Source organism: Somniosus microcephalus, chromosome 2, assembly GCF_052327205.1.
Source record: "Somniosus microcephalus isolate GS21.2 chromosome 2, FLI_Smic_1.0, whole genome shotgun sequence".
NCBI lineage: Eukaryota > Metazoa > Chordata > Chondrichthyes > Squaliformes > Somniosidae > Somniosus > Somniosus microcephalus.
In genome coordinates, this window is record NC_140988.1 from 272,478,358 (window position 1) to 272,622,536 (window position 144,179).

Here is a 144,179-nt window from a genome sequence, read left to right on the forward strand (position 1 = left end):
TGCCACGAGGATCGCCGAGAGCGGCATTGGCAGCAGCGCGGGAGACGCCATTTTAAGCCGCAGCGGGGAAGAAAGGAAAGCGCGGGAGACGCCATTTTAAGCCAGTCTAACCATACCCAAAAATGCCAAAGAGTGGCAGTATCACAGCGTTCAACAATGAAGTCGAAGATTGGACGACATATGTCGAACGCATAGAAGTATACTGCAAGGCGAATTAAGTGCCAGATGACAAGAAAGCGCTGGTATTGTTGAATTAATGGGTGCAAAAACATATGGCTTACTACGAAACCTAGTAACCCCAGAGAAGCCAGTAGAAAAGGATTTTGAAAACAAGTGTCAATCCTACAGGACCACTTAAACCCCACAGCGCTGCTGATAACAGAAAGATTTAAGTTTCACAAAAGGAACCAGCATAAAGATGAAAGTAATGCTGAGTATTTAACGGAACTGCGCAAGCTATCGAAACACTGCCAGTTTGGAACGGGACTAGCAGATACTTTAAGGGACAAGTTTGTGTGTGGGCTCCAAAGTGAAGGAACCCAGAAACGGCTTCTATCAGAAAAGGATCTTACGCTGGACAAGGCTTTCAGCATTGCAGTATCACACAAAGCAGCAGCACGGGGCACTGCAGAGATACAACGGAGACCGCAAGAATATGGCACAAATGAAATGTCATACGGAACAGTTAAGTGCTATCGCTGCGGCAGAACAACACACGACCATAATGATTGCTGGTTCAAGGACAAAGTGTGCAGACAGTGTGGAAAAGTAGGACACATAGCAAGAGTCTGCAGGTCGGGAAAGACAACCAGCAGCAAGAAATCACCACAGGAGAAGTACAAGAAGGTACATAAGGTGACGGAGAGTAGTTCAGAAGAACAAAAGAGTGATACAGACTCCAGAAGCAAGGAGCTGGGTTGTCTGAAACTACATAATGTGATCAAAACAGAGGATCACCAAACTATCTGGGTCACACTCAAGATAGGAGTCCAAGTGAAAATGGAATTGGACACAGGATCAGCCCCAACAGTCATAAACCGAAGGGACTACAAGCGGCTATTCTCAAATATACCCTCGAGAGATACAAAGATTGTCTTGAAGACGTACACGGGGCAAAAAGTCTACCCTAAAGGAAAAATAAGGGTGAACGTTATATATAACGGCAAGGAAACACCAAAAATGGACCTAGATGTATTGCCAGATGGACGACCACCACTACTAAGACGTGAATGGATCCGGAAGATACAGCTAAATTGGCATTCCATACAAGCACTGACTGTAGATGCCAAAAAGGATGACGACATCACACCTGGAGGACTGTCAGAAATGCTAACTGACGCACAAGAAGTGTTCCAGCAGGGACTCGGAACACTAAAAGGCATAACAGCGACGATCAAAATAGAGGAAAATGCAAGCCCAAAGTTGTTTGTTTGTTTGTTTTTTTTTTTTTTTTTTTTAAGGCCAGACCGGTACCTTATGCGATCCGCCCAGCCGTCAAAGCAGAGCTGGAAGGTTTGGAACGTTCAGGAGTACTGTCCAAAGTGGACTGGAGCGAGTGGGCTACACCCATCGTTCCTGTAATGAAGAGGTCGTTGAGTAATACGCCTGGAGAACCAAAGAAGGTTCGCATCTGTGGGGACTTTAAGGTGACAGTGAACCCAGTCCATCACACGGTACAATATCCGCTTCCACGGATTGAAGATATTTTCGCCTCGCTATCTGGAGGGAAATGCTTCACTAAGATTGATCTGGCCCAGGCGTACCTGCAAATGGAGGTAGAAGAAGCCTCGAAACAGTACCTCACGATCAACACTCATAAAAGGTCTCTACCAATACAACCGGCTGGTGTTCGGGGTAGCATCAGCTCCGGCTATTTGGCAAAGGGCAATGGAACAAGTCCTGCAAGGGATTCCAGGGACCCAGTGTTATTTGGACGACATCCTGGTCACGGGCGAAAATGACAGTGATCACCTTGCCAACCTGGAGCAGGTGCTCACTAGATTGAAGGAATATGGGCTCCGAGCTAATCGCCACAAATGCGAGTTTTTCCAGAAGCAGATCTTGTATTGTGGCCACGTTATTGATAAAGAGGGGTTACATAAGTCCCCTGAAAAGATTGAGGCAGTAGTCAAGGCTCCAGCACCAGAAAATGCGTCACAACTGAGGTCGTTCCTCGGGCTGGTGAACTACTACCATAAGTTCTTGCCAAATTTGTCTACCGTACTACACCCACTGAACACCCTACTGCAAACGGGGGTACCATGGAAGTGGAGTGACGAATGTAAACGAGCTTTCCAGAAGAGCAAAGCATTGATCACATCAAAAGAGGTGTTGGCTCATTTCAACCCAGCACTACCAATTCGGCTGGCGTGTGATACATCACCCTATGGCATTGGAGCGGTGCTGTCGCACAAATTCCCGGACAGCTCGGAGAGGCCAGTAGCCTTTGCGTCTCGGTCACTAACCTCAGCCGAGCGTAACTACGCCCAGATTGACAGGGAGGCCCTCAGCCTAGTGTGGGGAGTGAAAAAGTTCAATCACTATCTGCACGGGCAGAAGTTCACCTTGCTGACTGACCACCAACCACTTGTCTCCATCTTTAACCCAAAGAAGGGTGTTCCGGTGATGACTGCGCAACGGCTACAAAGATGGTCCCTTTTTCTAGGGGCGCACCAATATGAAATCAAGTATAAGGGCACGAAACAGCATGGAAACGCTGATGGGCTATCACGCCTGCCACTGCCGACTGCGGAGGAAGCACCAGCAGTGGATCCTGTCGAAATATTTCATTCGACTATAATTGAATGCTTGCCAGTAACTAACGCTGGTATAGAGAAGGAGACCCGAAATGACCCGACACTGTCTCGGGTATATGATTTGACGGTGAAGGGATGGCCAGCACATGGCGACTCACTGTTGCCAGCATTCTCATCCAGAAGAGAACAGCTGTCAGTATGCCAGGGGACCTTGATGTGTGGATCCCGAGTGGTAATTCCACCCAAGTTAAGGGAGAGTGTGCTCAATGAGCTTCACGAAGGTCATCTGGGAGGGGTGAAAATGAAAAGCCTTGCTAGGGCTTGTGTGGTGGCCAGGGATCGATCAGCAAATCGAGGACCTGACAAAGAGCTGCTCAGGATGCCAGAAGGTCCAAAATGCACCACCACATGCCCCTCTACACCCATGGGAGTGGCCCTCATCTCCATGGCAACGGGCGCATATTGATTTTGCTGGTCCATTCATGGACTCAATGTTTTTAATAGCCGTGGATGCGCACTCGAAATGGCCTGAGGTGATCAAAATGTCCTCCACCACCACGGAGAAAACTATTGCAGTCCTACAGACCATTTTTGCCAGGAACAGCTTACCAGAGCAGATTTGCTCTGATAACGGACCACAGTTTGTGTCCGAAGAGTTTCGAAGATTTATGAAAAGGAATGGGGTAAGGCATTACACATCCGCCCCAGATCATCCAGCCACAAATGGACTGGCTGAGAGGTTCGTACAAACCTTTAAAGCAGTAAATGCCATGTGCGATGACGACATTCCATTGCAGCATAAGGTGGACAATTTCCTGTTAGCCTGCAGAAATGCGACACATGCAGTCACCAACCAAGCCCCGGCCATGATGTTCTTTAACCGAAGGTTGAGATCTCGTCTGGATTTGCTCAGACCAAATGTACGAAGAGATGTTGAGAATAAGCAATTCCAGCACATCAATGAGAAGCCGACAAGGAGCTTCAATGTAGAGCAACCAGTCTTGGCCCGCGACTACCGAACAGAGAAATGGCAACCAGGAACGATATGCACACGGCAGGGGCCACTAATGTACACAGTGGATGTTGGGGAGAACATTGTGAGACGCCATGCTGACCAGATCCTAGAGTCACAGGAACGAGTCAACCCCATGTCTCGGCCATACGTACCTGGTGAGGAACCCGACGTACAGGTCGCATCTACCTCAAACAATAGCATTGGAAGCTGATGAATCAACTGACAACAGGGTGCTAGAATCGCCTCCGCACCAAGAGCGAGACACTCGGGAAAGGTGTTATCCAGAAAGAATCTGGAAGTCTCCCGAGAGACTGAATATATGAATGGACTATTTTCATATAACATTGTATATTAAAAATGTTAATTGTTAAAATGAGTATTATGGTACTGTTAATCTAAAAGGGGAGGAATTTTAATGTATGTAATGTATATATATATACCTTAAGGGAGAGAACTACTTTTTACAGCTCCTGTATACTGTAGTACCGGCAGTGACCACACCTGTATATAAACCCTGAGTAGTGATCTGTACAGTTAGTTCTAGAGTAACCCTCATTCAGTAAACGCCTGTTGAATCGTTCCCTGCAGTCTGTTGTCTGATTATTGAAGGACACAACATTAAGATACACGGACATAACAAACCCTACATGGCAAGAATTCAAATTTACGCTCGACTATATCTGTAATCACTGAAAAACAAAAAAGGGAAAGGGGTCTGCAGGCTCCTTAGCTGCTACAATCACTAATACAGCATTATGTCCTACGATGAAGTCTAGAAAGCATGTCGCTCACTCGGGGTTTGTGTTTGGCAGCAAGCCAACAGCTGAAGAACATCAGTTATTCTGCTCACAAGTTTGCAAAAACTGAAATACATGAGGTATTTAATTTACACTGGCAAAGGATGTAAAGCAATAAACTAATCACAGATGGGACATTTTAAAATCACGTTAAGGCACAGCGCATTATTTGATAATACATTGTTTATTCAGTGATTAAGAAAAATGAGATTACTCAGAATTTATGTTTAGCTGCTTTTTATATTACAGGGTGAAATTGTGCTGATAGTTTAAGGTTAAAACAAGCAGGATAACATCTCTATTAAAATTGTAAAGGAATTTCACACAAGCTTTTCAAGTGCTTATGCGCTGTCAGTGCAATTTCACCCCAAAACACACTGCAATGGAAATTAATTTAAAGAAATATTGGCTGAAATAAGCAGCCCCGTCCTCTGGTTGTCAATGATCCGCATCATCAGTCGATACTCGGCTATTTTGACAAAACCACAAAAACAAATCTAAATATCCCCGTTTTAAAAAAAAACACATGCAGTAATTATAAAATGCCGTATTAGTCAACCACTGAATTTTAAATTGAATCTCAAATCAACAACTTGCATTTATATAACACCTTTAACATAGCAAAACATCGAGGTGCTTCACAGGTGCATTATCAGACAAAATTTTGACACAGCCACATAAAAGGAGATATTTGGACAGGTGACCAAAAGCTTGATAAGAGGTTAAGTTTTAAGGAGCATCTTAAAAGGAGAGGGGTAGAGAACTTTAGGGTGGGAATTCCAGAGTTTAGGACCTAGGCAGCTGAAGGCACAGCCGTCAAAGTAGATGAAAATAGGGGATGCGGAAAAGGCCAGAACTCCCTAACCAGAGAAAATAGTCTTCCCCTATTTATCAAAATCCTCCATAAATTAAAAAAAAAACCTCAAATCTTCTCGGCCTTCTGCAGATGATCTCCTTCCTTGGGTTGAGGGTTCTCCCAATCGGTCACCATAATATAGGCGGAAGATCGGCAGAAACCCCTTTTACACATCTATCTGGCTTTCTGCCGATTTTCTGAAGTTACGGCAGCCAATCGGGAAAAAATCCAAGCAAATTACTGGTGCAGGTCTTTGCTAATTCTGCTGCTGACCTAGGGTATAGCAATCTCCATTCAATCCCAGACCCCTCCCTCATGGGGGAGGTGCTTAGCCTCTGCTCTGTGCTTCTTCACTATCACTGCACAGATTGACAACTCACCATGAGGAATTGTGGCTATTAACCCATGTGATGTAGCATAGTTAAGAAAAGAAAATCACTATGCCAGTCTGTGCTTTTGTTCCATTTAAAACAGATTTGTATCTTGTCAATAGCCTCCTTTAACTGGAACCAATTACTAGAGCTGCCCACAAAGCACAGTATTACCTGACACTTGACCAAAAATAAGCAAATTCAAGAAACCAAAATGAATCGAAATTTAACGTCATTACCATCAGTTGAATTTATAGCATGGTGAATCAAATAATTACAAATTAGCATGTTTCAGTTATGATTATCCAAATTTCACATTTTTTAATCAAATTAAATTAGCTCTAAAGTAAAATAAGATGGCATAATAGCATACAATGTAGAGAGACTACTGTATTACACCATGGCAGAGGTATTTACCAGTTTTCTTTTGATCTGAGCTTTGTCCAGAGCTCAGCTTCTACTCCACAGACAGGCTGGAAGGAAAGTGACCCAGGGTGCTCCAGTGGAATTCATAAAACCCACTCTCGAAGCAGCATTAGACTAAGCCTGAGCAGGCTGCCTCCTCTCTCAGCAAGGGATTATGCAATGAGATCCAAGAAAAGGTATGCAGCCAAATCTCTTAAAACATGTGCTAGGTGTTTAAAAATAATGTTTTTTTAATTTGTTTATGGGATGTAGGCATTACTGGCAAGGCCAGCATTTATTGCCCATCCCTAATTGCCCTTGATAATTAGGACATTTTTCTCCTAATTGTATTTGGAGCTATTATTTTCTACTTTTAGAAACAATCTCAGTTTCAGAATTTAAAAAAACCAGCAACAGTAATCATAGAATGATACAGCACAGACGAGGCCATCCGGCCCATCATGCCTGTGCCGGCTCTTTGGTAGAGCTATCCAATTAGTCCTACTCCCCTGCTCTTTCCCCATAGTCCTGTAATTTTTTTTCCCTTCAAGTATTTATCCAAATCTCTTTAATGTTTGTATTTAATCTGCTTCCATCACCCTTTCAGGCAGTGCATTGCAGATCACAACAACTCGCTGTGTAAAAAAATGTTTCCTTATGTTTACTCTGGTTCATTTGCCAATCACCTTAAATCTGTGTGCTCTGGTGACTGACCCTTCTGTCACTGGAAGCAGTTTCTCCTTATTTACTCTATCAAAACTGTGCATGATTTTGAACACCTCTATTAAATCTCCTCTTAACCATCTCTGCTTTAGGGAGAATAACCCCAGCTTCTCCAGTCTCTCCAAATACATACACCCCCAGGTCACTTTGTTCCTGTACCCCCTTCAAAATTGCACCATTTCATTAATATTGCCTCTCCCTACCAAAATGAATCACTTCACACTTTTCTCTGCATTAAAGTTCATCTGGCATGTCCTCCTCGTTACTACATCTCCCAGTTTCATGTCATCTGCAAACTTTGAAATTATGCCCTGTATACCCAAGTTCAGGTCGTTAATATATATCAAAAAGAGCAGTGGTCCCAATACCGACCCCTGGGGAACACTACTGTATACCTCCGTCCCGCCTGAAAAACCGTTCACTACTACTCTCTGCTTTCTGTCACTTACCAATTTTGTATCCATGCTGCCACTGCCCCTTTAATTCCACAAGCTTTAATTTTGCTAACAAATCTATTATGTGGTACTTTGTCAAACGCCTTTTGAAAGTCCATATACACATCATCAACCATACTACCCTCATCAATTCTCTGTTACTTCAAAGAACTCTATCAAGTTAGTCAAACATGATTTGCCTTTAACAAATCCTTGCTGACTTTAATTAGTCCATACTTTTCCAAATGGTAATTAACTTTGTCCCTAATTATTGTCTCAAAGTTTCCCCACCACCGACATTAGGTTGACTGGCTTGTAATTGCTGGGTTTATCCCTCTTTCCACACCCCCCCCCCTTAAAAAAAAAAAACCAGGGGTGTAACATTTGCAATCCTTCAATCCTCTGGCACGGCTCCCATCTCAAAGGAGGATTGAACATTGTGGTCAGAGCCTCTGCAATTTCCACCCTTGCTTCCCTCAGTAACCTAGAATGCATGCCATCCAGACTGGGTGACTTTTCTACTTTGAAGATAGCCAACCTTTTAAGTACCTCCTCTATCTATTTTTATCCTATCTAATATTGCTACCACCTTCTCCTTTACTGCTACTTTGGCAGCATCCTCTTCTCTAGTGAAGACAGGTGCAAAGTATTCATTTAGTGCCTCAGCTATGCCCTCTGTCACAAGAATATCTCCTTTTTGGTCCCGAATTGGCCCCACCCTTCCTTTTTTTGACTGCCCTTTAACTATTTGTGTGTTAAAAAGGCAACTTTTGGGTTCCCTTTCATGTTAGCTGCTAATCTATTCTCATACTCTCCCTTTGCCCCTCTTATTCCCCATTTTAGATCCCCTCTGCACTTTCTATATTCAGCTTGGTTCTCTACTGTATTATGAACCTTACATTTGTCATAAGCCTCCTTTTTCGGTTTCATTTTAACCTCTGTATCTTTAGTTATCCAAGGACCTCTAACTTTGGATGCCCTTCCTTTCCCTCTCATGGGAATGATTCTACTCTGTAGCCAAAACATCTCCTCTTTGAAGGCCTCCTATTGTTCAATTACTGTTTTTCCTACAAATGTTTGATTCCAATCCACCTGGGCCAGATCCCTCATCAACTCATGGAAGTTAGCCCCCCTGCAGTTAAATATTTTTATGCTCAACTGTTCCTTGTCTTTTCCATAATTTTTCTAAACCTGATATTACGATCACTGTTCCCCAAATGCTCTCGCTCTGAAACATGATCCACTTGCCTCACTACATTCCCCAGAACCAGATCCAGCACTGCTTCCTTCCTCATTGGGTTGGAAACATACTGATCAAGAAAGTTCTCTTGTACACATTTCAGCAATTCTGCCCCCTCTTTGCCCTTTACGCTGTTAGAAATGCTAATGACTTTCACTGTTTACCAAGGGTGTTTGTTCAATAGCATTTTATTAACCTTAGCACAAGAAATCTAACAAATCGGGACTCGCCTGTAATAATAATCATTTTGTGCCGCTCAAGTGGTTTGACAGTTAACTAGTCAAATAACAGTCAAGAATGTTAGCCCAGCTCTGGAGAGCAAGAAACTCGTAATTTAAGCAGGGCAGGGAATTTGTGCAGCCTGATTCAATGAGAGAATCATTTTTGGATTTTCAAACAGATTTATAGATCTAAAAAAGCAGAACCAAAATTTTTGCCCTCATTTGCAAAAAGAAAACCCTTAAATTTTCAAATTACAAAAACTACAATAATTATTCAAGTTTCAATGCTAACAGTGCAGATATCCATATTTTAAAAAATCCTATCCAGAGACAAAAAACAGAAAATGCTGGAGATACGCCAGTCAGGCAGTTTACATTTCCGATAGAAAACCTTTCCTCAGAACTTGGGTATTACAGATGAACAGCATTTAAGATGGATCAGAACAAGGTGGGGGAAGAAACATAAACAAAGACCACAGTGGTTTGTATGTGTGTTTTTCCTCCTCTTCCCCTTGTTGTGTTCCTTCTAAATACAGTTAACCTGTAATATCTAAGTTCTGAGGAAAGGTTTTACACACTGTCTCATGTTTTCTCAAACATATGTGGCCCGATCTGCTGAATAGCTCGAGTATTGTCTGTTTTTGTTTCAGGATTGCAGCATCTTCAGAAATTCTTTGTCTTATTCTTAACTTGCATTTGTATAGTGCTTTTAACGTACCAAAACCTCCCAAGTCTCTTCACAAGAGTGTAGCCAGACAAAAACTGACACTAAGCCAATGAAGGAAACATTAGGCTGGGTGACCAAAAGCTTGGTCAAAGAGGTAGGTTTTAAGGAGCATCTTTTTGGAAGTTTTACCCATTGTTATTCATCTCTTTTAGAAGAATATAAGTCAAGGAGCATTCACGCGAAACTGCACATTTTCTGAGGCAAGGGATTCATTTCAGTAAGTCCTACACAGAGTTGACAGCTGGCTAATGGCACTTAATACTGAAAAATGTATAAGTTAAAATAGTCAAAATTACATAATTCCTTTAAGATAAAGCAGGAAGAAAAGATTGAATGACAGTTCCAAACTTTGACGGCATTATTCTACAGTTATTACCACAGCAAGTGGATTGAGAAACTCTTGACCATAATCCTATGGGATGAGCAGAATATTTGGTTTCTATATTTAGATTATATGAATGAGGAAGAGTGGAAAAAAAGTTACATATATATGGATTATTTTTCTAGCCAAAAAGGCTTTGTGTATTGGAAAATGGTAATACTGGTAAATTAAGTCAAGACTCCACTCTGAAAGCGTAAATATAGGCCAAATGACCAATTACGCTAAAACTTAAAGCATACAACACAAATGGTATTTGCCAGCTTTTTTTTTTATACAAAGTTTTACAAAAGTATAGTTACATAAGTTTAAAAGCACACCACACAGAATTACAAGTGAATTAAAAAAGGACTAGTCAACTCAGTGTTATGGTCATTTTTTTTTTAATCTACATGTTGCATACAATGACATTCAAATGAAATAGCTTTTTACTCTGTGCTGATGTTTTGTATAAAGAGCACTTTCACAGAAAGTCTGACATTTTGGTGCAAGTCTTGTGGATATGCATTCAGTTATTTTATTACATATATATCCTGGTTATCAAACTGTTGCAGTGAGGAACCATAACTATTTCAGGTAATACAAAAAGCTGTAAACATCTTCATATCCTTGTAGTTTCCCACAAATATCCTCCATAAAGACACTTTTTATGGCTATTTAAGTTATACTGCAGCAAAACACCAGTTACTTTTGCTGACAGGATCAGTACACAATTACATTTTAACCACTAGCAAAAAAATCTTCAATTAGTTTGCCTTTAGTCAATGGCACGTCAATAACTGTACACTAACTAGCAATGCCTGACTAATTTCAGTGGAGCCAATTGCCAAATTAAATTTACATAATTTTAGTTGCATAGTCAAATGTCTTTATGGGTTGTGCAACTGAAATGTGCTGTGTTAAAATGAAATATTTCCACTTCCAGATGAGAGAAATTCTCAAAAAAAAGCCACCACTTCTTTGGTTGTTCTGCTCAGGACTGTTAACAATAGCTCCTTTTGTCAGCTACTGTATTCAAAGGGTTCTCACACAATGGATTGTATCAACTCCCACCAAGCAACACATTAACTGAAATGTGCATGAATAGAGCTAATGTCAGAATACAGCAGCAAAGTGCTCTCTACAGACAAGGCCTTGTAGCATAACCCGGGGTGGGAAAGAAGGGCAGGCAAGGCGGAATGGGTCGATTCCAATGATTTGTCAAATACAGCATTCAAATTTCAGCAGGCAGCATTTATTTAAGACTAGATTTCATTTTGTTTAGTCTATTTTCTTATAAATTAAATCTCATCTTGGAATATGGGAAACAATGCAGGCAAGTGATCTGCATAATTTTCAGTTACTGATACTAATCCAGTGAAATTTTCCTCAATTAAAATTTCTAGGCCAGATATCAAATATTCTGTTAACCCAAGACATGCACAAATTCAAGCTGCTGCTGCTGCAAAAAAAAAAGTTAACTCGTTCCTTCATAAGATTTCACACTTTTTATAAAGTCTTCCCTATCCTTACTTTGACAACTCAGCCAGAGATTTCCACCTAAAGTGGATAAGTTGCTCTCAAACCTATACATGGTTCCTGCCTGCATAAAGGTTGCGTTCAGAAATAAATAGCATCTCCTACTTTCCTGAGAAGATTGTAATTCATTAGTATTTTCTGGATTGTGGCGACACAGAGGCATATAAACTTCCTTCTCTCGTAAGTCAGAGGTCAGAATCATTTTTCTTCACTCCCTGGTGCAATTTCAGCAGAGGAAACTCATGCCATCCCCCACCTTTAACACAAGCTTTCAATAAAACTACAGAAGACAAACAGTGACTCAAAAGGCACATGAGTAACATAGCTGCTCTGGCTGGAATCTGTAAACAAGTCTTTGCATTTAATTTGTTACAATCTATTGGTTTCCTCAGCAGTTAGAACAGGCCATATAGAGAACGCACAGTCAACCCATCCATCCTGCTTTAGGATTACTCAGAGGGTTTTGGGCCTAATGGTATACCCCACATAACTTTGTTACATAAAGCAAAAATGTTAGATAGTATACACAAACTGTGTTTTGCAGAACAAAGTTAGTATGGTAGTGTAAGCATATAGTACATAACATACTTAAATAACCTTCTTCCCAATCCCTCCCCACACAATTTGGAGTAATTTGTCATGTAACTGACTGCATGTTGTTTTTTTTTTAACAAACGATTGTTCAACAGATTTTGATTCTAGGTCACCCAAGCTGGGAGCCCAACATGATCTTTAAACGCCAAGGGTGATTCAAGAATGTTTTGACTGTCTGCTGACCATCTGCATTATTCAGATGTGAAAGGCCACAGTAAAAAGGATCAGACTGACAGAAGTTAAACGCAATCATACTTTTGCAATGCCTCCTCCAACTTCTGAGTCACCTTCTGGTAAAAATGGATCTGCTGCTGAAGAAAATGCTGCATTTGTGTCTTGAAGTCTGACACACGAATATTGTGAAAATGGTGAATCTCTGCCAGTGTGGCAAAAGAAATAGTGTCACAACGTTCACGGACCCCATCTGCCTGAGGCAGCTCCATCTTCCCTTCTTCCACATGTCGTTTACTCTCCTTTACTTTGGTTAGAGCACCTGTTACAAATACAAACCACAGTCAGTCATCTGGGCAAATACAAGAAACAGAGTTTACAAGTGAGATTTTGGAGATTCTAGAAATCCTAAAAGATCATATCTGGATAGGTTATGGGATTCAGCCGGTTGTGACATGCACTAGTCCTTTTTTCTCAAGAAAAGAACAGAAATCTATTTTCCCATTTTGTACTAAATATTTATTCTGGGATCCTGGTTCAGTTGACCAAACTTAAAAAGAAAGAACCAGTTATTCGGAGAACGTAGTTACTCTAAAGGACATCCAGTTTCTATAGGCTCTGTACTCTAGGCCCATGAGATCATTCACTATGAAATACATTTGCAGGGAACAATACACTGAACTGCTGTGAATACTAGCTGTGTGTACAGATTTTTATGCAAGTGTAAATGATTCGATTTAAGATAGTACCCGACAGCTTATTAAAATTGCAGGGGAACCCTAGTGCTATTCATCAAATTCAGAACACTATAAGCATAAAGGAGATGGTTTCCTTTCACCTTCTGAATACTGCTAGCACAATCACAGATGTACAGCAGACTATCAAATGTTGCAATTAAAGCCCCACTGGAATTCTAATTCACACAAGCTTCAAATGATACTAGTTTGCTTAGCTATAAAAATACAACATGAAAGATTGTTTCCATAAGCGATTTCCATTTCAAAAGGAGCTCTGTTTTTATAAAAAAAAACAAATCTGCTCCCTAAATAGAGCGCCACAGAGAAATGACAACATGACACAGGAAACACAATGATTGCAGAGTCCCAAAACCACAAGTCTCTTTACAAAAGTGAGACAGGAAGATAATCTGCAAGTGCAAGCGTCTATTACAATTATGCAGTTACATAGAAGATAGGAGCAGGAGTAGGCCATTCGGCCCTTCGAGCCTGCTCCGCCATTCAACGAGATCATGGCTGATCATCCAAACCCTAGCACCCAGTCCCTACACCGACAGCCATCCCACCCAAGCTCTATCCCCGTAACCCCGCGTATTTAATCCCCCCTAACAATAAGGGTCAATTTTTATCATGGCCAATCAACCTAACCCACACATCTTTGGACTGTGGGAGGAAACCAGAGCACCCGGGGGAAACCCACGCAAACACAGGGAGAATGTGCAATTGTGCTGCCTTCTCCTGGGGTAATCCTTGAATGTAGCAACAAAGCAATTTTCTGAATACCAGTTGTTAAACATCATGTTCAAATGTGATGCCAAAATTAAAGTTGAATTAAAAGTGTGTACAACAATCATACTGTGCTACATCACTTATACAAATGCTTATACAGGAAGACAAACTTGTGTTGTCTAAATGCTATCGTTTTGGGTAGGTTAGATTGAAATGTGAATATTCAATATGAATGAAAATCTAGTTAATGTGGCATTGACCACCCACAACTTAACAGTACCTTCTACATTTTAAAAAAAGTGTTAGTTTGGGTTCTCTGCTGGACGAGTCCTCGTCAATGAAGTGACATTACTCTAGTGATTCAAATGGTCCACAGGAAAGGTCTGACTCAGACTCAATAGGAACATGCCAGATTTCTTTCATTAATGGTGCCACTCTTGAGCGTCACCTCCTCCCACCTTGACTTCACTGGCTTCAGGCTTTAAGTGAGCTACTTGGGGCATCAAGCAAAGTGCAACGGAAAAATTTTGCAGAGGGAAAAAAAACAAGAATTGGAAAATCAGTTATCCCAGACTATTCTTTCCAGAAGCAGGCTAGAGGATAGCATTGGTGGATACTTAGTGGCAGGTTTCAGTCTGTAATCGCAGCTTCAGGTAGCATCAAAGACATGACTTTTCAGGACAACTAGACTCAAATAGGAGATAGACACTTGTTAAAACCTGGCTTATACATCACTTCTCATAAGCTTCAGGTTCAAACTAATGCAATAAGATATGTATAACTTTATTACATGGCAGTAAATGATGCACAAAGAAATATGGCAAGATTTCAAAAAGTAGCAAATATTTCTGATTTCATGCAAAACTGTGATTACAACATACAATGCCAAATTACTTGAAAGGAAAGAGAAAAAGGGGAAAGAGAGAAAAAGGGGAAAGAGAAAAAAAGTATAGAAAAGTGAAAAAGGTACAGGAAACAAAAAGACCAGAGAGAAAAAGGTGTTGTAAAGTGGGTAAATGCATAAGCCAATTTGCACACAGCATGGCCCCACAAACAGCAAGGAGATAAATGACCAGGTAATCTTTGTAGTGGTGTTAGTTGAGGGCTAAATGGTGACCAGGACACTGGGAAATCTTCTTACTCTTCTTCAAAAAGTACCACGGGATCTTTTACATCTACTTGAGGGGGCAGACGGTGTTTAACACCTCATGCAAAAGATAGCACCTCCGACAGGAAGAAAATAATGGTTTTACCATCAATTGTTCTGAGTTTTAAAAACAAAACAGATTCACTTTCTTGCTCACAAGGAGACCTTGAGCAGGGCCTCCCTCCCTCCCACAGCACTCCAGTGATGTCTAACACAAAAAACATCCCAAGGTGGCTCAAATGCAAACCGGCTTTCAGGCAGTTGGGAAAAAAAAGCAGCTACAAAATTGCCCAAACCCAGAAAGCCATGTTACAGGCTGGGAAACATCAAAGTAATTCTCAACAAGACCCTTATTTCCTGCCATCAAAAAGGAGATATTGCTTTGAACAAAAAAAAACTTGTCTTTAACAAAAGTTAGGGTGGACAGAATGTAGGGAATTAAAGTGGACAAAAACTTTAACAATCCTACTAATCAGCCTTGGCTCAAGAGTAGCATTCTTGCCCGAGTCTACATTTCATGGGTTCAAGCCCTACTTCAGTACATTACTGAGGGCACACTGCACTGTCAGAACACGCGTCTTTTGGATGAGACATTACACCAAGTTTTATACCATTATACCATCTGCCTGATGGGCATTAAAGATCTGTTGCGCTATCCAAAAAGAGCTTTCCTGGTATCCTGGCCAACATTTATCCCTTAACCAATACCAGTAAACCAAATTATCTGGTCACTTACGTCATTGTTATTTGTGGGATCTTGTCGTGTGCAAATTATCAGCCACATTTCCCTACATTACAACAGTACCCCTACTTCAAAATACTTAATTGGCTGCAAAACTCTTTGGATGTCCTGAAAAGGTTCTTTCTTTAAATCACATTTAAAATTTGTATAAAATGTCATGGATTTGCTCATGGGGGTGAGGGAGAAGGAACAGAAAAATCAATTGTGACTATCCCCATCACATTAAACTCTGTATTTGACTTTATGATTGAGCAATGGACAGGTGGTTTATACAAAAGATACCATTGAGTGGTCCCAGCTGCAGAATTTACAAGCGCTAGTATGTTACAGCAAGAGTGGCTTATTTTGTGTATACTTCTGATCCTTAATGGTTATGAGTTATATTTTTGGTAAATTTCAAAGTAGTCTTAGTGCAAGTTTAGATAAAGGTTGCAACGTGAGACACAACAATGCAAAGTCCTGAAACTGGACAAAACACCACCACTGACATAGGTCAAGAAAACCAAATATGTTGGAAACTGGTACATAGAAAGAAGTTTTGACACTGACGTAGTGTAGGAATAAACTAGCAGTACAGAATTTCAGTAAAGCCAACAGTGAATGCGTGAATTTTGTGAATTTTTGTGAACTTGAAATTCAAAAAAAAAATCCCCTCTATAAAAATTTAGTTATTATGCTTCCAAACTCAGATTGATTCAGAAAGGGCTTTGAGCTATCCAACACACAAGTGCTTATAAGCCTGTACCATTGGTGACAGTGTTGGAAGCAATTTGAGGTGACAAGTGAAATGCATATGACAACATACTTTTATGTTCTATAAAAGTGCAATTTTTCCTGTGGCATATTTATACCAATAGACAAAATATGCCTCGGGAAAACATATTTGAATCACTGTTTACACGAATATACAAACAAATCTCCCAAATTAAAAAGAGTCAAGATAATGGCCCAGAAATTCGGGTCTCCACGGGCGAGTACGTACGGGGTACTCACCCGTAGGCCCGATGGAAGTGCCGGTTTCCTGCATGCACTGCGCATGCGCGGGAAACCGGTACTTCCGTTCCTCTGAACGAAGAGGTTCAGAGGTTGAACGCGTGCGTGCGGGGAGGCTGCGCATGCGCATCAAACTTAGGTTTTATTTACAGGCTTCTCTGGGAACGTAAGCCTGCAGAATTTAGAAATATAAAAAGCAGGCGTAAGGCCTGCTTTTTACAAGGTAAGTGGTGAATTAATTAAAACATTTTTTCCACAGGTTTATTATTTTTAAATACTTTAAAGCAAGGTAAGTTTATTTTTAGCCCCGTTAGAACATAAAATTCGTTTTTTCAAAAATTTAAATTATTGTTTAAAATAGTTATTTCATGCAATTTATAGTTTATATTTAAAAAATGTGATTTTTAAAAAATTTATTTGGAGGTTTAGTGCTATTTTGGGGCCGTAGTATTTATAAGTCTTGACAGCACTTCCGGTCAGACTTATGAATGGAGCATTCCCTGCTCCGATTGGCTGCCCATGGCCCACGTGATCCCAGGGGACGCATCGAACTAACTGCACCCCTGGGATACGCAAGCACAGCGCGCCGGCAGCTGGACCAGGCCCCGGATTGGAATTCCACAGGGCCCTACAGCTCAACGGCCGGCGTGCAAGGTAAGTGCAGATCGGGGGCTTGCACCCGCGGGAAGCCCCCAACCCGAATTTCTGGGCCATAGTATTTGTTTACTTTCAAGAATATATATGTACAACACACAGATTTTGCACAGAACTGAATAAAAATGAGCAGCTCGAACTTTCAAGGGTACATACCACTCAAATTCAAATTGATTTCCCCAGTTCTCAAGTACACTACAGTGGAACTTCCATTATCTGCCATGATGAAGACAGCACAATTTCTGGTGGATAATGATAATTGGAAATAAAATTGAGAACACCCAAATTTTTGTCTTAACACAGCAACACCTTAGTTATGGGAATGAAAAAGAGCACAATATAAACAAAAGAAAAATAATGTAATTTAATTCACCAGGAGATGAAACACGAAGGAGCTGTGTGATGAGGCAATGTCTCATATAGGGCTTTGACCCGAGAAAATTCCAGTGGATAATGAGATTGGCAGATAATAGACATTCCACTGTAAATGACACTCTAAGCTCAGGCAAGGCCAGCAGTTTTGACTAGCTAGAAAATTTGACTCAAAGCCTGTTCACTAGTCATAGGGCTGAACAGTTAATAAGCACATCTCAGGCTGAAGAGGTGGAGTACTAATTTTTTTCTTAATTTTTATGAAATGACCCAAGCAAAGATGAAGCATGAGCCACAGTGAAGTTTGTATTCATCAAAAATCTCAGACTGATAAACTTATAACATTTCATGATATAATTCCCCAAATAAAGACTTTTCTCCAATTGTATATTACAATTCAGAAACTCTGCAGTACATTGTGGTCAGACAGGCTGCCTTCAAAAAGGACTATTACACTGAACATATAGTTCACAACTAATCAAGAAATCAGGCTTCATTTACGACACAGTACTGATTGCATCAAACTCATTTATCTGCATTTGTAGTAGAGAAAGGCACCTGAAGGATCTGAGCAACAGCTTCTACAGGATGTGATGAAAATACACTGCTATCATGCTATACAATCAATATTTCGACTTTATGTAGCTTGTTGCAAGAAACTGAGAAAATAGGTTTCAGGATTGTTAAATATGCTACGTCCACTTTTTAAAAAGTTCAATGAGCTAAATCAGTACTAATCATTTTCCACAACAGCAGTTACCTGTGGGAGTGGAAATGGTCACCTATTCCCAATTTTGCAGTTTAAAAAAATAAAAAGGTAATGATCAAGGCCCCAAAATCATAACCCTCCACCACATCAGGATATGTACTCACCAGCAAAGGCGAGAAAGCAATTGCATTTTAAAGCCAAAGCTGCACCTAGCCCAGAATTCATTATGTGCTACATGTGTTTCTCCTTTGTCTGCCAGCACTAATTCAAATTTCAGGTACAAAGAAGATAAATACTTGTGGCAAATTTTAAATAGGTCCATTATTAGCAGCAGTAAATGCCAAAAGTGACCACTATATGCTGCCAATGATTCCCATCATTCACCAAAAGGAGCAGCCAGCCCTAAGAAAGAACCAGATACATAAAAGATACACAAGCATTAATTGCAAGCTGACAGTTTTCAGTTGGGCACTAGAAGTAGCCTCACCCAGCCAAACAAGAAGTGCAATTTTCAAGCCCACTCAAGAGTTTGTGATAATTAAAATGTGTAATTTACAAACATAGCTTACGCTGTGATCTGTTGACCCCTTAATGAAGATTATCAGGGCAATGCCAGCTGAGGATCTCTGGGATGGAGAGTCCCACAACCACCATTAGAGAAGTACTCTTTCAGATCAAACAGATCTAAAGTGCATTTCCAGCATTTAATGATTTTATTTCAGTTAACCTGATATTATAAAGAGCTCTTTTTCACTTTACTTCACAGACTGCATCTCAAATATTTTTTTTGAATGTAAAATGTTCAGAAAACATTACATCAACCCAAAACATCGTAGTACTGTATATAGGGATAATCCAGTTATCTGAATTGCTTGCAGCTTAGATTCTGTCTAAGTGTTTAAAAACATTTTTATAAAAAAAGATGCCGGATACAAATTTGTACTTTTCAATTCTTTAACCAACTTTATTTTTGACTGATAGCTTGAAAGCCAACTTCAATTTGAATTTGTCAGTTAGGGTGCATTTTACTAGACGATTAGTGGATAGCTGAATTTGCATTATTACTGCCCATTTTACACTGCCTCCATCAGAGCTGGAGAGAGAGGTCATGCTGGAGCTCGCAGCTTGGGTTTCCAGCTAAACAAGGCTATTACACTATATGAGCACAGCTGGAAGCAAACCTGGTCTCCCTTCATAAACTGCTCTGTAAACAATTCCAGCTCTTATCTCACTGACACCATAGACCTATTATGGGGAAAGGGAAGTCAGTTTCAGCAATATAAATGCAGTGTCAATTCCACGTTGGTTGAAAGTGGGGCTCCATAGGAAATGGACCTTGAATTTCCTCCGTATTTGCGCCCAGAGACACGTACAACAGTGGCGAAAATCAATTATGCGGCCTAAATGATTGTGGAATTTTGGCGTAAGTGCACAAGTACAATACGCTCAAATCTCTGCTGTCTTTTATGGCCATTTATCGATCCCTCTATGTCCATAAAACTGGCCCCACCCAAGTTCCAGAGCCTCATATATAGGAGATTCGTGCAACTTTGCTTGCTCAATGGGTTTCTTAAAATTACGACCAGATTTTCAGGCACAGCAAGAAACAGTCAGTCATTTTTCTGGTGTTTTATTGCAATTATTTGAGTTTAAAAAGAATTAATCCTCAGAGACCCGAGTATTTGCTGTTTCTTTTAATGAATTATTACGGCATTATTATAAGTCACGTTAAAAATGGAAAAGCTTCGTGCACAAATGATGGTTGAATGAGTTATAACTTCAATTTTCATACTTCAAAGAAGAAAAATGTGTGAGTACAGTACTGTATTTTCCTTGTTTATGATGAGTTACGCCCATTTACTGTTCAGGAGTATTCCCATAAAATTTGAGTGTGACTTGACATTGGCAGGAATGGGTGCATTTTCGGGTCTAACTTGCACCCACGGAGAAAATTCCAGGCTGTGGAGTCCAGTACGCTGGAAACCGGCTCCCCAAACAATGTAAAAGCAGGGGGAGTGCGGCAGAGAGTTTGCTCTCCCGAAACCAGATGCCATACAACAGTGAAGGTAAAAACATTGTCAATACCAAGAATCATGATGGAAGAGAGGGGAAAACTGGATACCTACTAAAATAGAAAAACACAATAAATGGGGTGAACCTATAGTGCAATTATATACCAATTGTCAGATTTCTTGCTCCTACAAGTGCTAATCTGACTATTGAATAGTTTTCTTTTACCTCCTGTTTCTATAGCATTTGATAGAACATCTTGAGTAAAAAATGTTGCCCAGAAATAGGTTTAGTTATTATCTGCAGTCATTATATGGCAATGGACAGCAAAGTGAAGGATCATTTGACTGGGCACAATGAGGGCCACTGGCTTACGGTGACTTGAAAAGGTCAAAATTTGTTTTCAGTACACGGGATTCCTTCGTTTTTAAACCATTTTTAGGGATGGCATTTCACGATTCCTTTTGTTCACAATTAGGGTCATTGGTTTATGGCGAATAAGTCAATTCTGTTATTACAAGGGGAGTCTGAGGAAATTTAAATCAACAATTGTGCCATGTTTCCAAGAAAACTGCAAATCAGTGGTCTTGACTAAAACATCAATTGTTTGCATGATAAAAAAGTAACTCAAACGAAATCAGTCAGGTCATATTATCCACCACCTGAATGAACCATTTGGAAACATGTGCCACCTAGATTAGTTACCACAAGCCCATTTTCATAAATATTTACATATGTAAATAAGGAGTTATTTTCAATTTGAATGTGCCAATTTGCTTATTCACTTAATTGCAACATAAACCTGTTTATTTGCATTTGACGTGATCTCATCAAAGTATGAATTAGTGTGCCTTTTGAAAAATTAGAAGTGTGTGTGAAATCAAAGAAACATAGAAAACATAGAAGATAGGAGGAGTAGGCCATTCGGCCCCTCGAGACTGCACCGCCATTTAATGAGATCATGGCTATTCATCCAAATTCAGTACCCTGTCCCTATTTTTTCCCCATATGCCTTGATCCCTTTAGCCTTAAGAAATATATCTAACTCCTTCTTGAATATATTTAATGAATTGGCCTCAACTGCCTTGCGTGGTAGAGAATTCCACAGGTTCACCACTCTCTGGGTGAAGAAATTCCTCCTCATCTCAGTCCTAAATGGCTTACCCCTTATCCTTAGACTGTGACCCCTGGTTCTGGACTCCCCCGCCATCGGGAACATCCTTCCTGCATCGAGTCTGTCTAGTCCTGTTACAATTTTATAAGTTTCAATGCAGTCCCCTCTCTTTGATCTAAACTCTAGCGAATAAAAGCCCAATCGACCCAATCTCACTTCATACGTCATTCTTGCCATCCCAGGTATCAGTCTCGTGAATCTTCGCTGCACTCCCTCCATGGCAAGAACGTCCTTCCTCAGATAAGGTAACCAAAACTGCACACAATACTCAAGGTGTGGTCTCACCAAGGCCCTGTACAACTAAACATAGAAACATAGAAGATAGGAGCAGGAGTAGGCCATTCGGCCCCTCGAGTCTGCTCCGCCATTTAATGCGATCATGGCTGATCATCCAAATTCAGTACCCGGTCCCCGCTTTCTCCCCATACCCCTTGATCCCTTTAGCCTTAAGAAATATATCCAACTCCTTCTTGAATATATTTAATGAATTGGCCTCTACTGCCTTCTGTGGTAGAGAATTCCACAGGTTCACCACTGCAGCAAGACATCCTTGCTCCTGTACTCGAATCCTCTCGCTATGAAGGCCAACATACCATTTGCCGCCTTAACCGCCTGCTGCACCTGGATGCTTACTTTCAGCGAATGGTGCACAAGGACACCCAGGTCTCGTTGCACTTCCCCTTTTCCCAATCTATTGCCGTTCAGATAATAATCTGTCTTCCTGTTTTTGCCACCAAAGTGGATAACCTCACATTTATCCACATTATACTGCATCTGCCCAATCACCCAACCTGTCCAAATCATACTGGAGTTTCTCTGCATCCTCCTTACAGCGCACACGTCCACCCAGCTTTGTGTCATCTGCAAACTTGAAGATATTACATCCAGTTCCCTCGTCTAGATCATTAATATATATTGTGAATAGCTGGGGTCCTAGCACCGATCCCTGCAGTACCCCACTAGTCACTGCCTGCCACTCAGAAAAGGACCCGTTTATTCCTTCTCTTTGCTTCCCGTCTGCCAACCAGTTCTCTATCCAAGTCAGTACCTTACCCCCCAAATCCCAAGTGCTTTAACTTTGCACGTTAATCTCTTATGCGGGACCTTATCGAAAACTTTCTGAAAGTCCAAATACACATCCACTGGTTCTTCCTCATCTATTCTACCAGTTACAGCCTCAAAAAATTACAGTAGATTAGTCAAGCATGATTTACCTTTTGCAAATCCATGTTGACTTTGTCCGATCCTGACACTGTTTTCCAAGTGCTCTGCTATTACATCTTTTATAAAGGACTCCAGCATTTTCCCCACTACCGATGTCAGGCTTACCAGTCTATAATTCCCCATTTTCTCTCTACCACCTTTTTTAAATAGTGGGGTTACATTAGCTATCCTCCAATCCATGGGAACTGTTCGAGTCTATCGAATTTTGGAAGATGACCAGCAATGCATCTACTATTTCTAGGGCCACTTCTTTAAGTACCTGGGGATTTATCGGCCTTCAATCCCGTCAATTTCCACGACACCATTTCCCTACAAATATTGATTTCATTCAGTTCCTCCCTCTCATTAGACCCTATGTTTCCCAACACCTTTGGGAGGTTATTTATGTCCTCTTTTGTGAAGACAGAACCAAAGTATGTATTTAATTGGTCTACCATTTCTTTGTTCCCCATTATAAATTATCCTGATTCTGACTGCAAGGGACCTACGCTTGACTTCACCAATCTTTTTCTCTTCACATATCTATAGAAGCTTTGAGTCAGTTTTTATGTTCCCTGCAAGCTTAAACTCGTTTTCCCCCTCTTAATTAAACCCTTTGTCCTCCTTTGCTGAATCCTAATCTGCCTCCAATCCTCAGGGTTGCTGCTTTTTCTGGCCAATTTATATATCCTCTCCTTGCTATTCCTAATTTCCCTCGTTAGCCACGGTTGAGTCACCTTTTTTGTTTTATTTTTATGCCAAACAGGGATGAACAAATTCTGTAGTTCATCCATGCGATCTTTAAATGTTTGCCATCGCCTATCCACTGTCAACCCTTTAAGTAACGTTTCCCAATCCATCCTAGCCAACTCGCGCCTCATACCATCGTAGTTTCCTTTATTTAAATTCAGGACCCTAGTCTCAGTCAACTACTTCACTCTCCACCTTAATGAAGAATTCTATCATATTATGATCGCTCCTCCCCAAGGGGCCTCGCACAAGATTGCTAATTAATCCTTTCTCATTAAATAATACCCAGTCTAAGATGGCTTGATCTCTGGTTGATTCCTCGACATATTGGTCCAGGAAACCATCTTGTATACACTCCAGGAATTCCTCCTCCACAGTATTGTTATTAATTTGGTTAGCCCAATCTAGATGTAGATTAAAGTCACCCATGATAACTGCTGTGCCCTTATTGCACGCGTCTCTAATTTCCCATTTAATACCATCCCCAACCTCAGCATTACTGTTTGGGGGTCTGTATACAACTCCCACTAATGTTTTCTGCCCCTTGGTATTTCTCACCTCTACCCATACAGATTCCACATCATCAGAGCTAATATCCTTCCTTACTATTGTGTTAATCTCCTCTTTAACCAGCAATGTTACCCACCTCCTTTTCGCCGGTCTTTCCTGAATATTGAATACCCCTGGATGTTGAATTCCCAACCTTGGTCACCCTGGAGCCATGTCTCCGTAATCCCAATTATATCATATCCGTTTACATCTATTTGTGCTGCTAATTCATCCACCTTATTACGAATGCTCCTCGCATTAAGACACAAAGCCTTCAGGCTTGTTTTTTTTTTATATAAAAACACTCGGACCTTTTAGAATTATTATTTACTGTGGCCATGTTTGATTTACACCCTCGATTTCTCTGACTGCCACTTTTGCTTTTCTCTCCTTGCTTCCCTTTCCTCTGTCTCCCTGCATGGGTTCCCAACCCCCTGCTATTTTAGTTTAAACCCTCCCCAACAGCACTAGCAAATACTTCCCCTAGGACATCAGTCCCGGTCCTGCCCAGGTGCAAACCATCCAGTTTGTACTGGTCCCACCTCCCCCAGAACCGGTTCCAATGTCCCAGGAATTTGAATCCCTCCCCCTTGCACCATTCCTCTAGCCACGTATTCATCTGAAATATCCTTCTATTTCTACTCTGACTAGCACGTGGCACTGGTAACAATCCTGAGATTACTACGTTTGAGGTCCTATTTTTTTAAATTTACCTCCTAACTCCCTATATTCAGCTTTCCGGACCTCATCCTAGTTTTTACCTATCGTTGGTACCTATATGCACCACGACAACTGGCTGTTCACCCTCCCCCTCCAGAATGCCCTGCAGCCCCTCCGAGACATCCTTGACCCTCGCACCAGGGAGGCAACATACCATCCTGGAGTCTCGTTTGCAGCCGCAGAAACGCCTATCTATTCCCCTTACAATAGAATCCCCTATCACTATATTTCTCCCACTCTTTTTCCTCCCGTCCTGTGCAGCAGAACCACCCATGGTGCCAGGGAGTTGGCTGCTGCTGCCTTTCCCCAATAAGCCATCTCCCTCAACAATATCCAAAGCAGTATATCTGTTTGAGAGGGGGATGGCCACAGGGGACCCCTGCACTACCTGCCTGCGCCTACTACTCTGCCTGGTGGCCAACCATTCCCTTCCTGCCTGTGCAGCCTTTACCTGCGGTGTGACCACGACGTCCTCAGCATCGTGAATGCGCTAGTATTTATCCATGCGCAACTCCAGCGCCACAATGCGGTCTGCCAGTAGCTGCAGCTGGATACACTTCCCGCATACATGGTCGTCAGGGACACAGGAAGTGTCCCTGCTTTCCCACATAGTGCAGGAGGAGCATGCCAGGGGGCCGAGCTGTGCTGCCATGACTTACCCTTTAATTAATTTAAATTAAATGAAATCAATACTACTAATTACACTACAATTAAATGATATACTCAAGGGCCCTTTGTTTACTAGCACTCCCCACTACACAACAGAGACCTTAGAAACTATAACCACAAAAATTAAGACCTTCTAAACTTTATAAACTATTAACCTTAACTGTCAAACTATAGAGTAGTATACTCACCTAGGCGTACTCGCCCAATCAGCTGCTTCCTCTTGCCTGCGTCACTTTTTGAATCGTGACGTGGCTCTGGAAGGCTGCGAGATTGACCGGCCTTTGAAAAATAGCCCGCGAAAGTGAGTTTAAATACTCACTGTACTCTCCTGCTGCATCATGTGCAGCATTAATGTCCAGTTCATTGAGGCTTCATAACATGATCGAGGCTCAGGTCATGCTATTGTATGACTAGATATTGGGCACTAAAGGTAGACTCTTGATTGTAAGGGGCATGGGATCTATTTATGGGGGTCACCAGAGACACTGAACCTCAGAATAACTAGAGATCTGAAATTTGTGACTTACTAGAAGTACATAAATTAATAACTAAACCAATCTTTAAAATTTATATTTTCTAGGCATAGACTCCCTCTCTCATTGGTCCCCAGTTATTTTGTCCCCTTTTTGTTTTGAAGGTCAGACTTGCTGAGTCCAGTCAGATAGCTTGTTTGTGGCTATTCTCTGAAAGGAATGAGACACTTCCATTTCTCACCTTTCGCTGCAGAGAAGTGCGTGGTCTCCACAGCAGTGGTGCAGTTGAGATCAGAAACTCAACAGAGTAGATCAGAAGTTGTGCCCCATCACTGCAACTGTAGTTGAAGTGTTGTTAAAATCATGTCATTCTCACACATCAACTGCAGCCGTCCAACATATTTAAACATCACGACAGCCTTCACAGAGATGTCACCTCAGATTCACTTCAGGGCCAACAATGGTTAAATGTGGCTTTTACGTACAGAATCAAAGTAAAGTCAGCAAATTGCAGCTTTTACTGTTACCAATGCAGCACGCACAAACTGCAACACAATAAGGAAACACCACAAGCTGTCAAAGTAAAGCCTTCCAAGGGTTCAAATTAATTAGGTGCACATGAACTGCTTGATCATGTAAATGACAGGCTTGACGAACTTTGGAACAAGACCATTAGTTTTCTTTTCAGTTGTAAAGTTGACAAACATTTCCCCACTATGGCTAGTTGCTTTTACATTATTACGATAGCAAAATACTGCAGATGCTGGAAATCCAAAATAACAGAAAATGCTGGAAAAACTCAGCAGGCCAGGCAACATCCGTGGAGAGAAATTATAGTTGACGTTTCGGGTGAACCCTTTTTCAAAACTGGAAAGGAAATGAAATAGATCGAAGGCAGGGCTGCGATAGAACAAAAGAAGTAAAGAGACATTAAGAGGTATTCAAAACCAGACGAGATGGTAATAGGACAGTGGAGACAAAAGACAGCTCAGATTAGGTGTGAAGTGTACTGGCAGGATGAGAGACAGCTGCCATGTGGGAGAGAGAAAGAGGGGGGGGGGGGGGGGGGGGTGGTAAAACCCAAAACATTATTGCTGATTTAGTTTGATTTCCAGGAGACTGGTGCCCAATAGCAGAAGTATAAACCCAGATTCTTTGTGCATCTACAATTCCGCACCAGGAAAAGCTGACCTCAATGCCATCAACCTCCCCAACTACCACCTCAGGTGAAGCTTACATTTACAAAACTTGGGATACTGTTTAGCCCTAATATCAGTTTCCTGCCACAAGACCACTTTGTCACCTTAGTAACATTAACTACCCTACTTCTATCACTCCATCTCTGCAACTGAAACCCCTAGTCATAGTTTAGTTATCTCAACGTGGTTGCAAAGTGACATAAGAACATAAGAAATAGGAGCAGGAGTAGGCCAGTCGGCCCCTGGAGCCTGCTCTGCCATTCAATAAAATCATGGCTGATCTGATCTTGGCGCCAACACCACTTTCACGCCCATACCCCATAACCCTCGACTCCCCTGTAGCTCAAATATATGTCTATCGCTGCCTTAAATATATTCAATGACTCCGCCTCCACAGCTCTCTGGGGTAGAGAATTCCAAAGATTCAGGACCCTCAGAAAAGAAATTCCTCATCTCCATTTTAAATGGGCGACCCCGTATCCTGAAACTATGCCCCCTAGTTCTAGATTCCCCCACGAGGGGAAGCATCCTCTCTGCATTTACCCGGTCAAGCCCCCTCAGAATCTTACATGTTTCAATAAAATCACCTCTCATCTTCTAAACTCCAATGAGTATAGGCCCAACCTGCTCAACCTTTCTTCATAAGACAACCCCTTCATCTCAGGAATTAACTTAGTGAACCTTCTCTGAACTGCCACCAAAACTGCACGTAGTACTCCAGGTGTGATCTCACCAGCGCCCTGTACAATTGTAGCAAGACTTCCCTACTTTTATACTCCATCCCCCTTGCAATAAAGGCCAACATTTCAGGGGTGGATGGGCGGCGCGGACATGATGGGCCGAAGGGCCTCTTTCTGTGCTGTAAAACTCTATGACTCTATGACTCTAACATTCCATTGCCTTCCTAATTACTTGCTGTACCTGCATGCTAACTTTTTTGCGTTTCATGTACGAGGGCTCCCCCAGATTCCTCTGTTCCACAGCATTTTGTAGTCTTTCTCCATTTAAATATTAGCTTTTTTATTTTTCCTACCAAAGTGGATAACCTCACATTTTCCCACATTATACTCCATCTGCCAAATTTTTGCCCACTCAGTTATCTATATCCTTTTGCAGACTCTGTGTCCTCCTCACAACTTGCTTTCCCACCGATCTTTGTATCATCAGCAAATTTGGCTACAGTACACAGACCAAGGTTGGGAACTAAATATTACAGGATACCTAACTTTTAGAAGAGATAGGCAAAATGGAAAAGCAGGAGGGGTAGCCTTGATAATAAAGGATGGGACAAAGACAGTAGAGAGAAAGGAACTTAGCTCCAAAAATCAAGTAGAATCAGTTTGGGTGGAGCCACGAAACAGCAAGGGGCAAAAAATATTGGTGGGAGTTGTTTATAGGTGCCCTACATTACGACGACTGTTGGGAGAGAGTATAAATCACAAAATTAGAGGCACATGTAACAAGGGTAATACAGTAATCATGGGGGACTTTAATCTACATATTGACTGGGCAAACCAAATTTGCAGTAATAGTGTGGAGGACAAATTCATGGAATGTATACAATTAGTTTTCTAGATCAGTATGTTGAGGAACCAACTAGGGAACAGGCTATTTTAGATCTAGTATTGTGCAATGAGAAAGGGTTAATTAATAATCTTATAGTAAAGGGGCCTTTAGGGAAGAGTGACCATAATATGATAGAATTTTATATTGAGTTTGAAAGTGATTTCGTTAAATCCAAAACTAGCGTCTTAAATCTAAACAAAGCAAACTACGTAAGTATGAGGGGCGAGTTGGCTAAGGTAGATTGGGAAACTACATTAAATGGTATGATGGTAGACAATCAATTGCTAGCATTTAAAGAATTAATACATCATTTACAACAAATATACATTCCTTTAAGGCACAAAAACCCCACAGGAAAAGTGGTCCAACCATGGCTAACAAGAGAAGTTAAAGATAGTATTAGATCAAAGAGGCTTATAATGTTGCCAAAAAGAGTAGTAAGCCTGAGGATTGGGAGGATTTTAGAATTCAGCAAAGGAGGACCAAGAAATTGATAAGGAAAGAGAAAAAAAATAGGAGAGTAAATTAGCAAGAGACATAAAAACAGATTGTAAGCGTTTCTATAGGTATGTAAATAGGAAGCGATTAGTGAAAGTAAACGCCATTAGAGGCAGAGACAGGAGAAATTATAATGGGCAATAAAGGAATGGCAGAGACATTAAACAAATACTTTGGGCTGGACTTTCTTAGCGGTATCGGGATAGCTGTTTGTCGGGTTCCGGTCCCGCTCCCAGCTCCAGCCGCTTGGTCAATGGGATTTTCCCTCGATTGCCCCCGTTAACATGTTAAGCCTGCCCTGCGGGCTTCCCGGCCAATAACCAGGAAGCGGGTCTGATGACGTCATTTGATGACGCATCATCAGCCGGTTTTCTTAAAAGGGACAACGGCCACATTGAGTTTGGCAGTTGTTCTGTCAGTGTTTGACAGCACGGAGGTGCTGCAAACACCGACAAGCACTGCACAAAGGTGGACAGTTGCACACAGGCTCTCCAATGACTCCCTCCATATGCTTATGGAGGGAATCACAGTATGCAGGGAGGTTCTCTTCCCTTCCAAGGGCAGAAGAGACTTCCCCAGGACACCAATGCAGCCTGGTTGCACATTGCGCAGGAGTCCCTGGCTGCAGTGGCACCAACCTTTCATTCTCAGTGGATCACGAAACATTACTGCAAAGCCACACACAAACTCACCCTGCTGTGCCACTCAACACATCCCCATCACTCTGCCTTCCCTACCCTTCTCTTGCACATCCTTACTCACACCAACTTACCTTGCACCTCCACCCATCCCTCTCTATCTACATTATCACTTTCCCATCTCACTAACCATCCCTCACACTCACCCTCAACCTACTACAAGCATTCCAACTTACAACACACAAGGGTAGACACTTGAGGTTTAGCCAATGTCCATGTGAAGTTTCTGGTAATATGTTGTCATACAGTGAAATCTATATTTTCAACCCTGCCCCTTATTGGACAGATCTGTGCGCACCTTGAGAAGTGTCTTACTGAGTTCCAGTGAATGTTGAGACAAAACTTCCCCCCCACCCCATAGTGAGAAGTGTGCATGGAATGGCTTGGAAGTTAAAGGGATGCTTTATGGTGCTGGCATGGGATGGTGTCAACCTGGCGCATCATGTGGCAGCCAGGGTTTACAGTGTCAAGTGAAGTAAATCTGGCCATGGTGATGCCATCGCTGGCCTCCCGGGCAGCAATGTTGTCAGGGACTGATGCCCTGTCTCCTGTGCAGCATCAGGTGATGGCGGAGAAGGTTGGTGTTGTTGTTGGTGCTGCTGCTGGTGTGCCTGCTGGTGTTGGTATTGGGGCTGATCGTGGAAGGAATCAGAGGAGCAAGGCGAGATAGTTTCTAGGGCACTGAAGTTGCTGCAATAGATGTCAGCTGCAGGTGAGATGATAGAAGCGATCTGCAAATGGTGAGAGAGAGGCTGTTCCAATGAGGTGGCACTGGACATAAAGTTGGATCTAAACACTTGCAAACTAAAGAAATCTCTATATGTATTATAACAGTTTTTGCACTCCGAAACTGACCATCTGCAAGATGGCATCCTTCACACCACTTCTGCAGCCATCAGCTTATCAGAAACATCAGAGCAGACGCAACTCACGCCAGGGTGAGCTGGTGTTCCCCGAGCAGCGGGTAACCCGTGGGGAACAGGTAAAATTGGAAGGAAGCCACAAAATATTAAATTGACTCTTAACAAGCCATTTAATGAGCTCAATTGTATCCACCGCAGCTTGGTGTCGGGTCAGTTCTCTGCTGAGACCCCCGACACCTGGAAGACTCATGTGGAGGTGGGTTGACAGCAGGTTTTCTACCCGCCGTCAATCTTTGCTATTTTGACAGCAGTCCCGCCTCCAAATCCGACCTCTGAGCGTCAGCAAAATCAAGCCCTTCTTATCTGTCTTCACAGTAGAGGACACAAAATACATTCCGGAAATAACGGGGAACCAAGAGTCTAGAGAGAATGAGGAACTTAAAGAAATCAGTATAAGTAAAGACATAGTACTCGAGAAATTAATGGGTGACAAATCCCCTAGACCTAGCGACTGCATCCTAGGGTTTTAAAAGTGATAGTTGCAGAGATAGTGGATGCACTGGTATTAATCTTCCAGAATTCCCTAGATTCTAGAACAGTCCCCAAGGACTATAGGCCAGTTAGCCTGACCTCAGCAGTAGGCAAAATGCTAGAATCTATTATTAGGGACTTGGTAACAGGGTACTTAGAAAATCATAATATGATTAGGCAGAGTCAACATGGTTTTATGAAAGGGAAAATGTGTTTGACAAATTTGTTAGAATTTTTTTTAAGATGTAACTAGTAGGATGGATAAGGGGGGAAACCAGTGATTTAGTGTATTTGGATTTTCAAAAAGCATTCAATAAGGTGCTACACAAGAATTAGGACTCATGGTATTGTGGGTAATATATTAGCATGGCTTGAGGGTTGGTTAACGGACAGAAAAGAGAGTAGGAATAAACAGGACTTTTTCGGGTTGGCAGGCTGTAACTACCGGGGTGCTGCAAGGATCAGTACTTGGGCCTCCGCTATTTAAAATCTATATTAATGACTTAGATGAAAGGGACTGAGTGTAATGTATCCAAGTTTGTGAATGATACAAAGTTAGGTCGGAAAGTAAGCGGTGAGGAGGACGCAAAGAGGCAGCAGAGAGATATAGACAGGTTGACTGAGTGGGCAAGAACATGGCAAATGGAATACAATGTGGGGAAGTGTGGAGTTATCCACCTTGGTAGGAAAAAAAAAGCAAAATATTTTTTGAATGGAGAGAGACTGGGAAATGTTTGCACGCAGAGGGACCTGGGAGTCCTTGTACATGAATCACAAAAAGTTAACATGAAGGTACAGCAAGCAATTAGGAAAGCAAATGATATGTTGAAGGAATAATTACTAGTCCTAGCCCCTTTAGGGCTACCCCAGATCAGGCGTATTCCCCAGACGTTCACTTTCAACTAAAGTTTGAGGTAGCCGAATCCTAAAGACGCTTAATTGGGTCTAAAGGTCCAGACTATCTCTTCCTAAAGGAAAACAACCTAAAGCTGTTACCATTCGCCAGATAGCACTTTTAATAAGTTTAGCTAGACTGTAACATTCCGGATATTGAGGGGGTCTGGAAAACTCCCCCAGAATTCTGCAACTCCTCACCAAAGAGCATACAGAGATTGAGTTTGCGAGTTTGATACAGAAGTGCCGTGAGACAATTCTAAAAATATATAGATTTATTAAAGAACTGACATGTAATTACAGTAGGTGTTTCAATCACAACATTAACAGTTCCAAATACAAAAAGCTTACAATTCTATTATCAGAAATCCTTATTCTCAAATCTTAACTTCGCTAGTTTTACAGTTCTCAGTTTATTCCAAGATATCCACCAAAATCAAATACAATACCTTGATCCCCGAGATACAAAGAGTTGAAGACTTAGAGCTAGCTCTGAAGCAGAGAATCGCTTTGCCCCTTTACAACGAATCTATCATCCCATTTGAAAGTTCAATTTTTATACCCTTTTGCAGTGGTATTTCCTTTGAAGTTTTCTGATGTAAGCTAATTATCTCGTCATTTTTCTGCTGACCCCTGCTATTTTTACAGTTAGATCAGCTGGTAGCATTAAGAATTATGTCTCTACCCTAGGTGTTTGAAGCTTATCATAAAAAAGTGTGGAGCAGGTGCATCTATTTGATGTCATTCTTACCAAGGTCTTCCATTTGTGTCTTTTTACGATGTGTAAATTAAAAACACCTCAACCGGGTGTACCATTATCTTCTTAGTTACCTCAGCTGGTTATAACACAGACTCCTGTCTCCCGTGTTTCATTTGATGTCATTTTTACAAAGGCATATGTTTCTTAATTTTCTGTGATTCTTTCCGAAATGTAATTTAGGACACCTTAACAGGGTGTACCATTGTGTTCTTTCCAAAGCTGTAGACTATCAGGAACCTCCAACCTCCTGTTTCAATAAGGCTATTGATTCAGTGTCAACAACTTATCTTATCTCAATAGACTGTATGCTGTTTACAGCTTTAGATTGTTGAGGCTTTTAGATTTTCAAGCCCAGTTTGTCATGTTACAATAAGGCCAGAATTATTTCATAGAATGGTGTATTTTTCTGAATATGGCTTATTCCTTCACAATGTTAGCTTTTGTTACAAAGGGATTAGAGTACAAGAGTAGAGAAGTCTTACTACAATTATACAGGGCATTGGTGAGGCCACACCTGGAGTACTGTGTACTGTTCTGGTCTCCTTACCCGAGGAAACACATACTTGCCTAAAAGGGAGAGCAGCGAAGGTTCACTAGACTGGTTCCTGGGATGAGGGGGTTGCCCTATGAGGAGAGATTGATTAGACTAGGCCAATATTCCTTAGAGTTTAGAAGAATGAGAGGTGATCTAATTGAAACATAAAATTCTAAGGGGCTTGACAGGGTTAATGCTGGGAAAATGTTTCTCCTGGCTGGGGAATCTAGAACATGAGGTCAGTCACAGAATAAGGAGTAGGCCGTTCAGGACTGAGATGAGGAGAAATTTCTTCACTCAAAGAGTTGTGAATCTTTGGAATTCTCTACCTCAGAGCTGTGGATGCTCAGTCGTTGAGTACATTCAAAACAGAGGTCGATAAATTTTTGGGAACGAAGGGAATTAAGGGATATGGGGATAGTGCGGGAAGGTGGAGTGGAGGTAGAAGATCAGTCATGATCTTGATGAATGGCGGAGCAGGCTCGAAGGGCCAAATGCCCTACTGCAGCTCCTATTTCTTATGTAATGTTTAATTTCTCCAATGCGCGCTTTGCTGGCGTCCCAAACTCCACATTTTACAATTCATCCAAAACACCACTTCCTCATTTTTACCCCACTTGAGATATTTGACCATCTGCCCTAAGAGGTAGGATTTAAGGAGCGCCTTAAAGGAGGAAAGAGAGGTAGCGAGGCAAACAGGTTTAGGGAGGGAATTCCAAAGCTTAGGGCCATGGCAGCTGAAGGCACGGTTGCCAATGGTGGGGCAATTAAAATCGGGGACGCAATGCCAGAATTGGAGGAGCGTAGATATCTTGGAGTCCCAAAAGTGGTCCCAATTTCCAAGAAATCTGAAATCCTCCCCTATACTTCAATCTTCCAGCTACGTGTCGACAATCCTAATCTTTCTCGCCCTGTCTGGTCCAGCACATGGCACTGGAAATAATCCAGAGGAGGTCCAAATCTAGAATTTAACTCCCTGAAATCCCTTTGCAGAACCTCAAACCTATTCCTATTTATGTCACTGGTTCCCATATGAACCCCAACCTCTGGCTGCTCACATGCCCATTCCAAAACCATTTGTAACCGCTCTGATGTTCCGAATCCTCACAACTGGAAAGCAATTCAGGACTGTGGATCATGTCTACAAAAAGGAGCTATCTACCTGACTACAGAATCCGCCAGTCACCATTCGCCTATTCTTACTATCTGTACGGTTTTCTCCATGGGTAACCACTTGCTCCTCTGTCCTTTGTAGTCACTCAGTTACCCTCTTCTGTGTCATCATTTATTTCTATATCACTATACCTATTAGATCAACTCTATAGATACTCCCCTTTCTAACCTCACTTGTTGCTTCCTGCCTTGTCTGCCGATGGTCACCCAGTTTCCCTTACCAGACTCTCTTCCTAGCAACGTGTAGAGTCTGCTCCAGAAAAAGTTCTTCCTCCCAAATGCTACGGAGTGTGTCCAGCTGTGCAACTTTCTGCTCAAGGAGTACAATCTACACACACTTCACATGTGTATTCACCTTGGAAAGTACGAGAGTCCAGGCAGGTCCACATCATGCATCACTCTGGACTCTGATCCTGCCATACCCGTTTATCTATTTAACCCAATAGAAATTATTTTCAATTTATTGTTTATTGAATTTTTTCTATTTATTCATTCTAATTTATTATTTTTAACTTAATAATTTGAGGTGTCTTTCTGTCCTATCCCCTGAAGCTATTCTATAGTAAAAAAGAGATTAGAAAACACATAATAAAAAGTACTGTGGATGCTGGAAATCTGAAAAAAACAAACAGAAAATGCTGGAAATACTCAGCGGGTCAGGCAGCATCTGTGGAGAGGGAAACAGAATTAATGTTAGATGCTGCCTGACCTGATGAGTATTTCCAGCATTTTCTGTTTTTATTTCCGATTTCCAGCATCCACAGTATTTTACTTTTGTATCAGAAAACACATCCTGGTCACAAACCTACTCCCACTTGCTCCACATACCTTGCATCAAAAGATTGTTACACTTGCTACCTTAATGTTACAATAAATATCGAATTAATATATCAGCCCACAGGTGCAAAATTTCACTGGATCAACAACCACAAGAAAGACGGCCCACAATTCTGCTATTAATAGTAAAGTCGGACAAGAGCAGAGATAAATTACCGTATGCCACACTTGCTTGACTGAAGCATGACGCATTTGATCAATTACAATACGGGCTGATAAGTTGTACTTAAACAGAAACAGATGTTAAAAGATCTAGACACTCACCCCTTATAAAACATGCTCCAATATTCTGATGCAGCCACTTACCTTCTGATGCAGTCAGAATGTAAATTTAGCATCAGTTAAAAGCCATGTACAAGGAAAACAAATCTGTAGGCACATCATCTGTACATAGTAGAAATCTTTCTTGCTTAACCAAAATCTATCTGCAATTCCTTCTCAATGGTGGGCCAAATGTCCTCTTCCTGTTCTGCAGTTTCTGTGATTGTGCTGTGTCCAATTAATGTGTCAAGGGCAACATAGACTGTACAGCAACTTAAAATTAAAAAAAAAAAATCTTTTATACCAAGATCCCTGTTCTCATCTAAAAGGTTGCTGCCAGTTACAGTACACTATATTTATAGTTGTATCTAAATTACAAAACCTGAAAATAACAAGCGCAGCTTTGCCTCACTTCATGAGTGTCAGCAGGAGTTTATTTTACCCACTATTTTCTGTATTTGTACTATGGGTGAGGTAATTTGCAGACACATCAAATAGCAGAATGGGACTTCTCCCAAGCAGTGACAATAGATAATCTTCCTTATGGCTAGAAACGAGAAACACTACTATCTTGGCACAGATTTTACTTTATGCAACAGCTTTCCCATGTAGTAAACCTTTAACTAAGGTGACATCATACCTACTAAAGTCTTCTGGACCAAACTGTGCTTCACATTCTAATTATGTACAGTGATCAGCATGAAATAAGAGATTCTCCACCAAACACTTGAGGAAGAGGGTTCAACATCAGAATTTTACAAATCCCCTTTAAAAGGCATTTAGTGCACCTCTAGAACACCTTGATGCCATTGGCCAAAAGTTGGCTTTTCCTGACTTTGGCTTTTGGCAGAGAAGGAAGGATACAGCATTAAGCAGTGTCACCAAGTAGACAGCGTCTAGATTTGGTTTTAATAACCAATGAAAACAAGTTCCATTTAGATACCTTATATAGTAGACAGACCAATGCAGTAACAAAGATTATATCTGGTATTGCCAAGTTTACAACAGGAACTGGACCTACAAAAACCAAACATCAGGTCGTACCGACTCAAAAATCTGCATTAACTCCAGGAATTTTTGTTTGGTGGTTGGGGGGGGGGGGGGGGGGGGGGAAAGAGTGGAGGGGGAGAGGGGAAGAGAAAAAGAGAAAAAGGCAAAATGAAGTTGTAGGCACAAGAAATGCATTTTATAGGTCAAATGCAATCTTTCAAACCAGAGAGCAGGGACCCTGTACTCAAGTAGCTACAGTTTAATGAAATCCTTCCTTCGCTCCTTCCTAGTTCCTTTTTTGTTGGATGTTGAATGTTCCTTTGAGATTTAAGCTACACAAACTCAATGGGCCAGATTTGGGTGTAAAAATAAGAGAGGGGCTAACTGCACTCATCATTATTAAAAAGTGTAAACCGCACAGCAACTTCCGGCGACAGCAAACGTGCAGTTAAACGCGGAAATCAGGAAGTTGCTGTCCAAGTTGCCCTGCTCGTCCAGAAGCTGGACTATACTGGTATCTCGCCAAGAGACTCCGCATTGTAATACGGCATGAAGTTACTGTACTTGCATGATAGATACCCATTAAACAGGGAGCAATTGAGGCGAATAGTATAGACGCATTTAAGGGGAGGCTAGATAAGCATATGAAGGAGAAGGGAAGAGAGGGTAATGCGGATAAGAGTTCGATGAGGAAGGATGGGAGGAGGCTCGAGTGGAGCAAATACGTCGACATGGACTGGTTGGCCCAAATGGCCTGTTTCTCTGCTGTATATTGTATGTAATTCTACGTAAACTCACCAGAAAAAGTTAGGGCTTGTCCATTCCAGTGCAAATTAATTTTAACGGCATGATAAGTCTTAATTACTGCCAAACAACCTCTCTGGCACTGAAAATTAACTTTAGCAAGTGTTAAGTCTCATTCTTCAGAATTTAATTTTTGTTGGAGAGTCTAAAAAAACAAAAACAAAAAATTTTATTTTTGCTTTTTCATCCCATCTCTTTTATAAGAACAAATAAGAATTAGGAGCAGGAGCAGGCCATATGGCCCTTCAAGCCTGCTCTGCCACATTCACGAAGATCATGACTGATCTTTGACCTCAACTCCACTTTCCCACCCGATCTCCATATCCCTCGATTCCCCTAGAGTCAAAAAGCTCTCCTCATAGGACAACCCTCTCATCCCAGGAATCAATCTAGTGAATCTTCGTTGCACCGCCTCCAAGACATGCATGTCCTTTTTCAGATAAGGAGACCAAAACTGTGCAGTTATCTCTCTCAAACCCATTTTCTTAATTTCGCTTTCTGTACCCAATTTGACACTGAATTTAATATTCTAACTGACAATTCCTGGTTCAGACTCATGCAGCTCATTAACTATTCTTCAATCTGATTGGTTAAGGAGATACACAGTTGCTTGCCCGGTTCTCTCAGCTCTCAGGTCACCTGTAGAGGGTGTCGCCCGTTTTGGCTCTCTAATTTACAGCAAATTCCATTGCAAATCCCATAGAAAGATGGTGTGCAAGTTTAATGAACGGCTGGCGCTATTCGTTCACCGCTGAGCGCAAAATCTGGCCCTATATATGAAAGTTACAATACTGTTATTTGAGTGCATTGATCCTGAACTATATCTTGCATACATGCTCAGACAACCCGTAAAGAAGAAACAGTCTCAGTAGTCAACCACTTCTTATTTAGTCCATCTCGGTGGTCAGGCAACCAACCTGTTCACCAAATCGGTGTATTAAATTTATTTCCCCCCCCCCCCCAGTGACATTTTTCCTTATAACTGTTCATTATAAATTTAAATGCTGCATATATTTTGCACATGACACCTGACTCAAAACTATCACTTTAAATATTAAACATTATCTGATCTTTAAATATATTCCATTCCCTTTTCTGCATAGCAACAGTACATTATTGGGTTGAAATCCCACCACGGCAGCTGGGAATTTAAATTCAGTTAATTAAATAAATCTGGAATAAAAAGCTAGCATCAGTAATGGTGACCATGAAACTACCAGATTATCGTAAAAACTCATCTGGTTCACTAATGTGCTTTAGGGAAGGAAATCTGCCGTCCTTACCCGGTCTGGCCTATATGCGACTCGGCCCACAGCAATGAGATTGACTCTTAACTGCCTTCTGAAATGACCTAGCAAGCCACTCAGTTGTACCAAACCGGTACAGAAAACAATAATAAAACCAGAGGGACCACCTGGCATCGGACACAACAAAGGCACACCCAGCCCAGTTAACCCTGCAAAGCTCCCCCTCACTAACATCTGGGGACTTGAGAGAACTGTCCCACAGACTAGTTAAGCAACAGCCTGACAGTTATACCCTCAGAATCATACCTTTCAGCCAACATCCCAGACTCCTCCATCACCATCCCTGGGTATGTCCTGTGCCACCGGCAGGACAGACCCACCAGAGGAGGCAGCACAGTGGTATACAGACAGGAGGGAGTGGCCCTGGGAGTTCTCAACATTGACTCCGGACCTCACGAAATCTCACGGCTTCCAAGTCAAGCATGGACAAGGTAATAGTGAAAGAGGAGGTAGCCGAGACACTGGATGGGATAAAAATTGATAAGGAAGAGGTACTAGAAAGGCTGGCTGTACTTATAAAAGTAGATAAGTCACCAGGACCGGATGGGATGCATCTTAGGATGCTGAGGGAATTAAAGGTGGAAATTGCAGAGGTACTGGCCATAATCTTCCAATCCTCCTTGGATACAGGACTGGTGCCAGAGGACTGGAGAATTGCAAATATTACACCCTCGTTCAAAAAAGGGTGCAAGGATAAATCCAGCAACTACAGGCAGTCAGTTTAACCTCGGTAGTGGGGAAGCTTTTAGAAACGATAATCAGGGACAAAATTAACAGTCACTTGGACGGATTAATTAAGGAAAGCCAGCACGGATTTGCTAAAAGTAAATCCTGTTTATCTAACTTGATTGAGTTTTTTGATGAGGTAACAGAGGGTTGATGAGGGCAAAGCGGTTGATGTGGTGTACATGGACTTCCAAAAGGCTTTTGATAAAGTGTCACATAATAGGCTTGCCAGCAAAGTTGAAGCCCATGGAATAAAAGGGACAGTGGCAGCATGGATACAAAATTGGCTAAGTGACAGGAAACAGAGAGCAGTGAACAGTTGTTTTTCCAGACTGGAGGAAGGTATACAGTGGTGTTCCCCAGGGGTCGGTACTAGGACCTTGCCTTTCTTGATATATATTAATGACTTAGACTTGGGTGCACAGGGCACAATTTCAAAATTTGCAGATGACACAAAACTTGGAAGTATAGTGAACAGTAAGGAGGAGAGTGATAGACGTCAAGAGGACATAGACTAGCTGGTGGAATGGGCGGACACGTGGCAGATGAAATTTAACGCAGAAAGTGCGAAGTGATACATTTTGGTAGGAAGAACGAGGAGAGGCAATATAAACTGAAGGGTACAATTCTAAAGGGGGTGCATGAACAGACAGACCTGGGGGTATATGTGAACAAATTGTTGAAGGTGGCAGGGCAGGTTGAGAAAGTAGTTTAAAAAAAAAAGCATACTGGATCCTGGGCTTCATAAATAGGCATAGAGTACAAAAGCAAAGAAGTTATGAAGAACCTTTATAAAACACTGGTTCGGCCTCAACTGGAGTATTGCGTCCAATTCTGGGCACCGCACTTCAGGAAGGATGTGAAGGTCTTAGAGAGGGTACAAGAATGGTTCCAGGGATGAAGGACTTCAGTTACATGGATAGACTGCAGAAGCTGGGGTTGTCCTCCTTAGAGCAGAGAAGGTCGAGAGGAGATTTGATAGAGGTGTTCAAAATCATGAGGGGTCTAGACAGAGTAGATAGAGAGAAACTGCTCCAATTGGCTGAAGGGTCGAGAACCAGAGGACATAGATTTAATGTGGTTGGCAGAAGAACCAAAAGCAACATGAGAAAAAAAAAACTTTTTTTTTTTTTTTTTACACATGCACTGCCTGAAAGGGTGGTGGAGGCAGAATTGTGGCGTTCAAAAAGGGAACTGGATAAGTACCTGGAGGGGCTACAGGGAAAGGGCGGTGGAGTGGGACTAGCTGAAGTGCTCTTGCAGGGAGCCGGCACAAGCTTGACAGGCCAAATGGCCTCCTTCTGTGCTGTAACCATTCTATGAGATGGAGTTCAATGTGGGGAAGTGTGAGGTTATCCACTTTGGATTGGATAAAGAAAAATCAGAATATTCTCTTTATGGTGAGCGACAAGGGCTGTGAAGGAAAGGATTTAGATGTTCATGTACACAAATCATACAAACTAGTACACAGGTACGAAATGGCTAATGGAATGTTGGCCTTTATCGCATGGAAATTGAAATTCTAAAGTGTCAAAGTTATGCTTCAGTTGCACAGAGCCTTGGTCAGACTCCATCTGAGTACTGCATTCAATTTTGGACACCAAACCTAGGGAAGATATATTGGCACTGGAAAGGGTATAGCACGGATTCACCAGGACAACATCACGCGTTAAGGGTTAAATGATGAGAATAGGTTGCATAAACGTGGTTTGTAGTCCCGAGTTTAGATGGATGAAGAGTGTTCTAATCGAGATTCTTAAAATGATTAAGCCATTCAATAGAGTAGATATGGAGAAGCTATTTCCTCTGGTGGGGGAAAATCTAGAAGTGGGCATAATCTTAAAATTGGAAGTACTTTTTCCCACGCAAAGGGTAGTGGAATTTGAAACTCGCTCTCCTAAAAGGTTGTGGATGCTGGATCAATTGGAATTTGCAAGACTGAGATGGATAGATTTTTTGTTCGGTAAGGGTGTCAAGGGATATGGAACAGCAGATAAATGGAGTTGAGGTACAGATCAGCCAGGATCTAATTGAATGGCTGAACAGGCTTGAGGAGCTGAATGGCCTACTCCTGTTCCTGTGTGGTTTATATGGATCTTCATAAAGATTTTGGTAAAGTACCACACAAGAGGTTTGGAAGGGAAACATCAAGTGTATGGTTAAAAGGAAACTTCTCTGACAGGAAAGATTGGTGAGTAGTGGTCCAGAGATCGGTGTTGGGGCTGTTCTTATTACTATAGACAGAAATGATCTGGATTTAGGAATTCAGGGAACAAGATCAACATTTGCAGTTGACACCAAACTAGGGGATAGCAAATTACAACAAAAGTTGTGAAAGACTGCAGGACATAGATTAGTAGTAGGTAGTCACATAGTGGTAGGTACAGTTTAATATTAAAAAAAAGTTAATTTTGGAAGCAAGAACAGGAAAAGAAATACATGGTGCGCAGATACACGACATTGACAGTACAACTTAATAAGGTTATAGAAAAAGGCAAATAGAATCCTTGATTTTGTATCTACAGCATAAAATACAAAAACAAGGATGCAAAGTTGAACTTGCACAAGACCTTATTTCGGCCTAGTTAGAATATTGCCTACAGTTTTGGGCACTCCATTAAAGGAAGGGTGTAAAAAGAATTGAAAAAGTGCAGCATAGATTCACCAAGATATTGAGAATTGATGGGCCATGGCTTTTTTTCCCCACTAGAATGGAGAAGGTTAAGGAATGACCTGACAGGAAAGCAAGATTATGAAGGGGAACAAGTTAAGTAGCAACAGTCATTTCTACTGGTCAAGGAAAAGTAAATGAGTGGGCACAAATTTAAGATGGTTACAGGTTACAAAGGAACTGAAGGGGGTTAGAAAAACATTCTTTACTTGCATCTTCTACATGTGCAGGATGTTCCAAATTGCTTCACAGCCAATAAATGGATTTAATTATATTGTGTACAGTAGCCAGTTTGCACACAAAGTTCGACAAACAGCAATGAGTTAAATGAGTAGTTAATCTGTTTTAGTGGCGTTGATTATGGGATAAATATTGGCCAGAACACTGGATCTTCTTCAATAATGCCATAAGATCTTTTGTGTTCATCCAAAACAGGTAACAGGGTGTGGAGTATAAACACCAGCACAGGCTAGTTGGGCCGAATGCCCCGTTTCTGTGCTGTATATTCTATATAATTCTATGTAACATCTCATCAAAAGATGACATCGCCAACAATGCAGCACTCCCTCAGTGCTGCACGGAGTGCCAGCCTAGATTATGTGCTCGAGTCCTGGGGCAGGGCCTGCACCCACAACCTTCTGACTAAGTGCTATCAACTGAACTAAACTGAGAATACCTGCTTACATATGCTTAAACACTGATGATGGTTATAATGTGTCATTTTATGCTGAACAATTGTTGATGCGGAGTCCATAAGGGGAAAGAGGAACATCAAAGGATGTGGGGAGCAAGCAGCAGTGGAATTAAATTAGGTAGCTCAAAAAAACACACACTGGTGCAGGCTTGATGAGCTGGATGGCCTGTTAGTGTTGTAGCGTTTATGCACAGTGGAGCATTACAGGCTTTGCCCAATTCTGCTGCGCTCATCTCAACCGCAATATTACAGGAAGGGCAAGGTCTTTCCAACAGAAGGGAAATTTGGAAGGGAGGTTCTTCACAAGGCCACTCTTGCATATCTTCTGGCTGCTTATCAACAGCTGCATCAGGATTGACCTGATGACAGACGGCTCAAGAGAAAGGAGGAAAGAGAAAAAGAGGAAGCTTATATTTGGCACATTTAGTAAAGTGGAACTAAGCTGACTGCACTACATTACATTAAACTTGTGAGGCTGTTAGCTAAAGCTCCCTAAGGCTGCAAAGTAATAAACAACTATTTTTATACAACAGCTACAGACCATCTTGCATGATAGCTATTCAATCTGTAAACCCCAGACACTTTTGCCCAGATATCTGGGAGACCAAACGCAGATTGGGTGACCGCTTTGCGGAACACCTCCGTTCAGTCCGTAAGGATGACCCCGAGTTTCCGGTCGCCTGTCATTTTAATTCACCGCCCCATTCCCACTCGGACCTCACCGTACTCGGGCTCTTGTATTGTTCCACAGAAGCTCAGCGTGAGCTCGAGGAACAGCACCGAATCTTCTGATTAGGCACTTTGCAGCCTTCCGGACTCAATATCGAGTTCAATTTCAGATCATAACCTCGGCCCCCGTTACATTTTACATATTTTTTATCCACACCTTTGTTTTGGCCCTTCCCCTTTTTTCTCTCCCACATGGCAGCTATCTCTCATTCTGCCAGCGCATTGCACACCTAATCTAGAGCCATGTTTTATTTCACCCTTTCCCATGTACAACTCCCCACCAAAGAGGCAAACCTGTAACATGCTTCAAAGCTACTCTACTTTTCTAGTTTTCTCCCTCGTTCATCTCTGGAAAGCATTGAACCCTTGTTTGGGGTACTGTACCTTGGGTAGTTCATATGGGACTTTTCTTCCCATTAACCTAGACAGTTGGTGTCTGCAGGCTCTTTGACAGTGTGGAGCATCACAACTGAGCCAGATTATCTTCCTTCTTAATATCCATACGTGCATAGTTCCAGTGTGTATTGCTGGATAACAATTGGGAGGTGCACTTTCTAGCAGCAGTGATCGAGCTGATAGGAGCCCCAGCTGATGTCCCCCTGCCTTCTAACCCAGGGAGGCGGGCCAATTGTCGTACCCCTGTAGCAGGCACAGCTGAGATCACCCAACTCCGCATAGTCATAATCAAACTTGGGAACTTTCTGATCTGTACATGACTCGCCTAATCACTGCCTTTAGCAGCTTAACCATTGGAGGAGCCTTCCCTATACTGATAAACTGATAGCCAGGAGCTCCCTGTGGATAACTTTTTGATGTGCTTGTGGTTGTAACATTACTGTGGGAACTCTGCAATGACCATGTGGCAAATTGTTTACACAAGCCCGCATGCTGGTACTCTGGTGTAAGATATTGTTGCAACACTAGGCTGTCCAATATTGAAATATATAACTTTACAAAAATTTGGCTATGGATTTCTGCCTTTCACTAATCACTGCCTACATGTAAAACTTTTTCTTGTCCAGTTGATATCAAAACTTAGCTTACTCATCAAAATGGTTTCCATATACTGGCCAGAAAGCTCCAACGTTCAATCACCAGTCTGTGTAATATTTTGATGAACTTTATTTCATCTATCTGTACAGGAAGTACAAAAATAAATCTGTTGGAAAGAATATGCATTCAAAACCACTTGTGCAATAAGCTGTACTCTATCCAGTTTAGCATTTTGACAATGTTGCATTTGTGCCTTTACTGTACTGGGCGTGTGTGCTGTGAGGAGGATGCAGAGAAACTCCAGTATGATTTGGACAGGTTGGGTGATTATACTGCATCTGCCAAATGTGGATAAATGCGAGGTTATCCACTTTGGTGGCAAAAAAGACAGATTATTATCTGAATGGCAATAGATTGGGAAAAGGGGAAGTGCAACGAGACCTTGGTGTCCTTGTGCACCAGTCGCTGAAGGTAAGCATTCAGGTGCAGCAGGCGGTTAAGAAGGCAAATGGTATGTTGGCCTTCGTAGCAAGAGGGTTTGAGTACAGGAGCAAGGATGTCTTGCTGCAGTTGTACAGGGCCTTGGTGAGACCACACCTCGAGTATTGTGTGCAGTTTTGGTTGCCTTTCTTGCCATGGAGGGAATGCAGCGAAGATTCACCAGACTGATACCTGGGATGGCAGGAATGACGTACGAGGAGAGATTGGGTCGATAGGGTTTGTATTCGCTAGAGTTTAGAAGAATGAGAGGGGATCGCGTTGAAACTTATAAAATTCTAACAGGACTAGATGGACCAGATGCAGGAAGGATGTTCCCGATGGCGGGGGAGTCCAGAACCAGGGGTCACAGCCTAAGGATAAGGGGTAAGCCATTTAGGACTGAGATGAGGAGGAATTTCTTCACCCAGAGTGGTGAACCTGTGGAATTCTCTACCACAGAAGGCAGTTGAGGCCAATTCATTAAATATATTCAAGAAGGAGTTAGATATATTTCTTAAGGCTAAAGGGATCAAGGGATATGGGGAGAAAGCAGGGACAGAGTAATGAATTTGGATGATCAGCCATGATCTCATTAAATGGCGGAACAGGCTCGAGGGGCCGAATGGCCTACTCCTGCTCCTATCTTCTATGTTTCTATCAGTGTGGCAAAGAATATCAGATGCAAAATCCTGAAGAAACAAATCAAAACTTCTGGGTATATACAACGGTAGGTAGATGACCTGGATTGGTGCAATTCTCTCTCGCTGTTCCCTTTCTCCCATCAGCCAACTAATGGTGTCAAATTGAAAATAGTTTTATGTTCCTGATTTACATCCCCAGGAACCAGGTCAAGACTATCCTCGTCTCATGTTGCCTCCTTGCAGTTCACTCAGATCCCAAAGTCTAAAGGGTAGCACGCTAACCATTATGCCCAATTCTCAAGAGAAGCAACAATCTTGCACTTCTCTCTTTAAGACATTCAAGTTTCTAAAGTTCGTCTTTCTCTTTTCCAAGCCTCTTCTGGTACTATGATATTACAGTAATATCTACCAAATGGCACCACCCTGATCTTATGAATCAATCACACTGTTTAGAACTCAATTTCCTTGTGGAGAAGATCCTCAAAAGTTAATAGGCATGCCAATAATTCAGAATTTTGCCAAGTACCCTGACTTTGTATTTAAATTAGATCCGGTGACTAAAGAATAAGCCTTAGAGAGACACTGCAAAATCTGGGCTCCAATTTTTCAAAACCAGCAAAACCTGTGCCTGCCTGACCCAAGCTAGCAGAGGTGACTGCCCAGTTTTGCAGCATCAGTTCATTTGCATAATTAGCTTACATTCCTAGGCCAGCTTTGGGCTTTGTGCTGGCAACTAGCCTAAAGGAGCATGCACAAGTCTGGTCAGCAGCTTCAGTTTATGGAGATGGGCACACTGAAAAGGTAAGCTCTGCACATATTAATCTAGCCTTTATAATACATCAAAATGAATTTTAAATATTTTCAGCCTTTTTCAAAGCTGTGTTAGGAGAAAAAACAGTTCCAGTCAAAAATGAAATGAAAAGGTAACCCAATATAGAACTACAGTCTGTAGGCAAGAGGTACAGTACCCAACCCCATTTGTTGGCTGTCAAAGTAGATATGCTTCTGAAATGAGGTGGCTGTGAGGAGTGCTGCTCTGTACCACACCTCAAGGCCATACCCAAAACACAGCAGTGCACATAGCCATCAGGAAGTGGTGACCAGGCTCCACTGTATGTACAGCACATAGATGTCACCCATTATGCCCTATACCGTTGGAAACTCTGGCACCCAGGAAAAGTTCTGTCCCTGTCAAGTTGCTTCCATTCCACAGGGCAAGTGATGAATGCGTTGCTTCCCACAAACAAGGCCTTGGCCACTTGCTTGATGCATCTATGAACAGCCAATTGATGGAATTGACATACGTTACCAGTGGTAGCACTCATGCCTCGCAGTAAGAGGTTGTGGGTTCAAGTCCCACTCCAGAGACTTTAGCACAAAGTTAAATACAGTAGTGAAGTGCACTGTCTTTCGAATGAGACGTTAAACGAGGCCCTGCCTGCCCTCTCAGGTGGACATAAAAGATCCCATGGCACTATTTCAAAGAAGAGCAGGGGAGTTTTCCCCAGTGTCCTGGCTAATATTTATCGCTTAACCAACACCACCATTTTTCATTTATACAGCGCCTTTAACGTAGTAAAACATCCCAGGAGTGTTATCAAAAATAATTTGACACCGAGCCACAAAAGGGAATACTATGGCAGATGAAAGAGGTAGGTTTTAAGAAGCGTCTTAAAAGAAGAAAGAGAGGTAGAGAGGTTTAGGGAGGGAATTCCAGAGCTTAGGGCCTCGACAGCTGAAGGCACGGCTGCCAATGGTGGAGCGATTAAAATCAGGGATGTGCAAAAGGCCAGAATTGGAGGAGCGCAGAGATCTTGGGAGGCTTGTAGAGCTGAAGGAAGTTAGAGATAGGGAGGGGCAAGGCCATGGAGGGATTTGAAAACAAGGATGAGAATTTAAAAAAGAGGCATTGCTTAACTGGGAGCCAAAGTAGGTAGGCAAGCACAGGAGTGATAGGTGAACTGGACTTGGTGAGAGTTAGGATATGGGCAGCAGAGTTTTGGATGAGCTTAAGTGTGGAGTCCTACAGAGATCCCGAGATCTCTGCACTCCTCCAATTCTGGCCTCTTGCACATCCTCGATTTTAATCGCTCCACCACTGGCGGCCGTGCCTTCAGCTGGCAAGGCCCCCAAGCACTGGAATTCCCTCCTTAAACCTCTCCAACTCTCTCTCTCCTTTTAAGACGTTCCTTAAGTATGTAGGGTGGAAGGCGAGAGGCCGGCCAGGAGTGCATTGGAATAGTCAAGTCTAGAGATATCAAAGGCAGATTATCTGGTCATTATCACATTATCTGTTTGTAAGACCTTGCTGTGTGCAAATTGGCTGCCGCGCTTCCTACATTACAATAGGGACGACACTTCAAAAAGGTACTTTATTGGCCGTAAAGCGTTTCGGATGCCCGGTGGTCGTGAAAGGCGCTATATAAATGCAAGTTCTTTTCTTTAATGCACGCCTACAGGAAGAGCCATCCTTGTGGCACAAGTTGCCTGCGGGTCAGCCTTCACTTGCTGGAATGGCTTTGCAGCAGCTTCTTTCCAAATCACAGACGCCAATGACATGCAGAGGAATGATTGTCTGGTTCAGTAAACACAGATCCTGGGGTGATGACGACTTGAACACAATTCTTCGTGTCAATATAGCTGCATTTAATCGCGCTCTCATGAACTCATTCTAAATCATGCAGCACTATTGGAACCTCAAAGGAATCCCTTTCCTCACCACTTGTTTGGTGTTATTTCAATTGCAATAGCAAAGAAGAAAACCGTAGGAATGTACTCAAATAAAATCCAAAAATGTCTCACTTCCCAATAGCAAACACTAATGTGGGAAGCAAAATGAAACCAAATAACAATTTTACCTAAACAAATTTGCAAATCAAGTGTTTTTTTGTTTAAGACAGTAAATCAAGACTCCAGGTCAAAGGAAGAGTCATGTGCCCATTTTATAGGGGTAAGCTCAGCAGCAGAGATGGAGCAGATAAAAATAAATAAAACCCAGTGACTGTACCATTTTCATAATTCATGGTCCTCTAATGAGGCTTATGCTGATCTGCAGCACAGCCTCTCCCAAAGCCCAATATTTCTTCATTGCAAAATGCAGCCGCTGCACCATGAGCGTACAGGCCCGCAAGGCCGACCATATTCGCAAGGCTCCCTGGCCGTAGCTCAGACTTGCAAAACAGGGCTTTTAAAGTGCTGTTTTAAGGATATTTTGTCCAACCTTCTGATATAGTGATTAAATTTAACTGCAGTCCAATAACTGCGCCTCTTGGTATTACTTGACTAGATGAGGCCTTTATTCTCTAGAGTTTAGAAGGAGGAGAGGTGATCTCATTGAAACATACTAAATTCTTACAGGGCTCGACAGGGTAAACGCAGGGAGGATGTTTCCCCTGGCTGGGGAGTCTCAAACCAGGGGTCACAGTCTCAGAATAAGGGGTCGGCCATTTAGGACTGAGGTGAGGAGAAATTTCTTCACTCGGGGTGGTGAATCTTTGGAATTCTCTACCCGAGAGGGCTGGGGAGGCTCAGTCGTTGAGTATATTCAAGACAGAGATCAATAGATTTTTGAATATTAAAGGGAATCAAGGGATATGAGGATAGTGCAGGAAAGTGGAGATGAGGCAGATCAGCCATGATCTTATTGAATGGCGGAGCAGGCTCGAAGGGCCAAATGGCCTACTCCTGCTCCTATTTCTTATGTTCTTATCTACACTGGCATTTCATTTGCATAACCAATTTGGGAAGGTCCCCAAAATTGAAAAAAAAAAGTTAAGTTCAATTAAGGAGAAGGCCTTTGGTATCGGGTGGGATAAGGAGTTGAAGTTGAAGATCAGCCATGATCTTATTGAATGGCGGAACAGGCTTGAGGGGCCATCTGGACTACTCCTGCTCTATTTCTTATGCTATATACCAGACATTTGATGTGCAAAATGTGTAACTGAGTTTGCCTTTTCCCCATTTCTTTTAAGTGTCGAAGTTAAACAGATGTCAGAATTCTCTGTTCAGGTTTTTCTTTTCAGTTTAAACCTTACATGGAAAACCCCCAATTACATTTTATAGAAAGATATGCTTATTAATTATAATTCTTCATAAATCTGATCGTGTTTTGGTCCAAACAAGTTATCTTCTCTATATTTTTTTATAATGCAGTTAATACACTGCCCCCACATGCACCCCCCCCCCCACCGATGTAGACTTGCTGACTTGCTGAGTTTTTCCAGCATTTTCTGTTGTTATTTAGAATAAACTGTAATCAGTTCAGTATTTTAGTTTGACCAGTGGTCTTAAAATGCCAATGTCAGGCATTTTTTTTTGCATCAGCTTGCATAACCTTGGTCAGTGTTAGCAGAATTGTTTTTCTATGGTAACATTTACAAGAAAAAGGTCATTGTTTCACCACAATGCATTTTCCACACACGGCTGGACGGGTTACATTTGAAATTCAACCTCCTGTAACTGATGAAATCTACTCTCAGACAAGCAGGTAAATACAGAGAATTGGTACTGAGCCACACAGATCAGGAAGGTCTTTGTGTGTGATCGCTGGCCTATGGTAATTAAACTAATCTCAGACAGGGCAACAGTGGGTACATAATGTGTCTCAGCACCCACAAGGGAGGGAAAAAGATATCCAGTGACTCGGTTAGAAAGACACATGCAGATGTCAGTCAAGGACCGACTTAAACATGATTTCCCTTGAAAAACAACTTGTCAACACATCTGGAATAAAGCAGTGCACTTAATCAGTGCCCCTGCCACTGGACTCAATATCCAGTCCCTCCACTACCAGCATACTGTGGCTGCATTATGTACTATCTATAGGACGGACTGCAGCAACTTGACAAGCTTACTTAGACAGCCCCTCCCAGCCATGCAACCTCTACCACCGAGAAGGACAAAAGCAACAAGATCATGGGAACATTAGCTCCAAGTTCTGCTCTATGTCGCACACCATCCTGACTTGGACATATATCACCATTTCTTCTGCATCGCTGGATCAAAATCCTGAAATTCCCTCCCTAAAACAAATCATGGGAACACCACACTGCAGAGGTTCAAGAAGCAGTCCCACCGCCTTCTCCGGGCAACTAGGGATGGGCAATAAATGCATCCCTGCCCACATTCAGAGAACAATTTTTTTTTAAATACATACATGAAGAAGGGCCACTTGGGTGTGGTACCAGAGAGCTGCTCACAACCATGGAACTGCACCCCAATAGGAGACACCATATTTGGACATACATGCCACTGTGCTCCTGATGGGTGAAGTTCCTCACCAGCCACATGATTTCTTCAAATTGCACTTGGAACATACTTTATAACTTACTGCCATTTTTAAATTCTCACAACTTAAATTCTTCAGCTGAATAAATGTTTGAACAATCTGACCTATGATGGCTGTAGATTTGACCATCTGAACTGATGTGGTACTTTGTTGCACGGTCATGTTTAAGGCACCACAACTGCCAATACCATACTGAAATATTTCCCGATTATTACTGTATTTCAACAACAACTTTTATTTATATAGCGCCTTTAACGTAGTAAAACCGCCCAAGGCGCTTCACAGGAGTGTTAGAAGACAAAAATTTGACACCATTTCGAAACATGATTATTTCCAGAAAGCATTAGCAACTTCTGAAAAATGGCATTTGCAATGTATTTTGCTTCCCTTGCATCTGAAAGGCCTTGGGACATTGTTCTATTTTAATAAATGCAAGTTGTTATTCTTTTTCGATAGCTCACTGAAGTTCTGAAAGGTCACTTTTTTTTTTTAAGTTAATAGAATTATACAAATTTCAGCATTCATTCAACATGCCTGTGCTAGGTGCACATCAGAACTACCTATTCTATTTCCATTTCCTTACTCTTTCTTCCTATCTCATAATATTTTCCTTAAAGTACATAGGCTGAAGAGTTAAGGAAACCATTGGATTCTACCAATACGAGTATACATTGCTTTGACATTTTTTTCTTCTGGTGTGGCCCACAGCCACTGTTTAGACCAACTAACAGAATATCGAGTAGGGGAATAGAATGCAGTCTGATTTTATTTTAAAATTTGTTCTTTGGATGTGTGATTCAAGCAAGGCTGCATTTATTGCCTATCCTTGGTTGTCCTGAACAAGCGAGTGGCTTGCTAAGTCACCGCAGAGGGCATCAACAGTTAAGTAGTGTGGGAACGCAGAACGTGTAGACCAGACTAGGTAGAGGTGGCAAGTTCCCTTCTCAGAAAGACATTAGTAATCCAGTTGCGTTTTTAAATAACAAAACAACTTTCAATGGCCCACAAATTACCAAAATTATTGAATTCAATTTCACAACTTGCCTTGATGGATCTAAACTCTCTACCTCTGGGTTGCTAGTCCAGTACCAGAATCACTACACTACCATAACTTACAAACCTCCATGTTCAAATCCGAGCCTCAACTGAGGAGTTTTATTATAATCCTAGATGAAGCACTGCTACCATAGAAAACAAAAAAACACAACTGAAAGACAGGTATCTCTGACTGCACACCTAAACAATTTGAGAAACTGTACTGGGGTACAAGAGCAAGGCATGGATTAGATTGCAACAACAAATTGTATTTTTATAGCACTCAACTGCATCAAGACATCTCATTGTGCTACGCACAGAAGTAAAGATACTGGACACTGAAAAACAAAAAATGGAGAGAGTAAAGGTGAAAGGGCAAAAAGCAGGGTGGAAGAAAAAGGTCCTGATGAGGTTTTTGAAAGCAGGGACGAAAGTTCTGAAGAACAGAAATGTAGCAGCTGAATGAACTGCTGCCAATTGTGGAGCAGAGTGTGGGTGATGAGGAGTCCCCTGAAGTTAGAGTACAGGATGGCATGTGCAGGGACACAAGGCTGGATGAGATCACTAAACTAGGAAGGGGAGAGGCCATGGAAGGAATTGAAAGCAAGGACAAAACATTTTTGAAGTCAATTCACTGGGGCACAACCAGCTGGTGGTGCTTGGAGAATGTGGGTGATGGAAGGGCAGGACTTGGAGATTTAAAAAAAGCTTCATTCTCTGAATGTGGGCATTGCTGGTGCGGCCGTAATTTATTGCCTATGCCTAGTTGCCCTGAGAAGGTATTGGTCTGACAGCAGTTAAGAGTCAACCACATTGGTGTGGGACTGGAGTCACAGACCAGGTAAGCATGGCAGGTTTCCTTCCCTAAAAAGGACATTAATGAACCAGTTCGGTTTGTAACGACAATCCGACAGCTTCATGGTCACTGATCAATACCAGCTTTTTATTTCTAGATTTTTTAAAGCTGAATTCAAATTTTCAAACAGACATGGTAGGATTTGAACTCAGGTTCTCTGGATTATTAGTCCAGGCCACTGGATTTTTAGTTCAGTAACATGACCACCACACTATCATACCCTGAACTGAGAAGGCGAGCTGCAGTGCTTTCAATGAGTTGTAACTTGTAGACAGTTGAATTGGGAAAGCCAGGGAGGAAAATATTAGAGAAGACACAAGTTTCAGCAATGGTGAGGAAGAGGAATGGGCTAAGATGGCCAATGTTACAGAGCAGGAACAAAGTTATCCTGGTAATGGAGCAGATTTGGGAGAGAAACTGAGCTCCGGTTGGACAGTACTCCAATGTTCCACACCTCAAAGCAAGTAACACATAGGTACTGGCAGGAGTCAGAGGATCTGGAGGACACTTTGGCCCATCAGATTTTCATGCAAGATAAAGACTGGTTAATGGTTTTTGCCTAGTATGGGACACAAGAGGCAAGGCTGGATTGTCAGAAGCAGGAGGAAAAGATAGACACCGAGCAAGTAGGTGATAGCACACCCTCTCATCCAAGTTTGAGCACTGAAGGAGAGATGGGGAGAAACTGCAGAGAGTAGTGGATGCGGACTCAGCTGGATAGTTTAATCGATGTTCTCGCAATCCTGATTCAGTAAATAGCTTTTGAATATAGCGCAAACCTCATTTTTGTCACCTAATCTTCGATCATTTACTGTCAGAGAAGTCAGTGTCTTGAGTCAGATGAAATGTGTGAATGAGGATAGGGGGGAAAAAAAAGAGTATTTTAAATGTTGTTTTGCAAAATCTGAAAGACAATAACTACTTAAAGAAAACATTGAAATAATATACCTTATTCAGGTACAAAATCCAAGCACATCTAACGGGCAAAACTAATTTCCTTCCATTCTCCCGCTCCCCAAAACACCACACCCACACAAAATATAGACAACAGAGTTGCCAACTGTCATCTTCTTGATAATGTGTGTAGCAGTCAATTCTCTAGGTATTCTCTGGTACGCAAGTTGACCCCAATTAGTCAAGAAGGACGGCTACTTAAATGCAGACTGATTAGTCACTGCAGCATCAACTGGACATTTACCACATTAAGCACTGTACCAGTGTCATATTGTACGGCTCCTCTGCATGGGCAATACCAAATTAAAGCAATTTCAACTGCATTATCAATTTGAGGTTTGCATTTATTTCAGATTTAATTACATAAATCAATCTGAAAGATAAATGTGTAGAGGTTAAATCAATTTAGATCTGCTTAAAACTAGCCTGAAATCTCCAAGGAGCAGAAAATCAGATTTCCCAAGCTACTATACGGTTCAGTTCCTCTAATGTGTGACTGAAGATGGGCTGTACTTGTAATTCTTTTAACAGTCAGGTTTTTTTGCTGCCACGGTACAGTTGTCTATTTCTATGCCAGTATGGCATTAACCTCTGGGCTTCGATAATTTTAACTCTTGTTGTAGACAAACTACACTCTGTGTTTACTGATCTTTAGTGACAATGTCCTGCAACTAACTAAGTTGTAATAATAATTTGGTAAAGCAAATCTATCTTCAGGGCAGGTACCTTAGATAAAGAAAACTCTTAATTTGCAGTGTATGGCCCAGATATAGCTGAAATGTCAGTGCAAGAAACCTAGAATTGAGAGTTAGTCAATTTCTGCTCTACAACTGCCTAAGGTTTTGTATCGGCTGTCTTCACTAGAGACCAGATATAATGTGTTGAAGCATAATAATGTGTGCTCACATTTGTACCTGGCCCTTATAGGCGATTATATCAAGCTCTCTATAAAATCACCACAAAGTTCAAGCCTTATCTACAAAACATTAAACATCGTTATTACTGCAACATCGAGTGATACAAGTGTACACAATTTGAGCTGTCCGGAACGTTGTGCAAAAAAATTCTCCTTTCCTTTATCTCCCTGTAGCAAAAAGTCAGAAGTGATTGTTTGTATTCCGAATGATTATAGCGTTGAGTGTTCATTTTTAAAAAATCAACTAGCCAACACTGTAATCCACATGCAAATATCATTCATTGATTTTCTGTAATTAGAAAAGCGGTGGTATGGGGAGCACAAGAAGAAAATCCCATTTCCTGGAATACAAATTCTCTCTGAAAAATGCACAAAAAAGTCATTGGAAACAGCAAAACATCCCATCACTGTGGCTGGTCTATGTTTTGCAGTGCTCTACCTGAATCAGCGACTTATCTCAAGATTCTAACTGCATGTGAAACATGCACATCTAAAAAGGCATGAGAATTTAAAAAAAGAATGGATGTAGAGAATATGATTGATTACGCTTCATATCCCACAAGTGGGCCAATCTGACAATTAACGTCACTCAAGTTAGTAAGATCCAGCAGTGGGATATAAATTATTGCCATACTGATGTTTGCATTAGTTACAGAATGCAAGATTTTTATTTAAGTTCACAATTAAATAATTAACTGATGCACATTCAACTCCCATGGCGTTATGGCGAGATTCCCCTCCCCCCACCACACTACCATCTGTTCCCAACTATGATGTCATTTCTATCTCATTTTTATTTTGTGGCAATGTCATCCCATCTGGTATAATTGACTTTTTTCCAAACTAAAGCCCTCAAGACAATGAACGGAATGCAGTTCATATTTCCCCAAAAGCTGTGCAAACACTTTCTTGCCCATAACATTAGGTCAACACAGATTATATATTTCTTCAATTATTATGCAAACTATTAGAGCCCACTATAAAACAGGGCAGTTTATTAGAGAGCCATACTATGCTTCACTTACAAGAGGTTCTTTGGCTTTGTAAAAAATGAGTTTCCCTCTGCATGCTAAAGATTAAAAAGAAAAACTACATATTCAAAGATTTATGCGATAATTGGAGGCACACCACATTTTACATCACTCAACACTTTCACCATTTTAGAACAGCAGCTCAGTTATCCAAATTGGAAAAACAATGTGAGCATTTAGAAGACATTATGCCTGTAGTCTGACTCAGCAGCTTACAGCTATAGGATCAGCTGATTGCAGTTCTGGTTCACATGGTCAATTTTGTAAAAAGCAGATAATGTGAAATAAACTCTCTTGCTTTTTAAATATTGTCGTCAACTTTTATGATAAAGATGAAAAGTGCAAAAATGGAACACTTTTCCACTTTGGTCACCTTGTTACAGCATCAAGTATTCCTGGGTAACTTACAGCAGAGTAACACTGCATTTACACTCTGCCCCTACAAAGTGCCTCAATAACTAGTGACTACGGCTTTAATGTGAAATTTTCCTTTTCCCAAACCAGCTGTTCTTGCAGCTCAAGTGAAACAGACAATTTGTGTCAAATTGTAGTGTGTTGTGGCCTTAAATCCACTAGGAACCAGGTTGACTATCCAAATTCATTTCACTGAAATTTTACAAAGATCCACTGACGATGGCTTGTTCTAACACCACTCAACTACTTGTGCCACTGGTAATTTTTCAGAGTAATTTTTATGAAATTGCTTAATTTGTCATTCCAAGGGTATGACCAGATCAAAGTATAGTGTTCAGTTTGACTGGCTGAGAAGTGCAGCCTTTTTGACCAGTTCTTAAGGCAATCAAGGACTTTTAGATACATATACTTGCATCACAATCCAATCCTGAATAGGAGGATGGCTGTGATCATCTAAAATTCCAAAATTCCCTATATTCTGGAAAGGCCCCAATGGATTAGAAGGTAGCTAATGTAACTGCGCTATTCAAGAAAGGAGAGAGAAAACAGGGAACTACTGGCCAGTTCGCCTGACATCAGTCATCGGGAAAATGCTGAAATCTATTATTAAGGAAGTGGTAACAGGGCACTATGATCAGGCAGAGGCAGCATAGTTTTATGAAAGAGAAATTGTGTTTGACAAATCTGTTAAGTTTTTTTGAGGATGTGACTAGCAAGATAGATAAAAAGGAACCAGTGGACGTAGTACAAGTTGAGCGTCCAAAATCTGGAGTTTCGGAATCTGGAATGTTCCGGAATCCAGGACGATTGGTGGCAAGGTCGTCCGGAATCCATAAAATGTTCCGGAATCCAGAACTCCGGATTTTGGACGCTCAACCTGTACTTCAAAAAGCCATGAACTTTTGTTGTCTTTTTTTGAAAAATCCTATGAAAAATGCGTGTGATGCGATAAAACTTTAGTGTTGTGTTTTATCCTCCTTAATCTGCACAGCTCCACTAAGTGCTTCCGCCAGGCTGCGGCCACGGCACCACGCCACCCTGGTGGCCCAGTGTGGGCCATCGGATGCTCTGCAGAGCTTGCAGCGTCCCTCCCCTTTAACAGAAGGGGAGGGGCAGAGAAAAGCGTCAGTGCTACACAGAGCGGCCCAGGCATTTCCAGACTCGGAACTTGTTTCTGATGTCCGAAGTCCGGAAAAGCCCGAGCCCAGGTTGCAATATTTCTGGACTTCGGACATCAGAAACACGTTCCGAAGTCCGGAAAAACACGAAAACCGGCTCGGCCTCGGTCCCAAGGTTGCTGGGTTCAGGACGCTCAACCTGTATATTTGGATTTCTAAAAGGCATTCGATAAGGTGCCACATAAAAAGGTTGTTACACAAGATAAGGGCTCATGTGATTGGAGGTAATGTATTAGCATGGATGGATAGAGGATTGGTTAATGGACAGAAAGCAGAGAGTTGGGATAAACAAGTCATTTTCAGATTGGCAGGCTGTAACTAGTGGGGTGTCTCAAGGATCAGTGCTTGGGCCTCAACTATTTACAATCTATATTAATGACTTAGATGAAGGGACAGAGTGCAATGTATCCAAGTTTGCTGCTGATACAAAGCTAGGTGGGAAAGTAAGCTGTGAAGAAGACACAGAGCCTGCAAAGGGGTACAGACAGGTTAAGTGAGTGGGCAATAAGGTGGCAGATAGAGTATAATGTGGGGAAATGTGAGATTATTTACTTTGGTAGGGAGAATAGAAAAATCAGGAAACGTCTTAAATAGTGAGAAACTTTGAAATGTTGGTGTTCAGAGATTTAGGTGTCCTCATACAGGAAACAGAGTTAGCATGTAGGCAGGTACAGTAAGCAATCAGGAACGCAAATGGCATGCTGGCCTTTATTCCTAGGGGGTTAGAGTACAAGAGTTAGGAAGTCTTGCGACATTTGTACAGGGCTTTGGTGAGACCACACCTGGAGTACTGCGTACAGTTTTGGTCTCATCTATGGAAGGATATACTTGCCGCAGAGGCGGTTCAATGAAGGTTCACTAGACTAATCCCTGGGATGAGAGGGTTGTTCTAGGAGGAGAGATTGAGTAGATTAGGTCTAAATTCTTTGGAGTTTACAAGAATGAGGGGAGATCTCATTGAAACATAAATTTCTGAGGGGGTATTGATAGGATAGATGCGGAGAGATTGTTTCCCATGGCTGGAGAGTCCAGAACTAGGATAAGGGGTCAGCCATTTAAGACTGAGACGAAGAGGAACTTCTTCACTCAGTGGGTTGTGAATCTTTAGAATTCTCTGCCCCAAAAAGCTGTGGATGCTCACTGAGTATATTCACATTCAAGACAGATAGATTTTTGGGCTCTAGCAGAATCAAGGGATATGGGGATAGGGCAGGAAAGTGGTGTTGAGGTCGTAGATCAGCTACAGTATTATCTTATTGAATGGCGGAGCAGGCTCAAGCGGCCGTATGGCCTTATGAAGGGAGAATGCAAAATAGGCAATAAAATTAAAATGTTTTTAAAATAAAGCTAGAATGGGGTAAATCTAATAGTATAGAGAATAGCAAACAGGAAAGAAATGGATAGAAAAAGCAGAGACAGTTACAACAGAAAGCCTGTAAAATATTGTCTACCTATAAATTGTTGAAGATGATTCATGCTATTCCAAGCTTTGTAGCTACTCCAGTGATGGTCAGACTTTGATCCACCAATGCACCAGAGAAGCTTGATTTGCCTGGTGAACAATAGTCGCTTTCTCTGGAAAAATAAGGCAATGGCACAACACTTTAATCAAGTGAATGGTTTCTCTAAAGTGCATTGATGGAACCCATGCAGCCATCAAGGCTAACAAACACCTCATGGCAAACATGGATGGGAAAGACTTTCATTCCATCAAAGGTATAGATAGTGTCAGACTATAAGAACAGAATAACTCACATGAATGCGTAATACCCTGGCAACAGCCATTATGCTTTCACATTACACCGGTCCACAATAATCAGCACAACTTGAAGGAGCAGGCAGACTTGACAGATGGTTTGGTTGCTGGGGAACCAGGGCTACACCCTGGAGCCCTTGAGGTTATCAGTCAGGGCTGAAGCACAGATCAGGTGGGGTTCTGCTCTGCATCCGAGAAAGTCTTCAAAATTATCTGCATCGGCTTTCATTATTCAGAAAGGGGAACCCATTCACAGGGTAGACTGCCAGCATAAGGGCCAAGGTGCTGGCACTCACCATTCTATAGAAATCATTTCAAAGGTCAGCCTGCAATAGTGGTGGTGGAGATGGGGATGGAAGAACCTGGCCAGGATGACTGGTGCATCAAACATCAATTGATCTGACTTTTACTTAAAAGCTACACTTGTGGTTATATGATCCTCTCGATCCTACACTAGCCCCATCATGAACATAATGCACCTAATCCCTACTGCCCTGCCGGTTTTTGTTATCTTCAATATTCATGTCCCCTCTGATGATAAATCTACACAGTACATTCAAAAAGAAAAGGTGCAACCCATTTATTTCCCTAACCAGGCACTTTATCTGCTTTAATGTTTAATTCCCTCGTGTTAGTTGTTGGTGAGTATAGAGTGTGCATTGTCTATTTCCTTGTCTTGTGCTCCTTCCAAGTGCCTCCTCAGTGGGAGCCGTGAGCATGGTGGCATTCTGCTGCTCCACAATGGGGTGATCCAGCATTGGCGATTCGCCTCTTTGTGTAATCATGAAATGGCCCCGCCATCTCATGATTACACAGTAGTAGGGAAAATGCTACAGTCTATTATAATAAAGGATGTGATAACAGGACACTTAGAAAAAATCAACAGGATTAGACAAAGTCAACATGGATTTATGAAAGGGAAATTGTATTTGACAAACCTACTGCAGTTTTTTTTGAGGATGTAACTGGTAGAATAAATAAGGGAGAACCAGTGGATGTGGTGTATTTGGATTTTCAGAAGGCCTTTGATAAAGTCCCACATAAGAGGCTAGTGTGCAGAATTAAAACACATGGGATTGGGGTAATATACTGGCATGGATTGAAAATTGGTTAACAGGCAGGAAACAGAGTAGGAATAAATGGGCCTTTTTCGGGGTGGCAGGCGGTGACTAGTGGGGTACTGCAGGGATCAGTGCTTCGGCCCCAGTTATTCACAATATATATCAATGATTTGGGTGAGGGAACCAAATGTAATATTTCCAAGTTTGCTGATGACACGAAACTAGATGGGATTGTGAGTTGTGAGGAAGATGCAAAGAGGCTTCAAGGTGATTTAGACAAGTTGAGTGAGTGGGCAAATACATGGCAGATGCAGTACAACGCGGATAAATGTGAAGTCATCCACTTTGGTAGGGAAAAACAGAAAGGCAGAGTATTATTTAAATGGTGATAGACTGGGAAATGCTAATGTACAAAGGGACCTGGGTGTCCTTGTACACCAGTAACTGAAAGCAAACATGCAGGTGCAGCAGAGTTAGGAAGGCAAATGGTATGTTGGCCTTCATTGCAAGAGGATGAGAGTACAGGAGCAAGGATGTCTTACTACAGTTATACAGGGCCTTGGTGAGACCACACCTGCAGTACTGTGTGCAGTTTTGGTCTTCTTACCTAAGAAAGGATATACTTGCCATAGAGGGAGTGCAGCGAAGGTTCACCAGACTGATTCCTGGGATGGCAGGACTGTCGTATGAGGAGAGATTGGGTCGACTAGGCCTGTATTCACTAGAGTTTAGAAGAATGAGAGGGGATCTCATTGAAATGTATAAAATTCTGACAGGGCTAGACAGACTGGATGCAGGGAGAATGTTTCCTCTGGCTGGAGGCTCTAGAACGAGGGATCACAGTCTCAGGATATGGGGTAAGACATTTAGGACTGAGATGAGGAGAAATTTCTTCACTCAGAGGGTGGTGAACCTGTGGAATTCTCTACCACAGAAGGCTGTGGAGGCCAAGTCACTGAATATATTTGAGGAGATAGATAGATAGATTTCTAGATGCAAAAGGCATCAAGGGGTATAGGGAGAGAGCGGGAATATGGTATTGAGATAGAGGATCAGCCATGATCATATTGAATGGTGGAGCAGGCTCGAAGGGCCGATTGGCCTACTCCTGCTCCTATTTTTCTATTTTCTATGTTCTATGCCATGACTGCCAGCATCTTGGCCACTAGGCTGGCAACATTTCCTGTCCTCTACCCGCCTCTTCTCTAGTCCTCAGATAGGACCAGGTGGGTTGGGTAGATGGGTCATTTCTATGTAATTTCCTGCCAGGCCACAGCTGCTGGGTAACCCTCAAGATGATCAGGAGTGCGGAGTCAGCCAATAAGGAACATGAAGCTTATCAAGGACTCTCAAGCTGATTTGCTGGTCTTTTAAGGCCATAAAGGAATCATCCTGCAAATTGGAGCCCTCGCTCATGCCTACATAGATGTTGCAGCATTAATGCTGTACATTTTCTGTTATTTTCTGGGAGCTCTGAAGGTTCTCAAAATACTGCATGAAACGTTCCTGCATATTAATAAGCTGGGCTTTGTATGCAGCCCCTGTATACAAATCCATCAGTCCTACAGAAGTTATACTGCAGTTCCTAGCTATCCCTTCCTCTTGCTGCTTGTCTGCTGCTCATTAGTGCTGGCTGCTTCACCGCCTGTGCTCTCAATACTCTGATTCAACTAATATTTCTGTACTGCTGCCTGTGGGCTGAAGAATGCTCGATGGGTGCTAAAGTGAAAAGACCAGCTGCTTGCTCCTAGTGGTAGATGCTACAATTTGGGTCTAACCTACATAAATAAAAAGGGAACACGTTAGTTGTGAATGCAGCAAATGGCAGTACGAGGCCATTATAACTTCAGGATACTGATCAGCATGAGATTGTGGATGGCTCACCTAGTAACTTTGATGGGTCAACAAGAGGGTGAAGAGAACACTTACACAGCCACCAGCCTCTCTCTTGCACTCCTCTACAGCCACCATGCAAATAATTAAGGACCAGCTCCTCATGGTAAGGGGGGCAGTGCAGTTTGGCTGGGCCACCACCAAATGGAGTACTCAATAGTCAAGGCATGTCTTCTCCTTTAAAAACATAGAATTATATAATAGACTCTTACAGCACATGAGGCAGCCATTTGGCCCATCGTGCCTGTGCTGGGTCTTTGAAAGAACTATCCAATTTAGTCCCACACCCCAGCTTTTTCCCCATAGCCCTGCAAATTAGTCCTCTTCAAGTACATGTCCAATTGCCTGTTGAAAGTTCCTGGAATCTGATTCCACCACCCTTTCAGATATTGCATTCCAAATCTTAACAAGAAATTACTCCTCATTTCACCTCCAGTTCTTTTGCCAATTATTTTAAATCTATGACTTCTGATTACCAACCAGAGGAAACAGCTCCTCCCTACTTGCTCCATCAAAACCTCTCAATTTTGAATACCTCGATTCCAGAGTTGAAATCCAGAGGTGAAGCAAGAGTGACTGCCCTTGACATCAAGGCAGCATTTGACCAAGTGTAGCATCAAGGAGCCCTAATAAAACTGAAGTCAATGGGAATCGGGGGGAAACGCTCCACTGGCTGGAATCATACCTAGCACAAAGGAAGATGTGGTGGTTGAAGGTCAATCATCACAGCCCCAGGACATTGCTGTAGGAGTTCCTCAGGGCAGTGCCCTAGGCCCAACCATCTTCAGCTGCTTCATCAATGACCTTCCTTCCAACATAAGATCATAAATGGGGATGTTCACTGATGACTGCAGTGTTCAGCACCATTCACAACTCCTCAGATAATGAAGCAGTTCATGCCCGCGCGCAACAAGACCCGGACGACGTTCAGGCTTGGGCTGATAAGTGGCAGGTAACATTCGCGCCACAGAAGTGTCAGGCAATGACTATCTCCAACAAGCGAGCGTCTAATCACCACCTCTTGACATTCAACGGCATTACCATCGCCAAATCCCCCACCATCAACATCCTGGGGGTCACCATTGACCAGAAACTTAACTGGACCAGCCATATAAATACTGTGGCAACAAGAGCAGGTCAGAGGCTAGGTAGTCTGCGGCGAGTGTCTCACCTCCCGACTCCCCAAAGCCTTTCCACCATCTACAAGGCACAAGTAAGGAGTGTGATGGAATACTCTCCACTTGCCTGGACGAGTGCAGCTCCAACAACACTCGAAGCTCGACACCATCCAGGACAAAGCAGCCCGCTTGATTGGCACCCCATCCACTACCTTAAACATTCACTCCCTCCACCACCGGCGTACTGTGGCTGCAGTGTGTACCATCTACAAGATGCACTGCAGCAACACCTCCCAAACCCGCAACCTCTTCCACCTAGAAGGACAAGGGCAGCAGGCGCACTGGAACACCACCACCTCTAAGCTCCCCTCCAAATCACACACCATCCTGACTTAGAAGTATATCGTCGATCCTTCATCGTCGCTAGGTCAAAATTCCTGGAACGCCCTACCTAACAGCACTGTGGGAGTACCTTCGCCACACGGGCTGCAGCGGTTCAAGGCAGCGGCTCACCACCACCTTCTCAAGGGCAATTGAGGATGAGCAATAAATGCTGGCCATGCCAGCGACGCCCACATCCCATAAATGAATTTATTAAAAGAAATTAGGTCTACCCTTAACCTTCACTGCTCTAAGGAGAACAACCCCAGCTTCTTCAATATCTCCACATAACTGAAGTCCCTCATCCCTGTTATCATCCTGGTAAGCCTCCTCTATACCTTCTCCAGGGCCTTGACATCCTTCCTAAAGTGCTGAAACAAAACAGACGCTTTCAGCAGGATGCAAAATGAATGCATCGCAATGACCAGCCTATATTCTAGCCTGTGTGAAAGGACAAGCACAAGGCATGCAAGTAGCTTTAGGAGGTAGTGTAATTTAGTGACAAAGCTTATAATAGTCGTTTGGTGAAACAAAGTCTTTCCCTTTGGCAGCCACCAAGCTGGAACTGCAGCTTTAAAGATGTTATATCTAGGAGAGGGATATCTGAGGCAGAGTCAATGCTTTGTAGGCTCCCCATTACCGATATGGCAACATGCTATGGTGTGCCTGCTTAGTACAGACAGTTAATTGCATTCTTCTCCTTTGAGCATGCACTCTTTTTAAAGCCAGTCCCACCTTGGTACTCTTCCTCATTCTAAGAGAACTTCTTCCTTATTTGCACTCTTGGCCATGATGCAGGAGACTCTGTTGCCCATCTCCAGGGTTGGTTCTGTGAAGGGAGCAGTCCTCACAGCGCCTGTGAACCTCTTCTTGGGCATAGCCATCATTCCCCAGTTAAAACGGTACATCAGCCCTATAAAGCTGCTGCACTCTTATGCCCCGTCTACCAGCTGCTCCTTGTGCGTGAGGCCAAGGCACAGAAAGTTAGTCATTTTAATGAACTGATCTCGCCAAATATGCTGTGCTTCAGAAGCCACTCCAATTGCACAAAAGCATGGTCAGCTCCTTCCCGCGATCAAGAATCAGCCACACATTATTCAAACTGCAGCCCAACCAATGATTTGTATAGGTTCAGCATTACTTCTATTTGTACTCTATGCCTTTATTTACAAAACCTAGGATTCCATTTGCTTTATTATTTTAATAAACAGCTTTATCAACCTGATCTCCCACTTTCAGACTTGTGTATTGAGCCCCAAGTCTCTCTGCTCTTCTATTCCTTTTAAAGAATTTTCAATTAGTGTCTGTGTCCTCTCCTCATTCTTCTTCCTAAAAAGAAGCTCCTCACATTTGTCTGCATTAAATTTCATTTAACATCTATTTGCCCAATCTAATAACCTTCAAGCTCCTGAAGTTGCTTACAGTCCTCCGGTTAACCACGCTCCCTATTTGTATGCTGTCTGCAAATTTTACCTGTCCAGATCATTTTTTAAATTATATATGAATGGGCCTCACATTGTCCCCTGGGCTTACATCCCTCCAGTCCAGTAAAAGATCCATTAACTATTACACGGTCCAATCCCTTCACTACTGTGCCTTATATTTGACCAACATGCCTTCCATGCAACATCTGATTAAGTACCTTTTGAAAATTTGTTTAGACAATATCCACTGCATTTCCGTTATCAATACACTTTTCCTGAAAAGAACTCACATGTGTCGGACAGGATTTGCTTTTAACTTATCTGTATTAGCCTACATCTTTCCAAGCGAGTATTAATTTTATCCCTTATATTATAGCTTCTAGAAGCTCATCCAGTACTATTAGACTGACTGCTCTATAGTTACCTGATTTATTCCTTTCTCGCTTTCTGAAAAGAGGAGTTACTTTGGCAACCTTCTGATTTTCTGAACAACTTCCATATTCAAGGATATTTGAAAGATTGTGGTCAGTCTCTTATTTCCTCTGACTTATCTCAGCATTCTTGCATGTATGCCATTAGCATCTGGTGCCTCTTCCAGCAAGTTCCACCAGTTTTTTTCAGTACTACTTTCTTATCTATGAAAGTTATCCTATCTACTTGAGTCACCTCTTCCTCTTGTACCCTTCCATTGCCGTTATCACACACTTATGTAAACCAAAGCAAATTACATTGCGATCAATGTATGGGAAAAACATACAATAGAAGCCCTACATGCAGAATTCTGCCGAAGCATCCTTCGCACCCAAAGGAAAACGCCAACAAATGCATGCAGAGCCGAACTAGGCAGATACCCACTGATAATAAACATCCAAAAACGAGCACTAAACTTCCTAAATCACCTCAAATCTAGCTCCCCAGACACCCTTCATTTCAAAGCCTTTCAGACCCAAGAGCTAAACCCAGAAAAGAGTCCCCTGAGTCAACTGCTACGGAAACTAAGTACTCAGCCGGACCCTGACCAGCCCCAGACCAACACAGCCGCCCAAACACCAATCCGAGTGAACCAAATCATTAAAAAATGCAAAGAAACCTACCTGGAACATTGGAACAAAATAACCGAAAGCCAAAGCAGATTAGAATGTTACCGGGCCCTAAAAAGAGAATATAAACTGGCAGACTACCTCACGACCATCAGAGACACAAAACAGAGACAGACCCTCACCAGGTACAGACTAAGCGACCACCAACTGGAAATTGAAAAAGGCAGATACAAGAAATCCTGGCAGCCTAGAGAGAATAGAATATGCGATCAATGTCTGGCTGGCGAGGTTGAAACAGAAATGCATTTCCTCCTAAAATGCGAAAAATTCAACACATCAAGAAACATATTATTCAACAAGCTAAGCCAAACAACCCCAGATTTCAAGGAATTGGATGATCTGTCAAAATTGAGATTAGTCCTAGGAGAAGGAGACAGACCATACCTTGGGGCCAAATATGTAACAACATGTCACAACCTGAGGACTGTTTAAAATTAAGACTGTTTAAAATTAATATTGAACGTACCAAATGAAGTACAAAGACTGTTTAAAATTAATATTGTTTAAAAGTAATATTGTATGTACCCAACAAATGTCAAATCGATTGACACCTACAGAATGTTGGAAAACTGTACCTTTTTGCTATGTAAGCTTTGGCAATATGGTTCTCTGTAAACTTTCATGCCAATAAAGCATTTTAATTGGAAATTGGATACTCATTTTGTACCTCTGACATTCTCCTTCATCCTCCATTAGATTTCTTTTTTTCTCTCCAATTATCCTTGCCCTACCACTATTCTTTTACTTATCAGTTTATAAGACCCTTCACTATTTTCTTCTGTGACTTGCCAGTTTTTTCCCCCCAAAAACAGCCTGTTAGCCATACTAATATTTTTTTGCCTCTTCAATTTATCTTGGATCAATCTTTTTTTTAATCTCACTAAACATTTTTTACTATTCAAATTTACAAAAGGTAAGTGGAAATCTGGAACGCTCTTCCCCCAAAAGTCTGTGAATGCGGAGGTCAACTGAAATTTTCAAGACTCAGATCGATAGATTTTAGTTAGGTAAGGGTATCAAGAAATATGAAGGGCGGGCAGGTAAATGGAGTTGAGGTACAGAACAGCCATGATCTTAATGAATAATGGAACAGACTCAAGGGGCTGAATGGCCTACTCCTTTCCCTAGATTTCTAGAAAAATTTCTTTTAGAACAATCAAATAGCTTAAGACTGTTCGCTTCGCTTTTCAAATTTTTATATTCACTAATTATATTATATTTTCTGTTTCATGGATGTTCCGAAACTTGATTTACCGACTTGTCCCATCTCATCTCGTAGAACTGGATCTAGCACTACCTACTTCCTTGTTGGACTAAAAACATTTTATAAAAAAGGACCATTTCAGCACCCCACTACTCATCTCAGTGTAATAAACAGTAGAAAAAAGGGATGAACTATTAGCAATAAGGTATCTTGGCTTCATCCCTCTTTCAGTGTCAGATTTTTACTATACATCACTATTACTGATATAGAACAATGAAATCAAGTGCATGGAAAAAAGGCAGAACCCATTTTTCCTCCTCTTTAAAGTATTTGGGAAAGGAATTAAAGGGTTTGATACTTATCCAAGGTCTGTTACAATGGAAAATACTTCAAAATACTTTAGAAATTCAACAAATCAGATTTTAAAACGCTGAGATTTAATTGACTTGTGATTGTGATCTAAAAGAAACAGTAAGGAAGACAAGAAACAGGAAAGATAGATCATGGAGTAATTTAATGTAAACAGCCCCAATGTTGAGATTGTGTGTGACTGGGCATCAAAAATGTAATTAAATTGCTGCATGACCTGAAGTAAAAGATGCACTTTTCATGACTCTCTAATACTGTAACATCACATCACTTTTTGTGAAGGATTTTAAAAATGGTTGCCATGGAAAAGAAAGCGGTTGGGGGCTGGGTTGGGAAATAGAAATCAACTGCATTTTTAGCAGTTCCTAACATTTGAATATACTGGGGTTTGATACACTACCTATCAAAAAGCAAACAACAACAACTTGTACAGTATTTATATAGCGCCTTTAACGCAGTAAAACGTCCCAAGGCACTTCACAGGAGTATTTTAAGACAAAAAATTTGACACCAATCCACATAAGGATAAATTAGGGCAGGTAACCAACAGCTTGGTCAAAGATGTAGGTTTTAAGGAGCGTCATAAAAGGAGGAAAGAGGTGTAGCGAGGCAGACAGGTTTAGGCAGGGAATTCCAGAGCTTAGGGCCTAGGCAACAGAAGGCACGGCCACCAAAGGTTGAGCGATTATAATCAGGGATCCTCAAGAGGGCAGAATTAGAGGAGCGCAGATATCTCGGGGGGAGGGGGGGCTGAAGGAGATTACAGAGATATGAAGGGGCGAGGCCATGGAGGGATTTGAAAACAAGGATGAGAATTTTGAAATCGAGGCGCTGCTTAACCGGGAGCCAATGTAAGTCAGCGAGCACAGGGGTGATGGGCGAACGTGACTTGGTGCGAGTTAGGACACGGGCAGCCGAGTTCTGGATGACCTCAAGTTTACATAGGGTGGAATGTGGGAGGCCAGCCAGGAGTGCATTGGAATAGTCAAGTCTAGAGGTAACAAAGGCATGGATGAGGGTTTCAGCAGCGGATGAGCTGAGGCAAGGGCGGAGACGGGCGATGTTACGGAGGGGGAAATAGGCGGTCTTTGTTATGCTGCGGATATGTGGTCGAAAGTTCATTTCAGGGTCAAATATGACACCAAGGTTGCAAACAGTGTGGTTCAGCCTCAGACAGATGTTAGTGAGAGGGATGGAGTCAGTAGCTAGAGAACGGAGATTGTGGCGGGGACCGAAAACAATGGCTTCGGTTTTGCCACAAGGAATAAATCAGATTCTTATAACATCTGAATTATTTCTTCACTCAGTGGGTTGTGAATCTTTGGAATTCTCTACCCCAAGGGGCTGTGGAGGCAGTGTCGTTGAGTATATTCAAGGCAGAGACAGATAAATTTTTGGACTCTAGAGGAATCAAGGGATATGAGAAAATGGAGTTGAGGTCGAAGATCAGCCGTGATCTTATTGAATGGCAGAGCAGGCTCAAAGGGTCGTATGGCCTACTCCTGCTCCTAATTCTTCTGCTAATATAAGCAAATCATATTGCAGCTGAACCCTCAACTTTTGCTAAACAGCAAGTTGCCTTTATATACAGTAGTGTCTTTAATGTAATAAAATGTGCCAATGCACTTATATAATAAATCATAACATAGCAGCACCTTAGTATGGTGAAATGCGCCGCAGCGCTTCACAATGTATTACTTTTAAAGCATAGCCACTAATATGAGCAAATGTGGCATCCATTCGGCGGCAACATCCCACAAACATCATAACAAATCCACTCATTTTATTTAGAAAAGAGGGTAGTTATTAGTTGAGGGAGGAATTACAACACAGATACAGGCAGTTTGACCCAACCAAACCGTGTTTATCCTCCACACGAGCAGTAGTCCTAATCCCATGTGCCCGTCCTGTTCCCATATCACTTTTTTCTCTTTCCTTCAAACACCCATCAAAACTATTCACAAACGTTGACATGGTCTCTGCTTCACTGCAATCAATGAGCATCAGCTACACTGGCCTCCTGGTAATAGAAGAGGCACTTAGAACATGGTCAACAATCCTGCAACCTGACCTCCAAAAGAACATCTCTGCACTGGTTTTATAACCAGTTCCTGTGTAAATCAGCAGCCAGGGGTAATGGAGGATTGGGACATTCAATACACTGAAAAATCCCAATCAATCCAGAGTGTAAATTTCTTTTTTATAATTTTGCCTTTAAAAGACAGGGGCACAATTTATACCATTATGTGAAGCGCTGTGGCGCATTTTAACATACTAAGGTGCTGCTATGTTATGATTTATTATATAAGCGCATTGGGACATTTTATTACATTAAAGGCACTATATATTGGCTGAGGTCAACCATCAGTCAGGGACCATGTTGAGCAGGGCACAGGAGAACTCATTTTTTGAGTTAACACCATGGGATCACAGTTAAAAGCATTTGTCGCTACTCTTCATTCCACCCACCTCTAATAAGTCATCAAGTTATTATAGAAGCATTCCTTAATAAATGAACATCTCAGTGTGATCATAAGAAAATAACCACATTGTATACATACAAGCACTAGATGGCCGCTTGAAACAAGCAGTTTCAGTACTGTAAATGTACATCATACTGTGCTCGTGTTAAAAGAACATAAGAAATAGGAGCAGGAGTAGGCCATCGGCCCCTTGAGCCTGCTCCGCCATTCAATAAGATCATGGCTGATCTTCCACCTCATCACCACTTTCCTGCACTATCCCCATATTCCTCAATTCCCTTAATATCCAAAAACCTAATCGATCTCGGTCTTGAATATACTCAATGACTGAGCCTCCACAGCCCACTGGGGTAGAGAATTCCAAAGATTCACCACCTTCTGAGTGAAGAAATTTCTCCTCATCTCAGTCCTAAATGGCCGACCCCTTATTCTGAGACTGTGACCCCTGTTTCTAGACTCGCCAGCCAGGGGAAACATCCTCCCTACATCTACCCTGTCAAGCCCTGCAAGAATTTTGTATGTTTCAATGAGATCACCTCTCATTCTTCTAAACGTCAGAGAATATAGGCCTAATCTACTCAATCTCTCCTCATAGGACAATCCCCCCATCCCAGGAACCAGTCTGGTGAACCTTTGTTGCACTCCCTCTATGGCAAGTATATCCTTCCTTAGAGGAAGAGACCAAAACTGTACACAATACTCCAGGTGTGGTCTCACCAGGGCCCTATATAATTGCAGTAAGACATCTTTACTCTTCTACTCAAATCCTCTTGTAATAAAGGTCAACATACCATTTGCTTTCTTAATTGCTTGCTGTACTTGCATGTTAACTTTCAGTGATTCATGTACAAGGACACCCAGGTCCCTCTGAACAGCAACATTTCCCAATCTCTCACCATTTTAAAAAACTGTTTTTCTATTTTTCCTACCAAAGTGGATAACTTCACATTTCGCCACATTATATTCCATTTGCCATGTTCTTGCCCACTCACTTAGCCTGTCTATATCCCCTTGAAGCCTCCTCACAACTTACATTCCCACCTAGCTTTATATAAATCAGCATATTTGGATATATTACATTTGGTCCCCTCACCCAAATAATTGATGTAGATTGTGAATAGCTGAGGCCCAAGCACTGATCCTTGTGGTACCCCACTAGTTACAGCCTGCCAACCCGAAAGTGACCCGTTTATTCCTACTATCTGTATTCTGTCCGTTAACCAATCCTCAATCCATGCTCTATTACCCCCAATCCCATGAGCCCTAATTGGGTTTAATGACCTCATGCGTAGCACCTTATCGAATGCCTTCTGAAAATCAAAATACACCACATCCACTGGTTTCCCCTCATCTATTCTGCTAGTTACAACCTCAAAAAACTAACAGATTCATCAAACATGATTTCCCTTTCATAAATCCATGTTGACTCTGCCCAATCCTTTTATTATTTTCTAAGTGCCCTGTTACCACGTCCTTAATAATAGATTCTAGCATTTTCCCTACAACTGATGTCAGGCTAACTGGTCTGTAGTTCCCAGTTTTCTCTCTCCCTCCTTTCTTAAATAGTGGGGTTACATTTGCTACCTTCCAATTCGCAGGAACCATCCTAGAATCAATGGAATTTTGGAAAATGGCAACCAATGCATCCACTATCTCTATAGTCACCTCTTTCAAAACCCTAGGATGTAGGCCATCAGGTCATGGGGATTTAATCGGCTTTCAGTCCCATTAATTTCTCCAGTACTTTTTTGTTCTAATACTAATTTCTCAGTTCCTCATTCTCGACAGACCCTTGGTTCTCCACTATTTCCAGGAGGTTTTTTGCGTTTTCCATGAAGACAGACACAAAGTATTTGTTTATTTTCGCTGCCAGTTCCTAATTCTCCATTATAATTTCTCCTGTCTCAGCCTGTAAGGGACCCACATTTACTTTCGCTAATCTTTTCCTTTTTACGTACCTAAAGCTTTTACAGTCTGTTTTTATGTCTCTCGCTAGTTTACTCTCTCATTCTATTTTCCCTTTCTTTATCAATTTCTTTGTCCTCTTTTGCTGAATTCTAAAATCCTCCCAATCCTCAGGCTTACTCCTCCTTTTGGCAACATTATAAGCCTCTTCCTTTGATCTAATACTATCTTTAACTTCTCTTGTTAGCCACGGTTGGACCACTTTTCCTGTGAGGTTTGTGCCTTAAACTGTATATTTGTTGTACATTATGTATTAATTCTTTAAATGCTAGCAATTGCTTGTCTACTGTCATACCTTTTAATGTAGTTTCCCAATCTACCTTAGCCAACTCGCCCCTCATACCTACATATTTTACTTTGTTTAGATTCAAGACCCTAGTTTCAGATTTAACTAAATCACTTTCAAACTCAATATAAAATTCTACCATAGTATGATCACTCTTCCCTAAAGGCCCCTTTACTACAAGATTATTAATTAACCCTTTCTCATTGCACAATACTGGATCTAAAATAGCCTGTTCTAGTTGGTTCCTCAACATACTGCTCTAGAAAACTATCTTGTATGCATTGCATTAATTCATTCTCCACACTATTACTGCAAATTTGGTTTGCCCAGTAAATATGTAAATTAAAGTCCCCCATGATTACTATATTACCCTTGTTACATGCACCTCTAATTTCATGATTTATACTTTGCCCTACATTACAACTACTGTTTGGGGGGGGCTATAAACAACTCCCGCCAATGTTTTCTGCCCCTTGCTGTATCTTAGCTCCACCCAAACTGATTCTTCTACTTGATTTTCAGAGCTAAGATCCTTTCTCTCTACTGTCTTTATCCCATCCTTTATCAAGGCTACCCCTCCTCCTTTTCCATTTTACCTATCTCTTCTAAAAAAGTTAAGTATCCTAGAATATTTAGTTCCCAACCTTGGTCACTTTGCAACCACATCTCTGTAATGGCTACTGGATCAAACCTTTTAATTTCTATATCCACTATTAATTCATCTATTTGGGTGCGAATGCATCGCGCATTCAAGTATAGAGCCTTTAGCTTTGACTTTATTCTATTTTTCCCTGATGTCATCTATGCCCTATTACCTTTGTCACTCTCTGTCCCACTCTGCTTATTTTTACCCAAAACTCTGCTCTAGAGCCTTGACATTTCTCTTGCTGCTTTTAAATTTGCTGCTTTTAAATTTACTCTTTCCTGAATCCTTGCACCACTCCCCGCTTCATTAGTTTAACGCCCTATCTACTGCCCTAGTTATTCGATTCGCATGGGCACTGGTTCTGAGAATACCAAGGTCAAGGAAATAGAAACAAGAAACTGTGAAGGCAGCAAGAAGTAAAATAAAAAGGCTAAACTGATCTTTGGCTGCTAATATGGCTGGCGCCCACAATGTTACACCTTGCTGTTAGAAACAATGTAAGGCAGAGTGCAGAAGTTATACAGACAATAGGCGATCAGAAAACACATTACCGTGATTGCAAACGCATTACCATAATGTTTAGGTGATCAGGAACCCATTACCAGGATATTTACTTAACTGTAACCCATTCAGTAAAATGTGACTTCTTTATTTCAAACTGCCAGGCCAGGAAATCAAATTAACTGTATACGTGCACAGCTCGGGATTGGTGCAGACTGTACGATGTGTTAATGTCTTCTCAAATGCAAGTATAATAATGTAACACACTGTAGGACAAACTGCTTGCTCTGTTGGATTCGCAGACTCTTGCAGGAGTCGGTGTCGATATATCAGAGTAAGACTCAGCGGATAATAAATCGTTCGAATTCTCCAGTTGTTCGACTCAGTGTTTGCTGAACCAGACTGAGGGTAAAAGAATCCGTTCTATCAGTTCCAGCCTGGTTTAAGTGGAGCCCGTCCCAACGGAAGAGCTCCCTTTTCCCCCCCCCAGTACTGGTGCCAGTGCCCCATGAAGCAAAACCCCTGCCTCCCACACCACTCTTTAAGCCACGCATTTAACCTTCTTAAAGTTGCATTCCAGTAGCACTTTTTGAAAATAGGCATTGAAGTAGACAGATTACTGCAATGAAAGCTGCAAGGTCTTCTAAAAAATCTAATACTGCTGCCTTAAAAACTGAAATTAATCATACCTGCCTGTAAATGTTGAAAAAGGAAAGGACTTATATATTCATGTAATGACTTTCATGACCTCAAGATGTCCCAAAATGCATTACAGCCAAATAAGTACTTTTTAAAATGTAGTCACTATTGTAATGTAGGAACCCCAGCAGCCAATTTGTGCATAGCAAGGTGCCAGAAACCGCAATGACATAACAACCAGATATTCTGTTTTAGTGATGTTGGTTGAGGGATACATATTGGCCAGGACACCAGGGAGAACTCCCCTCATCATCTTTGATGAGTGCCATAGGACGTGTTACATCCACCTGAGGGCAGAGGGCATCTTGGTTCAAGGTCTCATCCAGAAGATGGCTCCTCAGACAGTTCAGTACTGAAGTGTCAGCCCATATTATGTGCTCAAGTTTCTGGTTGGGGCTTGAACCCACGACCTTCTGACTCCGAGGCAAGGGTACAACCGGAATCAAGGCTGACAAAAGATTTTTTTGATGACTCAAGTTTTTTAAAAAAGGTATTGTTGGCACCATTAAGTGTACGATTTAGTCCAGTCCCCAAGGATAGAAGCTGCTGCAGGTTTCAAATACTGTATTATTTAAAATACATTTATAACATTTACTTGCCTGGAGTTGTTTTGAATTAATACACTATACCACAAACAAATCTGAAGGTTATAAAATCACAATTTGTTCCACAACATAAGGCACATTGGTCATGACCGCTTGCACACAGGTGTATAGAGAATATGGAAAAAACTGTACAGGTACCTTTCTGGACGTGGATAATATCAGGAAAATTGGTCAAGTGCCCCTGGTAAAGTGCCAATAAGTCCACTATAGGGTCTATATCTTGTTTGGGCTGTTCTGCGAAGAGTTCTCCTATAGCATCGTATGCGTCTCCAGTAAATGCAATGGCACGATTGAGTCCAACCGAGAAGGACTGCTGGTCCATCTCAAAAGCTTGGCTCAGCAATCGGAAAGAAGTGCCGACTTTCTGGTACTCCTTCTTGAAGCCCACCACCTGCTTCCTCGCGAACTCGTTGGCGGTGTGGCTGAGCTGGAAAACGCTCTCGTCCATCCTCTTGGTGAAAGTTTTGAATCCGTCGACCTTGCTCTCCACCTCCTGCAGGTCGAGGGGGCTCTGCGGGGTGCTGAGCGTCAGGAAGAAGTTGCCCCCCACCATGTCGTCCTTCTCGGCTTTCCTCTTGCCCTGTTTCCAAGCCTTCTCGTCGTTGCAGGTGAGGAAGTGCTGGAAGGCGTCGCAGCGGGCCAGCACCGGGTGGCTCGTCATGTGGTTCATCCAGAGGATCAGCCCTTTCTTCCGCTTGGAGATGAAGTCCTCCTCGAAGCGGCCGGTGGCTTGTTTCTCGGGGATGTGGGGCACCGAGATGACGGGGAACTTCTCCACCAGCCGGCCGTACAGCCAGTCGAAGTGCTTGTAGCGGCGGTTGACCTGGCTCTGGGTGTGGCTGGGAACCAGGCGGTACGAGATGTAGCTCTTGATGCCCTTGAACTTGGTCTGTTTGGTGGGCTCGTCGATGGAGCAGGCGAACGGGTAGGGGTTCTCCTGCCACTCGGGGCCGTGCGGGCCCGCCACCACGCAGATCTTGTCGCCGTCCTTGACGAAGCCGGCCGCCTCGCCCAGGATGAACGCCTCGCCGCCCGACTTGACGAAGGTGGAGAAGCGGTTGAGGTTCCTGCTGACCGTGGCCGTGCTCTTGGAGGAAGAACCGGCGGCGGCGGAGGAAGAGGAGGAAACCGAGCCCCCGACACGGCCGCCGGCCCCCGTGCTCACTTTATAACGGGCCGCCCCGTCGAAATCCGAATAGCCGCCGCTCACGGACAGCGGCTCGTCCGCTACCGTCGAGTTATCGTCCCAGTCATCATCCCAGTCGTCGTCGTCGCCGCTGCCCGACGCCTGGTGCTGCTGCCCCCCCAGGCCGCCGCCCGCCGGGCCAACAGGCGGGGGGCAGAAGGTGCTGACGGCGGGGCAGGCCGGCAGGGGGTAGCCGCTGGGGGGCTGGGGCTTGGGCACCGGCACCGCCGGGCTGTCGTAGCCGCCGCCCGGCACGTTGGCATAGCGGGAGGCGGCGGGTGGGGTCTCGACGGCACCGGGCACAGCATCGCCCCCAGCCCGCAGGATCTGCACGTACGAGGCGGGGAAGAGGCCCCTCTGGCCGCGGCTGTTGGCCCCCTCCAGCCAGCCTTCGATGTCGTGCTCGCTGTAGACGGTCAGCACCTCGTCCTCCCGCACCGAGATCTCACCCACATTCTCGCTCTGGAAATCGTAGAGAGCCCGAGCCTGGAGTGCCATCGTCCCGCCACCTGGCCCGGCTCAGCTCAGCTCGGTAATCCCTCCGTAAACCCGCCTCACTCCCCAATTCCCCCTCTCCGCTCCCCCCTCACTCCCTCTCCGACTCTCCCTCACTCCCTCTCCGACTCTCCCTCACTCCCTCTCCGACTCTCCCTCTCCGACTCTCCCTCACCGGCTCTCCGCTCCCCCTCACTCGCTTTCCGGCTTCCGGCTCTCCTTAACTCCCCAACTCCCGAATTCCCTCTCCGGCTCTCCGCTCCCCCTCACTCCCTCTCCGCTCCCCCTCACTCCCTCTCCGGCTCTCCGCTCAACCTCACTCCCTCTCCGCTCCCGCTCCTCCTCACTCCCCCTCAGGCTCTCCGCTCCCCCTCACTCCCTCTGCTCCCCCTCACTCCCTCTCCGCTCTCCCTCTCCGGCTCTCCGCTCCCCCTCACTCGAGTGGCGGCTGCGCGGGGTTTTCCCTGGTCGGCTGCACTTTTCCCTGTCGTTCAGTGATTTCTCCTCTCGCGCTCTGTGTCTTTCCAGCAAGTTGTTGTCTTACTCACAAATTCACATAAATCCTCAGAGTTAAACAAATTAAGTCCCGATTGAATTCTGTCAAGAAACTTAACGGGCAAATAACCAAGAACCTCGTCTTATTTTCTTTTACGGAAACTTCCAGCTGCCTTGTTCTGAGCTGCAGCCTCGGGAGTGATACTGGGTGACTGACTGACTAAGTGAGTGAGTGAGTACCCCGGTCAGAAAAAAACACACGTAATCAGTCTGAGCAAGCGAGCTCCGACAGTAGGGGCAGGGCAAAGAGCCGCTCGCTCGCTCACTCAGATAGGCACAATGCAACGAACACCAACCCACTCATCACCAGCAACTTAACTCCACTCTTCACACCACACTAATTAATGCACATTTTTTAGACCCCAAATGTGATTTAATCTGTTTGGATATTTCACAAGCTTCTTCCTACTCAAATATGACTCATTCTCATGTCACTGGAAGTTTCCGCTTGGCATCATCACACAGGGATTTGAACTGCGCTCACTGTTTCAAAGTGAATAAATATATAATTAATTTAATAATTCATTATTTTAATTTAAAAATGTATGCTTAATATCTGCTCTGATTATTTTTAGGCACTTTTAGATCGTTGCAGTGCAAGAGCGTCATGCAATAGATGGCATGGCTGAATATAGAATGCATTTACTTATTTTGCTGGCAGCAAAGACGCACTGATCATGGGTCTTGTGAACGGCCACCAGCAGCTCCATTTCTGGCTGGAAAACAACACTGCGTGGAAAGAAAACAAAGGAGCATGGTAGCAAGAAGCTGATAACACTACTAGTAATGCCAACCCACTGTCTCATAAATCATGAGACAAACTCTTAAAAATCATGAGATTTGGTAAGAAATCATGGCTAAAAATTTAGGTGCTTTACGCCACCCGTTACCATCAAATTGTAGCGAAAAGACGGTGGCCGCCGCTCTTTCGCCAGCTGGTGGCAGGTCCCGCGGTGTCCGCCATTTTCCGAGGTCCAGCAGCGCTCCCGGTAAGAGCGATGGCCCTGCAAATTTAATAAGAAAGACTGACTTACATTTATATAGTGTCTTTCACGACCACCGGACGTCTCAAAGCGCTTTACACCCAATGAAGTACTTTTAAAGTGGAGTCACTGTTGTAATGTGGGAGAGGTGACATCAAACATCACCTTGGCAAACTTGGACCTTAGCGTTGAGTTCAGCACTAGGTCCTAAGCTCACCATGAAAATCCATCATTCAGCAGACTCAGAGCCACTGTCAGCTCCTCTTAAAGGGACAAACACATCTTTCAGATAAGTTTGCATTTAAGCTTTTGAACTTTATTTTTATTTTATTGAAGTAGTGGCTTGCTGCCGTACATGTTGAAAGATGTTTTAAGTGTGCAGGGAGTGCTGCTGGACGCTTGCAAGGCCTAGGATGGTAGAGGAAGGCCGCTGAGAAGACAGAAAATGTTGCAAATACGCAGCAGGTCAGGCAGCATCCGTGGAGAGAGAAACAGTTCACGTCTCGGGTTGAGATGCTGCCTGACCTGAGTATTTCCAGCATTTTATGCTTTTATTTCAGATTTACAGCATCTGCTCACAGAGGGAAGAGGAAGACGCAGAAGAGGAAGCAGAGAAGAGGAGGAAGCAGAAGAGGAAACATAAACATAGAAGATAGGAGCAGGAGTAGGCCATTCGGCCCCTAGAGCCTACTCCGCCATTCAATGAGATCATGGCTGATCATCCAAACTCAGTAGCCTGTCCCTGCCTTCTCCCCATATCCCTTGATCCCTTTAGCCTTAAGAAATATATCTAACTCCTTTTTGAATATATTTAATGAATTGGCCTCAACTGCCTTCTGTGGTAGAGAATTCCACAGGTTCACCACTCTGGGTGAAGAAATTCCTCCTCATCTCTGTCCTAAATGGCTTTCCCCTTATCCTTAGACTCTGACCCCTGGTTCTGGACTCCCGGCCATTGGGAACATCCTTCCTGCATCTAGTCTGTCTAGTCCTGTTAGAATTTTATAAGATTCAATGAGATCCCCTCTCATTCTTCTAAACTCCAGCAAGTATAGGCCCAATCGACCCAATCTCTCCTCATACGTCATTCCTGCCATCCCAGGTATCAGTCTGGTGAATCTTCGTTGCACTCCCTCCATGGCAAGAACATCCTCAGATAAGGCGACCAAAACTGCACACAATACTCAAGGTGTGGTCTCACCAAGGCCTTGTACAACTGCAGCAAGACATCCTTGTTCCTGTACTCGAACCCTCTCGCTACGAAGGCCAACATACCATTTGCCTTCTTAACCGCCTGCTGCACCTGCATGCTTACCTTCAGCAACTGGTGCACAAGGACACCCAGGTCGCGTTGCACTTCCCCTTCTCCCAATCTATTGCCGTTCAGATAATAATCTGCCTTCCTGTTTTTGCCACCAAGGTGGATAACCTCACATTTATCCACATTATACTGCATCTGCCATGCATCTGCCCAATCACCCAACCTGTCCAAATCGTACTGGAGTTTCTCTACATCCTCCTCACAGTACACACGCCCACCCAGCTTTGTGTCGTCTGCAAACTTGGAGATATTACATCTAGTTCCCTAGACTAGATCATTAATATATATTGTGAATAGCTGGGGTCCTAGGACCGATCCCTGCGGTACCCCACTAGTCACTGCCTGCCACTTGGAAAAAGACCCATTTATTCCAACTCTTTGCTTCCTGTCTGTCAACCAGTTCTCTATCCAAGTCAGTACCTTGTCCCCAATCCCATGTGCCTTAACTTTACACACTAATCTCTTAAGCGGGACCTTATCAAAAGCCTTCTAAAAATCCAAATACACCACATCCACTGGTTCTCCCTTATCTATTCTACCAGTTACATCCTCAAAAAATTCCAGTAGATTAGTCAAGCACAATTTACCTTTTGTAAATCCATGTTGATTTTGTCCGATCCTGTCACTGTTTTCCAAGTGCTCTGCTATTACATCTTTTATAATGGACTCTAGCATTTTCCCCACTACCGATGTCAGGCTTACCAGTCTATAATTCTCTGTTTTCTCTCTACCACCTTTTTTGAATAGTGGGGTAACATTAGCTACCCTCCAATCCATGGGAACTGTTCTAGAGTCTGTAGAATTTTGGAAGATGACCAGCAATGCATCTACTATTTCTAGGGCCACTTCCTTAAGTACTCTAGATTATCAGGCTCTGGGGATCTCCTACCAACTGCATCACTTCCTGAGGAAGAAGTTGAAGACCATTACAGCGTCCTCTTGGCCACAATGCTTAAATAAAAGCCACCACAAAGCAAACTTTCCAATCCAACTTTATACATCTATCCTTCCAATATGACATCAAGAAATCAACTCATCACCCTTATGCATTCCCTTAGTGACTGTCTTGAGTGTGCCTTTGCCTATCCTACTGATGTCACGCAGTGCTACCCCAGTGGCTGCAGCATAGCTGGTGGAAGGCTGCTGACTTTCAGTGGGGGACACTGCAAATGGCCTTGCTGGTCGACCTTAAGGAGCTGGTGGCTGGGAGTGTGAAATCGAGTGACGGTGTTTCTTCTTCTTCAATTTCCTCTCCCTCTTGGTCAACGACTGGCTGGGCAGGCTGCAATTCTTGGGTGTGTGAAATGCGGCAGGCACTAGGGTGGAGTTGTGGTGAGGGGAGGGTGGGAAAGCAAGAGGTGCATGTGAGAAGGAGGATAACATATGAGGATACCAGCGTCTTGTATCCTTTCAGCCCCGTCGCTGACCAAGGACTCAGACATTTCCCTGCCAAGAATGGCCAGCACCGTCTCCTCCAAGGTGATGAGGTGAAACTAGGAATGGGAGGTATGCCTCGTGATTGGTACAGATTGTTGGTAGGTGAGTGATTGGGGGGGGCGGGGGGGTGTCGTGCATTGAGAAGTGTGTGAGGTTAGTGATGCATTTGGTAGGAGATGGCTTTTGAAGATGCATTCACTGACCATGACCACTGGTCTGAGGTCATGAAGCTTCTTTGAGCACTGGAGCTAAGTCGTGGGGGCGACACTGCTGGCAGTGACGGCTTCGATGATCTGGTCCCACGTCATTCTTTCTGGCGGGTCTCCCGGGCCCTGTGGGTAGAGGACCTCTCTTACAGTGCTGACCCCCCTGCAGAAAGCTGGACTGCTGCAAGCGAGACCCTGGGTTCCCCTTCCCTGGCTTGCTAAGCCATTTGTGTTAGTGCTGAAGCACTTTTCCCATTTTCTTTGAGGTGCGGAAGGGAATTCAGCTTTAAGAGCTGAAGACTCCCATTTGGGAATGTTTTTTCAAATGTTAATTTTTGTTAAAAGGCAGTAGAGCTGTAAGGGCTGAAAACTGCATTTTTTTACTTAAATTTTATTTTTATCAGTTTTGAAGGCATTGCCCTTTTAAGCAACTGACACTGCATTGCCCTTTGAATATCCCACAAACCTAGCCTAGCAAACTCATAGCCTCGCTTCCAGAGCCTGTTGGAAGATGCAACGCCATTTCGGCACTGATGTCTGGAGTAACGCCACCAGGAGGGCATTAGATGGTGAGTTTAGCACTGGACTACAAATCTTTAGTCCCCAGCGCGAATTTATCTCTCCTATCAGTGCGACCATTTTCAGCGCCCGCTAACTAGAGGCTACGGTGACACCGGCAACTTTCATGTCACAGACCAATTTCAATTTCTAGGCCCATGAGTTGCTATTTTTTGGTTTGTAAACCTCATTTGTGGCTTTATTTAATCTCTTAACACGTCACAGCTCTTTATTACTGCATCTGAAAATGCTTTACCAAAAACTTTTTTTAAATAGATAGAGAGAAACTATTCCCATTGGTGGAAGGGTCGCAAACCAGAGGACACAGAATTAAGATGATTGGCAGAAAAATCAAAGGCAACATGAGGAAAAACTTTTCTACGCAGCGAGTGGTTAGGATCTGCAATGCACTGCCTGAAAGGGTGGTGGGGGCAGATTCAATCGTGGCTTTCAAAGGATAATTGGATAAGTACCTGAAGGAAATAAATTTGCAGGGCTGTGGGGAAAGGGTGGGGGAGTGGGACTAGCTGAAGTGCTCTTGCAGATAGCCGGCATGGGCCGAATGGCCTCCTGTGCTGTAACCATTCTATGATTCTAAATCCTACCCATTATCAACACCCTTCAGGAGTTGTGGTAAATTTTCATTAAAGTCGCATGTCTCACGATTAATTCGCAAGAGTTGGCATTACTGGTGAAGCATTACCAAATGGAGCATGGAGAGTGACACCATGTGTCTGGGGTACGGAGTGTGCACTGGGGTACAGAGGTGCCACTGAATTGTTTTGGCACAAGTCCATGGCCAATGAACCCTAGGCAATAGGTTCCCAATCTCACCCATAGGGCAAGTACTGGATGGAGAGCGAGAGAGAGACGGTAAGAAAGAAAGATTTTAAGAGAAGGGAGAACCGAAGTAAAGGATGGTATCAAATTGAAAATGAAGGCATACAAAATGTTGCCAAGATTGGTGGGAGGCCAGAGGATTGGGAAATTTTTAAGAGCCAGCAGAGGATGACCAAAAAAAATAATAGAGAGAAGATGAATTATGAGAGTAAACTGGCAAGAAATATTAAAACAGATAGTAAGAGCTTCCATAGGTATATAAAAAGGAAGAGGGTAGCTAAAGTAAATGTTGGTCCCTTAGAGGATGAGACTGGGGAATTAATAATGGGGAACGGGGAAATGGCAGAGACTCTAAACGAATATTTTGTATCTGTCTTCACGGTAGAAGACACTAACAACATCCCAATAATGGATAATCAAGGGGCCACAGGGAGGGGGGAACTAAAGATAACCACTATCACTAAGGAAAAAGTACTTGGTGAAATAATGGGACAAAAAGACGACAAGTCCCCATGACCAGATGGCCTGCATTCCAGGGTCTTAAAATAAGTGGCTGCAGAGATAGTGGATGCATTTATTGCAATATACCAAAATTCCCTGAACTCTGGAGAGGTCCCAGCAGATTGGAAAACTACAAATGTAACACCCCTATTTAAGAAAGGAGGGACACAGAAAGCAGGAAACTATAGACCAGTTAGCCTAACATCTGTCGTTGGGAAAATGCTGGAGTCCTTCATTAAGGAAGCCGTAGCAGGGCATTTGGAAAATCATAATGCAGTCAAGCAGAGTCCACATGGTTTTATGAAAGGGAAATCATGTTTGACAAATTTGCTGGAGTTCTTTGAGGATATAACAAGCAGGGTGGACAAAGGTGAGCCAGTGGATGTGGCTTCTTCGGCAGCACCTCCCAAACTGCGACCTCTTCCACCTAGAAGGACAAGGGCAGCAGGTGCATGGGAACACCACCACCTCCAAATTTCCCTCCAAGTCACACACCATCCTGACTTAGAAATATATAAGTGATGGATTTGTGGATCTGATTCATTTTGAATCATTAAAGACTTTAGTGTAGAAATTCGTATGTGTTACACCTGCTTTCTGAGCGTAAATTGGGCTCAACTATGGCAAATTTAGCAGTGGTACGGCCCGCGCCCAATCTGCATACGCATTCAGGGCACAGCTAAATTCGTCGGGCCCCTTTTTTAGGTGTCCCAAGTGTGTCTGTGTATAATAAGACACAGACTGCAGGAGAACGGTACAACAGGTGTTTACTCAACATGGCTCACACTGGAACTGATCTGTACAAATTACTACTCAGTGCTATATACAGGTGTACAGATACAAAATATTTGTTTCAAAGTCTCTGCCGTTTACATGTTTCCCATTATTAATTCCCCAGTCTCATCCTCTAAGGGACCAACGTTTACTTTCGCTACTCTCTTACTTTTTATATACTTGTAGAAGGTCTTACTGTCTGTTTTTATATTTCTTGCTCGCTTACTCTCAATCTATTTTCTTCCTCTTTATTATTTTTTTAGTGATCCTTTGCAAGTTTCTAAAAATTTCCCAATCTTCTGGCCTACCACTAATCTTCGCAACATTGTATGCCTTTTCTTTCAATTTGATACCCTCCTTAACTTTCTTAGTAAGCCACGGATGGTTCATCCTCTCGTAAAGTCTTTCCTTCTCACTGGAATATGTCTTTGTTGAGAGTTATGAAATATCTCCTTAAAAGTCTGCCACTGCTTATCTGCCATCTTACCTTTTAATCTATTTTCCCAGTTCATTTTAGCCAACAAGCGACAAGGCTAAAGTTTTTGCAAGATTCTTCATCCGAACGTGCCTATTCATCTTCCTCGAAGCACCCACCATCATAGATGCCAGTGTCCAGTCAATTCAGTTCATTCCATGGAACATTAAGAAGCGGCTGAGTGCACTTGACAAAGCAAATGCTATGGACGCTGACAACATCCCGGCTTTAGTGCCCATGATCTGTGCACCAGAGCTCGCTACTCCCTAGCCAATCTCTTCCAGTACAGCTATAACACTAGTATCTGCTTGACAAAGTGAATGACTGTCCTCACCACAAATAGGATAAATCTAACCTTGCCAATTACCACCCTATCAGCCAGCTTACTCCAGTGAAGTGATGGAAGGAGTCATCAATAGCGCTACCAAGCGACATCGACTCACTAATAACTTGGTGTCCCCCAGGGATCTGTATTGGGACCACTGCTCCTTTTGACAGATATTAATAACTTGGGTATACAGAGCATAATTTCAAAGTTTGTTGATGGCACAAAATTCGGAAAAGTAGTAAACAGCGAGGAGGATAGTAACAGACTTCAGGTGGATACGAACAGACTGGTGAAATAGGAAGACACATGGCAGATGCAATTTAACGCAAATAAGTGTGAAATGATGCATTTTGGTAGGAAGAATGAGAGGCAATATAAACTAAATGGTACAATATTAAAGGGGGTGCAGGAACAGAGAAACCTGGGGGTGTATGTACCCAAATCTTTGAAGGTGGCAGGACAAGCTGAGAAGGCTGTTAAAAAAAAGTATATAGGATCTTCAGCTTTAAAAACAGAGGCATAGAGTACAAAAGCAAGGAAGTTATGCTAAACCTTTATTAAACACTGGTTAGGCTTCAGCACCCATTCTAAGGCCTTGACATCCTTCCTAAAGTTGGCACCACACTTTAGGAAGGTTGTCAAGGCCTTAGAACGGGTGCAGAGGAGATTTACTAGAATGGTACCAGGGATGCAGGACTCCAGTTATGTGGAGAGAATAGAGAAGCTGCAGTTGTTGTCCATAGAGCAGTGAAGGTTAAGGGGAGATTTAATACAGGTGTTCAAAGCTATGAGGGGTTTGGATAGAGGGGTTACTGGGAAAGGGCAGGGGAATGGGACTAATTGGATAGCTCCTTCAAAGAGCCGGCACAGGCACGATAGGCCTAATGGCCTCCATCTTTGCTGCGTCATTCTATGATACCTGCTCACCGATGCTCAGTTCAGGTTCTGCCAGAGTCACCTCAGCTCCAGATCTCAACACGGTCTTAATCCAGACATAGATGCAGGAGCTGAATGTCAATGGAGAGGAGAGAATAGCTGCCCGTGACATCAATGCAGCATTTGACCGAGTAAGGCAACATAGCAAACTGAAAGCAATGAGGGTAAAAAAAACCCTTAGTGGCTGGTGTCAAAACTGACGCAAAGGGGAGACGGTCATGGTTGTTGGAGGCCAATCTTCACAGCCCCAGGACAATTCTGCAGGAGTTCCTCAGGGAAGTGACTAGCCAAACTGTTACGTCCGTGTATAATAAGAAACGGACTGCGGAGAACGGTACAACAGGTGTTTACTCAACGTGGTTCAAACTGCAACTGATCTGTACAGATCACTACTCAGCATTATATACAGGTGTGGTCACTGCCGGTACTACAGTATACATGAGCTGTACAAAGTAGTTCCCCCCTTAAAGGTACATACATTACAATTCCTCCCCTTTTAGATTAACAGTACCATAACACTCATTTAACAATTAAATATCAAACTAATTACAATTAACACTTTTAACATGCAACATTAGCTGAAAATAGTCTATTTATAAATTCAGTCTTTGGGGAGGCTTCCGGATCCTTTCTGGATAGCGCCTTTCCCGAGTGTCTTGCTCTTGGTGCGGAGGCGATTCTGGCCCCCTGTCGTCGGTTGGTTCATCAGCTTCCGATGCTACTGTTTCTGGGGTAGATGCTACCTGTACGTCGGGTTCATCACCAGGTACGTATGGGCGAGGCACGGGGTTGACTTGTTCCTGTGACTCTAGGATCTGGTCAGCATGGCATCTCATGATGCTCTCCCCAACGTCCACTGTGTACATTAGTGGGCCCTGCCGTGTGCATATCGTTCCTGGCTGCCATTTTTCTGTTCGGTAGTCGCGGGCCAAGACTGGTTGCCCGACATTGAAGTTCCTTGTTGGCTTCTCATGGATGTGCTGGAATTGCTTACTCTCAACATCTCTTCGTACGTTTGGTCTGAGCAAATCCAGGCGAGATCTTAACCTTCGGTTAAAGAACACCATGGCTGGGGCCTGGTTGGTGACTGCATGTGTCGCATTCCGGTAGGCGAACAGGAAATTGTCCAACTTGTGCTGCAGCGGAATGTTGTCATTGTACATAGCCTTTATTGCCGCCTTAAAGGTTTGTACGAACCTCTCAGCCAATCCATTTGTGGCTGGATGATACGGGGCGGATGTGTAATGCCTTACCCCATTCTTTTTCAAGAACCTCCGGAACTCTTCGGACACAAACTGTGGTCCGTTGTCGGAACAAATCTGTTCTGGCAAGCCATTCCTGGCAAAAATGGTCCGTAGGACTGCAATAGTTTTCTCCGTGGTGGTGGAGGACATTTTGATGACCTCAGGCCATTTCGAGTGCGCATCCACATCTATTAAAAACATTGAGTCCATGAATGGACCAGCAAAATCAATATGCACCCGTTGCCATGGAGATGAGGGCCACTCCCATGGGTGTAGAGGGGCTTGTGGTGGTGCATTTTGGACTTTCTGGCATCCTGAGCAGCTCTTGGTCAGGTCCTCGATTTGTTTATCGATTCCCGGCCACCACACATAAGCCCTGGCTAGGCTTTTCATTTTTACCCCTCCCAGATGACCCTCATAAAGCTCATTGAGCACTCTATCCCTTAACTTGGGTTGAATTACCACTCGGGATCCACACATCAAGGTCCCCCGGCACACTGACAGCTGTTCTCTCCTTATCGAGAATGCTGGCAACAGTGAGTCGCCATGTGCTGGCCATCCCTTCACCGTCAAATCATATACCCGAGACAGTGTCGGGTCATTTCGGGTTTCCTTTTCGATACAAGCGTTAGTTACCGGTAGGTATTCAACTATAGTCGAATGGAATATTTCGACAGGATCCACTGCTGGTGCTTCCTCCGCAGTAGGCAGTGGCAGGCGTGATAGCCCGTCAGCATTTCCATGCTGTTTCGTGCCCTTATATTTAATCTCATAGTGGTGCACCCCTAGAAAAAGTGACCATCTTTGTAGTCATTGCGCGGTCATCACCGGAACGCCCTTCTTCGGATTACAAATGGAGACAAGAGGCTGGTGATCAGTCAGCAAGGTGAATTTTTGCCCGTGCAGATAGTGATTGAACTTTTTCACTCCCCACACTAGGCTGAGGGCCTCCCTGTCAATCTGGGCGTAGTTACGCTCGGCTGAGGTTAGTGATCATGACGCAAAGGCTATTGGCCTCTCTGAGCCGTCTGAGAATTTGTGCGACAGCACCGCTCCAATGCCGTAGGGTGACGCATCACATGCCAACCGAATTGGTAATGCCGGGTTGTAATGGGCCAATACCTCTTTCGATGTGATTAGTGTTTTGCTCTTCTGGAAAGCTCGTCTACATTCGTCACTCCACTTCCATGGCACCCCAGTTTGCAGTAGGGTGTTCAGTGGGTGTAGTATTGTAGACAAATTTGGCAAGAACTTATGGTAGTAGTTTACCAGCCCGAGGAACGACCTCAGTTGTGACACATTTTCCGGTGCTGGAGCCTTGACTATTGCCTCAATCTTCTCTGGGGACTTATGTAATCCCTCTTTATCGATAACGTGGCCACAATACGAGATCTGTTTTCTAATAAACTTGCATTTGGGGCGGTTAGCTCGGAGCCCATATTCCTTCAATCTAGTGAGCACCTGCTCCAGGTTGGCAAGGTGATCACTGTCATTTTCGCCCGTGACCAGGATGTCGTCCAAATAACACTGGGTCCCTGGGATCCCTTGCAGGACTTGTTCCATTGCCCTCTGCCAAATCGCTGGAGCTGATGCTACCCCGAATACCAGCCGGTTGTATTGGTAGAGACCTTTATGGGTGTTGATTGTGAGGTATTTTTTTGATGCTTCTTCTACCTCCATTTGCAGATACGCCTGGGCCAGATCAATCTTAGTGAAGCGTTTCCCTCCAGATAATGAGGCGAAAATATCTTCAATCCGCGGAAGTGGATATTGTACGGTGTGAAGGACCGGGTTCACTGTTACCTTAAAGTCCCCACAGATGTGAACCTTCCTTGGTTCCCCAGGCGTGCTGCTCAACAACTTTTTCATCACAAGGACGATGGGTGTAGCCCACTCACTCCAGCCTACGTTGGACAGTACACCTGAACGTTCCAGACTCTCCAGCTCTGCTTCGACGGCTGGGCGGATCGCATAAGGTCTGGCCCTAAAAAATTTTGGGCTTGCGTTTTCTTCAATTTTAATCGTCGCTGTCATGCCTTTTAGTGTTCCGAGTCCTTGCTGGAACACTTCTTTCACGTCAGTTAGGATCTTTGACAGTCGCCCAGGTGTGACGTCGTCATCCTTTTTGTCAGCCACAGTCAGTGCCTGTATGGAATGCCAATCCAGTTGTATTTTCCGGATCCATTCATGTCCCAGTAATGGTGGTCCTCCATCTTGCAATACATACAGGTCTAGTTTTGGTGTTTCCTTACCGTTATATATAATGGTCACCCTTATTTTTCCGTTGGGGTAGACTTTTTGCCCCGTGTACGTCTTCAAAATAATTTTTGTGTCTCAAGGGTATGTGTGAGAATAGCCGCTCGTAGTCCCGTCAGTTTATGACTGTTAGGGCTAACCCTGTGTCCAATTCCATCTTTACCTGGACTCCTGCTATCTTGAGAGTGACCCAAATGTTTCGGTGATCCTCCGTTGTGATCACATTATGTAGTTTCAGACAACTCAGTTCCCTGTTTTCGGAGTCGTTATCACTCTTTTGTTCGTCTGAACTATTCTCCGTCATCTTATGTACCTTCTTGCACTTTTCTTTGGTAGGTTTCTTACTGCTGGTTTTCTTTCCCGACCTGCAGACTCGTGCTATGTGTCTTACTTTTCCACACTGTCTGCACACTTTGTCTTTAAACCAGCAATCATTCTGGTCGTGTGTTGTTCTGCCGCAGCGATAGCACTTCTCTGTTCTATATGACATTTCGTTTGTGCCATATTCTTGCGGTCTCTGTTGTATCTCTGCAGCGCCCCGTGCTGCTGCTTCATATGATACCGCAATGCTGAAAGCCTTTTCCAGCGTAAGGTCCTTTTCAGATAAAAGCCGTTTCTGGGTTCCTTCACTTTGAAGCCCACACACAAACTTGTCCCTTAAGGTATCTGCCAGTCCAGCTCCAAACTGGCAGCGTTTCGATAGTTTGCGCAGTTCTGTTAAATAATCAGCATTGCTTTCATCCTTATGCTGGTTCCGTTTGTGAAACTTGAATCTGCTATCAGCAGCGGTGTGGGGTTTAAATGTTCCTGTAGTATCATTACTATGTCTTCAAAACTCTTTTCCATTGGCTTCGTTGGGGTTACTAGAGTTCGTAATAAACCATACGTCTTTGCACCCATTAAATTTAACAATACCGATGCTTTCTTGTCATCTGACACCTCATTTGCCTTGCAGTATACCTCTATTCGTTCGACATATGTAGTCCAATCTTCGACTTCATTGTCAAATGCGGTGATACTGCCACATTTCGGCATTTTGGGTGTGGTTTAAAATGGCGTCTCCCAATGGCTTAAAATGGCGTCTCCCGCGCTTTCCTTCCTCCCCCGCTGCTGCCAACGCCGCTCCCGGCGGTTCTCGTGGCAATGGCAGCGCCCTGTAGGTTTCGCGCGCTTCTCCTGTGCTGCTGCCAACGCCGCTCTCGGCGGTCCTTGTGGCAATGGTGGCGCCTCACGGGTTTCTGCGCGTCTCTCCCTCTCTTCGATGCTGCTCGGCCCCTGAACACCGGCTGCGCCCTGTGCGCTCTGCCCTCTCCCCCGTCGACGCTGCTCGGCCCTTTGCTGTGCCGCTCGGTCGGGCTCTAGCCCGCCGCTGTCCGGGAAGGGTCTGCGCACTACCTTTTGCCATCCCGTTTCGCTGGACCACCTCGACTGGAAAGCCAAGCCTGGCTCTCGACAGCCTCCCCCGCAATTCTCAAGCCTCTGCTGGATGACTGGGCGGTTGCCCGTGGTCGATGCCCGAGTCTCTGGCCTTGACCTCCAATCCACTGATCTCCAGGAACGAATCCCCGGGAGGTGATGCAGAGTTACAGGTAGGTTCGAACTTGCCTTGTCGCCAATGTTGTGTCTGTGTATAATAAGACACAGACTGCAGGAGAATGGTACAACAGGTGTTTACTCAACGTGGCTCACACTGGAACTGATCTGTACAGATTACTACTCAGTGCTATATACAGGTGTGGTCACTGCCGGTACTGCAGTATACATGAGCTGTAAAAGATAGTTCCCCCCATAATAAAGGTATATACATTACACCAAGGGTCCACCAAAGCAGGCGTTTGGCTCCTTGCATATGTTAATGAGAGGCCTCAAGCCTGTTTAAGGACCCCTCTGGGAAAACCATTCCCAATGAGTAGTGCAGACCTGAGCTAAACATTCCTGTTCTGCCCGTTGCCGCACCAACTGCCCCACCTTGTGTTTTGGTCACTGCTGGCAAGGCAAGAGGCCCAATACTCAGCTTAGTAAAATGCGCAAGCTGCCTGTGACGGTGCGGTATGCGCCGGCAGCCTGCACAAATAATAATAATGAGACCCGCTGTCAGCATACTGCTAGTTATGGACTTTAAAATGGGCCATAACCAATTTCCACCCTCTTCCTGAGAGTTTGGCCAGAATTTTCTAGGGCGGTAGCAGGCGCGATCGGGGCGGGTCGGGTGGGAAAGTTATTTTTGACAGCAGGTCGGGAACCCGCTGTCATCACGTTCCCATGCGCTTTTCCCCCAGGTGCGGCTGTCATCACGGAGACGACGACTTGACCGGCAGCGGCGGGCAACCCAATTGAGATGATTATCAGGTAGTTTACAAGCATTTAAGAGCCTTTTTCCACTGATTTTTAAAATTTCCCTGGATGGCCGTGGGATTCACGCAGCTCGGGGACCACGTCTGCCAACCTGAGACGGGAGTTCCATGGCCATTCCTCCAGCTGATTACTTGACAGCATCAAATGTACAGTAAAAGCTCCAATTTGACAGATGATCACTTTCCTCAGGCAGAAGCTGTTGCTCAGTGCATTTCCAGCACAAATTCTGCAGGCTGCAAGTGTTTCCAGCAAAGTCTCCATCCAGTGTCATCTCATTGGAAGAACTCTCTCATAGAGTCATAACAGCACAGAAGGAGGCCATTTGGCCCATCGAGTCCGTGCCAGCTCTCTGTAGAGCAATCCAGTCAGTCCCATTCCCCCGCTCTATCCCTGTAGCCCTGCAAGTTTATTTCCCTCAAGTGCCTATCCAGTCTCCCCTTGAAAACATTGAGTGTCTCCACTTCCACCACTTCCATCAGCAGTCAGTTCCAGGTCATCACCACTCGCTGCGTAAAAAAGTTTTTCCTCACATCCCCCCTGTATCTCTTGCCCAAAACCTTAAATCTGTGTCCCCTAGTCCTTGTACCATCAGCTAGTGGGAACAGCCTTTCCCCGTCTAGCCTATCCAAACCCGTCATAATCTTGTACACCTCTATCAAATCACCCCTCAACCTCCTTTGCTCTAATGAAAACATAAGAAATAGTAGCAGGAGTAGGCCATACGGCCCCTCAAGCCTGCTCCACCATTCAATAAGATCATGGCTGATTTTCGACTTCAAATCCACTTTGCCGCCCGATCTCCATATCATTTGATTCCATTAGAGTCCAAAAATCTTATCGATCTCAGCCTTGAATATACTCAAAGACTCAGCATTCACAGCCCTCTGGGGCAGAGAATTCCAAAGATTCACAACCCTCTGAGTGAAGAAATTCCTCCTCATCTCGGTCTTAAATGGCCGACCCCTTATCCTGAGACTATGCCCCCTAATTCTAGATACTCCAGCCAGGGATAACAACCTCTCGGCACTTACCCTGTCAATCCCCTTCAGAATCTTGTATGTTTCAATGAGATCACCTCTCATTCTTCTAAACTCCAGAGAGTATAGGTCCATTCTACACAATCTCTCATCATAGGACAGCCCTCTCATCCCAGGAATCAATCTAGTGAACCTTCGCTGCATGGCCTCTAAGGCAAGTATATCCTTCCTTAGATAAGGAGACCAAAACTGTGCACAGTACACCAGGTGTGGTCTCACCAAGGCCATGTACAATTGTAGCAAGACTTCCTTACTCTTATACTCCAACCCCCTTGCAATAAAGGCCAACATACCATTTGCCATCCTTATTGCTTGCTGTATCTGCACGCTAACTTTCTGTGTTTCTTGCACGAGGACACCCAAATCTCTCTGAACACCAACATTTGAAAGTTTCTCACCATTTAAAAAATATTCTGTTTTTCTACTCTTCCTACCAAACTGAATAACCTCACATTTCCCAAGATTATACTCCATCTGCCACCTTACTGCCCACTCACTTAGTCTATCTATATCCCTTTGCAGACTCTTTGTGTTCTTCTCACAGCTTACTGCCCCACCTAGCTCTGTATCATCAGCAAACTTGGATACATTACACTCAGTCCCTTCATCTAGGTCATTAATATAGATTGTAAATAGCTAAGGCCCCAACACTGATCCTTGTGGCACCCCACTAGTTACAGCCTGCCCACCTGAAAAAGATCCGTTTATCCCTACACTCTGTTTTCTGTCCGTTAACCAATCATCTATCCATGCTATTATATTACCCTCAACCCCATGAGATCTAATCTTGTGTAATAACCTTTTATGTGACACCTTATTGAATGCCTTTTGGAAATCCAAATATACTACACCCACTGGTTCCCCTTTATCTACCCTGCTAGTTACATCCTCAAAAAACTCTAATAAATTTGTCAAACACGATTTCCCTTTCATAAAACCATGTTGACTCTGCCTAATCATGTTATGATTTTCTAAGTGGCCTGATACCACTTCCTTAATAATGGATTCCAGCATTTTCCCGACGACTGATGTCAGGCTAACGGGCCTGTAGTTCCCTGTTTTTTCTCTGCCTCCTTTCTTGAACAGCGGTGTTACATTTGCGACTTTCCAATCCGCTAGGACCATTCCAGAATCTAGGGGATTTTGGAAGATCAAAACCAATGCAGACACTATCTCTTCAGCCACCTCTTTTAGAACCCTAGGATGTAGGCCGTCAGGTCCAGGGGATTTGTCGTCTTTTAGTCCTATTAGTTTCTCTAGTACTTTTTCTCTACTTATATTAATTACGTTAAGTTCTTCACCCTCATTAGACCTTTGGTTCCCCACCATTTTTGGTATGCTTTTTGAGTCTTCTACTGTGAAGACAGATACAAAATATTTGTTTAACGTTTCTGCCATTTCCTTATTCCCCATAATAATTTCTCCTGTCTCAGCCTCTAAGGGACCAACGTTTACTTTTGCTACTCTCTTCCTTGTTACAATCTGCTTTTATATTTCTTGCTAGTTTTCTCTCATATTCTATTTTTTCCCTTTTTATCAATTTTTTTGTCAACCTTTGCTGGTTTCTGAAACTCTCCCAATCCTCAGGCTTACTATTATTCTTTGCAACATTATAAGCTTCTTCTTTCAATCTAATGCTATCCTTAACTTCTTTAGTTAGCCATGGTTGGATCACTTTTCCCATAGAGGTTTTATTTCTCAATGGAATGTATTTTTGTTGAGAATTCGGAAATATTTCTTTAAATGCTAGCCACTGCTTATCTACCACCATACCTTTTAATTTACTTTCCCAATCTACCTTAGCCAACTCGCCCCTCATAACTATATAATTGGCTTTATTTACATTTAAGACTCTAGTTCTGGACTTAGGCAAATCACTCTCAAAATTAATGTGAAATTCTATCATATTATGATCACTCTACCCCAGAGGATCCTTTTCTATGAGATTGCTAATTAACCCTGTCTCATTACACAACACACAATCTAAAATAGCCTGTTCCCTGGTTGGTTCCATGACATATTGTTCTAGGAAACTGTACTGAATGCATTCCATGAACACGTCCTCCAGTCTACCTTTGCCAATTTGATTTGTCCAGTCTACTTGAAGATTAAAGTCCACCTAGATTATTGCATTACCTTTGTTGCAAGCTCATACTATTTCTTGATTAATATTCTGTCCATCGGTACAGCTACTGCTAGGGGGTCTATATACTACTCCTACCAGTGTTTTCTGCCCCCTGTTATTCCTTATCTCCACCCATACTGATTCTACTTCCTGATCTTCTGAGCTGAGATCCTTTCTAGCTAATGTCCTTGTGCCACCCTTTATTATCAGGGCTATTCCCTCTCCTTTTCCATTCTGCCTGTCTTTTCAACATGTCAAGTACCCTGGAACATTTAGTTCCCAACCTTGGTCACCTTGCAACCATGTCTCTGTAATGGCTATTAGATCAAAGCCATTTATCTTTATTTGTGCCATTAGTTCATCTATCTTGTTATAAATGCTTTGAGCATTCAGATAAAGAGTCTTTAATTTAACATTTTTACCATTATTCCCTGCTTTTACCTTATTCTCTGCTGCACTGCTACCGTTAAACACTCTCCCTTCCTGTCACACTCTGCTTATTTTTACCCAAATCGCCACACTGCTCTATTGCCTTGACCTTTCTTTTTAGATTTCTAATTTTCCCCTCACCTGACCACCCGCCACCCGCCCCCACCCCCCCCCCCCGCTTTTATACTTTAAAGCCCTGTCTACAACCCTAGTTATTCAATTCGCCAGGCAGCTGGTCCCAGCCTGGTTTAACAGGAGCCCATCTCGACGGAACAGTTCCCTCTTTCCCCAGTACTGGTGCCAGTGCCCCATGAATTGAAATCCCTTTTTCCCACACCACTCTTTGAGCCACGCATTTAACTCTGATCGGCTTGACACTATGCCAATTTGTGCATGGCTCAGGTAGTAATCCAGAGATTATTAACCTTCTGGTTCTGCTTACTAATATAGACCCTAGCTCCTCAAACTCCCTCAGCAGAACCTCATTCTCAGTTCTACCTATGTCGTTGGTTCCTACATGGACCACAACAACTGGATCCACCCCCTCCCTCTCCAAGTTCTTCTCCAGCTGCAAAGAGATATCCTTAACCCTGGCACCGAGCAGCCAACACGGTCTTTGGGACACCCTTTCGCGGCTGCAGACAGCTTCTCCAATCTGTCCTTCTAACTAAGATCCCCCCTTCCCGGAATCATTCTGGTAAATCTCCTCTGCACCCTCTCAAGGGCCTTCACATCCTTCCTAAAGTGTGTTGACCAGAACTAGATGCAATACTCCAGTTGTGGCCTAACCAGTGCTTTATAGAGGTTCAACATAACATCTCTACTTTTGTACTCAATACCTCTATTTATGAAGCCCAAGATCCCATATGCTTTGTTAACCACTCTCTCAATATGTCCTGCCACCTTCAGGGACCTATGCACATTAACTCCCAGGTCCCTCTCTCCCTGCACACTCTTTAAAATTATGCCATTAAGCGTATATTGCCTCTCCCTGTTCCTTCTGCCAAAATGCATCACCTCACACTTCTATGTATTAAATTCCATCTGCCACTTGTCTGCCCATTCTGCTAGCCTTTCTATGTCCTGCTGCAGTTGATTGGTATCATCATCACTGTCTGCCACACCACCAAGTTTGGTGTCATCAGCAAATTTAGAAATTCTACTCTGTATTCCAATATCCAGGTCATTTATATATATCAAAAAAAGCAGTGGCCCCAGCACTGACCTTTGGGGAACACCATTGTCTACCATCCTCCAGTCTGAAAACCAGCCATTTACCACAACTCGCTGTTTTCCATCTTTAAGCCAATTCCTTGTCCAAGCTGCCACTGACCCACCATTCAGTGAGCCTCAATTTTGTTAACCAGCCTTCCATGTGGTGCTTTGTCAAATGCCTTCCGAAAATGCATGTAGACAACATCCATTGCATTCCCTTCATCAATCCTCTCTGTTACTTCACCAAAAAATTCAATTAGATTAGTCAAACACGATCTGCCTTTTACAAATCCGTGTTGGCACTCCTTAATTAGCTTAAACCTCTCCAAGTAACGTTAATTTTTTCCTTGATTATGCTTTCTACAAAGTACTCATTGAGTATTGCAGCCTTGCCCTGTGCCTCTAAGTATATAATAATCAACTTTATTGTCATTGTTAGTGCACAAGTGCAGTACAACGAAATGTAGGCTTGCGGCTCCCGAGAGTGTACATTTAGATTAAGACATTTAAACATTCAACATACATTTGGCTTGTAATACATTAACATAAACATAACCATAATAAAGTGCATTGGCAGATGCGCAGGCTTTAGAGTTTATTTGTGGAGTTCAGTAGGATGACAGCCCTGGGAAAGAAGCTGTTCCTAAATCTGGTTGTACGGGTGCGAATGCATCTGTAGCATCTCCCAGATGGCAGGAGGGCGAACAGACTGTGGCTGGGGTGGGTAGGGTCTTTGATGATGGACCATGACCGCCGTAAACAGCATTTCTGGTATATGTGCTCTATAGTCGCCTTCTTTGGTCACCTTCTTTGACTCTAATGAGCCCCACCCTGCCTCTTACTACCCGCTTACTGTTTACATGTCAGTAGAAGATTTTTGTGTTCCCTTTTATGTTAACCGCCATTCTACTCTCATATTCTCTCTTTGCCAATCTTATCATTTTCACATCCCCTCTCAACTTACTGTATTTGGTCTGGTTCTCCCTTGAAGAATTCACCTGACATGCATCATACACCCTCTTTTTTTGTTTCTTCATCTTCTCTATCTCCCTTGTCATCCAAGGAGCTCTTGCTTTGGTTCCCTTACCCTTCCCTCTTGTTGGAATGTACCTAGCCTGTACTTGGAACATCTCCTCCTTAAAGATCACTCATTGTTCCATTATAGTTTTTCCTGTCAGTCTTTGGTTCCATTTTACCCTGGCTAGATCCTTTCGCATCCCATTGAAGCTAGCCCTATTCCAGTTTAGAAGTTCCACTCTAGATTGTTCCTTGCTCATCTCCATTGTTAATCTAAATCTTATGATACGATGATCACTTGTACCTCTGGGAGTGATTTTCCCATTGGAGGCGGGTTTCAGTTTGGGCAGGTTCCAAACCCGCCTCCACTGTCAGGTGGGAAAAATTTGCGATTTTCCCCTAATTGGTCAGTTAATTTCAGAGGTGTGGGTTCCCCTGGGCCAATTAGTCTTTTGGGACCGAAACTCGCCTCTGCTGATGTCACTTATCCAGCTTCATTTAAGGGCTGCTTGCTGCCTTGGCTCATTCCACTGGTTTTTGGTCGATGCTGCACCACCTCCGAACTTTTATCTCCTTGAAGAATGGCCAGCTCCAAGGCAAGGGCCTCCCCGAGGTTCTCGGATGAGGCGCTGGGTATCCTGGTTAAGGGAGCGAGAGCTAGCAGGGAGGTGCTCTTCCCCTCATCTGGGAGGAAGAGGCCTCCCAAAGAAACCAAGGCTGTGTGTGTCCAGCTGGCAAGGGATATAACCTCCAGATCTGTGTGCAGCAGGACATGGCTGCAGTGCCGTAAAAGGTTCAATGACCTTGTAAGATCAGGCAAAGTGAGTATACCATCAGCTTGACCCTCCTGCTGCTCCCCTTCTCCTCTCATCACCAGCACTCTGCATTGTCAACCTCCTCCTCCACATCCCACTTTACCCTTACAACCCTTGCACCCTTCACCATCCCTCTCTCTAAATCCAATCACATCACTATTCGACTATGCTGCCCTCACACTCCCTTTCAATGCTATGCAATAACAACGACTAACAACGCACAGGGAGGGCCCTTGGACATGGAACCTCACTCCATCTTTGGCTCCTTCTAAGCATCTATGCTCTGGACTCTCTACACTCACTCCATCATTCTCATTCCAACTCCACTTGTCTTCCTCACTGCAGGAAAAGAGAACCCACAATAGAAGGGAAAGGGCGAAGACAGGAGGAGGGCCACCTTCCATAGCCCTTCTCACGCAGGCTGAAGAGGTGGCCCTGGACATCGATGGCACAGAGGTAGGGGACGGACAGATGGGCGATGCAGACCAAGCTGGTGACAGAATTGTTTTGCGTTTCTCTCATTTACACTGCTTGAGTGACTGAAATAGCTGCTGGTGTACATTATTAGAATGCTACTTGATCATCTGCACTATTGCATGTGCATGCCACACTTCCGTGAAATGTCTAACCTATGCCTTTACTCCCCCACAGGGCCATCCACAGAGCCCCCCCCCCCCCCAGCTGTCGACGAGGAAGAGGCTGAGCAGCAAGACTCCTCAGGGGTACCTGCAACCTCTGAGAACGCAGCGTCAGCAGATGTAAGCGCACCCAGCACCAGCGCAGAGGTAGGACCTTCGGGACATAGAGTAGTGTTGTCAGCGTGTGTATCACATCTCACAGGTGAGCATCAGCAGGTGGTGGAGACAGGGACAGCAGTGGGGAGTCCTCGTTGGAGGTCGCAGGACTCTCCTAGCTTTGCTCCGCTGCATGTGGACCCTGTGCCTCTGGGTCCATCCAGAAGGAGAGCGGTGCTGGAACTCCAGGAGCAAGTGCAGGAGTCTCTGACAGGTTTTGTCTCCAGGGTCACTGCAAGTGTGGAGAGGATGGAGGAGTCCAACTCTAACATGAGCAGTGCCTTTGTGGAGGCAATGGCGCATGAAAGCAGCACCACGGAAAGGATGGCAACCTCTGTGGAAAGGATGGCTACCTCTCTGGAAAGGGTGTCTACCTCTCTGGAAAGGGTGTCTACGGTAGCGGAGAGGATGGCTATGGCCATGGAGGACCTAAGTCGCCAGAGTCTGGAAAACATGGTGAATGTTCAGAATAGACTGACATCTCTGGAGGAGCGATGGGCAGCTATTGAGCAGAGAAACCAGAGCTTCATGGAAGTCCTTTTGAGTAGGACTGCCAGTGCAGATACAGATCCCCATGGCCCCCCTGATGTGCAGCAAGGTGCTTTCAAGCCACTTGTAAGCGCTGAGGTGTACCTGACCCATGAGAGAGAAGTTGGTGGCAGAGAACAAGGATGTGGGAGCTCCTCTCCAAACGCTCACACGTCCATGCCACTGCGTAGCCCTTGGTCAGAGCCCCACCAGAGTCTGCACCCAACTGAGATGGACGTCTCAGCCCCTGCACTGCCGCAGGATGAGCAGACGTTTGGCGAGTCCTCACAGGCTCAGAAACCCAGAGGATGCCCGCCAAAGGTGTTGAAGCAGGAGCAGCATGAAAGTGAGCAAGGGGCCTCCACTTCTGCTGAAGCCACAGGGGGAGCACCACATAGGAGCATGCGTAAGAGAAAAATAAAGCACCATTAGTCACAGGGGTAGGCACTTGGGTGATTGTTTCTGTTTATTGATGAAATACCATCCCTGTGTGAATGTAATAAAATTAGGTGATGGCAAACTGTTGGCGTGATGGCATCTGTTATTTCGGCTTAAGCAGCTCCACATTGTGGGCTCTGCGACACTTGCGTGGTCAGGTTGGTGGTCAGAGTGAAAGGAGGCCAGAGAGTCATGTCCATTGTCTATCATGTGTTAAGAAGGAACCAAGCACATGTGCCACAATGGGCAACCTATGCAAATCTGGCCAGGATGAGTGCATCCCTTGCATCGTGGGCAGCCATGTGTTCGCATGCTGCCGCTGCTGCTAGTAGATGCGCCGCCGCTCGGTCCTCCTCATCCTCATCCTCCTCCTCCTCCTCATCTGAGGAGGCTATGAACTGAGCCACTTGTTCATCAGGAAGCTGCAAGCCACGATGCTGTGCCATGTTGTGCAGTGCAGAGCAGACCACGACCATTCTGGAGACCCTGGCTGCTGAATACTGCAGGACTCCAACTGATCTGTCAAGGCATTGGAATCGCAACTTCAGCAAGCCAATGGTTTTCTCGATGATGGACCTGGTCGAAATGTGGCTGGTGTTGTAGCGCTCTTCAGCCTCGTTAACTGGCCTCCTGATTGGCATCATTAGCCACTTCAGGGGGTAGCCCTTGTCACCAAGGAGCTATCTGTTAAGTTGGTTTGGCGGATTGAAGAGCGGAGGAACACTAGAGTTCCGCAGGATGAACAAGTCATGGCAACTACCACAAAACTTGGCGCAAACATGCAAAATCTCCTTGTGGTTACACACCAGCTGTACGTTGAGGGAGTGGAAGCCCCTACGGTTGACAAAGATAGCTGGGTTGTAATGGTGTGCCCTAAGGGCCACGTGTGCAGTCTATGACGCCCTGTACCATTGGCAAGCCTGCCATATTTGCAAAGCCAACTGAACGCGCAGTTACACTTGCTTGATCCCTTGAGAAGTGGATGTAATTGTGCGCCTTTGCGAAAAGGGCATCGGTAACCTGCGTGATGCAACTGTGCGCGGCCGACTGGAAGATGCCGCTGATGTCTGCTGATGATCCCTGGAAGGAGCCTGAGGCAAAAAGGTTGAATGCGGTGGTGACTTTGACAGCCACCGGTAAGGGGTGTCCACCCGCTCCTTTGGGCTCCAGGTGTTGGAGCAGCAGTGCGCAGATGACTCCGACAACCTCTAGCGAAATTCTCAGCCTCCTTTGGCACTGCTGATCACTCATGTTGAGGTAGCTCATCCTCAAAACCCTGAGAAGGGGGTAGCTCCTGCGGTGACATGCTGCCATGCGCTAGTGCCTTCTGCCTGTGCAGCATCAGGTGGGTGAGCAGGAGGTTGGCGCTCCTGCTGCTGTTGCTGCTGAGCTGCCTGGTTCTGCTGCTGCCATGGCTGCTCCTCATCCGAATCTGAGGTCCATGATGAAAGGAAATAAATGGTTCCCATGCTGCTGGCAGACACCTCTGTTGGGGAAGCACTCAGTCCAAGCGGGGAGAGGGTTTTCCAAGGAGGTCCCACAGTTGAGAGATAGAAGCTACAGCACCTCCGACTTTGGTAGGCCTGCTAAAAGTGCTGAAAGACCTGTGGAACAAAAGTTCTGCCATTTGCAACTGCTCCCTGATGAAAGCTCCGTTTTACTGGTGGAGCTGCAGCTGTGAGGAGGCCACCCACTTGTCAACCCGCCAGGATTAGCGGGCGTGGTTTAGGAGGGTCGTGCTACATGCGCAAAATGTGGCAAAATAACGAAGGCCTGTCAAAATAGGATTATAGAGGCCCTTAATGACTATTTAAGGGTCTTAACTACCTCTCCCGACTGATGGAGGCGGGACTGAATCGCACCCATCAAATCCACCTCCAGCAAAATTGTGCGGAGGTGGGTTGGAGGTAGGTTTCGAACCCGCGCTCACTTTTTGCAATTTTCCCAACTGCCCCGCCTCCAAACCCGCCTCCTCGGGGCTGGGAAAATCGCAGCCCAAGTGTTCTCCCTTGGTCGACCTGGCCCATCTCATTTCCCCAGCACCAGATCCAGCAATACCTCCTTCCTAGTTGGGCCAAGAACATACTGCTCAAGGAAATTCTCCTGAACACATTTCAGAAATTCATTCCCCTCCTTTCCCTTTACCCTAGCATTATCCCAATCGATGTTTGGGTAATTAAAGTCCCCCGATATCACCACTCTATAGCTCTTCCATATCTCTGTGATTTCCCTGCAGATTTGCTCCTCTACCTCCCTCTCACTATTTGGAGGCCTATAGAATACCCCGAATAGCGTGATCATACCCTTTTTGCTCCTCAACTCAAACCAAATGGATTCTGTCCTTGTCCCCTCAAGAACATCCTCCCCTTCCAACACAACAATGTTTTCCTTAATCAGCACTGCCACCCCACCTCCCTTTTTTCCTTCTCTATCTTTTCTGAACACCTTGTACCCTTGAATATGAAGTGCCCAGTCCTCACCGTTTTTAAGCTACATTTCCGTTATTGCCACAACATCATATTGTCACACGGCTAATTGTGCTTGCAGCTCACCAACCTTATTCACCACACTTTGTGTGTTTACATACATGCATTCTAAACCCATTTTTGAATTTTTCATAGTCTTTCTTAGTCTGCTCCTATCTAATATGGTACTACTACCACCTTTAGTACTATTTTCTCTAGCACTATCCAACACACTCACTCTTTTATGCACCTTATTCCTCTTTTCTACTCCTATATGCTGGTGCCCATCCCCCTGCCAAGCTAGTTTAAACCCTCCCTAACAGCATTAACAAACCTCCCCGCGAGAATCTTGGTCCCGGCTCTATAAGGTGTAACCCGTCCGGCTTGTACAGGTCCCACCTTCCCCAGAAACGGCCCCAATGCCTCAGGAATCTAAAGCCCTCCTTTCTGCACCATCTCTCCAGCCACGCATTCATCTGTTCTATCCTCCTATTCCTGTAATCACTCACGCGTGGCACTGGGAGTAATCCGGAGATTACTACCTTTGAGGTCCTGCTTTTTGATCTCTCTCCTCGCTCCCTAAACTCTGCCTGCAGGACCTTATCCCTCTTTCTGCCTATGTCGTTGATGCTGATATGGACAAAGACCTCTGGCTGTTCACCCTCCCCCTCAGAGTGTCCTGCAGCCGCTCAGTGACATCCTTGACCCTGGCACCAGGGAGGCAACATACCATCCTGGAGTCACATCTACGGCTGCAGAAACGCCTGTCTGCTCCCCTAACTATCAAATCCCCTACCACTATTGCTCTTCCACTCTTTTTCCTCCTCCCCCTGCGCAGCTGAGCCACCCGTGGTGCCGTGGACTTGACTCTGGCTGCACTCCCCAGAGGAACCATCGCCCTCACCAGTACTCAGAACAGAATACTAGTTGGAGAGCGCGATGCACTCTGGGGATTCCTGCACTACCTACCTGGTCCTCCTCTTCTGCCTGGCGGTCACCCATTCCCTCTCTGCCTGGATACTCTTAAGCTGCGGGATGACCACCTCTAGAAACGTGCTACTCACGTAACTCTCAGCCTCACGGATGCACCACAGTGACTCCAGCCGCCGCTCAAGCTCCAAAACCCGGAGCTCGAGTTGGTGTAGCTGGTGACACTTCTCGCACATGTGGTCGTCCAGGCTATGCGAAGTGTCCAGGACTTCCCACATGGCACAGGATGTGCACTCCATGGGACTGAGCCACCCTGCCATGCCTCTATTTAATAGACTAAGAACTAACCCAGTAGAAATAAACTTAAAACTTAACAAAAAACACTCCAGCTACTCACCAATCAACTTCCCTTGTGCCGACGTCACTTTTTTTACTCTGACGTCACTTTTTCGAAAACTGCCTCTGTTGAGTTGCTGCCGCTCGGGACTGCTCCTTTTAACTGCTCCGCTCTCGCTGTGCTCCCTCCAGGTCTGCTCCTTCCAGTCTCACCATTGACAGAATGCTTCTGTCATCTGTATTTCACCTGCCATCTATTCTATCAACATGGGTGCTGTTTGTACTGTCTCACCTTGGTCCTCAGAATCCCACCACAATTAGCCCCAACACCAGCAGCACCAAGCACACCAGCAGCACCAACAACAACACCAACCTTCTCCGCAATCACCTGATGCTATACAGGACACAGGACATTAGCACCCGCCCACATTGCTGCCCGGGACGCCAGGGATGGCCTCATCATGGCCAGATTTAGTTAACTTTACGTTGTACACCACATGATGCACCAGGTTGGTACCACCCCACACCAACACCATAAAGCATCCCAACAATGACCAAGCCATTCCTTTCACACATCACTATTGCGGGGGTACTGTTCACTGTTCCTTCTAAGGTGCGTGGCTGCGCACACGTCCCAGAGCTCACGCGCACTTCAAATTAAATGCCGCGCAGAGAACTGGACAGGTGCTGAAGCGGGGGAGGGGCCCAATACACAATGGCATGCAATGCAGACAGAGTCATTTGCGAGTCTTGCGACCTCAGAGCCGATCCCAATCGGAAAGTAATAAAAGAGTTGGGGCAGCGGCCACATCATGAGGGAGTGGGTGAGGGGTTGGTTGTATCGGCCTCTGGGAAGTTCCAGATGCTGCAGGCAGAAGCTGTAGAGGAGCCGCGCTCAGCCGGTTGCCATGGTGATGAGGGCAGCATCTTCCTCCTTCTCCTTTGGTGCCACAGTTCCAGGGGCCTGTGATACACAAACTCCGCATTCCCGGTAGAGCAAATCGGAACGGGCCCTTTCAGAGCAGGGCCAGTCGTTTCTGAGCGGGGCATAGAAACATAGCAGATAGGAGCAGGAGTAGGCCATTCGGCCCCTCGAGCCTGCTCCACCATTCAATGCGATCATGGCTGTCATACAAATTCAGTACCCGGTCCCTGCTTTCTCCCCATACCCCTTGATCCCTTTAGCCTTGAGAAATATATCCAACTCCTTCTTGAATATATTTAATGAATTGGCCTCTACTGCCTTCTGTGGTAGAGAATTCCACAGGTTCACCACTCTCTGGGTGAAGAAATTCCTCCTCATTTCTGTCTTAAATGGCCTACCCCTTATCCTTAGACTGTGACCCCTGGTTCTGGATTCCCCGACCATCAGGAACATCCTTCCAGCATCTAGTCTGTCTAGTCCTGTTAGAATTTTATAAGTTTCGATGAGATCCCCTCTCATTCTTCTAAACTCCAGCGAGTACAAGCCCAATCGATCCAATCTCTCCTCATACGTCATTCCTGCCATCCCAGGTATCAGCCTGGTGAATCTTCGCTGAACTCCTTCCATGGCAAGAACATCCTTCCTCAGATAAGGCGACCAAAACTGCACACAATACTCAAGATGTGGTCTCACCAAGGCCCTGTACAACTGCAGTAAGACATCCTTGTTCCTGTACTCAAACCCTCTCGCTACGAAGGCCAACATACCATTTGCCTTCTTAACCTGCTGCACCTGCATGCTTACCTTCAGCGATTGGTGCACAAGGACACCCAGGTCTCGTTGCACTTCCCCTTCTCCCAATCTATTGCCATTCAGATAATAATCTGCCTTCCTGTTTTTGCCACCAAAGTGGATAACCTCACATTTATCCACGTTTATATTGCATCTGCCATGCTTCTGCCCAATCACCCAACCTGTCCAAATCATCCTGGAGTTTCTCGGCATCCTCCTCACACCACACACGCCCACCCAGCTTTGTGTTGTCTGCAAATTTGGTGATATTACATCTAGTTCCCTTGTCTAGATCATTAATATATATTGTAAATAGCTGGGGTCCAAGGACCGATCCCTGCGGTACCCCACTAGGCACTGCCTGCCACTCGGAAAAAGACCCGTTTATTCCAACTCTTTGCTTTCTGTCTGCCAACCAGTTCTCTATCCAAGTCAGTACCTTGCCCCCAATCCCATGTGCCTTAACTTTACACACTAATCTCTTATGCGGGACCTTATCGAAAGCCTTCTGAAAGTCCAAATACACCACATCCACTGGTTCTCCCTTATCTATTCTACCAGTTACATCCTCAAAAAATTCCAGTAGATTAGTCAAGCATGATTTACCCTTTGTAAATCCATGTTGCTTTTGTCCGATCCTGTCACTGTTTTCCAAGTGCTCTGCTATTACATCTTTTATAATGGACTCTAGCATTTTCCCCATTACCGATGTCAGGCTTACCGGTCTGTAATTCCCCGTTTTCTCTCTACCACCTTTTTTGAATAGGGGCCTTCCTTAGCGGGCCAGCTCAGTGCAGCCAGTCACTGCTATGGGGCTGGTCGAAGCTTTAAAAAATCGGCGGGAAAGATTGGTAGATAACCACGTGTACCTCATCTTATTAAACCTGTTACAGATGAGTGAGTTGCTGAGTTTTAACTGCAACAGGTGAGTAAGAAGGGACTTTGTTGCTGTCAGATAGTAGTGATATGTTTTAGGAGAGGAAATGAGAAACGAGTTTGTGCAAATTTTGAGCAGTACGTGAATCCGTTTTTTTTTAAATAAAATGATCCCACTACCGATGGGTTTGTAAGATCAGGCTTTCAATCATTAGGTGAAGCAAGGAAGCATTTTAGCAGAAGGAAGAAGAGTGATTAACATAAGTTTAATTTACTTTTATTTGCTACTTTTTAATAAATCCAATATTGAACTGGGGTGAATTTATGGTTTTAGTCTTGTTGCTGATGAAAGTTCATAAAAACCTAAATAACATAAAAAGTGTGGAAAATTGGAGCTTACTTTTGAAAATCAGAATTCTGGCGTCAGGTTTATATTTTTAGAAATGTTCAGGCACCTCACTCTCGACAGGCCAACCCAGTTAGCACAACTGTCTGCTGAAGAATTCAAATTGCCTGGGGGCAACAAAGGTTGCCTTTGTCAGAAACAAAAAGATGAGTTTTTTTTTCATTCGGAAAATTGTTTAAAGCCGGAAAAAAATACGGGAAAGTGATGTTAATTTTACCGTAAACAAATTTGCAGAATGGGCATTTAAATGACAAATGAATTTCCATATAGATAAGTGTGAGGTGGTGCATTTTTGTAGGAGGAATAAGGAGGCGACCCACTCCTTGGAAAATAAGAGACTAAATGGAGTAGAGGTGCAAAGGAATCTAGGGCTATAGATTCACAAATCATTAAAAGTAGCAACACAGGTTAAAAAAGCCATAAGAGTGCAAATAAAGCACTGGGGCTCATTTCTAAAGGATTAGAATTCAAAAGCAGTGAAGTTATGTTAAACTTGTACAGAACCTTGTCTGATTGTCTCATGATTTGAGACAGTGGGGTGGCAATATGGCATTACTGTATATATGCTTTTAAGTGGTTGCTGTTGCTGCCATTGTTGGTGTGAATGTTGTTGTTGTAAAGTTGTTGTTGTTGTTGTAAAACATTTCCCAGGGCCGAAAAGGTCATGCTCAAAGGCGTTCATGGCCCGCTCAGTACAAAAAAAAATTAGAGGGGACATTGGTACCATTATGTCTCACCATTCACTGCAACTCACTAAGCCACTTCCAAAGGTGCACAGATCTGTCCAAGAATGCAAAGTGTTGAAAATAAAGGAGGTGATATTGGGTCTCGCCCCATTTGGGGCATTAACATTTGAGAATTTAGTGCCAGGGGCTAAGGATTCTGAACTTCTACTAAATTGGGTGTTAGCGCCCCTGGAAGGAAGTGGGGTGTTAAATCAAGCATTAATGACCTCAGTGGGCGCTACAGGGGCGCTACCAGCAGAGTGCTAATGAATTTCAGGTGCAATACATTCAGCAATGATCCTTCAAACTGGTTCCTTCCAGCTCTTAAAGGGGAGGTTGCATCATTGTGCAGATGCTCATTTTCAGCATTGCTGGCTTTGAGGCGACCTGCGAGCAACTGAACCCCCTGATGGCTACGGCTGTTCCCACTCCCAGGGAGAGAGCTCGTCGGTTCACAGACGTGGCATTGGAGGCTGGAGTGGAGCGAAGGCGGGCAGTGCTGTTCCCAGCCACCGGAAGGAGGATATCGCCTCAGGTGTTCAGGGCAATGTGGAGGGAAGTGGCCCAGCAGCTCTCAGACCTGGAGAAGTGAGTGCTGTGACTCATTCGGCAGCATGTGGTGGGCACCATGGCCGTCGGCAACGTCAACCCCCTTGGGGGCAACAATGGTATGTTCATTCCCCTCTCCTCTCATCCCACTTCCCCCTCACACCACGAACCTTTCCCACTTTCCACCTCCTGATAATGTCTACATTCCTTGCTCCATTCCTGCCCCCTGCCCTCACCTTAACATGAGTCTTGTGTCTTTATGCTTTCAGATAATCAGCAACCAGATGACCAGCCTATCCCTGAGCCCCCCACTGAGAGTGAGGAGAAGAGGAGGAGGAGCAAAGAACCGCATCACTGCATCTCTCACCCGCAGGCACCACCTCAGATACTGGCACTGCGCGATCTTTAGAGGCAAGTTTGGTAGAGGGGTCTGCACTGGGTGATGCACCGGGGACAAGTGGACTGCAGCAAGACCAGGGGGAAAGGGTAGCTCGGGAGCCAGCTCCCCGGAGGGTGAGTTCACGTGCGAGTTCTGCTGCACAGGACTCAGATGAGGGCCTCAATGAGGAAGCATTCACAAGAAGGGTAATGACCATGCACACCGAGTTGATAGGTGCAATAGCAAGGGTGCCCGAGAGCCTCTCGGCAATGGTAAGGAGCGTGGAGAAATCCACCTCCAACATTGCACAGAGCTCTGTGCACACCATGGAGCCCATCATTTTCACTGTGCAGAGGATAGTGGACTCCCAGAGAGACCGTGCAGATGCAGACCTAATGACGTGTGTCATGGGCGATGTGGCAGCTTCCATTGCAGCACAGGCGGAAGCGACGCAACGTCTTAGTGCTGTAATGCAGTCAATGGTTGCTGCCATCAAGTCTCCGACTGCTCTCATGCAGTCTCAGCTTGATGCCACGAAAGATCTGACTGCTGCCATCGTCGCTGGGTCCACCACAGTCCACTGGGGATCTCACGGTGTCGCAGCAGACCAGCAATCTGTGATGCAGCAGATTGATAGGGATGCTGAGGCGCTGCCCCGGGGGAGTGAGAGAGGGTCAGTGGAGCAGGAACCTGCTGTCCTCTCTCAGGATGACGGCATTCCTGATCCCACGAATGCCACTTCGGCATTGCACTTGTTGGTGCCTGTCATCCAGCCCAGACTGCAATCACCCAGCCTGCGGTGGTGCAGTGTACAGCCGGGCCTTCCAGGCCCAGAGCTGGTCGGGGGCGTCCTGCAAGGCTATCTGTAGTCTCTGGCACCGACACTCAGCAGCCTTCCACCAGCCCTGCTGCAGCCACTGGGGAGGCACTACGTAGGATCCTAGATTAGGAAAGGGGACTGTAAAGAGGAGAGGCAAGGGTTTTTTAAAATTCGTTTATGGGACCTGGACGTCGCTGGCAAGGCCCATCCCCAGTTTATTGCCCATCCCCAGTTGCCCTTGAGAAGGTGGTGGTGAGCCGCCTTCTTGAACCGCTGCAGTCCGTGTGGTGACGGTACTCCCACAGTGCTGTTAGGTAGGGAATTCCAGAATTTTGACCCAGCAACAATGAAGGATCGGCAATTTACTTCTAAGCCAGGATGGTGTGTGACTTGGAAGGGGAACTTGGAGGTGGTGGTGTTCCCAAGGTGGAAGAGGTCGCGGGTTTGGGAGGTGCTGCCGAAGAAGCCTTGGCGGGTTACTGCAGTGCATCTTGTAGATGGTACACACTGCAGCCACGGTACGCCGGTGGTGGAGGGAGTGAATGTTTAAGGTGGTGGATGGGGTGCCAATCAAGCGGGCTGCTTTGTCCTGGATGGTGTCGAGCTTCTTGAGTGTTGTTGGAGTTGCACTCATCCAGGCAAGTGGAGAGTATTCCATCACACTCCTTACTTGTAGATGGTGGAAAGGCTTTGGGGAGTCAGGAGGTGAGACACTCGCTGCAGAATACCTAGCCTCTGACCTGCTCTTGTTGCCACAGTATTTATGTGGCTGGTCCAGTTAAGTTTCTGGTTAATGGTGACCCCCAGGATGTTGATACTGGGGGATTCGACGATGGCAATGCCATTGAATGTCAAGGGCAGGTGGTTAGACTCTCGCTTGTTGGAGATAGTCATTGCCTGGCACTTCTGTGGCGCGAATGTTACCTGCCACTTATCAGCCCAAGCCTGAACGTCATCCAGGTCTTGTTGCATGCGGGCATGGACTGCTTCATTATCTGTGGAGTTGTGAATGACGCTGAATACTGTGCAGTCATCAGCGAACATCCCAATTTCTGACGTTATGTTGGAGGGAAGGTCATTGATGAAGCAGCTGAAGATGGTTGGGCCTAGGACACTGCCCTGAGGAACTCCTGCAGCGATGTCCTGGGGCTGTGATGATTGACCTTCAACCACCATAACCATCTTCCTTTGTGCTAGGTATGACTCCAGCCAGTGGAGCATTTTACCCCTGATTCCCATTGACTTCAGTTTTACTAGGGTTCCTTGATGCCAGGCTCGGTCAAATGCTGCCTTGATGTCAAGGGCAGTCACTCTCACCTCACCTTTGGAATTCAGCTCCTTTGTCCATTTTTAGACCAAGGCTGTAATGAGGTCGGGAGCCAAGTGGCCTTGGCGGAACCCAAACTGGGCATCAGTGAGCAGGTTATTGGTGAGTAAGTGCCGCTTGATAGCACTGTCAATGACACCTTCCATCGCTTTGCTGATGATTGAGAGTAGACTGATGGGATGGTAATTGGCCGGGTTGGATTTGCCCTGCTTTTTGTGGACAGGACATACCTGGGACGTTTTCCATATTGTCAGATAGATGCCAGTGTTGTAGCTGTACTGGAACAGCTTGGCTAGAGGCGCGGCTAGTTCTGGAGCACAAGTCTTCAGCACGATAGCCGGGATGTTGTCGGGGCCCATAGCCTTTGCTGTATCCAGTGCGCTCAGCCGTTTCTTGATATCACGTGGAGTGAATCGAATTGGCTGAGGACTGGCTTCTGTGATGGTGGGGACCTCGGGAGTAGGCCGATATGGATCATCCACTCGGCACTTCTGGCTGAAGTTGGTTGCAAACGCTTCAGCCTTGTCTTTTGCACTCACGTGCTGGGCTCCACCATCATTGAGGATGGGGATATTCTTGGAGCCTCCTCCTCCCGTTGCACAAGGGTGATTAGTCAATATTGTTGTTGTATTTATGTGGTTAATGGTTTTTGATAAATTTATTACTGGAATGTTGCAGATTTGGTGCTGTGTCTCATTTCAGTTCTGGGGTGTGGTATGGAATCACAAAATGATGGAATGATGGCGACGTGCTCAGCAACCAGAAAGAGGACTCGAAGTCACTGGAAACGAAGTCTGATGAGGCGGTCATGGACCAACCTTGCAGAACGCCGATTGAGTGGCTGCCTCCTCCGTCGCTGCTGTTCGTCCTCCTGCTCCTCTTCTTCCTCCTTATCATCCTCCTCGCCCTCCTCCTCCTGAAGTGGTGCAGCTATGCCTGGTGGCAATGGCTGCGCCCTCACAATGGCCAAGTTATGCAGCATGCAGCAGACGATGACGAAAAGTGACACCTGCTCAGCCGAGTACTGGAGGGCTCCTTCCGATGGTCTGCTCAATGATGTTCCTGGTGGCAGCATGGCTCTCATTATATGAGTGCTGACCAGGAATGATCCGCTGGCATAGAAATTGAGGGTGACGGTGACCTTGACTGCCACTGAGAGAGCTGTGGTGGTCCTGATGTGAGGCTCGAGGTCTGACTGCAGGAGGTGGCAGACCTCTGTGACCACGTCCTTGCTGAACTGGAGCCTTCTAACACACTGGTCCTCAGTGAAATTCATGTAGGAGAACTGGTGCTGGAATACCCTGGGTGGGTAAGGCCTCCTGTTGAGAGCCCTGTTGGCCCTCCTACCTCTGGCCACATTTTGCATTCTTTCTCTGTGCCTCAGTTGCCTCTGATGTTGACGCTGGAGGGCGAGGTCCAGAGCCAGTACAGCCCCCATGAAAGGATCCAAATATTGCACTTTCAAATCTCCCCTCAATGAAACTGAAGAATCTTTATGCACTAGAACACTTGTTAAAATGCAAGAAGCTCAAATCAGTCAAAAGGCCTCTTTGCCTATGTGAAACTAGCAATAGAGCATTGTTGGCTGACGAAAACGAAACCGGATGTGGACGCCTTTAAATAGCGCTCCTCTAGGGGACACCCGAGTGAAAGCCGCCTCCTCTACCTGTCGTTGTTAACGGCAGTCACACAAGTAGGAGCAAGAGGGAATTTTTCATCCGGGGCACTACTGGGACGCTGCGCACGGCAATGACGTCACGATCTCCAGCGCAAGTGATCGGGGCACAATGTCTTAATGCTGCCACAAAACTCCCATTGATTTTAGCGGGAGGCATTGATATCGCTGCACCTGGTCGCAAACCCATTTGCGCCCCGTTAGAGCTCCCTTGAGGTGCTAACGGGAGGCGCAAAGGAGACCGATTTCTAGCCCATAGATTTTTATGTTTGACACCATATTAACAGAAACTTTACATAAACATTGGATAAAACACCCCTGTGTGTTGTTAGTTGGTATGATTGACACAAGTGTCCTCAACTCCATCCCACAGCATGCTACCCGCCACCATCTCAGCACAACCCCAGCACGGCATGAGGTTGAAAAGGCCATCCGACAACTGAAGAACAACAAGGCCTCAGGAGCAGATGGAATCCCTGCCGAGGCACTAAAGCATGGTGGAGAAGCACTACTGGCGCGAATTCATGAAATCATTTCTCTTATCTGGAAGGAGGAGAGCATGCCAGGGGATCTCAGAGATGCCGTAATTGTGACCATCTTCAAGAAAGGTGACAAGTCCGATTGCGGTAATTACAGAGGAGTTTCCCTGCTATCTGCCACAGGGAAAGTCATCGCAAGAATCCTCCTCAACCGCCTTCTCCCAGTGGCCGAAGAGCTCCTCCCAGAGTCGCAATGCGGATTCCGCCCACTAAGGGGCACAATGGACATGATCTTCACCGCACGTCAATTACAAGAGAAATGCAAGGAACAGCACCAACCACTGTACATGGCCTTCTTTGATCTCACAAAGGCCTTCGACACTGTCAACCGTGAGGGATTATGGAGTGTCCTCCTCAAATTCGGCTGCCCTCAAAAGTTTGTCACTATCCTCCGCCTCCTTCACGACAACATGCAAGCTGTGATCCTGACCAACGGTTCCACCACAGACCCAATTCATGTACGAACCGGGGTCAAGCAAGGCTGTGTCATCGCACCAACGCTCTTCTCGATCTTCCTTGCTGCAATGCTCCATCTCGCCCTCAGTAAGCTCCCCACTGGAGTGGAGCTAATTTACAGAACAAACGGGAAACTGTTCAACCTCCGTCACCTCCAGTCCAGATCCAAGGTCGTCCCACCCTCTGTCGTCGAATTACAGTATGCAGATGATGCTTGCGTCTGCGCTCACTCGGAGGTCGAACTCCAAACCATCATCAACACCTTCACCGAAGCGTACGAGAGCATGGGCCTTACACTAAACATCCGTAAGACAAAGGTCCTCTACCAACCTGCCCCTGCCACACAGTGCTGCCCCCCGATTATCAAAATCCATGACAAGGCCTTGGACAACATGGATCACTTTCCATACCTCAGGAGCCTACTGTCAACAAGGGCAGACGTTGACGATGAAGTCCAACACCGCCTTCAGTGTGCCAGTGCAGCCTTCGGTCACCTGAGGAAGAGAGTGTTTGAAGACTAGGACCTCAAACCCGGCACTAAGCTCATGGTCTACAGGGCAGCAGTGATACCCACCCTGCTGTGTGCCTCAGAGACATGGACCATGTACAGCAGGCACCTCAAAGCACTGGAGAGGTACCACCAACGCTGCCCCCGCAAGATCTTGCAAATCCATTGGCAGGATAGGCGCACCAACGTCAGTGTTCTTGGTCAGGCCAACATCCCCAGCATCGAAGCTCTGACCACGCTCAATCAGCTCCGATGGACGGGTCACATTGTCCGCATGCCCGATACGAGATTCCCAAAACAAGCACTCTACTCGGAGCTCCGGCACGGCAAGAGAGCCCCAGGTGGGCAGAGGAAATGCTTCAAGGACACCCTCAAAGCTCCTTGAAAAAGTGTAACATCCCCACCGACACCTGGGAATCCCTGGCCCAAGACCGCACAAAGTGGAGGAGAAGCATCTGGGAAGGCGCCGAACACCTCGAGTCTCTTCGCCAGGAGCAAACGGAAGCCAAGCGCAAGGAGCGCACGTCAACCCAAGCACCCCACCCACCCGCCCCTTCAACTACCGTCTACCCCACTTGTGACAGAGACTGCAGGTCCCACATTGGACTAATCAGTCACCTGCGAACTCATTTTTAATGTGGAAGCAAGTCATCCTCGGTTCCGAGGGACTGCCTAAGAAGATGATTGCACTAGGATGAGGGTGAGTGTGAGGGGTGGCTAGTGAGATGGGGATGTGATGATGTTGGTGTGAGTAAGGATGTGCAGGGGTAGGGTAGTGAAGGCAGATTGATGGGGATGTGATGACAGGCACAGCAGGATGAGGTTGAGTGTGGCTTTTATTAACGTTTCCTGATCTAATGAACTTATTGAAACGTTTGCAGCACTGTACCCAGGTCCTCCTGACCACATCCCTGCTTGTGACCTCCTGTGCAATGTGCAACCAGGCTATCTTGGTCCCCTAAGCATTGGACAACCTGGGTGCAGCCCTCTGCCTCTGTGCAGTCATTGTCAGTGTTTGCAGCACTCTAATGCAGTAGTACACTGACAGCACTATGTTAGATAAAACTTCAAATATAATGTGGCCATGGTCCCTTTAAAGATCCCGGCTGAAAACATGTCATGAATGACGTCATTGGACCCACTCCATCTAATTGGGCTGGGTAACGTGCTGAGCGGGCATATTAGGCCCCATTAAGGTAAGTTCATTTTCAACAGCAGGATGGAGTCAGCAGTGGGGTCGCGACCCGGCACGGACACTGGCCACACCGGACCCGACCAGGTAGGCAAAATTCCGGCCTTTGTATCTCATCTGTATATGATCACTTTAAATTGATTACTGCAAGATTGGGAACAGCCAGTCCAGATGGAATGCACACATTATCTGGACCAAGACTCCCATCAGCCATGACTCAAAGCTATGCAAATAGATTTACTTTGATTTCCTGTTCCATTCTTGCTGTGCCACTGTACAAATGAAGGTTAATGAAGCACTCCATTGGGAGTTTGGTCTCATTGGTCTACTGTCTATGATTATGAAGTTTTACAAAGTAAAAGTGTTACACGACTAAGAACGACAGAATTTGAGATGTTTTATTGTTTAAAAACAGAGACTGAGTTCAATAAAGTTCTGTAATCTAGTGAAATCTGTGTTTATTCTTGCTTCTATTTAATTCCAATTCTTAATAAACCTGTTTCATCATTTGCAACCTGATATATATGGTCTGTAAGAGTGTTAATTGTCCGTCAGTTGGAGTGATCAGAAGCTTATAGTGGCAATCCATATAATTGCCAGTGTGCACTTCATCAGCTAAAGGGTTACTTTAAACCACATTTACAATTAGACTGTTGGAGAAATCAGCACATGCATTGGGCATGAAAAAAAACTATTGGAGTGCGTCTGAATAAATTGAGAGGCCCAGCATGAAACCATGTTCTTTACTGAGAAAAATTATCACATGATGACCTCCCTTTAATATATTTTATGATGTCACCATGTCATAACTTCAGAGGTACTGCCACGTAATCACCTGACTCTTGCTGGGTGTCAGTCAATTTTCCTTAGCCTGGTAAAATGCTCTGTTGCCTCATTAATTTTTGAAACCTTCAGAATTTTCTCTTCAGTTTTCACTGTTTATATAATTGACTTAATATGATGTAACAGCTTGGGTCACAATTTAAATGAAATATTGTGAGTGGGTTCCAAGGATTTCTTCCATATTTTGGCATTTTTGACCATTTTTTCACACAGAATATGGAAAAAAGTTAGCTACTTGTAATGTTGGGTTTAGCAAAATGTATTCTCAAGTTTTTTAAAAAGCGGTGAGATAAAAGGTGGTTAATATACTAAATGGAATCTGTTTTTTCCCAAAAACTATCAACAATAACTAATTCATTAGTTTATATCAGTAAATCAATAAATGCCTCACGCCCATTTTGTTAGAAAGTCATTGATCCATGTCTGCCTGTGACAGAGGGAGATAAAATACAAGCAGGTAGTCAGGTTTGTAAAAGAGAAAGCTGTAAGGGCTTTCATTGAGATTAGGAGGTTAAAATACAGGACAATTAGAAGTCATCTTGTATAAGTCAGGTAAGATAACCCTATTTTGTGGTAACATGACTTTTTATTTTGTATTGTTACATGAAGATAAGCTGTACTGATTGAGTCTGATCATAATTGCTGTCCTGTATGTTCACATTACTGCGAAACAAAGCAGCTTATCAACTAGTATCAAGCTGCGATTTACCAGGTGTTTGCTTAGTCAACCTTTGGAGAGATTGAAGAAGTACACGGGCAAAAGACATGATTATTTGGTTCAGGTCACAATGCGGTACTATGTTACACCTGCAGGGTTATGCTATTGTTCAAGTAGATATAGCGTAGTGTGAGCCAACTCCCATAAGAGTAAGGTGCTCAGATCACTCACAGAAGTAACTGACACCACTGAACAGAGATGGTATCTACAGCAAACATGAATTCGTAACAGTTTCCTTTGTGAGTGGAGTAAATGTAGTATCTAATAACCATATGCAGTATCCTATATGGCCAATAATACTATGTGATAAACAGTTTTTAACTCATGTACCTGAGATTGATCATTATTCTATTAAAGTGAGTTAACAATTTGACCTGAACTATTTTCCTAAGAACCCTCTGCAGTTTCATAAAAAACAGTAGATAAGCAATTGTTAATGTTAACACCAACAAGCATCAGTTACAACCTTTTCAATTTTAACTGTCCGTTTCCTTTCCATAAATAGCTGAATAAGTAGATTTCTCCTGCTCTTCATACCAAACTCACTAATTTAATGAATAAATAGAGGATAGTTGATGAGAACACGTGGGATATGATTTATATCCCATAGAGGGCTGACCTAATAGCTTACAATCAAGTTATGAACCATTATGGCCAGCACCACAAGTGGCATATGGATCATACCCTGTATTCTGCTTATACCATACAGTAATTAAGATTACAAAAGTTAAATGTTAATATTAATGGGGATAAACATGAACAGATTGCAGAGTGATCTTAATGACACATTGTGAAACTTTTATTTTACAGTGCCATTTGTTTTCAATTATTATAATGTAATTTCCATAAATCCCCCAAATATGTGATATCTTTGTATCTGTAACTAATGCAACTAGGTCATGAGCCATTGACCAAATCTCCCAACAGCCAGCTTTACAGTTGGTCATCATGTTCAAATGCCACAGCGAGCGATGACTGACTGAGGATAAAGGAGTCAAGTGTTCATCTCCGGCACTATGCGTACCTCCAATCTTCATGTGAACAAGTGACCCACGATCTTGGGGAAAACAGGAATAGTATAGTATTGTTGCTGTGTCTCCAACTAATGCTCAACATATCTGTGAAAATAGATGAGACCATGACTTCCTGGAACAGTACATCAGTTACATAAGAAATAGGAGCAGGAGTAGGCCATTTGCCCTTCAAGCCTGCTCCGCCATTCAATGAGATCATGGCTGATCATCTGCCTCAACTCCCTTCACCGGCCCTATCGCCATATCCCTTGATGCCCTTACTAGTCAGAAATCTATCGACTTCTGTTTTGAATATATCCAATGACTGAGCCTCCACAGCCCTTTGGGGTACATAATTCCAAAGATTCACCACCCTCTGTGTGAAGAAATTTCTTCTCATCTCAGTCCTGAATGGCCTATCCTTTATCCTGAGGCTGTGGCCCCTGGTTCTAGACTCCCCAGCCAATGGAAACATTCTCCCAGCATCCATCCTATCAAGCCCTGTAATATTTTTTTATGCTTCAATGAGATCCCCTCTCATTCTTCTGAATTCAAGAGAATACAAGCCTAGTTTACTCAATCTCTTCTCATATGACAGTCCCGCCATCTCAGGAATCAATTTCATGAACCTTCGTTGCACTCCCTTTATGGCATGTATATCCTTCCTTAGGTAAGGAGACCAAAATTGTACACAGTACTCCAGGTGTGGTCTCACCAAGGCCCTATATAATTGGATAAGACTTCTTTACTCCTGTACTCAAATCCTCTTGTAATGAAGGCCAGCATACCATTTGCCTTCCTAATGGCTTGCTGCACCTGCACATTAACTTTCAGTGACTCATGTACAAGGACACCCAGATCCCTTTAAGCATCTGCATTCCCCAATCTTTCACCATTTAGGAAATACTCTGCCTTTCTGTTTTCTCTACCAAAGTGGATAACTTCACATTTGTCCACATTATATTCCATCTGCCATGTTCTTGCCCACTCACTGAGCCTGTCGAGATCCCCTTGAAGCCTCTTCACATCCTCTTCACAACTGACACTACCACCTAGCTTTGTATCATCAGCAAATTTGGAAATGTTACATTTAGTCCCCTCATCCAAATCATTGATATAGATTGTGAATAGCTGGGGCCCAAGCACCGATCCTTGCAGTACCCCACTAGTCACAGCCTGCCATCCTGAAAATGACTTGTTTATCCCTACTCTTTCTTTTCTGTCTGTTAACCAATTCTCAATCCATGCTAGTATATTACCCTCAATTCCATGTGCCCTAATTTTGTTTACCAACCTCTTGTGTGGGACCTTATCGAAGGCCTTCTGAAAATCCAAATACACCACATCTACCAGTTCCCCTTTGTCTACTCCACTAGTTACATCCTCAAAGAACTCCAATAGGTTTGTCAAACAGGATTTCCCTTTCATAAATCCATGTTGACTCTGCCCAATCTTACTATTCGTTTCTAAGTGCCCAGTTATTGCATCCTTTATAATAGATTCCAGCATTTTCCCAACTACTGATGTGAGGCTACTGATGTCTGTAGTTCCCCGTTTTCTCTCTCCCATTTTTCTTAAATAGCAGGGTTACATTTGCTATCCTCCAATCTGCAGGAACCATTCCAGAATCTATAGAATTTTGGAAGATGACAACCAATGCGTCCACTATCCCAATGGCCACCTCTTTCAAAACCCTAGGATGTAGGTCATCCGGTCCTTGGGATTTATCGACTTTTAGTCCCATTAATTTTGTTGGTACTGTTGTTTTACTAATAACAATTTCTTTAAGTTCCTCATTCTCGACACACCCTTGGTTTTCTCGTATTTCTGGGAGGTTTTTAGTGTTTTCCTCCGTGAAGACAGAAACAAAGTATTTATTTAATTTCTCTGCCATTTCCTCATTCCCCATTATAAATGCTCCCGTCTCTGACTGTAAAGGACCTACATTTACCTTCACCAGTCTTTTCCTTTTCACATACCTATAGAAGCTTTTACAATCCATTTTTATATTTTTTGCTAGTTTGTGCTAATATTCCATTTTCCCTTTATCAATTTCTTGGTCCCCCTTTGCTGATTTCTAAAAAGATCTCAATCCTCAGGCTGACTGCTTTTTTCTGGCAACTTTATAAGCTTCCTCCTTTGACTTAATACTAGCTTTAATTTCTTTTGCTAGCCATGGTTGGATCACTTTTCCTTTTGGGTTTTTATGCCCTAGAGGAATATATGTATGTTGCAAATTATACATTATTTCCTTGAATGTTAGCCATTGTATGTCCACCTTCATACCTTTTGGTGTAGTCTCCCAATCTACCATGGCCAACTTGTCCTTCATACCCTTGTAGTTTCCTCTGTTTAGATTGAAGACCTTAGTTTCAGATTGGACTACATCACTCTCAAACTTAATGTAAAATTCAATCATATTATGGTCACTTGTCCCTAAAGGCCCCTTTACCAAGATTATTGATTAGCCCTTTCTCATTACACTGTAAGGGGTTTTCCTCAAGAGGTTTCCCTGAGGTTTCTCTCTCTAGAGGCCTCTCTCTCTAGAGGCCTCTCTCTCTTGCACAGTAAAACTTTGAGTGGTTCGACCCACTCACCCCTTAGATTCTATAATCTGGACTTAGGTGCAGGAACTGCAATGCAGAGAAGACTCTTGTAGACCAAGTTTGATGAATAAAAATGAAATTTTATTGCAAATGGAAAAATATCAAATCAAATGCAACAAAGACAAGAGTACGGTACATGGGAGGGAAAAACAAATACAAACAAATCATAACGACATTATACTAACTAAGGCAAATATAGGCATCTTATACTCTACAAAGATCATCATGAAATAAAGAAACACATGGAACATCGAGGGACAACAACTCATGTTAATTGTACCCTTAAATCCACCCCCTTATTAAACCTAACTATATCTGATTGTGAAGGGCCAGAAACATGCTCACCAATCCCATTAGGAAGTGCAAGGTTTTGAAAACGAGGCTGCTGGGGCTGCAACGACTGTCCGATTTTAAACTGTCCCTTTTCTCCGCTCTCTTTGTGACTGTCTGAGCTTGTTGATTCAAGCTTCCTCCAACGTCTTCTCCCAAGCTGTGTCTTCCTCCTCCAGCTGCATTCCGGGGTGCTGCGTCCTGGTCCTGTGTCTCAACTCGTCCAAGCTGTCCCTGGGGTCGTTGCCCCTGTCGAGTCGTGTCCCACTGCCGTGTCCTCCAAGCTGCTTGTTCAGCTTGCCTCGAGTGTCGCTTCCAACCCGGTGCTTCTGCTTGTTTCAACTGCTGAAAAGTCTCTTCAGTTATACCTTTCTTCCCGAGGCTTCACTTCCCCCCCCCCCCCCCCCCAAAATCAGGTGAGTCTTTGTTTTAACTTTTGGTGGGCTTTGAGCACAGCGGGGCAGTTATTATATTTTAAATCATTTTAAGCGGCTGGTAACAGGCCCATCTCTGGTTTGAAATGGCTTTCATTGTTTTTTAATTTCGTGCTAATCCTGTTACCGAGCCCTTGGTGTTGTCCTCATGAATAAGTTATTGTCTCTTTCATCTGGGTCAACATTTAGATGGCCTCTGTCTCCAGCCAGATCTTGAGTGGATCTGCATCTAATCCATATGCATGCCTGTGGGTCTGGCTTTGTTCTCTCAGAAACAGCTTCCAGAACTTGCTATGGGTTCAATCCACATAGTTGTCTGAGGTTGTGCAGGAACCATTTTAAAGTGTCCCAATAAGCTGGTCACATGATACAGCGGCCATTTTGTATGCCCCTTTTTCTGTGCTTTTAAAACAGTTTAAAATCATGGCCTCTTCTGCCCATTGATCCTTATTAATATGAAATCCAATTTTGCGAATCCTACAACACAGTACGAGATCCAGAATAGCCTGTTCCCTGGTTGGTTCCTCCACATACTGATCCAGGAAACCATCTCGCATGCATTCCAATAATTCATCCTCCACACCATTAGTGGTAATTTGATTTGCCCAGTCAATATGTAGATTAAAGTCCCCCATGATTACCATATTTCCCTTGTTACATGCACTTCTAATTTTTTGATTGATACTGTGCCCTACATTACCATTATTGTTTGGTGGCCTATACACAACTCCCACCAATGTTTTCCTCCCTTTGCTGTTTCTTAGCTCCACCCAAACTGATTCCAATTCTACATCACGATCTGCCGAGCCAAGATATTTTATCTCTACCGTACCGATCTCATCCCTTATTAACAGCGCTATGCCACCTCCTTTTCCTTTTTGTCTGTCCTTCCTAAATGTTGAGTACCCTGGAACATTCAGTTCCCAGCTTTGGTTACCCTGCAACCATGTCTCTGTAATGGCAATTACATCATACCCATTTGCTTCTATTTGTGCCATTAGTTCATCCACTTTGTTGCGAATGCTACGTGCATTTAGATAAAGTGCCTTCAACTTTGCCTGTTTAATATTTTTCTTCACTTTGACCCTCTTTACTGTTGGCCTTTGTTTCTGCTCCCTACTAGTTTTGCTGACTACTTTTCTAACTTGCACTTCCAGCTTTGTTTCTCTCCGTTCTGGGCCCACACTTAGTTTCCCAGCCCCCTGACAAACTAGTTTAAATCCTTCCCAACAGCACTAGCAAACCCCACTGTGAGGATATTGGTCCCGGTTCTGCCGAGGTGTAATCTGTCCAGCTTGTACAAGTCCCACCTTCCGCAGAATCAGTCCCAATGCCTCAGGAATTTAAATCCCTCCCTCCTACACCATCTCTCCAGCCACGCATTCATCTGGTCTATTCTCCTATTTCTGCTCTCGCTAGCACGTGGCACTGGGAGTAATCCTGGGCTTACTACCTTTGAGGTCCTGCTTTTTAATTTATTTCCTAGCTCCCTATATTCTGCTTGCACGACCTTGTCCCTCTTTCTACCTATGTCTTGAATGCAAGTGAATGATGTGGTCCAGCTAATACCTGTTAAATCACCACCAGGTGGTTGGAATAAGCAATGGAGTAAACATTCAAAGCCAGCAAAACCAGGTCCTGTTCCCAAACTCTGGCCTCCCCTTTACCGCCTGGTTTATGCTGTTATAGTGCCCTTCTTGTGGAGAGTGTGCTTTGGTGGTTTAGTATCTGAGAGGCTATTGTGAAATTGTTAGTGAAGAATATTTGTATCGCATGATTTTCACGAGTGTATAATCAGAAAGTTATTTTACTGTTATACAAAATTACAGGTCAATTAAAAGTTAATTATATATTAGTCTAATGTCTGTACCAAATGGAAAATGCAAATCATTTTTCTTATTATACCCTCCTGTGAGTCATATGACCTTACAATTCTTTAGTAACTATATCATAAAGCCTTGTTACAAGAGAGCTACCACAGCATCTCCGAGTCACACACTACATTTGCACAGAGGTAGGTTCACCTAATTTTGTTGCAGTAAAATTTTGAAGCTAGGGAGCAAAATTATTTTATTTTCACATTTTGTAAACCTGCCCTCATAGACAGCTCCATTCATGACAAGATCATCCTTGGCCGTAAATAATCATATCCAACCCCTGTTCTCATGCATGGCAAGAATTCCCTTCTATACTATGCGTATTTATAACAACATTGTTTACTATTACAAATTTAAAAAAAGAAACGTTACTGTGACGAGACTAAAGCGTTCTATGGAGGTTTAGGGCAGGATTTTCATTGTGCCGTGGAGTCGAGATTGGAGGCGTGCGGAGGGTTAAAATCCCGAAATCAGGGGTCCCGACCCCATCCCGCACCCAAACCCACCTCCATGCCAGTTTCAAAGGAGGCGGGTACCCGCCCCGCTCTGGGACCTGCCTACCTGAGGCGGGAAGGGATTAGTGCCAATTAAGTGCCTGTTAACAGGTAGTTAACAGGCAGTTTTTAGCCTAATCCCTATTTTGAAGGTTGAAGTGTGGGATTCCCGACGGCTCCAAGCCACGTCAAGTCAGAGGGGGCGGGCCGTCGGGTTGAAGGACTTGGAGGGGTCGAGATGTCGGTGTTCAGGTGAGTGATCTGTGCATGAGTGCAAAGGTAAGTGTGTTTGGTGTGTCTAAAGTGATTAAAGAAGTATAAATGACCTTTTCTTACCTTTTCAGCCTTCCTTTAGGTCCCAGGAGTCCCTCATCTCATCGGCACAGAAAGCAGAATGGCTGTGAACTGTCAAAAGTGACAGCCTGCAGCTTTTTGTGCAGGAGAGATTTCTAACTGAGTCTCTGGAGAAGGACTCAGGTTAGAAGTAAGACTGTCAGTGTTTGACAGCTTCAAACAGCTGTGAAACACTGATATTTCAGCTGTCAAAATCTCTTGACAGATGAAATTTCAGCCTGTGACATCATCTGTTGCCGGGCGGCCCTTAATTGGCCTGCTGAGCCCGCTGGGCGGGCTCAACAAGGTCAATCAAGTTAAAATTGTGTGGATTGGCCGCATCTCGATGGAGGCGGGACTACAACCCCGAAAGCTGTAGTCCCGCCTCCAACCCGACTCCTGAGTTAAATTCCTGCCCTTAGTGTCTGAGAAGGTATTGTGAAATTGTTATTGAAGAATATTTGTATCACATGATTTCCAACAATGTATTATCAGGAAGCTATTTTGTCATTATACAAAATTACAGAGCAATTAAATGTTAATATATTAATCTAATATGTACCAAATGAAAAATTTGTTTCGCAAGTGTCCGTTTGGCTTTGTGGACAGCACTCTTCCCTATGAGTCAGAAGGATGTTGATTTATGTGCCAGTCCATGACTTGAGCACATAATCTCGACTGACATTCCACTACAGTACTGAGGAAGTGCTGCATGGTCGGAGGTGCTGTCTTTTGGATGAGACATTAAATCAAACAGCCTATTCTGGTAGGTGTAAATGATTCCATGGTACAATTGGAAGAAGAGCAGTAAGTTCTCTGGATGTCCTCGTCAACATTTATCCCTGAATTTCACACAAGTGCAAATTTGTGACAGAATGCTCTGGTATAGGCATAATAATAAAAAATGCCACTCCAATTTCCTCCCCTCTTCTCCTGAAAGTGCCAACTTATGGCGGGTAGAGCTGCGCAGGCGCCAGGCAATCTCCGGTACTGAGTTCAACTAACCATTCTTAATATTTGATCCCAGTCCGTGCAGTGCGTGTATAATTGTTAACAGGCTATCTAACCATGGGAGCGAGGCAATGGCTGCACAACTGTTGGGTCAATACTGTCTCCATCTAACATCAACAGATATGCACTTTCTAGTAATAAGGAGCAGGAACATTGTCTGATGTTCTCTTCGCTCTCCAAGGAGCACTGAAGCCAATTGTAATGTTCAAAATGCAGCTGGATGCTATAATGGGAAAGACAGGGCCAACAGCCTTTTCTCATCCTTGACTTTTCTCATGTTCTTTCTGCAGCCACTGCTGAAATCAGCAAACTCTGCACAAACTGGAAATTGACCCTGAGGCCTTTTTAGTCTGTACAGCATAGTTATACACTAGATAGTTCCTTTATCAGCAGAGCCATCAGGGAAATCATTGACTTTATTCATTATTCAATAGGAATAAATTCCGATTTTGTGCTCCTAACAGGGAGCTATGCCCATTAGAAGCACATATGAGGAAATTTCATGAGTGCAGCTCACAATTTTCCATTAAAAAACATAGGCTATAATTTCCCAATATGTCGTGGACTACGCTCCACCCCAGAATTGCTATTTTGTAAAATTGGCCCTTATATGTTTTATTAATGAATTGTGCACCTGATGTAAGCAGTATAAGTGCAGATTATCCTGGAAGTCGTTAGCTACTATTTCTAGTGTATCTCAGAATATGGTCTGTGGATCTAAAAAGGTAGAAAATTCTTTCTCACTCCTGTTGAAGGTGGACATCAAATCTCAAGCATAAGTCTGTGATCTAAGCCGATGCACAACTTTTGGACTGGACAAAGTTTAGAAATATCAATGATTACGAGTTACTGCAGTGCTTGTGTGCTTTCATTGTTCTAAGCATTTGATACTGATGCAGTGTCAAGATGTTTCTCGTGCCATTGCCAAATCTATAGTAATGTATGGCCAGGTCAATAATGAAAATATTGGTTTAAGTATGATTAACTCTTAACTTTGTCTCACATCAGTTTTTCTTCAAATTAGCCTCAGCTGGCACAAAAGCTGCCTTTATTTTAGAAAGTAACTTTAATGGTACAGGATTTCTACAATTTGAAAAGTACAATGGCCGGAATTTTCACCTTTGAGTTGGGTCAGGTGCGTGCGGGCCATGTAGCGGTTCGGGAACGCGATGTTCTGAGCAGCATGTAGATCAGAGCAACTTTCACTTAATGGCCCCAGTTGAAAGACACATGCACGTTTCCCGGCCCTAGTAAATGGTGTGGGTCTGATGATGCCATTGATGACTCGTTTCCAGCACCCATATTTAAAGCAGCCTTGCACCCAACTCGTTTGAAGGTTGCTAGAGGAGGGTAGAACCTGACAAAGAAATGCCACAGTACTCATCAATTTGTAAGGATGGATAGCCAAAGGCAGAGGTCTCCACCACGCTTCTCAAACTCCTCGCTGCATACTCTGGTGGAGGCTGTCAGAGCACACAGGGAGGTCCTCTTCCCTGCTGATAAGCAAAGGAGACCTCCACAAGAAACAAACAGAGCTGAGAAGGTCAGCCGCAGGGATGTGGTCAGGAAGATGTGGATACAGTGCAGGAAAAGCTTCAATGATCTCATGAGGTTAGGAAAGGTGAGTGCAATGCCACACTCACCTTCATCCTGATGTGCCTATCAACACATGCCCATCACTCTGCCTTCCCAAGCCCACTCCTGCACATTATTCCTCACACCAACCTACCATCAGGTCCACCCATCCCTCTCTACATACATACTCGTATCCCCATCTGACTAACCACCCCTCACACTTACCCTCATCCTAATGCAATCAAAGCAAGTAACACCACAGAAGGAGGTCATTTGGCATTGTCACCCCATTCCCTCATAGTCAACCTCTACAGATGTAATCCAGCCATTCCTTATACTCATTCCATCACTCACTCAAACTTCTTTTCTTGCCCCCCTTGCAGGAGAAAAGAGCCCAGAACAACAGAGAGAGGGAGAGAACCGGAGGTGGCCCTCTAGTCTTCGCACACCTAACAGCAGCCCAGGAGGAGGCTCTGGAGATCTCGGAGTTCGAGAGACGCTGGTAGTGGGAGATGGAGAGAGGGGGACATCCCAGCAATCTGGTGACAGAATCACACCTCATAAAGCTACATGGCATACAACAGTCATTCATATGGTGACTGATGTCAGCAGCCAGTGAAATGCCATCATGTGCATAATGGTAACGTTACCCATTCTTATAACACTTTTTTAATTCATCTCTTTACTCTTCCACAGGTCCATCAAGTGCTCCCACAACCCCCTCCCCCCCGCCCCCCCCCCACTGTCCAGCCAGAGGAGGAAGACGACTACTCAGAGGAGCCTCCAGACTCTGAGCGTGCAGCATCAGCAGACACAAGTGCAGCCAGCGCCAGTGCAGATATGCACACTTCAGTGGGTCCTATGTGAGATAGAGTAGAGTTCTCACCTGGTGTCTCACAATTCACAAGTGAGCAAGAGCAGATGGTGTTGACAGGGACAGCAGTGGAGAGTCCTCACCTGAGGGCACAGGACGCTCTGAGCTCTGCTGAGCTGCATGCAGATGCTGAACCTCGGTGGCCATTGAGAAAGAGGGTGATCTTGGAGGAGCAGCAACAATTGTGCGAGGCTCTGGCAACTTTTGCAGCCGTGATGTCTGCAGATGCACAGAGAGTGGAGGAGTCCATCTCCAACATGAGCACCACCATCTCGCAGGTGATGGCGACGATGTGCTCTTCCATGGAAAGGGCGGCCTCCTACATGGAGCAGTAAATGCACCACTTACATGAGCACATGCTAGCTGTGGACAACAGATGGCAAGCACTCAAAGACCTCTCAAGGAGGGATGTAAACATAGACTTGGACGTTCATCGTCCCACTGCTGTGCAGCAAAGTGTTCGCCAGCTCCTTGCTAGCAGGGAAGTGCGGGTGGCCCATGAGAGGGATGATGGTGAGAGGGGGCATGGAAGTGGGGGCTCTGCTCAAAGCGCTCCCACTTCTCCCCCGTTGCCACCCCCTCAGTCAGAGCCCCACACACTGTCTCGGATTCCAATGGCTGAGTCTGCCCCTGCACAGTTGTAGGAGGAGCAGTCTTTGGCAGGGCCATCAAACACTCCAAAACCCAGAGGACATCCGCCAAAAATGACTGACGAGTCGCAGCAGGGAAGTAAGCAACCTGCCTCTACCTCTGCTGAAGCCACAGGGGTTGCACCTCATAGAAGCACTTGGAAAAGAAAAATGACACAAAAGTAGATGCACAAAGGTAGATGCACAGGGGTATATCAAAAAATGTTAGTGTTAAGTTTCAGTTATTTTGATGACACAGATAAATGTATTTCTTTACACCACTTTCGGGTCTTGTCCATTTTTGCCTCAAACCTTGGAGTGCATGGTCAGACATTAGTTAATCTCGAGCATTGGGGCTTTGTGTGAGAGGAATGTATTGGTCATTGTAGGGATGCTTTATGGTGTTGTTGGGGGTGGGAAGAGCTTAGTGCAGGATGTGGCAGCCATGTGGCTGCATTGGAGCAAGTTAAATAAATCTGACCATGATGAGGCCATCCTGGGCCTCCCAGGCAGCAACGTGCTCTGCTGCTGGTGCCATCTCCACCTCCTCCTCATCTTCCACCTGCTCCTGCTCCTCCTCCTCTGGAGGTCAGCAGCAGGCATGTGGTGAGGTGTGTAATGATCAATAACATGTCATTCTATAGTGGACACTAGGTGGAGCCGTATATAAGACTACACTACCCAGCTGTATGTATATTAAGACTACATTACCCATGAGGCACTAGGCTACCCACAAGGCAGCAGTCAAGATGGATGCCTCTACAGATACTGTACCTAGTCCACATGTGCTCAATAAAAGTGTCTAGCAAAAGCTAGCTGTGTTCATAATAAGAATGTCTATTTATTAATGAACATAAGATGGTACCAGGATGGTGAAGATCTGCTGAAAATTGTGAAAAGCGACATGGAGAATTTGAAGCCACCAGAGCGTTTTAAACTCACAGGAAATATCGACTACAATTGGCAGACTCTTAAACAACAATTCGAACTCTACATTGCAGCCATCGGATTCAGTATGAAGCCAGACACAAGGAAGATAGCGTTGCTGCTTACGGTTGCAGGCCCACAGGCGATAGAGGTATTTAATACATTTGTATTTAATCCAGAGGAGAACAGAGAAAAATTAGAAGATGTGCTAAAAAAATTTGATGCACATTGCTCTCCCAAAAAGAATGAGACCTATCAAAGATACATGTTCTGTTCAAGGACACAGCAGCAAAATGAGACTTTTGATAGCTTTATAACTGATCTGAAACTGAAAGCACAGACATGTAATTTCTCTGAGCTGAAATCATCCATGATTCGTGACCAGATTGTGTTTGGTATTCATGATAAAAAAGTCAGGGAACGTCTGTTGAGAGAAACCGAACTAAATTTGGAAAATGCAGTGAACATATGCCAAGCCAGTGAACTAGCTCGAAAGCACACGAAGACTTTCAGTGAAATCAATAATGATGCAATTGTAATGAGTGATAATGCTGCTGTCGGTGCTGTGTCCTACAAGGGGAAGAAACATGGGCAGAACAGAAATGAAAAGCAATCGGAGGATGAAATTTTTAATTGTAAGCGCTGTGGTTACAAACGCCAGTTAAGACAATGCCCAGTGTTTGGAAAAATGTGCACAAAGTGTAATGGAAAGAATCACTTTGCCAAACAATGCTTTTCAAAAGTAAAAACTAAGAAAGGGCAACGAGTTAATGTAATTGAGGACACTGATTTAAGTGAGACATTTTTTGTAGGAATGGTGTCATGTGACTATCAAAAAGGATACAGAAAATGTGCAGCCCTCAGAAATGGACAATGCTGAACATAAAGTTAATGCAGTAAAAGAGGACAAATGGATGATCCCACTGCAGGTAAATGGAGCATTAGTTACCTTGAAACTAGACACTGGGGCAAAAGCAAACTTAATCAGTATGAGTGACATTAACAATATGAAAGAAAAGCCCAAAATACAGAAAAAGTCAGTACTACTGAAGGACTATAATGGACAGAAAATAGATAGCTTAGGTGTATGCAGACTCAAAGTGACAGTCAAAGACAAAGTGCATCATCTCATGTTTTCTGTTGTGGCTGAAAGACTTGATTCACTACTGGGTGACAAAGCTTGTGAGGACTTAGAACTGGTCAAGAGAGTCTACCGTATAAACTGTGCCATAAGCAGACCAGATGACTCGGTGGATTCTGTAGTGAATAATTTCCAGGATGTGTTCAAAGGATTTGGAGTTCTACCATTCACTTACAAGATCCAGCTAAAGGAGGATGCTCAGCCAGTGGTACATGCTCCACGAAGAGTTCCAGCACCCCTGCGTGACCAGCTCAAGAATGAACTGGACTGAATGACCACACTAGGAGTCATCAGGAAAGTCGAAGAGCCAACAGACTGGGTTAACTCCATGGTATGTGTAAAGAAAAAGAACAATGATCTAAGAATATGCATGGATCCAAAGGACTTAAATGCAAACATAAAACGTGAACACTACCAGATTCCCAAGCGAGAAGAAATCACCAGTGAAATGTCAGGTGCCAGATACTTTACAAAGCTCGATGCCTCACAAGGATTTTGGCAACTAAAACTGGATGAAGAGAGCACCAAATACTATACCTTCAACACACCATTTGGCAGGTATTCTTTCCTCAGAATGCCTTTTGGGATAATATCTGCATCTGAAATCTTTCATAGAGCGATGGAACACATAATTGAAGGTCTGGAAGGAGTTCGGGTCTATGTTGATGACATCATCATCTGGGGCTCCACACTGAAAGAACACAATGAGAGACTGACTAAAGTGCTACAGAGCATACGCCGGAATGGACTGAAGCTCAACAAAGCCAAGTGTCAGTTTGGCGTCCAGGAAGTCACTATCCTAGGAGATAATCTATCTGGTAAAGGAATAGAGCCAGATATGGAAAAAGTAAACGCCATACTCAAAATGCCCCGACCCACTGACAAAAAAGGAGTGCTACGCATCATGGGGATGATAAACTTCATTGGAAAGTTCATTCCTAACTTGTCAGCCAAGACAGCCTGTCTGCGAGACCTGCTACATAAAACAAATGAGTTCGCATGGACAGAAAGACATGAACAAGAGTGGATAAACCTCAAAACAGTGCTGACAACCACACCTGTACTCATCTTCTTTGACCCAACAAAAAGAATCAAAGTGTCAACGGATGCATCAAAAGATGGCCTAGGTGCGGTCTTGCTACAAGCAGAGGGTGAAGATTGGAAGCCTGTTGCCTATGCCTCCAGGTCTATGACTGATACTGAGTGTCGATACGCCCAGATTGAAAAGGAATGTCTAGGCTTGGTAGTTGGACTAGAAAAGTTTCATGGCTACATATATGGACTTCCCACCTTCACAGTTGAGACAGACCACAGCCCTCTGGTTGCCATCATAAAAAAAAACCTGAATGAGATGTCTCCAAGGATTCAACGACTCATGATGAAGCTGCAAAGATATGACTTTGAACTGATCTACACACCAGGCAAATACATAGTGTTAGCCGATGCACTATCCCGAGCACCCACAATGAGTCATGTGAGCTCTACTGAAGTATGGTCACTGCTGCGCTGCCCGTGTCAGACACAAAATCAAAGCAAATAGCAGAAGAAACAGTAAAAGATACAGTATTACAAACAGTAATAGAGAACATTCATCATGGTTGGCCAAAAGGTTCCTGTCCAAAATATTTTCACATAAGGTCAGAATTGAGTGTCGCAAGTGGACTATTACTAAAACAGAACAGAATAGTCATTCCACAGGCTCTACGTCAAGACATGCTCAAAAGGATTCATGAGGGACACCTCGGAATTGAAAAATGCAAAAGGAGGGCAAGAGACACTGTTTATTGGCCTGGCATAAATAAGGACATTGAGAACATGATAGGCAAATATGAGACATGTCAGAAACACCAAAACAAACAAGCAAAGGAACCAATGATAGTAGCTGACATACCAACAGCACCATGGCAAAAGGTTGGTATGGACCTTTTTCATTTAAATGGTAAAGACTATCTAATAGTGATTGACTACTATTCTAACTATCCTGAGATGGTGCTGCTCTCAAGCACCACAGCAAGCAGTGTCATAATGCATGTGAAATCCATCTTCGCCAGACATGGAATTCCCAGGATTGCCGTTAGCGACAATGGTCCGTGCTTCAACTGTAAGGAGTGGCAACAGTTTGCAGCACATTATGACTTTCAGCACATCACATCCAGTCCTTTGTATGCTCAGTCGAATGGTAAGGCAGAGAACGGTGTTCTAGTTCTCAAGCAGCTACTGAAGAAAGCGACAGAAAGCAATCTGATCCTTATCTCGCCCTGCTGAGCTACCGAGCCTCACCTTTAGACTGTGGTTCTTCACCTGCTGAACTACTAATGGGTCGCAAGTTGCGCACCACGCTACCCTGCTGTGCAAAAGAACAGCAAAGTGAGGAACTGAGACAGAGACTTCAACTGTTAAAGCTGAAACAGAAATCATATTATGACAAGTCATCCAAAACTCTAAAACCATTGACAAGGGATGATGTTGTCAGGATTGAGGATCCAGATGCATGGAACAGGAAAGCTACAGTTCTTGAGGAAGTAGGACCAAGGTCATACACTGTTAGAACTGAGGAAGGACAGATTCTCAGGAGGAACCGCCGTTCCCTCCTAAAAACACAAGAGACTATCAAAGAGCAAATCGATGACAATGCCGCAACTGCATCTTGTCATTCACCGCCAGAACAATCTCATGAAGACACATCAGACTTACCCGTGTTGAGAAGATCCACACGTGAAGTAAAAAAGCCTGATAGACTTAATCTTTGAGTACAATGTAAAGCTTTGAAAATGTGTTGACTGTTTTGAAAATGTTTATGTTTATAGAGCACTAACAAAAGTGTTACTGATATTATCTTTATTGTTTTCTTGAAAGTTGATTGATATTGATTTTGTTAAACCTCAAAGAAAGGATGATGTAATGATCAATAACATGTCAATCTATAGTGGACACTAGGTGGAGCCATAGAGCTGTGTAGAGCTGTATATAAGACTACACTACCCAGCTGTATGTATATTAAGACTACATTACCAATGAGGCACTAGGCTACCCACAAGGCAGCAGTCAAGATGGATGCCTCTACAGATACTGTACCTAGTCCACATGTGCTCAATAAAAGTGTCTAGCAAAATCTAGCTGTGTTCATAATAAGAATGTCTATTTATTAATGAACATAAGAAGGTGGACCTGGACACCGTGCAGGAAACGCTTCAATGATCTCATGAGGTCAGGAAAGGTGAGTGCAATGCCACACTCACCTTCATCCTGATGTGCCTGTCAAGACATTCCCATCACTCTGCCTTCCCAAGCCTACTCCTGCACATCGTTCCTCACACCAACCTACCTTCTAGGTCCAGGTCACCCCATCCCTCTCTCTGGTGGTGATGTGGCTCTCATAATAACACTCCTCGGTCTCAGTACTTGGCCTCCTCAGAGGTGCCATGAGCCACGTCGTCAGTGGGTAGTTCTTGTCTCCAAGCAGCCAGCGGGTAAGTCTGTTTGGAGGTGCGAAGAGCTGAGGGAGGATTGAATGGTGCAGAATGAAAAAGTCATGACAGCTGCCAGGGAATCTGGTGCACACATGCATGATCATCGTTTTATGGTTGCAGACGAGCTGCACATTGAGGTAGTGGAAGCCCTTGTGGTTCACAAACAGTCCTGGGTGATAAGGGGGTGCCTTAATGGCCACATGTGTGCAGTCAATGACGCCCTGCACCTGTGGGAAGTCAGCCAGAGCCGCAAAGCTGAGCGCCCGCTCGGTAACACTGGCGTCATCAGTGGCAAAGTTGATGTAATTGGCTGACTTGTGAAACATGGCATCGGTCACCTGGGTGATGCATCTGTGGGTGGCCGACTGTGAGATCCCACAAATGTCTGCTGCAGATCCCTGGAAGGAGCCTGAGGCAAAGAAGTTGAGGGCAGTGGTGACTTTGACAGCCACTGGTAAGGCGTGTCCACCGGGTCCTCTGGGCAGCAGGTCTTGCTCCAGCAAGCTACAAATGTCTGCGATGACTTGGCGTGATAGCCTCAGTCTCCAGAAGCACTGCTGCTCAGTCATGTTGAGGAAGATCATCCTCTACCTGTATACCCTTTGTTGGGGGTATCGCCTAAGGAAGGAGTACTTGGTAAAATAATGGGACTAAAAGATGACAAGTCCCCTGGACCAGATGGCCTGCACCCCAGGGTCTTAAAATAAGTGGCTGCAGAGATAGTGGATGCATTGGTTGCAATATACCAAAATTCCCTGGACTCTGGAGAGGTCCCAGCGGACTGGAAAACCGCAAATGTAACACCTCTATTTAAGAAAGGAGAGAGAGAAAGCAGGAAACTATAGACCAATTAGCCTAACATCCGACGTTGGGAAAATACTGGAGTCCTTCATTAAGGAAGCAGTAGCAGAGCATTTGGAAAATCATAATGCAGTCAAGCAGAGTCAGCATGGTTTTATGAAAGGGAAATCATGTTTAACAAATTTGCTGCAGTTCTTTGAGGATGTAACAAGCAGGGTGGACAAGGGTGAGCCAGTGGATGTGGTGTATTTGGATTTCCAGAAGGCATTCGATAAGGTGCCACATAAAAGGTTACAGCATAAGATAAGAGCTCATGGAGTTGGGGTAATATATTAGCATGGATAGAGAATTGGCTAACTAACAGAAAGCAGAGAGTCGGGATAAATGGGTAATTTTCCGGTTGGCAAACGGTAACTAGTGGGGTGTCACAGGGATCGGTGCTGGGGCCTCAACTATTTACAATCTACATTAATGACTTGGATGAAGGGACCAAGTGTAATGTAGCCAAGTTTGCAGATGATACAAAGATGGGTAGGAAAGTAAGTTGTGCAGAGGACTCAAAGAATCTGCAAAGGGATATAGACAGGCTCAGTGAGTGGGTAAACATTTGGCAGATGGAGTATAATGTGGAAAAGTGTGAGGTTATCCACTTTGGCAGGAAAAATAAAAAAGCAATTTATTATTTAAATGGAGGGAGATTACAAAATGCTACAGTTCAGAGGGATCTGGGGGTCCTTGTGCATGAAACACAAAAAGTTAGCATGCAGGTACAGCAAGTAATCAAAAAGGCAAATGGAATGTTGGCCTTTATTTCAAGGGGGTTGGAGTATAAATGCAGGGAAGTCCTGCTACAACTGTACAGGGTATTGGTGAGACCACACCTTGAGTACAGCGTACAGTTTTGATCTCCTTATTTAAGGAAGGATATGAAATTTAGAAGAATGAGAGGTGATCTTGTTGAAACATATAAGATACTAAGGGGGCTCGACAAGGTAGATGCAGAGAGGATGGAAATCTAGAACTCGGGGGCATAGTTTCAGAATAAAGGTTTGCCCTTTTAGAACTGAGATGAGGAGGAATTTCTTCTCTCAGAGGGTCGTAAATCTGTGGAGTTCTCTGCCCCAGAGAGCTGTGCAGGCTGGGTCATTGAATACACTTAAGGTGGAGATAGACAGATTTTTGCAAGATAAGGGATTGAAGGGTTATGGGGAACGGACAGGGAAGTGGCTTTGAGCCCAAGATCAGCCATGATCTTATTGAATGACAGAGCAGGCTCGAGGGGCCAAGTGGCCTATTCCTGCTCCTATTTCTTCTATTCTTATGTTCTTATGAACATCCACACTCTACTTTGAATTTCAGACAACAACTGAGAAGATTCGGAAACAAATAGCTTGCTCTGCACTTGCAGTTTGACTCGCTTAGTCATCTGATACAGGTTAATTAATTCCCAAGTCAGTTGAATTATAGACATAATAAAAGTTGGTACTGAAAATGATACTAGTATTTACAGCATCCAGATTTTTGGGACCTTGTATTATGTTTCAACCCAGCTCACAGTATGTAGGAGAGTGTTGTAATGGGGTTGGGGAATGGGCAAAACCAAAACTGTGGAATTCTGTTATATGTTTAGAGAAAATACCATGGGGAAGAATTGGAACACATAGGCCAGGATTTTCAATGGGCCGTGGAGCCATGATTGGAGGCGTGTGGGGGGTTAAAATTGCGAAAACTGGCAGTCGGGACCCACCCCCCCCCAGCCTGGTTCCCGACTCCGAGCAACTTTAACTCAGTCGTGTCGAATGGTCCCGACTCCGTCCCGCCTCCAACAGGTGGGGTAGGTTGTTAAGGCCCTTAACAAGCACTAAATAGCCTCTATAATCTTATTTTGAAAGGCCCTTGTGAATTTAACCCTTTTCTCACGTGAAGCACACCTGGTGGGAAACACGATGGTGAAACCTGGCGGGAGCACTATTGGATTGCTGAGTATCAGCTGCAGGTCAACCATTCAAGAGGAGATTTGATCAGCCATCACTTGCAGGTGACAGGACTTTGTTGTCTCAGGTCTGGGGGAACTTTTAGAAAGCATAACCATAGCTGTGGAAGTTTGGAGCCTCACACCCATCTCCAGTGTGACCTCCTGGGAAACCCCTCTCGCCACCTTCACTGAGCGCTTCCTCAACTGAGGCATATACCAGAAGCATGGGAGCCATTTATTTCCTTCCCTTCTGGGCATTAGATGAGCTCGAGCACCAGCCGCAGCACCAGCAGAACCAGCAACAATAGCAGCACCAACAGCAGCAGCAGCAACAGGAGCACCAGGATGCTGCTCACCCACGTGAAGCTGCACAGGCCAGAAGGGGCCAGCGCTTGGAAGCCCGTCGGCACAGGAGATACCCCCCAAACAGGGTCTACAGACACAGGCCAGGATTTTCATTGGGCCGTGGAGGCATGATTGGAGGCGTGTGGGGGGTTAAAATTGCGAAAACTAGCGTGCGGGACCCCCCCACCCCCAGCCTGGTTCCCGACTCCGAGCAACTTTAACTCAGTCGTATCTAATGGTCCCGACTCCGCCCCGCCTCCAACAAGCGGCATAGGTCGTTAAGGCCCTTAACAAGCACTAAATAGCCTCTATAATCTTATTTTGAAAGGCCCTTGCGAATTTAACCCTTTTCCCACGTGAAATACGCCTGGTGGGAAACATGATGGTGAAACCTGGCGGGAGCACTATTGGATTACTGACTATCAGCTGCAGGTCAATCATTAAAGAGGTGATTTGATCAGCCATCCTTTGCAGGTGGCAGGACTTTGTTGTCTCAGGTCTGGGGGAACTTTTAGAAAGCATAACCACAGCTGTGGAAGTTTGGAGCCTGACACCCATCTCCAGTGTGACCTCCTGGGAAAGCCCTCTCGCCACCCTTACTGAGCACTTCCTCAACTGAGGCATATACCAGAAGCATGGGAGCCATTTATTTCCTTCCCTTCTGGGCATTAGATGAGCTCGAGCACCAGCCGCGGCACCAGCAGAACCAGGAACAACAGCAGCACCAACAGCAACAGCAGCAACAGGAGCGCCAGGCTGCTGCTCACCCACCTGAAGCTGCACAGGCCAGAAGGGGCCAGCGCTTGGAAGCCCGTCGGCGCAGGAGATACCCCCCAAAAGGTCTACAGACACAGGGTCAGCTATCTCAACATGTCAGAGCAGCAGTGCCAAAGGCGACTCCGACTTTCGCGAGAGGTAGTGAGTGACATCTGTGCAATGCTGCAACAAAGTGAGAATGAAGGAGTGAGTGTAGAGATTCCATAGCATCGATACTTAGAAGGAGACAAAGATGGAGTGAGGTGGCAAGACCAAGGGCCCTCCCTGTGTGTTGTCAGTTGTTTGCAAAGCATCAGAGTGATAGGGAGACGAAAAAGGTAGACACAGGCAGACCCGACTACCAAGAGAGGACAGGATATGCTCTCACTGCAGTCAGGGAGTGGTGGAGACAGAGATGCACTTCCTCACAGCTTGGAGAAAATATCAGGGCATAAGGGAGAATTTCTACCCAAAATTCACAAAAATATGCCCGGAATTCAGAAATTTGAATGACGACCAAAAACTCCCATACCTACTAGGGGAAGAGAGAAATTGTGTAACACTAGCGGCACACTATGTTACAGCTTGCCATAAACAGAGGGACAACCACTAAATATAAGAAAAGAGTATATATAAATTATATGAAAGTATATTTATACACTCAGGGATATATCTGTTTATACACTGTATGGATAGACCTGTATTTTTGTGTACAAACATGAATGTTTTTCGATGCTTTGGCAACATAAGATGTAACTTGTCATGCCAATAAAGCAATTTGAATTGAATTGAATTGAATTGAATTGAATTGATAGGGAGTGTGAGGGCTGCATAGTCGAATAGATATGTGAATGTGACCACAGAGAGAAAGGGAATGGGTAAGGGTGCATGGATGTCAGTGTCAAGTGGGATGTGGAGGAAGAGATTGCTGAAGCTGAGTGCTGGTGAGGAAAGGCAATGGGGATCAGATTGAGGGTGATGGGAAAATCATACTCACTTTTCCAGTGCGGAGAAGGTCATGAAATCTCTTGCGGCACTGAATCCAAGTTCTGCGGGTGACTCCCAAGGAGTTGACCTCCTCAGCCACCTGCATCCACACTGCCTTGGTCTGCTTGGGCGGCCTCTTCCTCCCTGTAGAAGGAAAGAGCGCCTCCCTGTTGGCTGCAGCCCCATCTACTAAAGCCTGCAAGGCCACCTCGTCAAAAGGAGGAGCTGATCTGGGTCTCCCGCTGCTCATGGTGCCTCCAGGTCCCTCTCACTCCACAGTCAAAAAGCTTGGCAGTCTGCAGAAGAAGTAAGGCTTGCTGTAGACCTTAAATGCAGCAGCAATGATGATATCATTGGAGGCAACTTTCAGTCAGGAGAAACTCATTTGCCAAGGGTTCCCGCACGTTGGAAATCAATTGGACAATTAAGTTAAAATTGCATCAATCTCCCACATCCATTTAGATTCGTGTGGATAACACAAAATGCGGATTACACAACACCAACCCACACCTGAATGAAAATCCAGCCCATAGAGTCATAATGGCACAGAAGGAGGCCATTTGGCCCATCGAGTCCGTGCCAGCTCTCTGTAGAACGATCCAGTCAGTCCCATTTCCCTGCTCTATCCCCGTAACCCTGCAAGTTTATTTCCCTCAAGTGCCTATCCAGTGTCCCCTTGAAAACCATGGCCCAGAAATTCGGGTCGGGGGCTTGCCGCGCGTGCAAGCCCCCGATATGCACTTACCCGACGCGCCGGCCGTTGAGCTTCAGGGACGCCTGGAATTGCTGTTTTAAAATGTTGACGTCACGCCGCCCAGGAGTGCAGCCAGCGCGAAGCCTGTAGCGCGCTGTGCAAGTGAGACACGCCCCTTGAGGTCTCAGTTTAATAGGACACGCCCCCAATGTTTCTCACAAGCTGCTAAGCATTTTTACATGCAAAGCAGCATTTTAAATAGGTTTTTGGTATTTTTATGAAGCTTTTGGTAACTTTTATAAACTTTAAAAAACGTTTACATTATTTTGAAGAATCTGAAGTAGTTTTAAACAGAATTAAAGCAATTTAAAGACTTTTAAAAGCCCTAAAATAATTTTTTTTATTCCATTTATTTATTTAGCAATGTCGTCGTCATACGTGTCTTCACACTGTTCCCTTTGGGGAACTGTATGAAGTGGTGGAAGGATTTATGGCCGTGATTAACGCTCATTCCGTGACCGTAACCATCTTTGAACCAGCCATTAGGGTGGGTAGTCCTATGGCGGGAGGGTTTTACGGGCTCCCACAAGCTATACAAGGAGGGGGGGCCACCCACACCCACGGACGCAAATATCCCACTGGATGTCAACCCAGAATTTAGAGCCGGAGCTCCGACTCCACTTGCCGGGACTGTCTGGAGCGGGGTTCGAAACCCTACCCCGTCTGGCCCAGCGGCGGGGATCCTACCGCTACGCCAAAGGCCCAATCCGATTAGCAACGTGAAATGGCTGGAATGAGCACAATTCACGGCATTAAAAGAACTCACAATTGAACTGATGATGACCTCAGCAATCTCCTCAACGAGGTGGAGGCGCAGCGCCTGCTCATCATTGGTAATGAGAAGTCAAAGGCGCCGCAAAAAGGACAGATGATAGCTTGGTCTTTCAAGTGGCAGCATAGGGCTCCAGTCACGGGGAGGGAAAAGGCGCAGGAAACGTATGGGTGTCACCTTTTGCGCGGAGTGGGCCTTTTGCGTAGCGGTAAGCATCCCCGCCGCTGGGCCAGAAGGAGTAGGGTTTCGAACCCCGCTCCAGACAGTCCCGGCAAGTGGAGTCGGAGCTCCAACTATAAATTCTGGGTGGACATCCAGCGGGATACTTGCGTCCGCCGGTGTGGGTGGCCCCCCCCCCTCAGATGGGTTGTGGGAGCCCGTAAAACCCTCACGCCATAGGACTAACCACCCTAATGGCTGGTATGAAGATGGTTATGGTCACAGAAGGAGTGTTAACGTGGCCAGAAATCCTTCCACCACTTCATACAGTTCCCGAAAGGGAACAGTGTGAGGATACGTACGACGATGACCTCTTGCGCAATGCACCTCCTTGGACCCTCAGTCGCAGATGCGAGGGGGCAAATCGTGCAATTGTTAAATTTTTCATTTTATTGACATGTAAAATGTTGGCCCAGTAATTCCCTTCCAAACGCGCGAGTACGGTCGGGGTACTTATGCGTCTGGCCGGAGGAAATGCCGGTTTTCAGCATGCACAGCGCATGCGGAGAAAACCGGCATTGCCTGTCCTCTGAACGAAGGGGTTCAGAGGCAGAACGCATGCGACTGTACAGGCAGTGCGTGTGCAGTAAAATTCGCCGCTTTCATTCATGCTTTCAGTGAGGTCAAGTCCTTACAATTTACACATGAAAAAAGCATGAGTACAGTTGCTCCAGAGGCTGCGGAGGAAGATATTTCTTATCGTGGAGCTTCTGAAAGGCAATATTTTTGTTTGGGTAAGGGAGGAAAGTTATTTTAAGAAATGCTGAGGTAAGTTTTAAAGTTTATTTTTGTTTTTTAAAATGGGTTTTCAGTACTGTAGGTAGAAGGATCAATTGTGGCTATGTGAATTGAATTTGCTGTGTTTATTAAATGTGAAAATGACTCCAACATTTTTAAGAAAGAAACTTTTCATCAGTAATATATTCTTTTAAGTAATTATGTATGTATGTCTGTATATATTCCTTTGCGTGTATGTATATATTCCTTTACTTATGTGTATGAATGTATGTATTTAATTATGACTTTCAGAGAAAGTAACTTATTGGAAAATCATAATTAAAAACATACATTCATACACATAAGTAAAGGAATATAAAACATACATACATATACGTAAAGGAATATATGTACTTATTACTGATGAAAAGTTTCTTTCTTAAAAGTGTTGGAAATGTTACATTACTCGTTTTAGAACACTCATTCTCACATTCAATTCACACAGCCACAATTGCTCCTTCTACCTACCGTACTGAAAATCCGTTTAAAAAAAAAATTTAAACTTTAAAACTTACCTCAGCATTTCTTAAAATAACTTTCCTCCCTTTCCCAAACAAAAATATTCCTTTCAGAAGCTCCACGATAAAATATATCTTCCTCCGCAGCCTTGGAGCAACTTTACACATGCTTTTTTCAAGTGTAACTTGTAAGGACTTACCCTCACTGAATCCATGAATGAAATCGACGAAGTTCACTGCGCAAGCGCTGCCTGTGCAGTCGCACGCGCTGTGCCTCTGAACCCCTTCGTTCAGAGGACTGGAAATGCCGGTTTTCCCCGCATGCACTGTGCCTGCTGAACACGGGCATTTCCTCCGGCCAGACGCGTGAGTACCCCGACCGTACTCACGCGTTCAGAGAGGAATTACTGGGCCATTGAGTGTATCCGCTTCCACCACTTCTGTCTGCAGCGAATTCCAGGCCATCACCACTCGCTGCGTAAAAAAGTTTTTCCTCACGTCTCCCCTGTATCTCTTGCCCAAAACCTTAAATCTGTGTCCCCTAGTCCTTGTACCATGAACTAATGGGAACAGCCTTTCCCCGTCTAGCCTATCTAAACCCGTCATAATCTTGTACACCTCTATCAAATCATCCCTCAACCTCCTTTGCTCTAATGAAAACAAATCCAGCTTCTCCAACATGTCCTTGTGGCTAAGATCCCCCATCCCCGGAACTATTCTGGTAAATCTCCTCTGCACACTCTCAAGGGCCTTCACTTCCTTCCAAAAGTTTGGTGATCAGAACTCGACGCAATACTCCAGTTGTGGCTTAACCAGCGCTTTATAAAGGTTCAGCATAACTTCTCTACTTTTGTACTCAATACCTCTCTTTATGAAGCCCAAGATCCCATATGCTTTGCTAACCACTCTCTCAATATGTTCTGCCACCTTCAGGGACCAATGCACATTAACTCCCAGGTCCCTCTGTCCCTGCACACTCTTTCTTTAAAACTGTGCCATTAAGTGTATATTGCCTCTCCCTGTTCCTTCTGCCAAAATGCATCACCTCGCACTTCTCTGTATTAAATACCATCTGCCACTTGTCTGCCCATTTTGCTAGCCTTTCTATGTCCTGTTGCAGTCGATTGGTATCATCATCACTGTTTGCCACTCCCCCAAATTTGGTGTCATCGGCAAATTTAGAAATTCTACTCTGTATTCCAATATCCAGGTCAATTATATATTTATCAAAAAAAGCAGTGTCCCCAGCACTGACCCTTGGGGAACACCACTGTCTACCATCCTCCAGTCTGAAAACCAGCTATTTACCACAACTCGCTGTTTTCTGTCCTTAAGCCAATTCCTTTTCCAAGCTGCCACTGATCCACCAATTTCATGAGCCTCAATTTTGTTAACCAGCCTTCTATGTGGTACTTTGTCAAATGCCTTCCGAAAATCCATGTGGACAACATCCATTGCATTCACTTCATCAATCCTCTCTGTTACTTCATCAAAAAATTCAATAAGATTAGTCAAACACGATCTGCCTTTTACAAATCCGTGTTGGCTCTCCTTAATTAGCTTAAACCTCTCCAAGTAGCGTTAATTTTTTCCTTGATTATGGTTTCTAAAACTTTACCCACCACTAATGTTAAACTGACCGGCCTGCAGTTACTAGGATTGTCCTTACACACTTTCTTGAGCAATGGCGTCACATTTGCCACTTTCCAATCCTCAGGCATCTCCCCTGCATCTAGGGAAGATTGGAAAATTATGGCAAGCCCTTCCGCTATCTCCTCCCCCAATTCCCTTAGCAACCTGGAATGCAAGCCATCTGGACCAGGCGACTTGTCCACTTTAAGCATACCCAGCCTTTCTAGTACATCCTGGCTATCAATTTTCACCCCTTCCATTGCTTCTACCTTTTCCACTTCTACCGATATTTTGTCAGCATCCACCACCTTAGTAAACACCGATACAAAGTACTCATTGAGTATTCCAGCCTTGCCCTGCACCTCTAAGCATATATCACCTTCTTTGTCTCTAATAGGCCCCACCCCGCCTCTTACTACCCGCTTACTGTTTACATGCCGGTAGAATATTTTTGGGTTCCCTTTTATATTAACCGCCATTCTACTCTCATATTCTCTCTTTTCCAATCTTATTTTCATCTTCACATCCCCTCTCAACTTATTGTATTTGGTCTGGTTCTCCCTTGAAGAGTTCACCTGACATGCATCATACACCATCTTTTTTTGTTTCATCATCTTCTCTATCTCCCTCGTCCTCCAAGGAGCCCTTGCTTTGGTTCCCTTACCCTTTCCTCTTGTTGGAATGTAACTAGCCTGTACTTGGAACATCTCCTCCTTAAAGATCACTCATTGCTCCATTACAGTTTTTCCTGTCAGTCTTTGGTTCTATTTTACCCTGGCTAGATTCTTTCACATCCCATTGAAGTTAGCCCTATTCCAGGTTAGAAGTTCCACTCTAGATTGTTCCTTGCTCCTCTCCATTGCTAATCTAACTCGTATGATACAATGATCACTCGTCCCCAAGTGTTCTCCCACAGACACTTGGTCAACCTGGCCCACCTCATTCCCCAGCACCAGATCCAGCAAAGCCTCCTTCCTAGTTGGGCCAAAAACATATTGGTCAAGGAAATTCTCCTGAACACATTTCAGAAATTCCCCCCACTCCTTTCCCTTTACCTTAGCATTATCCCAATCAATGTTTGGGTAATTAAAGTCCCCCAATATCACCACTCTATGGCCTAGAAATTCAGTGCCCTTAGCGCCGATTTTGCGGCGCTAGAGGGCCTAGCGCTGCAATTGGCGCCGGCGCCGAAATTGCCTGGGGCCCTTCCGCCGCGGTAGACCGGTAGCGCTGCGCCGGCACCGATGACGTCATCGGTGTGCGCAGCGTCCCGGTTGCCATGCCGACGGGCCCCAGCGCCGAAATTCAGTTGCGGCCGCCTCGCCCGTGGCAGCCGCAACTAAGACTCTGGCAACAGAGTCTTACATGAGTTTGCGCCGGCGCATTAAAGGCAACGCGGCGGCCGGCCGCTTTCCCGCCGGCCGCCTGGCCGCAGCTCCCTCCCCGGACATCCCCCCCCCCCCCCCCCGGAACAGAAGCAAGCCCGGCACTTGTCCGAGGTGCCGGGCTCATTTTTAAAAAGATTTTCGCGGGCCGCGGCCGGGTGCAGGCAGCTCCTCCTTAAGGGAAGGAGGAGGCCTGCACTTCCCGAACCTGCCGCACCGCAGCGGGCGCCGCAGCGCCGGAATAGCGCCGATATTCAGCGCGTAGCGCCAGTTTTCAGGCGCAAACAGCTCTCAGCAGCGCCGGCAGCCGTTTGGGCGCAGAATTGGTGAATTTTGGGCCCGAACAGCGCGACTTAGCTCCGGCACTAACTTCCGGCGCTAAAGCCCTGGCTGCGCCAAAACTCAATTTCTAGGCCTATAGCTCTTGCATATCTCTGCGATTTCC

At 44.3% G+C, this 144,179-nt stretch overlaps 1 protein-coding gene across 2 annotated transcripts; it reads right to left on the bottom strand.

Annotated features, from left to right (window-relative positions):
* Positions 1–10,290: 10,290 nt before the first annotated feature.
* On the bottom strand, positions 10,291–76,625 carry LOC147123401 (sorting nexin-18-like). 2 transcript variants are annotated; one of them, XM_085972408.1, is made up of 3 exons: positions 74,989–76,625; positions 17,366–17,451; positions 12,440–12,529 (listed from the first exon to the last, which is right to left on the bottom strand). In XM_085972408.1, the coding sequence occupies exons 1-2, from the start codon at positions 76,532–76,534 to the stop codon at positions 17,405–17,407; spliced, it is 1,593 nt and encodes a 530-aa protein (XP_085828534.1). In that variant the 5' UTR covers positions 76,535–76,625; the 3' UTR covers positions 12,440–12,529; positions 17,366–17,404. The 2 variants fall into 2 exon arrangements, with proteins under 2 accessions (XP_085828525.1, XP_085828534.1); XM_085972399.1 differs by lacking the exon at positions 17,366–17,451 and having other exon boundaries at positions 10,291–12,529; positions 74,989–76,617.
* Between the last annotated feature and the right edge of the window lie 67,554 nt (positions 76,626–144,179).

Coding starts and splice junctions, on each gene's coding strand:
- LOC147123401 (XM_085972399.1), bottom strand. CDS start 76,534: ATGGCACTCCAGGCTCGGGCTCTCTACGATTTCCAGAGCGAGAATGTG. Junction 12,530..74,988: donor TATTATCCACGTCCAGAAAG/GTACCTGTACAG, acceptor TATTTGTAACAG/GTGCTCTAACCAAAGTAAAG.